The sequence below is a fragment of the Mastigoproctus giganteus genome, chromosome 3, assembly GCF_048544385.1.
Source record: "Mastigoproctus giganteus isolate SK-2022 chromosome 3, ASM4854438v1, whole genome shotgun sequence".
Taxonomy (NCBI): domain Eukaryota; kingdom Metazoa; phylum Arthropoda; class Arachnida; order Uropygi; family Thelyphonidae; genus Mastigoproctus; species Mastigoproctus giganteus.
Window position 1 is genome coordinate 5622986 of NC_143577.1, and position 144179 is coordinate 5767164.

Below are 144179 nucleotides of genomic sequence, written 5' to 3' on the forward strand. Positions count from 1 at the left end.
TTCAAGAGAAAATAATGAAATCGTCTTTTCTTCCTCCTGAATAATTAAAAATGTGAGGTGAAGCACTAAAAAAGTGGATAAATTTGAGTTCATATCTGTCATAAATAATTGCATATGAAAGGCTAATCTTCCATGTTTAGATTCTGCAACTCAATTCATTAGAATAAGAAACAGCATTATCACCAATTAATACCATATTTTCATTAATTTTTTTGGAAGAGACAGGCATCAACAACAGTTGAATGGAATGTCCTTCAACTGTCTACTCCAAAAGAAACATTATTTGATACATGATAGCATGAGTGTGCTGGCAGGCTGAAAAGTAACATGTCTAACATAGTATATGAAAAAATTTAGGGTATTTTGAGCAGTATTATAGCCATGAGAAAATTCATCAAAGAAAGGGTTATGTGATCACAGACAATCATATACATATTCTGTGTTAATTAAGTTATTTTGGCTAAGATAAAGCCTGCACGAGAAGCATGCAAAAGTTCAATGAAATTTACTGGTAAAAGTACTTTGCCATAATGGCATTTGTATTGTTGCTCGCTCGGTAAACAGACTGTGGGTGTTATCGGTCTGGAATAGAAGTTGAATCCCACAGGAGCTTGAAACCCTCCCGAAGTGGTGGGGGTAACCTGACCTTTCTTTAGAATCACTAATTGAATCATTAACAGGGTCATATTGGAAGTTCTGGCGTCGTAAAAAATGTTCATAATGTAGTTTCACTGGTAAACTTTTTTGAAAATTGCCATGTTTCTCGTGTGGACTTCCTTTGCCTTTTTTTTTTTTTCTTAATAAACAATTTATCCACTAGTCCATCAGTGATTAAAGAAAAAAGGTCAGGTTACCCCCTCCACTTCAGGAGGGTTTCAGTCTCCCATGGGATTCAATTTTTATATGCCTTCATCAATATCATTAATAGAAAACAACAAGGGGCCAATACTGAACCTTGGGGTACTCCACTATGACATTTGCCCAAGAAGAGTTAACATGGTGTAGAAAATAGTCATCTGATAAATTCACAAAAGCCTTGCTACTGTACAAGTGACCATCCAACAAGTTCTAGTCAATACTTGAAAAGTTAAAATCCCCCATTATAAAATAATCTTTAGGCACTGCCCTTCATGGATTAACATTATTAGTGGGAGGTAACCAGGAATCGGTGCTGGGTCCATTGTTGTTTTCAATATTTATAAATGATGTTGATGAAGGTGTATCAGGCTTAATGTCTAAGTTTGCAGATGATGCAAAGGTTGGCAGAGTGGTTATTGACATCATCACGGTGAACTATTGCAACAATATCTTGGAAAATTGAATCGATGGGCTGAGAAATGGCACTTGAAGATTAACATTGACAAATGCAAGGTACTGCACACGGGTAGCAATAACCCCAGATTAACTTATCAACTGTATGGTACTACACTCAGGGTAGTGGAAAATGAAAAAACCTTAGGGGTAATTGTGCAGTGCACACATGCAGCTGGGACAGCTCGTGGTGCTTTTCAATGAAATACAGACTCTTTGCTAGCAGGAATAAGGAGGCAATTATCCCTTTGTATAAGGACACGGTTAGGCTGCACCTTGAGTTCTGCATACAGGTCGGGAGGCCTCACTTTAGGAAGGATGTAGTTCTACTGTAATGGGCGCAGGGAAAGGTAACCAGTTTGGTGAAGGGAACAAGAGCGTACTCTTATCTAGAAAGGCAAATTGCAGTGTCTCAAGACCAGGCACCTGCAGGGAGATCTGACTGAGGTGTTTAAAGCCTTGAATCAATTGATTAATCTGAATGTTAATGGTTTTCTTCCACTTGCTGAGACTACACACACGAGGGGGCATAAATTCAAGTTAGCATTATCATTAGTAGAGGCATATGATGCAAGAAAGCAAGCTTATTCAGCATCAGCCAAAAAAAAAAAAAAAAAAAGTTTAGGAAGGATGGCTGCAGGATAGATGTGTGAAAGTTTGCCTTCAGCTAGTGGGTGGTTGGTTATTGGAATTCAATTTTTACTCTTGACCGATAACACCCATTGTCTGTTTACCGAAGCAGCAACAATACAAATGCCGTTACGGCAAAGTACTTTTACCGGTAAATTTCATCAAACTTTTTGCGGGCTTTCTTTACCTTCGCCGTTATTTTTTAGTGGAATAAAACACAGATCTACCATTTTGTCTCCGAAACAAAGTGAAAGCAATGGAAATATGCCAGTTATCATCCCTTTGGAAACATTTCAAAAGTCAAAATTAGTTGAAAGGGTATTTGCCTCTTTTCTTTTGGAAGAGCAATTGTAATAATGGCAGGCCTTCTTGAAAGGGACACTACCATGGGGGGAGCACTATTTAACCAAATAAGATAACTTTGTGAATAAGTAAAAATCAAAAGATGCAAATTAATTACCAAAGGAATAGGTCTCTTTCATCAGGACAGTGCACAGTCTTACAAGTTGCACATTGCAAAGACTAACTGCCATTTGTGGCTTTGAATTCCTTTTCCATCCATCTTATTCCCTAGGTTTAGCATTCTTAGACTTTTGTTTGTTCAGATTAATGGAAAAATTGAGTGGAATTAATGACTTCATAAGTGCTGTTGGAGACCCAATATGCAGCCTAGTACAAGTAACTTTGCTGAAAGTTAGCTGTAAAAAGTATTTTGATTAGAGGAGATTACGTGAAAAAACTGATATTAATTTTTGTAATTGTTACTTTCTTTAATAATTAGGCCACAAATTTATTAATCACCAAATCATGATTGTTTTGTATAATACATAAAAAGCAGTTTTATTTCTTATTAAGTACATACAGTAAAACAGGATCTCTAAAATAACAGTTTTTCTCGATTGAGGTACTGTAGCACTTTGGGGGTGCTATTGCTACAAGCTTCTTAAAAGTATGCCACAGGGATTAAGGGAACTCCTTAGCATCAAAGAAAATTTTTTTTTTTTTTTTTTTTTTTAAATATAGTCTGTTTAACTCTGCTGCCTGTTACAAAAGTATGAGGGCTTTTGCTAAAGAAGATAGTTTAGTAATAATAGAAGCAGTGAGCGTATTCAAATTTCACTGGTACTGGAGTTTATCTGATATTTTAGATTGTCTTTTGATGCAACTTCACAGGTTTTCCAATGTATTTTTTCTAATATTTTATTTTAAAAACTTCTTATATACATTACATACCCACAAGAGATTTTTGAATATCTATTAAAAATATATTCTACAGAATTTATCTTTTTGTATTTTATCAGTGATAAGCAATTTCACTCTAGTTTCATAAGCAAATTATTTTATTTATTTATTTTTTTTTTTTAGTAGCATTAGCAACTAAGGCCATATTGCTCCGGGAATATGCGATGGTCATTCCCTAACCTTTCTGCATCCTCCGTATTTGGTGGTGACGGGCACGAACCCCAGTCTAATCAAAAAGCGTGTTCTACGCACTGCTGCTCCTTCCCACCTGGCTACAGAGGCACCACATAAGCAAATTATACTTATGTTTCTAAATACACATTCTCACAGGTGACCCATATCATATGAACTAGTTGAAGAATGCTTCATTAAGGCTGTATTGTTCCTTAATGCTCTTTCTGACATGCTTGGAACTGTTAAAACTTTTTCTCTTGTTTCTGCATTAACAGCAGATGAATTAGTAATATTATTGATGGTTGGACTTTCACCAGTATCAATTTCAGTATCAATCTGACTGTTTGCTTCTTCAGATTCTTCTTTTAAAGAACTGTATACAGTTTCACTTAATTCATTGTTATCTGGAATATCTATCGAAGTGATACAGCCTTTTTTTGTGGTGATTTCATACTTATCATCCTGATTTTGTTTTGATTCCGGCAAGTGAGTTGATTGCTGTGCTTTCTTTTTACGAAAGCAAACAATGCATACAATTATGTTGATAATAATTATTGCTATTACAATTGTGCTTCCACTTGCAGCAGTTATTTTTATAATATGCTTTATTTTATTATTTAACATTGTTATGACTGCAGTTGTATTGTCATGAGGAAAGCTTGTAATTGTAGTTTTAATTGCATTCATTTCATCTTTGCTGGTACTTGTAGTTGGAATTGTACTTGTTTCATCTTTTCTGTAACTTGTAGTCTCCGTAGAGTAATTATGGCTAGTCTTATCTGAATTCACAGGAGTCGTTATCATTTTGGTAGCAACTTGAACTATATTTGATACTTCACTTGGATTGTTATTGTTGTCCACTGAACAAAGAGCAATGAAATAAATGCCATTAGCATTATTTAATGGAAGTTTAAATGTATGTTGTTCTCCTGATCCATAACTTTGTGGAACAATACTACCTTGGGAACTGATCAGTAAATTTTTGTTTAATCTAAAAAGAAACTCAGTAAGATGTTCTGGATGAGTTGAATACTTCACTTCATATTTGCTTGCTGTTAATAAAAAAAAAAAATAAATATTAGGATAAATAGGAAATCTGTTAAGCACTAAATGTATAGCTTTTGAATTATGGACACTGTCACTAGGCCCCTAAATTACACTGTGGAATGTGTAGTCTTTGTAAATAAAGTGCATATAATGAGATTTGTTTGGAACACCATATAATGGCAGAAGGGAAAAAAATTTGCTGTACGTATAAGACCGATAATGGCAGAAAAAAATTCACATAGCACCTACCAAGGGGCAGAAAAGGAATTGCTGCCAATAGACTTGAATTTCAAACTGTGTTTAATGTATGTGCCATTACAATGTTTTCTGTGCAAATCCCAGTGCTTTCAGTGGCCAAGGATAACATTTCAGGAGTGATGGCAATCATATGGAAAGTGGTGTACTTTCAAGTCAGTGAAGGTACAGAGCATATCGTGATACTCAATGCTTTTTAGGTATTCCAACAGCTATAAATCATAGGGATTAAGGTGGGGTTAGTAGAATGTTGGCCAGGATCAGCTGATCATTTTGTCATAGGCAAAATGCCTTCAGAACCGTTCATGTATAAATCAAGCATTGAGGTAGTGCTTCACCATGCATATGTCACTGTTTTTCCTTGATCGGTTTGTTGATATTGTGAAAAAAAAACTGTTTTCATGTGTTTACAACTTATTATTTTTTTTTTTTTTTGTTTTTAGAGTTTTAGTTCCTTTCTGTGTTAAACCCCTAGCATTTTTGCTATTATGGGCATTGCATCAGACATGCATGTAAAATTTACTTATTTTCACTGATTGCAATAAGGATATTATATTATATATATAACCAGCATGGATTCCAAGCACTCCCATTGTTGTTGGAGCTCAAGAATGATTAAGGTTTCCAGCATGTTCTGATAGTGCTGGTCTGCAACAGAACAGATGACAGACCCTTCTAAGCTGAATGTCCTCAAAGAAGAATGGTTGAATCAAGAAGGAAGCAGTGGCCACTCTAAATGATTACTTTCGAAGAGTGGAGTGGGAATGCAGGTATCACATGGGTTTTCCAGTGCTCAAATATGGCAGTTATAAATGTTCATGTTTGAAGTGGACCTTGTCTCTCCAAAAGATATTCTTTCGTTACTGGTCATCCACCTAAGAGTGTCAGGAATGTGAGGATGTGTCCTGACATATTTTTGCAATATGCAAATTTTATATGAATAATACTGAAGCACTTCCAGACTGTGGAAGGTGTGAAATTAAACATGTCCAATTGCTGTGCTGCAGACCTTGAACCAGTGCTGACCTGTTATTGTTGCTACACTGAATCCTCCTTGGGGCTGGCCTCCTCTGTACATACTTCATTAATAGCTTTCTGTGTCAAAGCTGTTTTCTTGAATTTCTTCATCTGACAGACTATGTGGTATATCCTTTTAAACCTTTCTGAATGGTTTTCTGGAAAAAGTTATGTGAAATCAGGGAATTTGTGAATTTTTTTTTGTGCCATTTTCTTTCCCATGTTGTGGCCTGTAGACACACTGAATTTCATGTTAGCCTGAACACTAGATAGTGCTCCATACAGCTCTGAATAGGAATACTCTAATTATAAAGACCCTGTATTTTGAAATATGGTCACAGGTGCTAAGTGTAGCACTTGTAACCATATTTTAAAATATATAAAAAAACTTTCTGCAAAGCTCATGTTATACAAATACCTAATGTAAAGCTAAGCTATTTAACAAAATACAATCCAAGATAATAGTGTAATTCATCTTTATTTTATTTGCATTTATATGAGATCAGACTCCCACTGAGATGTCCCCTTCCCCAAGTCTGCAGAACACACTTTGCATACCAGGGTTTACTGGAATTGTTAGCCCTACCCCAGTAACTATGCCTCACTGCTTGACTATGAAAGTCCATGTCTTGCCATGGAGTTTCATGGGTTTTTTTTTCTTTGCAAAAAAATAGTAAAACTACATTAAAATAACTTTTTTTTTAATTCTGCAGATTTCTTCTGATTTTGGTAACAGATATTGCTGTAATAAACACCCGAAAATAGTTTGCCATAATTGTTCAGTTAACCATAAAAAAAAAAAAAAGAGCAAACTTTATTCTGCAGGTTTACCATTTCCAAGGCAGTGCATATTATACAGCCCAGAGATGACATCCTCTCTCAATTTAGAAAGAAAGATTTTAATAGATTTAATTTATTACAAACTAATATCATTAAAGATTTATTTTCAAAGAAATTAAAAAGTATAACATGGCAACTCCTCAAACTCATGTTGCTGATTGACTGGGAAGAATGAGAGCCAAGTACAGCAACAGTATGTCATGAATGCCAAAATAGGCTGATGGATGAACTTATATGCCACAACATTAGCAGCAAACTTTACCATGAAAAAAAAAAAAAAGTGTTAGTGTGCTTCTACCAACATTGTGCCATCGAGGTGATTTGTGTACTGTTACAATCCAATGAAGTGTTATGTCAAATATTTAACACACAACAGAAGCATGTGTGACTTCATGAATAAATTTGATAAATTATGGACTTAGTGTTACTGCCAGCTGACTTTCAGTTGTGAATTCCTAAGACCGAAACATGTTTCCTTACAGCAGTTGAATGCTTGCTGGCTCCAAACAGAATTCATACTTGGTAAGTTGTCAGCTGGGTTTTTGGAAGTTAAATATAATTGTATGTAGAGAACCAGTTCATTATCCCTAGTGCTACTTGGAAAATAATTTTTTTTTTGAACCAACTTAAAATGAATCAGTTTTGCACAAAAAAAAAAAAAAAGTTTACAGTACTAGTTCTATCGATTTCAGTGTGAGAACCTACCAGGTGCTATTATGATAAAAGAAAGAATTGATGTACAGTTGTCCCTGATTAAAGAACTGACAAGTGCATAAGAAAAAAATCTTTATATATAGCAAATTATCGCAAGTTATGCTTTGCATTTTAGCAATCCTTTTAACTTCGCCTAGGTGAAGATATCTAAAAGTGAGTTCAGATCTTATCTTCTCTTAGCAAAGCTGCAAAAATGCCTTTCACAGCCAGGTCTAGATAGCAGGGCCATTGTTATAAACAAAACTATGACTCAATATTTCTGAAGAGGCTAAAGTCTGTATAGTATTCTTGAATTAATCATAATCAATTGATCTCTAATAGAAAAATTCTAAGTAAGCTAATGTTTTAAAGCATGCTGTAAACAATCCTTTTACTATATTCTAATATAAAATATGTATGTTTGTCACTAAAATTTAATGTCTAGTGCAGTATGGACTTAAAAAAAAAAAAAAAAAAACTTGCTTTTTCTGTACAATCTGGTTTTGTAAAAAAAGCACCCCCCCCCCCTGTTTTAGTCAAAAAATCTTTTCCTTTTGCTAACAGTTACACAAGTTAGGTAGCACATAACTATCCAGGATTTCCAAGTAGGCCGCAGGCTTCATTGTTTCAGGCACTACCACCACAAATGAAGTCTTAACCAACTGAAACTGCCTCAACTCCAACCTTAATGGTCAGGAAACACTCTCCAGCCAATCTCCATATCACTTTCTATCAACATTCTAGACCCCACAAACAGTGAGAATTATATCATTTGAATGCTGTTTCACACTGGTGGTAGTGATATTGGGCTTAGACATAGATTCTCAGCTACATATTTATGTAGCTCTGTAAATATGTACTGATGGATGTCCTGTGTCCTCTCAGACCTCATCCATGAGTTTTATGTAGATGGAATGCGTGAGCCACAAACCACCAAATTTATGCTTCATATCATGTATGTTCCATTAGTTTCTAAGATTGTCCAGACTTTTTTTTTTTATTATTTTATTTTTTATTATTGAGGTATTGTATTATCTGTGGTCTTCCATCTTTGAATAATAGCCATCATAGTGGATTTTGGGAGGTTGAAGAATTGCATGCACAGAGGATGCTGATGTGACATTCAGCCACCATCCCACACTGAAAGTAATAAGTCCAATCCATGATCCCTGCTGGCTTCTGACTTACTGTTGCCACACAGGCAAACCCACAAGATTTATGTTGGTATGTCTGAGTCAATACACGTGTAGTGTATGTGTGTGTGGAAGGGGGGGTGGACTTTTGACAGTGCAAAATATATGTAGTGTGTCAAAATACTTTTGGTTATGTTTTTTGTGTGTATACTGTCAGCCAGTTTGATAATTTTTATTTACTAAAATGATTCTTAATTGTTAAAAATACAATTACTGCCTTTAAAATTGTTTATATTTTTTTAAATACATTAGCATTAGTAGAGGCATATGATGCAAAAAAGCAGCCTTATGCAGCATCAGCCAAAAAAAAAAAAAAAAAAGTTGGGAGTGTTTTTTTTTTTTTTTTTTATGTTGGATTTGTTTTTTTTTTTTTTATGTTGGTTAAAGATTGAATTTGGCTTAGTTCCTTTGTTTGTATTATTTCCAGTATACTTGTTACTGATAGCTAATTTATTGTAACTCGTTAGAATTTTCAAAAAAAAAAAAAAACTTTTTTTGCCATGTGCATTAGCATTAGTAGAGGCATATGATGCAAGAAAGCAAGCTTATGCAGCAACAGCCAAAAAGAAAAACAAAAAAACCTCCCATTTCACTCCTCCATTTGTTCCAAATACCTGTCCAGCTCAGCCTTAAATTTATTTAAGTTATCAGCTTCCACAACAAAAGATGGAAGTCTGTTCCACCAATCAACTACCCGCTGGCTAAAGACAAATTTCCACACATCTATTCTACAACTGTCTTTCCTCAATTTGAAACTGTGCCCCCTCAGGTTCTTAGTCTGAGCAAGAAGAAGAATCCCATCAGCATTCAGTTTGCTCAACCCATTCAAGGCCTTATACACCTCAATCAGATCACCTCGCAGGTGCCTACACTTCAGGTGCTGCAATTTGCAGAACTTAAGCCTTACTTGGTAAGAGCACCCCTTTGTTCCCCTCACCAATCTTGTTGCCCTTCTTTGTACTCGTTCTAGCAACTCTACATCGTTCCTAAAATGAGACCTCCAGACCTGCACACAGTACTCTAGGTGTGGCCTGACCATTGCCTTGTATAACGGGATTATCACCTCCCTATCCCTGCTAGCAAAATTCCTATATATCATTGATAAGACTCCATGACCTGCCCTGGCAGCCCATCTGCAATGCTCAGTGAACATCATATTTGGCTGCACAATTACTCCCAGGTCTTTTTCACTTTCCACTTCCCTGAGTGTAGTACCACCCAGTTGGTATGTTTCTCTTTGGTTATTGCTACCCATATGCAGTACTTTGCATTTGTTAATGTTAAACTCCAGTTGCCACTTCTCAGCCCATTTTTCCAACTTATCTAGATCCAGTTGAAGTAGCATACTGTCATTGCTGTCGTTAACAACCCTGCCAACCTTTGTATCATCTGCAAACTTGGACATTAAACCTGATATACCTTCATCAATATCATTGATAAATATAAAAAACAACAATGGGTCCATTGTAGCAACTTACCCTTACCCAACACTGAACCCTGGGGAACTCCATTAATAACATTTGTCCACGAAGAGCAGTGCGCATTGATTGCCACTCTCTGTCTCCCACTCAACCATTCCTTTATCCATTGTAGCAACTTACCCTTAATGCCATACTTCTCCAATTTGTACAACAGTCTTCCATGTGCAACAGTATCAAAAGCTTTCCTGAAATCCAAGTATATGATATCAAAATTATTTTTGGCATTTAGTTCCTTCGTGACCACATCATAGTATCCAATCAAATTGGTCAGACAATACCTCCCTTTAACAAACCCATGTTGTGTCTTAACTTTTACTGCAGTCTTGTCTAGATGATCCTGCAATGCTTCTTTAACAAGTGATTCCATTATTTTCCCTTGGAACACAAGTTAAACTAACAGGTCTGTAGTTACTTGTGTCACCTTTTGAACCCCTTTTGTGAATTGGTGATACATTTGCACACCTCCCCTGAGTCCTAGGATGCTCTCATAATTATGGCTAAGGATTTGCTTACTTCCTTTAATATAACTGGATAGATCCCGTCCACCCCAGGTGCCTTCCTTATGTTTAACTTCAACAATTTCTCCTCCACTTTGCTCAGTTATTACAAAATCACTTAGCTCCCTGTTAGCATTTCATAAACTTCTGGCACTCTCCTTGTTGAATGACTCCTCATGTGTGAATGTAGATGCAAAATACTCATTCAGTTTATCAGCTACCTGAGCATGATCATCAATAGTCAACCTGTCTATGTTAAGTGGTCCATCTGATTCATCCCTTTCCTTCTAGAGTGTACATAAGTAAAGAACTCTTTGCTGTTTTTCTTTGCATCCTTTGCCAAAGATTTCAAGTAATCTGCCTTTGCCTGCCTAACCTCCTTTGTGACTTGATTACAGACTAGTTTATACCTGCCATAGGCTTCTGTGTCACCTGATACTTTATATGCATCCCACACATTCTTCTTCTCTGCCACGAGCCTCATTAGTTCATCTGACATCCATTTAGGCCTAAACCTTGAACAGTATTTCTTAGTTGGAATGAAAAGCCTAGTAGCCTCCAAAATTAAGTCCCTGAAGGCTTCCCATTTAGAATTCATGAAATAAAAAAAATTATTTCATATTCATGAAATCATTTTAAAACTGTTGACTATGCAAACTTGTTTATACAATAACACCTTGATCTGCTGCCATTCTCTCTCACTCTTGCAACAAATAAAATTGATTTGTTATTTTATAATATGCTTTGTCTGTCAGCTTCATCGCAGGTCCTTATTTATTTTATTTTTTGAAGAGGATGTTAATTCTCTAAATTAAACAGTTGAATACATACATTACTAAAACGTGCCACAGCAGTTCTTGCCCTCTTCCTCCACAACTTAACCAAAAATATTATTCCAAGATGGAGCAATGTGTTACGTGAAAAAAGATGTAATGGTTTCTTCTGCCAAAGGCTAATTTCAGGAATAATTTTAATTCCCTTTCCTGAGATCATATGATTTCACTGCATCTGCATTTCATTTTGTTGTCCTGTTGTAAAGTATACAACAGGCAGTTCAGAATGGAAGATGTGATGTGTGGAATTAGCTAAGAAATACTAGTTACCACAAGGAATAGTCTTCTGATGTGATACTCTGTTTTCAGGTTAATGGTAAACATTTTGAACAAATACGGCATTTCCTTAAATGACTTCAGTTTCATTAAGTAAATGATACTGTTTAAATAAATTATTGGCCAGTCCTGAATTATGGATATCAAGACTGTCTATGTTGTTCCCTTTATTGAATTGTTATTTCCCATGCATATCACACAAATATCTTCGCTGACATTTGTGTGATATGTATTTCTTTATTTTAAAAGTACAGCTATGATAAAGAATGAAAGTTTGAGGTTTTTGAATGCTGGCAGTGAATGACTACCTCGGAATATGATAGAATTACTTTTAATGGAAACATATCATTTAACTATTTCATATTTCCAGGGTAACTAATTTTGATCATAACATGAGTGAATAATGTATTGATTTTTTTTTTTATACATTAAATTACAAGTGATCGAGAACTTGGTGGTTTATACTAATCCCAAAAACATGCAAATAACTTACCTTTTCCATTATCATAATTGTCACCAGGTGCAGTCCATTTTAAAATGATATTATTGGTGCTAACTTCCATTACCTCTAAGTCAGTCACCCTGTTTGGAGGATATACGTCTGTGTCTACTGGATTAGCTTCCAGCACAACAAATGAACCAACTACAGTTGCTCTAGAAGAATGTTTTACTGCTATAAGAAAGAAAATTTAATGATGTACATATTAAATAACAACAGTTAAGTGTATAAAGCATAGCACTTATCCATTAACTCCATTTTCTGGGTTATAAGCTTGTTATTCCAGTCTATACACTCACATTGAATATTTCCAAATGAATTTTTTTTTCTTCCTGATTAAATGCAAACAATATTTCTCAAACAATATTGTTTTCATAAACTTATAAAATAAACAGCCTTTTCCAAAACTAGTTTTGTTGATTAGAGTTTCATTTCTTTTTTAATAAAATCCTATATACCTTGAACACTCTTACTATTAAGTCTCCAACTTAGTACTAAGGACGTTTAAGGTTACTGTTTATATATCTTATGGCTAAATGTCAGATTATATGCACCAAAAAACAGGTCAAATATGCACTAAAATATACCAAAATATGCACCAAATTACTCATTTATTACAATTAATTGAACCACAATTTCTTTGTATTCAATATGTTAAAAGTAATAAAACCATTTATGAAAAGTTTTAAAATCTTTTTTTAAAACTCACATCACCCTTTAAAACTCACATCTGAAATAATTTTTGGTTACAATATACAATAATATATTTCTCAAAGTGGTCCATTGTAAATTGTGGCATTTATCGTCTAAGATCATTTTATATACAGAGAATGTACCTTTGTACTTCTACAGAAGTGATGGCTGTATTTAAAAATGTGAGCTTTTGATGCCTCTACTCAAAATGGAAGTTCATTTCCTTTCCCATTTATAAATTCTTATTTTCCTTAAAGTGTGAAATTCTGAGTTCTTTTCTAAAACATTGTTGTATTTTCTTCTAAGAGGCTATTGATAGTGCTAAACTATCAATAGCCTCTGAATGCATAATATCCAAGGAATCACCAAATTGTTTTATGGAATCAAAATTTTTAGCAGAAAATGCCACTTGTAACCATGTTCCAAGTAGCATATATCTGTAAGTTGCTATTCTCAAAGGCACTTTTGACAAAATCTTTTTTATACTAGAAATAAGTTAATTAATTTTACCATAATTCTCCCACATTGCCTCTGCCATGATGGATCGGATTTGGATAGAAAACTTGTAAATGCATGCTAATCCACTATGGATCAATTCTAGCCATAATAATTGCAAAAAAAGATCATTACAAAATCTTGCTATTGTAGAGTAATTCACCTTTTTGAGGGTTTTACAAGCAAGTAAATACAGATGCAATGGTTCTGCATCTAATTTACCACATATAAAACACACAATATAGTGGTCACGAACGTCTGTCAATTTATTGACAAGATGCCCAAGTGTAGTTTCCTCTAATATCTTGATAAATTTCACAAATAACATTAAGGTAATTCTTTCTAAAGGTAGATTTGTCTGGAATATTTTGATTTATACAATATTTATTCAAAAATTGCTTGAAGACTTGATTGTTTAACTTATTGAAAGAGATATTGCTGCTTACCAAGGTGAGACAAATCCTTTAAAAAATCACTGTATCAACATTTGAAAAAATTTTCAAGTTAAGGAATATGCAGTATTGCTTGTAATATTTATGTTATATGCATTTATATACACTAATGACTACATTGGCCACATTGTAGTAATACATAACATATACATTTCCATATGTACATATGCAATTTCAAATAATCCAAAGGCTGCATTATGACCTAACAGTCCTTGGTACTGCGTAATTGGCAATAATTTCTTTCCATTACCCTAAATATAGGAACAAATTATACTTTTGCTTTTAGGTATAAAAAAAAACAAGTGGTATAGTTGTATTTCTTTTATTCTTTAAATTTATACAGAATGATACTCAAATGTGCCATGCTCTCCTTTTTCTTTAACACGTTGGCTGTGTAGATGTTAAAACCTTTGAATAACAGTAAAAAATATTACTTATGAAAATTTTGAAAAGAGAAAGGAGGACATGCACTCTTCCTCTCAAGCCATAAATCAAAGTAAGTTTACATAGTTTTTATTCCTCTTAATGAAGCATATTCTTGTCTTGCTTTGTCAGAAGAAATTAACAACAATGGTTTTGATAGCCATTTAATGGCTTTCAGTTTAAAAATAAGCAAAAAGACAAACCTCTCATTATTCTTACCATTTTTTCCATGAGGATGTCTTGATTTTCCATTATCAGCACACGTTATAATCACCAGGTATCTTCCTGCTTCTGCAATGTTTGTGAAGTAACGGGAATAGACTCCATCATTTTTAAATAAATCAGGATCTATAGGATATAAAGAATAAAAAGCAAAAAATTAACACATATACTTACACCATATTGAATATGATATTTTGCATTTTTTGTAATGGACAAAAATACAGCCTTCCTGTATAAAAAATTAGTTTGGAGACTACTGACGAGGATACAGTGTGTAATTAAGACCAAAGATGGGCTGACAAGTTATTAATACAGTAACTCAGTAATACAAACAGTAATACAATTCAAATCAACAGTCAACTGCAAAAGTATACATTGGGTAAAATAAATATATTTTACATAACAGATCAACTGGTACCATTACTTAGCAGTTGAACATTGCAAAAGTTGTAACTGTATAAATGAAATTAATTTCCAATAGACTTGGGCATAAAATAGCTATATCAACTTAGGTTAGCACTAATATAATTATTAGTGCTAACTAATAATTATATTAGTGATTATCTGACTGGGTATCCACCAATTGTATTTTGTAATTAATTAATTAGTTTAGTTAACGTTCCTAGACAAAAAAATGAAAACAAAAGGTTAAATTCATAATAAATATAACCCAGAAGAGAAAAAGATAACGCACAAAGTAGCAAGAAAAAGGTTACTAAAAATTTGTAAATAAAAAAAAAAAAGGTAGTATAGAAAGAATATAGTTTCTGGCTTCACATTCATGAAACTAATGGTTTGCAAAAAATAAGAAGAATATAGAAAAGTAAAAAGTAAAGAAAATACAGAATAAATAGAATGGCTCAGGCAGTTTGTGGATGCAAATCCCATTCATTCTGAGCTATATCTCTTATTACTTACATTCCATTTATTCTAAAATGGTGCTCTAAAACGGTGTTCGCAGGCCGGCCGCTAGTTAGTACACCAGACCAAACCTATTGGTAACTCTCTAGGAGGCTTCCGGATCAGCTAGTGTATAATCTTGCTACCTCTACTCTGGCAGATAGTGACTGGAGGGAGGCCGAGTAGTGTGTATGCGGGGGGGGGGGCATTGTCGAGGCCACGTTATGTAGAGGATCTGGGTATATTCTTACCATGTGTATGCAAAGTCCAAAAATTTTATTACTTCATACAGCATGTCCCTCCCACTTTTTCTTACTATTGAATACACCATGAATTGTCAAATAATAGAGTCGAGGCCACGTTATGTAGAGGATCTGGGTATATTCTTACCATGTGTATGCAAAATCCAAAAATTTTATTACTTCATACAGCATGTCCCTCCCACTTTTTCTTACTATTGAATACACCATGAATTGTCAAATAATAGAGTCGAGGCCACGTTATGTAGAGGATCTGGGTATATTCTTACCATGTGTATGCAAAATCCAAAAATTTTATTACTTCATACAGCATGTCCCTCCCACTTTTTCTTACTATTGAATACACCATGAATTGTCAAATAATAGAGTAAGCTTATCTGCGAAAAGATCTAAACCTCTCAAGCACTTCCTAATTCATTTCACAAATATACGTGTCTCAATTCTAATCTCAATGATGTCCATTTCCACTTGCAGTCTGCCAAACTCCATGTACTTTTTCTGACAGAATCTCAGTTGTCGGTTGATTCAACTACTGCTTATCTCAGTTGCTCAAATTATTCACTGTATGATTGCTTCAAAGGTGTACTTGTGCATATGTCTGTTCCGATATTCCCTGTCAGAGACTTGTTAATTTGGAATCTCCTCTTTTCGATCTTCTCTGGCTCAAAATCTCTCTACCTCATTGTGTCAAATTCATCTGTTGTCTCTACCGTTCTCCCAACTCCACTAATCACTTGGAGCTCTTTGACTTCCTCTCTTTGCAACTTGACTTTGACTATATATATAGTCAAGGTCACGACTATATATACTAATGTGACCTTGACTATATGTGTGGGATAACTCTACTATTTGCTAAGTCTACTATTAGACTTAGAAAGCAAAAAGTAGAGGAAAAATTATAGTAGGAGTGGAAGAAGAAAAGAAATGGTGCAGAAGAATGAAAATGACAGCAACTCCTTCAACTCACACCACTCAAAAACTCATAAATTCCTCAAATAGGCAACACTTCCCCAGTAGAGAAGACTGCTGTTACCTATTCTCGGAAACTCCGTGAACATCAGGCTCCACCTGGTGACTGTTTCAAGGTTTATTGTCTTTTCATCGTTGGGTGTGCAGGCAGGTACCCCGGTATTGCAGATATGGAAATCCAGTTGTGAAGATAATCACACAATATGAGAGATACTAAAAGGTGTACATGATAATGTATAAGTTAAACTCAAGGCATCATAGGTTTAAGAGTACAAATAATCTATATAATATTGGTGTGAACACACCATAGATCACTCTTAAAGGCAAAAAACTACATTTGTAGTGTAAACTGAGAATAAGTAACAATAGTCTTCTCTTTTAGTGAAGCGTTACTTATTCGAGGTAGTGCAATACATGGCAACTCGTTGTGAAGGAGGAGCACAATATGAGATACAAATAAAATGAGCCCTTTTACACTACAAACGTAGTTTTTTGCCTTTAAGAATGATTTATGGTGTATTCACACCAATATTATATAGATTATTTGTACTCTTAAACCTATAATGCCTTGAATTTAACTTATACATAACAAATTAATATAATTAATTTGGATGAAAATATATTAAAAAAATATATAATTTATGTAGTTAAAATCTCTGGACATACAGTATTATGTACCATTTTTTTAATATATTTTCATCTAAATTAATTATATTAATTTGTTATATATTCTGCTTTTATTTTTCAGGAACTTTTGAATTTTTCCATTATTGACACACCTGTGAGGTCAGCACCCCTACTCATACATTTATCTAATCTATTTGCCTGTAACATATATATATTTATATTCTTAATTTTTGTATTATATTTATATTCTTAATTTTTGTATTATATTTATATTCTTAATTTTTGTATTATATTTAGTACCATTTTTTATTTTTTAACCACTTCATCATGCTAATATATGTAAATAAAATGGTAGTAGTGGGTTTGATGTGCTAATGCTGCACATCAAACCTGTACTGCCATCTATAGTATTTTATTTATTTATTTGTCTATATAAGCTGGTTAAGCTTACATTGTCAGTGGTGTGGCTCTGCGCTGGTGTGGAGTGCTAGTCTGTCTGTTCTATATTTTTATTTTTCGCTGCATAAGGACCACTGCTATTCTCCTCTGCATTGGCGGTTTGATCGGGGGGGGGGGGGGACTGGTCCTTTGCGGCGATTTGTCTAGCGATTGAAATGCAGTGATTCCCTGACCATTATTGGCCTTGTGTTCCCCCGTTCATATGGGGGACCACAAGGTCAGTCTATTTTTGTCGGACTGGTCCTTTGCAGCGATTTGTCTAGCGATTGAAATTCAGTGATTCCCTGACCATTATTGGCCTTGTGTTCCCCCGTTGATATGGGGGACCACAAGGTCAGTCTATTTTTGTTATTTTGGTTTTATTTTATTGTAGTTAGTTTAATCTCTATTTATGATATTTCACGTAATTCGGAACTGGCACCTTATGAGGGGTGGGGTGCCACTAAATTCTTAAAGGGGGACTGGTCCTTTGCGGCGATTTGTCTAGCGATTGAAATGCAGTGATTCCCTGACCATTATTGGCCTTGTGTTCCCCCGTTGATATGGGGGACCACAAGGTCAGTCTATTTTTGTCGGACTGATCCTTTGCGGCGATTTGTCTAGCGATTGAAATTCAGTGATTCCCTGACCATTATTGGCCTTGTGTTCCCCCGTTGATATGGGGGACCACAAGGTCAGTCTATTTTTGTTATTTTGGTTTTATTTTATTGTAGTTAGTTTAGTCTCTATTTGTGATATTTCACGTAATTCGGAACTGGCACCTTATGAGGGGTGGGGTGCCACTAAATTCTTAAAGGGGAACTGGTCCTTTGCGGCGATTTGTCTAGCGATTGAAATGCAGTGATTCCCTGACCATTATTGGCTTTGTGTTCCCCCGTTGATATGGGGGACCACAAGGTCAGTCTATTTTTGTCGGACTGGTCCTTTGCGGCGATTTGTCTAGCGATTGAAATTCAGTGATTCCCTGACCATTATTGGCCTTGTGTTCCCCCGTTGATATGGGGGACCACAAGGTCAGTCTATTTTTGTTATTTTGGTTTTATTTTATTGTAGTTAGTTTAGTCTCTATTTGTGATATTTCACGTAATTCGGAACTGGCACCTTATGAGGGGTGGGGTGCCACTAAATTCTTATGTAATTGGCTCTAAATATTAAAATTGACTTATTATTTTGAATTGGATTTTCTAAATTGTTTGGAGATTTTCTGCTACAATTTTTAGTCTCGCCTTTTCTTCTCCCTCCCTGTTGATTAATCATTATGTTTAATTTATTATTTTTCGCTCAACAGTTTTGCCATGCTACTGGCATTAATTTTGATTTGATTTGATTTAATAGTAGTGTAGTAGTAGTGGCATGTGATACAAGAAAGCAAGTGTGTAAGCTTATGCAGATGAAGATATTATAGAATAAATAGAAAATAGGAGGTTGAAATGGTTTGGACATCTGCTGCACATGAATGAAGTGAAATGGCCTAAAATTATATATGAGTGGATACCAAGGAAAGAGAAGGCGAGGATGCCCTAAAAAAACATGGAAGTAAGATGCACTATCAGCCATGAGAAAGAGAAATTTGAAAGCTGAAGATGCCCACGTCCGGCAACTTTGGAAAATGGGAACGACAAGGTGGTGATCTGCCATATTAAGTCGAACATAGATAGACAATTTGCTACTGATTGCAGTTAGTGTAGTCCATAATTATGCTGAAGTACTGCAAAGTTCACTTGTGTTATTTACAGCCCCAGAAAGCTAACTGTTATTTAACGCCTCAAGAAAAAAATTAGCTGCTTCAGTCTGATTCAGAACCATATCACACTAACAAAGGTTGGCAATAGATAGTTAAATTTATTATCTATTATTTAACTGTGTATTGCCAACCTATTTTAGTGTGATACGGTTCTGAATCAGACTGAAGCAGTTTCTTTTTTTCTTGGATTAGCTCTTTGGGGCTGTAAATAACACAAGTTGTTGTTGTTGTTATTTGGTTTTTAGGAGCATTAGCAACTAAGGCCATGTTGCTCTGGGGATATGCGGTGGTCATTCCCTGACCTTTCCGCATCCTCTGTATTTGGTGGTCACAGGCTCGAATAACACAAGTGATCTTTGCAGTACTTCAGTATAATTATGGACTACACTAACTGCAATCAGTAGAAAATTATAAAAATATGTAAATTATTCATCAGTTTGTGCACACAATGCATTATGCTTTTAGCAGTTTTTGTCATCCTAAGATCCATTTTACACAAAACAATTGCTCCATATGAATATGTTTTATTTCATGGTAATACAACCACACTGCAGCTATAATAAATGGGAATTTTCATACTAATTGTATGGCAAAATTGACTGTATATCAGCCACATGCATCTCCTGGTATGGTAATCAATGTTGGTCATCGAACATTTTGTTTTTCAAATGAGATTTGACTTCTGAGAACAACCTTAATTGATCATGTGACTTTAAAAGAGTTGTTTACTTCGTGGATTATTTCTATTGAGAGGTAACAACTAATTATTACACCACTATCAGACAACAATTAATACCTTTGCTAATAGTATCCTACTCTGGAACTTCTGCAGTTCCTTGGTCACATTCAAAATAGTTTTGTATTTATTAATTTGTAGTTATCTTGTAAATTTGGGGAGATATTATCCTCTCCACAAAGAACTATACTTACATCAATTCTGTATGGTCTTCATATACTGTTTACAATATTAATCACTAATACTTTTTTTACTTTGTATTACCTCCATTTCCATTATCATAGAGATCTTGTATGATTGGCACATCTTCATGTGGAGGATAGATAAATGCCATTATATGTGCATCCAGAATTGGAATATTCCCTTTCTTTATTTCTGCATATATTACTGGTGGATTTTCTGAACTGGAAACCTACAGATTGTACCAAAAAAGTTATTTAATTTTTAAAAAATGATCAAGAAGCCATCTTTCCTTTTTCAATAGACTATATGATAAATTTCATATAAGAAATGCTTTACACACAACTTGGTTGCCGACCGGGCTAGCCGAGTGGGTAAAGTACCTGCCCGGCAACCCAAAGGTCGCGGGTTCGATTCCCGCCTCGGGCTTGGATCAAAGTACTGCAAAACCCTTGGGAGGTGCAATATGGCCACAGAAGCCGATGCGCCAACAACTACCAAATCAAAAAAAAAAAAAAAAAAAAAAAAAAAACAACTTGGTTACACATGACTGCAATGCAGTGATATGCGTTCCTATGAAACTGTAGTACCAAAAGAAATGCATCTTGAGTACTGTCATGCTGCTGCCATTATTAATTGTATTAATATTAAAATAGCAGAATCATATAAGGAAGCAAAGCTTATTAGCATCTATTATAAAAAAATAAAATGTTTCTCAAGTTTTATATTTCCTCTGCTAAGTATTTATCTAATCCCTTTCTAAATCCACATAAGCTCTGTTTCTCTACAACGCAAGCTGGTACCTCATTCCAGTAATTGATTACCCTTTGAATAAATGCAAATTTTCTTACATCCAGTCTACGATTATCATTTTAATTTAAATCTAAATCCCATTGTTTTCAGCTTTCTATTGGACCAACTTAACCTAAGATTCCCAATACTAATTATCATAACTTTTGAACTACTGCTGTAATTAACTGTATCAACCCACAATATAAAATAATCTATAAAATTTAACAAAGTGGTAAGTATATTACACTATTGATAGCATATTATGAATACTTTGTATAATCTCACATTTACTTGAATGATAAGCCAACACTTACTTTTTTTCCCAAGTAATCATTTAAAGCAAATAAAGGTAAAAAGTTGATGCAAGAATTAAATTTAATTTTTCACTGCTTTCATTAATAACACTGCAAATTTAAAATATGTTTCTGAAAACCATTTAAATTTACACAAAACTAACCCAGCAGAACTATAAAAAACAAGTTAGTTAATGTATGCAGTGCATTATATTTCAGGCCTGTTCAGTTTTTTTCTTAAATTAAATTAAACGATTTTTTTTAATTTTTCTGTGATTAACAGAAGAGAAAAGAAAAAATAGTTATCTCCTTACCAATTAATTACTAAGATTATAATTTTATAGAAAACTTTAATTTTAATTCTTTAAACTTAACCATTCAGTTCAATTACAATTGTACGATATTTATTACTCTTCTCCCATATATTTTTTAAGTCTCTTTTATTTTGTATCTTTGTTTATGTATCTTTTCCCAAGTGATGCCATGTTTACATGTCTTACAGAACAATACATACAAGCATAAATAGAATGTCTAAAGCTAATAAATGTTTTAAAACTACATTTAGTCTATGAATTTCTTTTTTATGTACAAATTCTATGGAAAAAAGAAATAATAATTGCTTAATTTTTGTTTGTCCAACTTTAATGAAATTTGTAATGGCTTGACTTGACAAATATTTTCAAACGGCCAAAATATAAAATGGCCCTCAGTCCCCATAAATTTTCATCTTCTGGAAGAGATGTTACTTGCAGAGAGACAGAGGGATAGACATGGTGAAGATGCCATGCACATATGTATATACAGGGTGTTTCAGTTAAATGTTTCAGAACTTCTAAAAGTGGTAGGGTACATCCTGACAACTCGAAATCATATAGCAATGTGGGGTCGGAAATGCTTTCCTGAAGCGGTGTTGTACACAGAAGCACCATAAAGAAAAGAGACCGTAAGTGAGAAATCGTTTTAATAATACATGAAAAGAAGCAAAAGGTACATGGATTAAAGTAAGTGTTCGAAGTTTCTTCCCCGGGCTACAATGCACGCCTCACATCTCCGACGCATGGACATCCGAACATTCTGGAATACTCCAGGCGAATTTCGAATTTCTTCGGCAGCTACTGCGATTCTTGCAACCAGCTCCTCAGCATTGTCAACAGGGGTGTCATAAACTAGCGATTTCATATGACCCCAGAAATAAAAATCAAGACATGATAGGTCGGGTGACCGAGCAGGCCAACGCACGGGACCACCACGTCCGATCCACTGTTGACCAAATGTGACATCCAGGTAGTTACGAACATCTCCGCTATAATGGGCAGGGGCTCCATCGTGTTGGAACCACATTGTCTGTTGCGTCGATGCAGAAATCTGCTCATCTCTCAAAAGTTGTGGCAATACTTGCTGCAGAAAGATCAAGTAGATAGGTCCGGTTAGACGACACGGTAACAGGTAAGGTCCGATGAGGTGATCTCCCATAATACCGGCCCATACATTGACCGAAAATCGAATCTGTGCTGCACGACGTCGTATTACATGCGGGTTCTCGACCGCCCAGATATGGTCGTTATGCGTGTTGAAAATTCCTTCCCTTGTGAAGGATGCCTCATCGGAAAACAACACTTCAGCAGGAAAAAGGGGATTTATAGCACATTTTCCAAGGTACCACTGTGCGAAAGCAATACGAGGTGCATAATCCTCCGGTTGCTGTGTCTGGACACGCTGCACGTGAAACGGATGCATGTCTTGTTCTCGGAGAATCCTCCAGACGCTGCAATGGGAAACCCCGACTGCGTTTGCTAGACTTCGTGTATTCGTTCTTGGATTCCCCTGTACATGCTGCAGCACATTCTGTTCAACGGCTGGAGTCCGTGCTGTTCTTACCCTGTCCCTGTCAGCTCTTTCAAATGAACCTCTCTCAGCTAACCTCTGGTGCAGTCTTGCAAAGAAATTATGACTGGGAATACGCCTCGTCGGATATCGTTCCGTGTACAAACGCTGTGCGGCTGGCCCACTACAATTTGCAGCCCCGTACGCCAAATGCATATCAGCTAACTCTGCGTTCGTAATCATCCATCCTACTAACTTGGCGTTCTTGTTCAAGAAATTCGAAATTCGCCTGGAGTATTCCAGAATGTTCGGATGTCCATGCGTCGGAGATGTGAGGTGTGCATTGTAGCCCGTGGAAGAAACTTCGAACACTTACTTTAATCCATGTACCTTTTGCTTCTTTTCATGTATTATTAAAACGATTTCTCACTTACGGTCTCTTTTCTTTATGGTGCTTCTGTGTACAACACCGCTTCAGGAAAGCATTTCCGACCCCACATTGCTATATGATTTCGAGTTGTCAGGATGTACCCTACCCCTCTTAGAAGTTCTGAAACGTTTAACTGAAACACCCTGTATATACAAGGTGTACTCAAAATATTTAACCCAATATAGATTGCAAGGTTTTTGCGAAAGACAAAATTGCAAATCTGTGCTGTGATTCTTGTGTGTTCACAGAAAATTTCAGGTTTGTAACAATATTCTCCTTTATGAAGGGCACCGAAATATAGAAGATGAATGAAAATGGCGACTGTTGAGAGAATCAGGCACCATACAGTTATTGAGTACCTTCATCTAAAAGAATGTTGCTGAAAGAAATTCATAAAGACATGCAGCAAACTTTAGGAGAATCTTGTCCTTCATATGAAATGGTTAAAAACTGGATTACAGAATTTAAATGTGAACAAGGCTTTGTTGAAGTGCACTCTGCAGTGGGATGCCTGTTACCATGTCGACACCTGCAAATGTGGATGCCATTCATGACCTGATAATGCAAGACCACAGAATAACACTGAAGCACATTGAGACAACATTCAACATCTCCCATGTCACGATATCATGGTGAATGCTTTAAAAATGACGAAGGTTTCTTTAAGGTTGGTCCCTAAAGCACTGAATGCAGAATGCGCCTATAGCAAATGGTTAATGAATAAAAATCAGGAAAATAAAGAATAATACAAAAGGTGCAATAGAGCAGTTAAAAGGAAAATTGCTAAATCCAAGAATGCAGCATAGGAGAAAAGATGCCAAGAAATTGACAGCTCATTAGGAGGAACACAGTCATCTGAAGCCTGGCAAAGCTTGAGAGCACTGAAAACAAATGAATCTCGATCGAATAAGAACTTTATAGAAATGCCAACATGGGAAAATCATTATAATAACCTCCTAAATGAAAGACGATCACAGTATCAGAGCATAATTACCCCTCCACCAGTAGATAATAAGGAGATAGAAATTACAAAACAAGTCCTTGACTGTGCAAAATTAACGAAGAACAAAAAATCTCCAGGCCCTGGGAACATAGTGATGGAACTAATTAAATATGGACCACCAAGTCTTTTCAATCTGATAGCACATCTGATTAACAGATGTATACAGCTAAGGAAAACTCCAAATGAATGGAAAGTAAGTTATATTTCATCCATATATAAAAAAGGAAATAAGCTGGATCTGGGGAACTATAGAGGCTTAAGTGTTAATTGCACTATGTCCAGACTATACTCTAAAGTGCTTCAGTTAAAATTACAAGAGGAGGTAAAGGATAAGATAAGTGAAGAACAAAGTGGATTTAGGTCAGGTTGCTCTTGTGTGGACAATGTTTGTTCTGCAACAGCTGGTGGAGAAAAGAAAAACAAAGAATAAAGATACCGTCTTTGTCTTCATCAATTTAGAAAAGGCTTATGACTCCTTTCCAAGAAAGGAATTATGGAAAGCCCTTCAAAATATGTCAGTAGATCCAGAGCTTGTGGAAGTGATTAGGAAATTGTACGATAACAACGTGGCATATATTAAAGTTGGGAATACTTTATCTAATTCAATCTATCCAACAAAGGGGCTGAGAAAAGGATGTAGCCTTAATTGTTTAATGTTTTCTTGGAATGTGCTTTACAAGAATGGAAAAGAAGCTGTTGTGGAATGGGATCAGGTTATCATTGCACAAGAAGCTTATGATTTAGAATATATGTTGAGAAAATTGCATCTTACATATGACCAATGGGGCCTCAATATCAATTTTACAAAGACAGAACACCTAAGCACAGTGGGCAGAACATCCTGATGAATTGAAAGTTACACAGTCTAAAATCTATTGACTGTTTCAAATATCTGGGATCACAGAACAGTAAGGACGGTGGATTTTTGGCTGCTGTAAAAATAAGTATTTTTTAATTTTTAACGTATTCTTCATTATTTAACATAGTACATTGTGTTTTATGGAGATATTAAATAGGTTTAGTAGTATTCGTTAGCTTCTTATTTTGAATTTAACCAGCGATTTTTGGAAGTTACGACTCCCGGTGTTGGCGCCAATATTGTTGAACTAGCCTCCGTATTGTAGTCAATAAGAAATAGCTTAACGTATATATATATATATATCTCGAACTGACAGCAAAGGTATAAAGTAAAACTAGATAGCGTAATACAAAGCACTGTATTAGGAATCTGTTAGCTTATTATAGTATTATCAATTAATCAAAAATATTATTAATCTTATTAAATTTCATTGTTAATTACATTGTATTTAAATGGAAATCATGACCCAGACTAGAGCTGCGAAGCAAAGATTGCTTCGCAGCTCTAGTCTGGGAGAGTGCTGTGGCTCGGGGAAGAAACAAAGGAGATGATTCTCCAACACATCAGCGTCTCAAAAATTGCACACACACAAAGGCAAGGAGGGTGGCTTTGTGTGTGCTAGGTGTCTGGAGTATCAAGAAATTAGGCGCCAACTCAGCGTTCTGATGGGCGTCTATGAGAGCTTGAGTGTAGGGTAAATGCCCTCAAGGAAATTAATATGAGGAGCCCATCAGGCTCTCGGCTGCCCAGCTCAACAACAAAGCTCATTCCTGTGCATCAGGCAACGCAGAGACAATCTCCAAGGCAGAATGCACTGGTCCTACAGGAACTAGTAGTTGGTGACTATTGTCAGGAAGATCGGGAATATACTATGTAAGAAGGATAGGTGAACAGGACCAGGTTATGTCTGCCAGGGGCAAAAGTTGATGACGTTGTAGAGCAGATATCATCTTTTCAGAGCACAAAAGGTGATTTGTTGGAACTAATGACATTAAGAGTAAGAGATCTGCAGATTTACTCAACAAGTACAGGTCAATATTGAAAAAAAGTCACGAGTTAGGGTTCAATGTGAAAGTGTCTGCAATTCTGCCCAGACACAATAGGAGGGAGTATATCGTGAGAGCCTTGTCAATCAATTTGGCCCTGGAGAGACTGTGCAAGGTTCAAGGGGTAGAATTTTTTTCAGCCTGGTCTGTGCTTGTTAACAGGAGAGACTGCTTCTACAGGCATGGGATACACTTAAATAGAAATAAGCATCAGCAAAAATATTTGCTGATGCTATTCAGGCAGTGTTAGGTGGGTCAGAAAACTGCTAGCTTGGGGGGATACACAGACTAAAAGGTTAACAGTGGTTGCAGGCAGAGGCAAAAGTGATCCTTGTACCGCTTCTATTAGAATGGGCAGCAGACTGGAAAGCAAGGTAATGGAGATTTCCAGGACTGCTGGGAGTCATAGTGGAACAAGTAAATACATGGGCTATGTTAGGGTGGCTAGGAGCAGGAATAATTGCATGTATACTTGCATGTACACCAATACTAGGAGTATAGTTAATAAATTTGATGAGCTTGAAGTGCTAATCAAGACATCAAAGGCAGATATTGTTGGGATATCAGAGATGTGGTGTCACACAGATATAGGCAGTGCAGAGTTGGAATTTGGGGAGTACAATGTGTATAGGAAGGATAGAAAGGGAGGAGGGGATTATGCTGTTGGTTAAGAAACAAATAAAATCTAAGGAAGTGCATCCAATTGATGCTGGTGGACTATGGAGTGTTTAGTCTGTTTGGTGTGAAATAAGCATTGGGAAAGGAAAAAAAGGTGTGTTATAGGCCCAATGAATCTGATAAGTATAATGAGCAATTGTGCAGAGAAATAGAGTGGGCCAGTAAATCAGAATGTCTTATAATGGGAGATTTTAACTTTCCAGATATTGACTGGAACTTGTGGGTTGGTCACTCACACACTAACAAGACTTTTTGTGGATTTATTGGATGACTGTTTTTTACAGCAACATGTTCGAGAGGCAACCAGAGGGAGTAATACTCTTGATCTGATTATCAGTAGTGATTCTTCATGCATTAAGAATCTGCAGATGAAGGAACCGCTGGGTAACAGTGATCACAATGTATTGGTGTGGGAATTATTTAAAGATGTAACTACCATCAAGGCTAAATGGAAGGGCTTTTGCTTTCGTAAAGGTGACTACAGAGGTCTCAGACTGTTTTTAAATTCTGTACAGTGGGATCAACAGATGATGTTACCAACAGTGAATTCTAATTGGGAAGCCTTCAGGGACTTAATTTTGGAGGCTACTAGGCTTTTCATTCCAACTAAGAAATACTGTTCAAGGTTTAGGCTGAAATGGATGTCAGATGAGGCTAGCAGAGAAGAAGAATGTATGGGATGCATATAAAGTATCAGGTGACACAGAAGCCTATGTCAGGTATGAACTAGTCTGTAATCAAGTCACAAAGGAGGTTAGGCAGGTGAAAACAGATTACGAGAAATCTTTGACAAAGGATGCAAAGAAAAACAGCATGGAGTTCTTTACTTATGTAAACTCTAGAAGGAAAGGGATGAATCAGATTGGACCACTTTACATAGATGGGTTGACGATGATCATGCTCAGGTAGCTGATAAGCTGAATGAGTATTTTGCATTTACCTTCGCACGAGGAGTTATTCAATGAGGGAGTGCCAGAAGTTTATCAAATGCTAACAGGGAGCTAAATGATTTTGTAATAACTGAGAGCAAAGTGGAGGAGCAATTGTTGAAGTTAAACATAAGGAAGGCACCTGGGGTGGATGGGATCTATCCAGTTATATTAAAGGAGGCAGCAAAGGAAGTAAGCAAACCCTTAGCCAAAATTATGAGAGCTTCCTTGGACTCAGGGGAGGTCCCCATGGACTGGAGGTGTGCAAATGTATCACCAATTCACAAAGGAGGTTCAAAACGTGACACAAGTAACTACAGACCTGTTAGTTTAACTTGAGTTCTGGGGAAAATAATGGAATCACTGGTTAAAGAAGCATTGCAGGATCCTCTAGACAAGACTGCAGTAATATTTAAAACAGAGCATGGGTTTGTCAAAGGGAGGTCTTGTCTGACCAATTTGATTGGTTACTATGATGTTGGGCGCCTCCGTAGCCAGGTGGGAAGGAGCAACAGTGCGTAGCACACGCTTCTTGATTAGACCGGGGTTCGAGCCCGTCACCACCAAATACGGAGGATGCGGAAAGGTCAGGGAATGACCACCGCATATTCCCGGCGCAATATGGCCTTAGTTGCTAATGCTCCTAAAAACCAAACAAACAAACAAACTATGATGTTGTCACAAAGGAACTGAATGCCAAAAATAATTTTGATATCATATGTACTTGGATTTCAGAAAAGCTTTTGATACTGTTGCCCATGGAAGACTGCTGTACAAATTGGTGAGGTATGGCATCAAGGGTAAGCTGCTACAATCGATAAAGGGATGGTTGAGTGGGAGACAACAGAGAGTGGTAATCAATGGACACTGCTCTTCGTGGACAAATGTTATTAGTGGAGTTCCCCAGGGTTCGGTGTTTGGCATATTTATTGTTGTTTTGCATATTTATCAATGATATTGATGAAGGTATATCAAGTTTAATGTCCAAGTTTGCAGATGATACAAAGGTTGGCGGGATTGTTAACTACAGTAATGACAGTATGCTACTCCAAGTGGATCTAGATAAGTTGGGAAAATGGGCTGAGATGTGGCAACTGGGTTTTAACATTGACAAATGCAAAGTACAGTCAGTCCTTTTATAACATGTGTTTACGCTATATGAATTCAATCATACACGATTCATAAATAGGGGAACGATATCTTATATAACACGAACCAAATTCGCTTATGCACGATTCGCCTTTGTGTTTACAAGAAATGGCAGTCGAACGCAGAATCACCCCAACTGAACGCAACACGATAGGAATGAAGAGAAGATTCTGAAAATGCATTTGTTTTTTATATCAGTGAAGGGGAAACACATTTCACCATAATAACGTAAAAACCAACACAATTCCAGCTATCGGTATAATCGCAAATGCAATTAGATCAAGTTTACTACCAGTTTGAAACAGATTCCACTCGCAGAAACGCAACTGGAAATTGTTTTTATTGTTTTATGGTAGTAACCCCTAGAAATGTGCTTTAGTAAAATGTGAGGTGTTAATAGTGTATCTCTGCCTTTACGGTGTTGTTTATTCAGTTGCTACATTCGCGCAGCTTTGTTTATGTGTATCAAGCGTGCCTCCTCGTTTTGTAATTGTGCTTTATTCCCTAAAAATGAGTAAAATACTTAAAAGGTATGAAAAGGAAGCGTCCTGGTGAAGACACTGCTGATTCACAGAGAAAAACAAAAGCAATATTGATAAACAGAGGCGGACTGGGTCAAAAATTCTTAACGGGAAAAATTTGTAGTGACCTCATACTATGGTTTAGGGCCAAAATCACACCGGCCTCCAGCCCACCGGGGTTTCCCCGGTAAGGCTTATGGCCAGTCCGCTTCTGTCGATAGAGAAAAAATATGAAATTGTGAAGCGCTTTGAGCGAAATGAAAGACTATGTGATATTGCACGTGCTACAGACCTAAATGAGGCAATGCCGAGAATTACAAAGAATGCAGAGAAAATAAAAACAACTTTCATAGCAGGAACAACTCAAAGTGTAATTAAAATCCATTAGATTAAGACGCAAAGAATTGGAAGAGATGGAACGGCTGTCATCTGTTTGGATAGAAAATCAAACAAAAAAGTTTGCTTACGATAGAAGCAAAAGCATTAGCAATATTTTATTACGTAATAGTCGTAATAAAATACGTACATATTACTTAAAATACTTAAGTAATTAAAATGCTTACGTATTACGTATTTTATTATTTATTGTGTTTGGTAATGTTTTGGTTACAAATGTGTGTTCAATCTTGGATGGTCGGCACCTAACCCTATTTTTCCCATAGGGCCTGTTGTTTATATTACACGATTTTGCAGTGCACTAGGGTTTCTAGGAACACAACTATCGTGCTATATGAGGACTGACTGTACCGCATATGGGTAGCAATAACCCAAGAGAAACGTACTAACTGGGTGGTATTACACTCAGGGAAGTGGAAAGTGAAAAAGACCTGGGAGTAATTGTGCAACCAAATATGAAGTTCACTGATTAAGGGCAGGTTATGGAGCCTTATCAATGATATATAGGAATTTTGCTAGCATTGACGGGGAGGTGATAATCCCATTATACAAAGCATTGGTCAGGCCACACCTAGAGTACTGTGTGCAGGTCTGGAGGCCTCATTTTAGGAAAGATGTAGAGTTGCTAGAACGAGTACAAAGAAGGGCAACAAGATTGGTGAGGGGAACAAAGGGGTGCTCTTACCAAGAAAGTTTAAGTTCTGCAAATTGCAGTGCCTGAAGAGTAGGCACCTGTGAGGTGATCTGATTGAGGTATATAAGGCCTTGAATGGGTTGAGCAAGCTGAATGCTGATGGGATTCTTCATCTTGCTCAGACTAAGAACCTGAGGGGGCACAGTTTCAAATTGAGGAAAGATAGTTGTAAAATAGATGTGTGGAAATTTGCCTTTAGCCAGTGGGTAGTTGATTCCATCTTTTGTTGTGGAAGCTAATAGCCTAAATAAATTTAAGGCTGAGCTGGACAGGCATTTGGAATGAATGGAGGGGATGAAATTGGAGGGTTTTTTTTTTTTTTTTTTGGCTGATGCTGCATAAGCTTGCTTTCTTGCACCGTATGCCTCTACTAATGCTAGTTAGTTAGTTAGTCAGTCAGTTATTTGGGTTTTTAGGACCATTAGCAACCAAGGCCATATTGCTCCGGGATATGCGGTGGTCATTCCCTGACCTTTCCGCATCCTCCGTATTTGGTGGTGACGGGCTCGAACCCCGGTCTAATCAAGAAGCGTGTGCTACGCACTGCTGCTCCTTCCCACCTGGCTACGGGGGCGCCCTACTAATGCTAATCTCGGACTAAAGAAGGATTGGGGAAAGAGGAAGTTTACACAAGAATTCATCAAAGTAGAAAGATTCTTAGTGCCCTAAACTCTATATGGTGGGACAAAAATATCTTCCATGGAACTAAAATACATATTGGACAGTCGTTAGCGGAATTGGTACTTTGTTACGGATGTGAGGTGTGGACACTGAAAAAGGGTAACAAAAAGAAGCTTAGAGCCCTTGAGATGGACTACCTACATTGGAGTGCTAGGGTTTCTAGGCTAGAGAGGATAACGAATGAGGGAAATAAGAAGACATATGCATGCAGATGAAGATATTATAGAACAAATAGAAAATAGGAGGTTAAGATGGTTTGGACATCTGTTGCACATGAATGAAGTGAGATGGCCTAAAATTATATATGAGTGGATACCACAAGGGAAGAGAAGGCGAGATGCCCTAGAAAAACGTGGAAGGAAGGTGCACTATCGGCCATGAGAAAGAGAAATTTGAAAGGTGAAGATGCCCACGTCCGGTGATTTTGGAAAATGGGAATGACAAGGCGGCGATCTGCGTATTAAGTCGAACATAGATAGATAAGATATATCGATTTTATGAATAAAATAATTGGTATTTAGGCATCAAAATTAGGTAATATAATTAATTAACATTTTTGTCTTTAAAATATATTAACATATCACAGCTGTGTTTAACTCTAAACTTTATATTCAATAAAAATTTACGGCTAAAGCCTCACTGTAAGGAAAACATACTTATACAAATTAGAGCATTGCATCAAGTCTATGTGTAGTCAGTCAACCAAAGTTAATTATATGGCATTGTTTTATTTACATCTCATGTTGTGAATACCTTCACAACAAGTTGATTATATATTATACTTTGAGTTAGCAGTGCTTCCCTGATAGAGAAGACTATTGTTACTTATTCTCAGTGGATACCACTACCCAGATGGCTGTTTCAGGGCTATTTGGCCAAACATCAGTGGGTGGGTAGGTAGGCAATTCAGTTGTATAACAAGTGACAACCCAGTTGTGAAATTAACTCCACAATATGAAAAATGCCAAATGGTACAGTAGTTTAATATTCAATAAAAATTTATGGCTAAAAGTCTCAGCCTATGGAAAACTTACTAGACATACAAATCAGTGCAGTGCATCAATTTTTGTTAGGCAACTCATTACGAAGGTATCACAATATGAGGTTATTCACAATATGTAAATAAAATTATACCATTTAATTAATTTCAGTTGACTACTATATATAGACTTGATGCAATGCACTGACTTGTATGTCTCTAAACTTTATATAAAATTTCAAAGGCACTTATTTACCTTTATTGTACTAAACCAACCCCTTAACACTGTCAGCTCTTCCCAACTTCTATTTGTTTTAATTTCCACTGTTGCCATAACAGTGCAATAATTTGCATTGGTATTCAGCGAATAAGTCCATGTATCATGTTCCTGGAATAAATAGTGAAATATTGTGATTCCTTACTTACAAAAAAAAAAAAAAAAAAAAAAATTTATCTTTTCTTTTACATATTGTTTTTACTTATAATTAAATGGTATAAATATTTCAGTAATATATATAATCTTATCTTTCTCACCTGTCTACAGAGATGGTTGTAGATCTTAAATAAATGATTGAGTTAGGGTTAGATGGCTAAAGGAAACAGTAATTACCCTCAAGCTTTATATTAAATTAGCTAAAGAGCAGTTATAAATGCATCAACTTCTATTTAAAATAGCCTAAAACATAAAGTAAAAAAATAAAATGATTAGGTACATCATCTTTAATGATTGCAACCAATAGTAATTCAGAGCTGAGGTAAAAATAAAAATAAAACAATAATGTATATTTACGCATAAAACTACTGATTTAAAATAAGGTAAAAGCAAGATAAAAGATAAAAACATAAATATAAGAATAAAATACGTTAGCTTCAACATCCAGGATGTCTTTGTTAACTATTAAAATTGTAAGAAAATGCTGTGATAAATGAATGATTGAATGAAGGGTACCAGAATAGGATGGAAGATCGTGTGATTGGCAACTACTCACACAACATCATGTGACACTATCTGCAATCCTCCTATAGTACTTAGTACCATGCATGGGTTGAAAGTTGAGAAGAATAAAGAAGATGCTTGTTGATATTAGACTTGAATTTCTGTAGATTGTAATTTTCATTAAAATTTTCTTCTCATTCATTCACATTTCTAATTATCCACTAAATTTAGAGCAGATGTCAACATTCTTTCCTAAATTTATTAATATTGTTATGGCTATATATATATATATATAAATATATCTCAACTTTTCTTTGGGATCTTTTCACTTCAGCTTCTATCACTCAACAATTAGTTCTTGAACTAATGTTGACCTAAGTTTCCATCTACTCTTGTTGAGGCAGAGAGATTATGTAGATTTAAAGTGAAATTATAAAAATATCTGGAAGGAGTGGATAAAATATAAAACTTGGAACACACCTTTTTTAATTAATTAATTTTTTGATGACGTGCTACATAATTTTTGCTTGCCATCACATTACCATTTTATACTAGTGCTAATTCCAGTTTGGCTCTCTTTTATTCCAAGAAACTTTGCCTCTCAAATCTCCAATGAAGAAATAAATTTAGTGTCATTTATTTCTCTATCTCAGAATTCTGGTGGGACACTAACAGTGACAGAACCTTTAAAATTAAAACAACTTTTTAGAGTAAAGAGAATCATACTACAGTACTTAAAAAAGAAAAATATTTCAAAATTTCTTAACTTAAAGATTCCCAATAACACATGTGGAAGCCTCATTTTAGGAAGGATGTGGATCTGTTGGATATGTGGATATCTTAGCCATTGGTGAAAGATACAGCAAAGAGCAAGATTAGTCAGGCACAAAAAAAAAATGTACTCTTACCAATAAATACTTCAGTTTTGCAAACTGAAGAAACTAGGAAACTAGGGGCACCTGCAAGGAAACTCAATTGAAGTGTTTAAGACTTTAAATGGATTGAGTAAACATTCTTACTCTTTCTTGGATGCCCATAAGGGGCATAAAAAAGGTACAAAAGGATGATTGCAGGATAGAAGTGCAAAATTTTGCTTTTACCCAAAGTAATTGATCATTGGAATCAGAACTGGATTTTGGTGTTCGTATACCCTAGGCACTTTTATTCCAAAATGTGCTAAAGGGAGGGAGGGTAAAATGTTTCTTCTATTTTAACACTTTGACTGTGAATTATATCAATTAACGTGACTCAAGTTTCAACTATAATAACTGATAAACCATCTCAATTGACGGAGCGGCCATCACTTCGATTCTTCTAGTTTCAAGGACAGTCGCTATATAGCACGTGCATATTGAACTGAAGTTCCTAGAGACAAGGCGCCTCTGTAGCCAGGTGGGCAGCAGCAGTGCGTAGCAGACGCTTCTTGATTAGACCGGAGTTCGAGCCTGTCACCACCAAATATGGAGGATGTGGAAAGGTCAGGGAATGACCACCGCATATCCCAGAGCAATATGGCCTTAGTTGCTAATGCTCCTAAAAACCAAATAACTAACCATAACCTAGAGACAATTGCGCATGTTTTCTCATGATAACTCAATTTTCATTAGTCACAAGTGAAAACAGTGAACTGTTGTTTTTTTTTTTAATTTTTGCCTTCCTTCATAGGCCCTAAGCACTGTACCTATGGTGCCTAATGGGAAAGCTGGCCCTGGTTGGAACAAGGTGAAAATTATCAGAAGGAAAGGTTTTTTTTTTTTTTTTTTTTGGCTGATGCTGTATAAGCTTATTTTCTTGCATCATTTGCCACTACTAATATTAATACTAATAGCAAAAAGATATTTTGAACAGAGTATTAAAATTTTCAGCTCCTGACAATCTTGAAGCTTATTTTGTTTGTAGGTTTCAAAAGAATGTGAATGAGGCACCATATGTTTTGAAAAATAACATCTCTCTTCCTGTCAACCCCATTTTTATTTGTATTAATTTAGAAATAGTAAAAAAGCAGTTGACAATGACAAAAAATAAAATTCTAGCTCCTTTATCTTTGAACATCTTGGTATAATTTTTAAGATTTATACTACTGAAATATATTTCCTGATAGTTAGAGAGAATATTAAAAGATAATGTCTATTAAGAAAATCCAGAATCTTATAGAGCTAAAAGAGTGGGTTTTGTTATTTGGATTTTAGGAGCATTAGCAACTAAGGCCATATTGCTCCGGGATATGCAGTGGTAATTCCCTGATCTTTCTGCATCGTCCGTATTTGGTGGTGACGGGCTCGAACCCCGGTCTAATCAAGAAGCATGTGCTACGCACTGCTGCTCCTTTCCACCTGGCTACGGAGGCGCCCAAAAAGAGTGGAAGTTAATTGCTATCACTTCTCTGTACTTCTCTTCTTAAACTGCTGTCAGAAATTCTTCTACCAGAATTAACATCCTTAAACTTATCTGTAAATTCTGATCAAGTTCATTATAGGGGTGAAAAAAAAAAAGGTTTTTTTTTTTTTTTTTTTTTTGGCTACTTTGGCCACCATCCAGAAATCTCAGCTGGATGTGGTATATTTAGATGTCTCCTCTACATTTAATGCAGTTGGTATTAAAATTCTATTGTTAACAGAAAATTATTCTTAATTCTGGGAGGGAGATTGGTGAGAAATGAATCTCCAAGAATCCCTCAAGGTATCCTATTACCATTGCTTTTTTTTTTTTCATCATTGAAAACACATTACACCAAGGATGCAAGGTTAAACAATAACTATATAATTCAATGCTTAAAAATAATCCTCAGTTTACTGCAATAATTTTGTCATGTCCTGAATCCACAAAAATCCATATCAGTCTATGATTAGTAGAAAGGTTCCTTTTTCTTCTGTTCTGGTAATTGGTAAAAATAATTTTTCAAAAAAAAAAAATTCCGTTCAGAAAGATATCAGAATTTATTTCAACTTGAAATTGCCACTGAAAATACATCTTTAAAAGGCTAAAAAAATTAAATCACTAAAATGTGTTTAAAAAAATTTAATAATACATCTCTCAGACATTGCCACAATTCAATATCTGGCTGCCAAGTTATTGCTGTTATTCTAATTATGTATAATGGTGGCAATAGAGATATTCTCTCTCTCTCTCTCTCTCTCTCTCTCTCTCTCTCTCTCTCTCTCTCTCATTTATAGTTTGACACAATCACAATGCTGGGTGGACGTGTTTACACAGGCTCTTGTCTTAAATGTTATAAATGCACTAAGCCCATTAAAATCCCCTATCTTAGCCAATGATAAAAAGTACTGATGGTCATTTATTATCCTAGGTAATAGGGATTAATACCTGACATGGAAAATTCAATACGTCATTTTAATAAAAAATATATATCTATTATATAATTACATTAAATATATATATTTATTATGTGATTAAAGTCTGTACTTGCCTTATCTAAAGGAATAGTATGCTCTGAATAATAATTTCCTCTAACAAAATTTTGATTATTTATAGTAAACCCAAACAAAACATCACTACAGGAGACGGAAAAAATTAAATGTCCTTGAATGGAGAAGACGGAACTATCTGTAGAGAAGTTTCCTTGCTTAATGTTGGAAAGTACATCATAGTAAACCTGTAATATAATATTGAAGGATTAAACTTTTAGTACAGTTAACAGCATATAAGTCCTATAATTTCTTGGGAAACGTTCTTGAGAATGTTCCCCAAGAAATTATTACTACTCGTATCACTAAGTATGACTATACTAAATTAAATTTTGGTATAAATACATCTGTAATTGATCTCTGATAAATAATAATGGTAATGATTACTATTACTAATTTTCAAAGGTAACTATTATAAAAATTAAGAAAATCTTCCAGACATTGAGGTGGAAACAGTATTTCCATTAATACTTCTGATGCTTATATACAGTAAAATATTAATTATCTCTGCTAACGATGAGAGCAAAATGCTCTTAATTAAAAAATGCAATTTACTCACAGAAAATTCACAATTTGTACAGATATAGTGAAGCCACGATCCCAAGAAATTAAAGGAAAATCTTAATCAGTTATGCATAATTAGTAAGGATTTCGGACTAAAGATGAATATGGATAAAACAAAAGTAATGATGAACAAGTATGCCACAGAGAGGGATATAATCATTGAAGAAGCAGTAATTGAAAAGGTGGATTCATATACTTATCTGAGATAAGTCATTAGCTGTAATAATAATAAATGGCTGGAAGTCAAAAGAAGAATAAATTTCGAATGGATAGCATTCAGGAAATATAGTCACATACTGAGGAGCAATATCCCAATTTGTCTGAAATGGAAAATAATGAACCAATGTATACTTTCCACCATGACTTATGGAAGTGAAACTTGGTCAAGCACCAAAAGAATGGAAGAGAAGCTGAAAACTACACAGCGAAGAATAGAATGAATTATATTAGGAATCAGACTGTTAGATAAGAAGAGAAACACATGGATTAGGCAGCAAACACTAATAAAGGACATTCTTATCAAAACTAAAGAACTAAAATGGTCTTGGGCAGGACACATAGCTCGAAGACATGATGACAGATGGACTAAGAAAATAACAGATTGATACCCAAGAGAAGCTAAAAGAAAACCTGGAAGACAATAGCAGATATGGACAGATGAAATTCACAAGTTCATGGGTAGTAAATGAATGGCCATTGCACGAAAAAGAAGAAAGTGGAAAGTTGCTGGAGAGGCCTGCAGTGGATTGAAAATGGCCGATGATGATAGATATAGTGGATACAGTTTACCTCTATACATTTAGTGTACAGAGTTATATACAATATACTTCTGTACACTAATGCTAATGTAATTATTATAAGCTTCTTTCAATAAATAAATTGTATGATACATTAATGCTAAGCAGAGCAGAGATGGGATGGTGATCCCTCTGAAGTCCCTTTCAAAACTCAGTTCCTGTGTTTTGAAAGGGATTTCGGATCAAATTGCAATGTAAAATTTTAACTTTGAAAGAACAAGTTCACTTTATATTACAGAAAAAAAACATGTTTTTCTAACTAATACCACTTCCTTATACAATTAGTGTCCAAGGACACACTTTGCATTATGCTGTTGGCAGTTTTTGCCATTGTACATGTGATTTTTCATAGCTTTGAAAAGGATGTCGCAAGCTGTTGTTTACAAAGCAAAAATTGATAACTGAATATATTGTAACAGGTAGCTCTTGCTCATTTCCCCTTTCAGAGGAAATATATTTTCTTTTACATTTACATTGTGCAGTTACTGTGTTGGTTTTGTACTGCATTATTTTTTTTTTTTTTTTATTGCGTCTCTAATTGAGGTGAGATAGCCAAAAACTGAATGTCAACAGTAATTACTCTGGGATGAGTCTTGTGCTGAATTTGAAATGCTGATGCAATATATTCTGATATCCCTTAATGTCTGCATCAAATGCAGACACTGAAGGAGGATATCAGAGGCATGGTGTCACTCAGGTATAATGGATTCAGGATTTGAATATGGGGTGTACAATGTGTACAGAAAGAGCAGATAGGATAGGAGGGGGGATGCTTTCAGTTAAAAAACACATAAAATCTAAGAAATGCATCCAATGGACACCAGCAGCCAGTTTGGTGTGTCACAAGCACTGGAAAACAAAATGAGAATAGGAGCGTTGTTATAGGCCAAATCACAGTGATGATTATAATAAAACTCCACAGATAGATAGATTTGGCCAGTAAAGCAATGTCTTATAATGGGGACTTTGCAGATATCAACTGGACTTTGTGGGTTGGTCACTCACACAGTTGCAAGAATTTTGTGAATTTATTGGATGACTGTTTACTACAACATGTTAGAGAAACAACAAGAGTAAGAAATATTCTTGATCTGATTATCAGCAGTGACCCTTTTTGCATTAAAAATCTGCAAATAAAAGACTCACTAGGTGAAAGTGATCACAATGTATTGATATGGGATTTATTACTGCCAAAGGCAAGGGGAAAGAGTTTTTATTTTCATGAAAGTTTTTAAAATCTGTGCAGTGGAACTGATTGATGAAGTTACCAGTGGCAAATTTTAAATGGGAAGCATTCATTGATGTTATTGTAGTAGTTACTAGGCTTTTTATGCCAACTAAGAAATACAGTTCAAAGAATAGACCTAAATGGATACAGGATGAAGTGATGAGACTTGCGGCAGTAAAGAAAAATTGCATGGGATGCATACAAATTATTAGGTGATACAAATACTACAATTGATATAAACCAGTCTGCAATCAAGTAGATTAGACAAGCTAAGCAATATTATGGGAAATTTCTGGCTAAGAATACAGAGAAACTACAAAGATTTCTTTATTATAAACACTGGAAGGAAATGGTTGAATCACATTGGTCCACTAATTATGAATGGAATAACTGTTGATGTTCATTTTATGTTGCTGATAAACTGAATGGGGATTTTGCATCTGCATTCACACATGAGGAATTTTTTAGGGATGAGGATGTCAGAAGCAAGTCAAATTCTGGCAGGCAGCTGAATGATTTTGTAATAACTGAGAGTAAAGTGTAGGAGAAATAGTTGAAGCTAAACATAAAAAAGGCACCTGGGGTGCATGGAATCTATCCAGTTATATTAAAGGAGGCAGAAAACAAAGGTTATCAAAATTTAGCCATGATTATGAAAGCATCTCTGGATTCAGGGCAAGTACCCTGGACTTGAGATGTGTGAATATATCCCCAATTCATAATTTTTTGTGGACCCCAGTTTGGGAAATGCTGGCCTAGAAGAAATATAGATGATTTGGCTCACCCCATATCTGTTAAATGCCACACAAAAAATTGATGTCTCATTATTCATAGTATTATTGAAATGAAAACAGAAAATATTGTATAATCAGTTACAGAATATTAGCTACCAAAGGTACACAGGAGGATTTAATTTTGTTTACAAATTTAATAAAAAAATAGAAAAATTTTAAAAGTGCTATTTGTACTAGCAATGAAATGTTAAAAGTTATTATCTATAGGGTAAGAGAAGGAGAGAGAAAGTGAGATAAATATATATATATGAATAATATCAAGGAACAGATGATAATTTAAAAGAGGGGTGTTTAGCTGACATTTTGAATTCCACTTTGACTTCTGGGCTGCAGTAATGACAAAAGAAAAGAGAAAGAAAATTATATTAAGCATCCAGAATTAACGAAATCAACTCACAAGCTACTCATTTAAAACACTGCTCTATACTGAAATAGAAAGAAAACTCTTGGAATCACTATGAAATTACATAATACTACTGAGAAGTTGACTGGTCTCCTTTGATGCATGTGCTTTTATATTGCTGGATTTGTAAACTAGAAGGCAAAATATAAAAACAATAAAAATATACAACAGAATAAAGGAGAATTTCATTTGCTGAACCCCATCTTGTCATGAACCACATGTTGCTGGCATCCAAAACATCCAAGGGATATAGCATTTTAATCATTTCTAAATCTGCCTATGTTGCTCAGCCAGATCTGCCTAAATCTGGCTGAGTTGAAAAGCTGTGGTACTATTCTGTGGAAACCACTTACAAACACAGTTTTAACCTGTAGTCAGAAGACAAAAATAAAGCCATGTGCCATCATGCTTCTAATATCCCTATAACATCAACATTTGATAAGTTAACAAATACAGTACTTCCATCAAAATTGTTTAGTACTTCAGGCATTGGTGCACAAACAAGTATATATGCACCCGTTTTTGCTCTCAATAACCCTAACACAGTCCATGCATTTACTCGTCCCATGAGGATGCCCCCCTCCAGCAGGCCTTGTCATCCCTAACACCTTGCTTTCCTGGCTGCTGCATGTCCCAACAGAAGCATCGAAATAATTACTCTGACCTCTGCTTGCAGCTGCAGTTAACCTATTCATATTCGCCCCTCCCTTCAAGCTAGCAGTAGTACTATTATCTTTGAAGTATTACAAAAGATTGCTCTTATCGATAGTAATTTTTTTAACAAAGTTTTATAATTTATCTAATTAAGCATGTATTTAATAAAAACATACCATATAACTGCTTCCCAGACTACTAAAGGGTATATCTAAAGATGATGAAAGGTGTGCTCTTATGTGATATGTCAGCAACTTATTTGCCGAGTAGAATGGAAAAACACTCCCAGTATATTTTGAAAGGGTCATATCAATAACTGTGTTACTGCTACCATCCAAAGTCTGATCCACTAATACAATAAGCCTTGCTTGTGTTTCCTGCAGTATGTTATGTAGGGAACTTGACTGTGAATATCTCAGCAGTTCTTCACTGGTGATGAGTACAATTGTATTGGAACAAAGAGGAGATGATTTTATTATCTGTTTTGCCTGTAAAAAAAAAAAAAAAAAATAGATAATAAACTTAGACAGAAGCAGATTACCATTCTGTCATTTTTATCTTAATACATTTTTCCCACTTGAGTTTGAACAAATTCAGAATAATTATGCCTTTTTTAATAAAACAGAATAATCTTTAATACACAATAATCAACATTATGCATTAGTTGTGCAAGCAGTGACTAATTATTCAAATGTTTCAAAAAGAAAAAAAAATCTTCCATTTTAATTTTTCCAGCTACAGTAAAATCCCATTACAATGAATAGGTTTTTAATGAAAATTTCAGTATAATGGAAATATTTTCAAGTCCTGGCCAACTTCTTTTATTAATAATGCTTTGTAACTCTTCTTTGAATGAAATAGTTCTAATGGAAAATTCAGTACAATGAATAGTTTTCAAAATCCACCTATATATCTGCCAATTTTCTATAACAATTTGCCTAGTTTTTCATTAAATTTATTCAAACTACTTGCACAACACCAGATGGAAGTTTGTTCCAACTAACTGCTGGCTGAAAGCAAATTTCCTGACATCTGTCCTGCAGCCATTGTTCCTCAGTTTGAATTTATGTTCCCTCATGTATAGTATTAGAAAGAGGAAGAATGCCATCAGCATTGAGCTTACTCAGTCTATTCATAGCCTTAAACAGGTGCCTTATCCCCAAATGCTGCAGTTTGTAGAACTAAAGCCTTTTCCTGGTAAGTGCACCCTTTTGTTCCACTCACTAATCTTTTTGCTCTTCTCTGCACCTATTCCAGCAAATCCACATCCTACTTAAAATTAGGCCTCCAGACCCATACACAATAGTAAAGATATGATCTGACCATTGCCTTGTAGAACAAGATAATCACTTCCTTATCCCTACTCGCAAAATTTCTGAATATCATTGACAAAACTCCATTTATCTCCCTTTTGGTGGAACAGTCCCACTTTTTGAGTGCTTGTTTGCCCACACTTGCAAAAATCTTATTTTTTATATTCTGTCCCATATCACACTTAACAATCCCACTTATTTCGATGAAATGAAAATAGAATTATTTAAATATATCATTTTATCAAGGCTTGGCCACCTAGTCATTGCTACATGGTCTAGTTCATAGTGTTAAGTCATACTTATTCTTTATTCTTCTGTTTTTAGACAATTAGACATTTTTTTAATGTATTCAAAGATTGGGGATTTCAGAATGAAACAACAAAATCACTTGAAAGATACATGAAGAGTGGGTGTATTTTTGCATTTTTTAAAAAATTAAGTGCCTTATGGAAATTTAAAATTTAGCAGTTATTTTAAGATATTTTTCTTAAAAAGAATTAATGCTAATTGAATGCATTTTTTATATGGTGAATAAAAATTGGACTACTAAAGTCTTACTACACTTACAATGAAATGGTAAAATCGATAATAATTTTCCTTTCATAGCCATCCCAATTTTATATTTATAGAAGTGAGGCTCCTTATTATAATATGGTTGCATTAAAACTAAGTGTTGCTCTTTGGTCACCAGTTGGTGACCAAAGAGGGACAATGTGAAAATTATGATTGCTACTATAAATAGTTCTGATATAAATACCAATGTGTGAAGTTTCAAATAAAAAAAAATATGCCTTGAAAGACGTGGCAAAAGAATTCAGTTTCACACCCTCTATTAAATTTTCCCACATTTTGGAACAATTATGCTCAAATTTAGTTTGGTTTGGTACTGAACCTTTTCATCCCTCCTCCCAAAAAAAAAAAAATAAATAAATAAACAAATAAAATAAAAGCAGAAAGTGTGGTCTGTAAGATAACAAATTCGAGGAACTGCATACTTTTACTATTACTCTTTTTTTATGGAAAAAAAAACCCATGAAAATCAAAGAAAACTGTTTGCTTATTTTTCCAAAAAAATAAATATATAAAAGTTCTGCAACATTATCCAAATTTTAACATTATTAAAGGTAAAAAGGCAAAGATAATCTGCAACCATTATCAACCCACTGTAGGATGGATGCCTCCTCAACGATTCATGTTGAGTATAATTTAACTTAGTGCAATTTCACTACACATATTTTCAGTTTACTGAAGAGTTGAATTTTTCATATTAATTTTCAAAAAAAAAAAAAAAAAAAAACCGGTTTAAAGCAAAAATTGATATATAGTCAAAGCTCTTTATGGCGAAACTCTTTTTTTAATATCCCAGTACATTTCAGCTGTGCCTATGACATAGGTTATGTGGTAAGTCCCAGCTGATTTCCCATAAACTTAATACTATTTTACATTTGTTATAATGACCTTCAAAGATGAATGAATTCTCTATCATAGGCCAAAAATTTCCACCACTCTTTTGTCTGTTTTACTTTTTTGTTACAATATTCCCATTTCAAATGAAAAAACACTCATTTATTGAAGCTAATGATGAGCTTGCAGGCTGACTATGAGAAATCACTGTTTGGCAAAATGAAGTTAACTTCAACTGGAAGTTCCTTTCATTGTGCAATATGAATAGACTGCATGTATATCGATATAGCTTCTAATGTGTTTCTAAGACCAACATCCCAAAGAGTACACTGTTCACTATTCTGAAAGATCAAAACAAGATTGAAAGTGCAAAGATATTTGTTACACTGGGTGGGATCAGAGCACAAAAAGTAAAATACCCAGATCTTGAAAAAAGTACTGTTGGAATGGCTAATGATGATGCATGCAAAAAACATTCTCATAGAGGGAACTCTTTTCAAAAAAAAAGCTATGACTCAATTGTTTGCATAAGGCGAATATTGAAGATTTTGTCTTCCAATGAATGGATAGTTTGAGAAATTTAAGACTCATCATGGGCTGTCTTTCAGAAAAGTGTCTTGTGGAAGTGCAGTCACTGACACTGGAGCTATGGAAGAGTGGAAGAAGCATCACTTAAAAAATGTTTTGTTGACATTTTTTAAGTGAAGAACAACGTCTTAAGTGCTTTTCAAACTGGACTTTTATAAGTTGCTATTGAATAAATTGCTACACTTACATTTAAGGGTAAGAAATTTTGTGGCAGAAAAAAAAAAGTCGAGAAATGACTATGTATTGAGCAAACAAAAGGCTTGGATATGATCAAAAACCTACAAACAAAGAATGGATCAGAGACTTAGATTGAAAGAAGAGTGGGGAGAACAGAAAAAGTTTTCTGTTTCTGGATAATTGTACCCCTCAGTGCTAAGCAAATCATCTAGTACAATCACTGTTGAGTACTTGACACTTGATGTGACAGCAGTGCTTCAGCAACTTGATCAAAGTGTAATTCAGTGCTTTAAGATAAACTATTAAAGAATGCTCTTAAACAAAATTATGTATTTCAAAAGCAAAACAGAATGCAAACTTAACATGCCTCAGACAATATTTGTGTGTTTCAGTATGGAATGAGGTTAATGAAAAAATGATTACCAACTGCTTCAAATATGCTGGTTTGTTGCCTTGAATGATTTTTTTATTTTTATGAAAACCCCAAACATGAGATGTATTAGAACCTATATTACTTAGTACCATGCATGGGTGGGAAGTTGAGAAGATAAAAGAAGATATTTGTTGACATTAGCCTTGAACTTCTGTAGCTTGATCAGACTGGGGTTCAAGCCCGTGATCACCAAATACGAAGGATGTGGAAAGGTCAGGAAATGACTACCGCATATCCCCGGAGCAATATGGCCTTAGTTGCTAATGCCCCTAAAAACCAAATAACAACAATAACTTCTGTAGATTGTAATGTTCAGGAAATACGTTTGAAGGGAGGTTGTTCCAGAAAATGGAAATTCAATGGTAAGTGAAGAAGAAGAAGAAAAGTTGGTTCTGGGAGTTTGATGTTGGACAGTAAAAGGATGTTGACTGGTTGCAGCACATGTTTGGAGTGCTTTGAATGAAAGAGAGAGAGAGAAAGAAAGAGTGGGAATTATATAAGCCAATGTAGAAGAAATGCCCATGGAAGTATCTATAGAAAAGGCATGCAGCAGAAACAGAATGTCTATGAGACAGACAGTGGAGAGACTCACTTAGAGATGGGTCGTTAATTAACCTAACTGTCCTCTTTTATACAAAATCTAGATGCCTGAGAGAGTTTTTGGGGGCACTGCCCCAGATGGGGGAACAATATTCCATGGTAGGATGAATTTGCGATTTGTACAGAGTAAACAGCTGTTTGGAAGAAAAATAACGCCGAGAGCAAAAGAGAAACCCCAGTTTTTTAGATGCAGAGGAAGCAATATTTATACAAAATCTAGATACCTGAGAGAGTTTTTGGGGGCACTGCCCCAGATGTGGGAACAATATTCCATGGTAGGATGAATTTGTGATTTGTACAAAGTAAACAGCTGTTTGGAAGAAAAATAACGCCGAGAGCAAAAGAGAAAACCCAGTTTTTTGGATGCAGAGGAAGCAATATTTATAATGTGCTTATGCCAAGAGAGATTAGAAGTCAAGGTAATCAATCCCCAATAGATATATATGACCTTGCCTAGAAATCGGACTGCCATTGAAGATAAGCATATGAGTAGAAGAATCCTTTTTTCAAGATATAAGCCTATTTGCCCAACTGGAGAATTACCTGAACATCAGCATTTAAGGAATTGGTAGCAGACATTTGAGAAGTTGAAGCTGTTTGAGCAGGACAAGGTTTCTCAAACTGGAAGGTAGAATGCAATATGCTATCAGCAAAACTATGGCTCAGATTTCTGGTCAATCGAAGAAGGTCATTAATATACAAGAGGAAAAGAGTGTGAGAAAGAACTGAACTTTGGGGAACACCAGCATTAGTGGAGAAGTTAGAAGACAGAGAGCCATCTGCCATCACCCACAGTGGGTGGTCAGAGAGAACACAATACAATTTAATTCGTTAACAAGAAGATTAATGAGATAAATAAATTTAATTGATAAATAAACAATACTACACTAAGCTAATAGATTAATAAAAGCAGTGAGACATATTATGGTATGTAGTTTTACGTTATACTTTATGCTATCAAGTTCGAGATATATGTTACGCGCTATGCTGTAACAATCATGCTATCAATTATGCTATCAAGTTCGAGATATATGTTATGCTATGCTGTAAGAATCAGTGTTAAATTAGTTATATTCTTGTTAAAAAGTAAATATTCCATAGCAACATACAAAAAAGATATATTAGTATTAGTAGTGGCCAAATGGTTTTTTTTTTTTTTTTATATGAGAACCCCAAACACGAGAGGTATTAGAACCTATAGTACTTAGTACCGTGCTTGGGTTGGAGGTTGAGAAGACGAAAGAAGATATTTGTTGACATTGGACTTGAACTTCTGTAGATTGTAATTTTCAGGAAATACGTATGAAGGAAGGTTGTTCCAGAAAACGGCAGTTGAATGAATAAATGAGGAAGACGAAAAGTTGGTTCTGTGGGTTTGAAGTTGGACAGTAAATGGATGTTGGCTGGTGGCGGCACGTGTTCGGACTGTTTTGAAAGAGAGAGCGGGAATTATAGAAGCCAATTCAGAAGAACAGTGCCCATGAAAGTATCTGTAGAAGAGGCATGCAGCAGAAACAGCACGTCTATGTGAAAGCGAGTGGAGAGACTCTGTTAGAGATGAATCATTAATTAACCTAACTGCCCTCTTCTGAATGGAATCAAGAAGCCTGAGAGAGGTTTTGGGGGCACCACCCCAGATGTGGGAACAATATTCCATGGCAGGACGGATTTGCGATTTATACAGAGTGAGCAGCTGTTTGGAAGAAAAGTAACGCCGAGAGCGAAAGAGAAAACCAAGTTTTTTAGATGCAGAGGAAGCAATATTTGTAATGTGCTTGTGCCAAGAGAGATTAGAAGTCAGGGTAATCCCCAAAAGAGATATATCATTTTGCCTAGAAATCGGAGTGTCACTAAAGATAAGCATAGGAGCAGAAGAATCCTTTTTGCGAGATATAAGACAAGACTGAGTTTTAGAAGGGTTGAAATCAACTAAGTTGTCTTTGCCCCACTGGAGAATTAACTGAAGATCGGCATTTAAGGAATTGGTAGCAGATTTTCGAGAACTTGAAGCTGATTGAGCAGGACAAGGTTTCTCAAAATGGAAAGTTGAATGCAATGTGCTATCATCAGCAAAACTATGGATAGGATTTCCGGTCAAAACAAGAAGGTCATTGATATACAAGAGGAAAAGAGTGGGGGAAAGAACTGAACCTTGGGGAACACCGGCATTAGTGGAGAAGTTAGAAGACAGAGAGCCATCTACCATCACCCTCAGTGAGCGATCAGAGAGAAAACTGGATAACCAATTACTAAAAACAGTTGGCAAACCATAAGATGGAAGCTTGTTTAGAAGACCTTTATGCCAAACACGATCAAAAGCCTTTGAGATGTCAAGAGCAACTACTTGTGTTTCACCGAACCTTTCCATTGATTTAGTCCATAAATGGGTAACATAAGCCAGAATGGTGCAAGGAAGCCTAAGGCTTATGCTGCACCAGAAAAAAAAAAAGTAATATAATAATAACAAAAAAATTGAATAAAATAAATAATAAAAGAAAAGGAAACAGACAACTTATGTGTTTCCCTCATTCCATAATGTAACTATTCAGCTAACCTTTGAATTTCTCCAAACTGTCAGCCTCTACCACCCATGTAGGTAACTTATTCCAGTAATTTATAACTCAGTGGCTAAATTAAAACTTCCTGCAATCCAGTCTAAACATCTGCTCCCCGTAACTTTAATTTATGGCCCCTAGTTCTAGAATCATTTATAACTGTGAAAATTTCATCCTCGTTCCTTTTACTTTTGACTCTCAGAGCCTTAAACACCTCAATCAAGTCTCCTCTAAGGTGCCTAGTTTCCAAGCCCTACAACCCACATATTCGAAATCTTTCCTCATATGGATGCCCTTTTGCTGATCTTACCAGATGAGTTACCCATCTTTAGACCCTTTCAAGAAGCTCGATATCTTTTCTTTAGGTGTCTCGATATCTTTTCTCCACACTTGAATACAGTATTCCAAGTGTGGTTTAATAATAGTCTTATATAATGGGATTATAACATCCTTATCTCTACTAGCAAATGTTTGAAAAATCATCGATAGAACACCATGGGCCTTCCTTGCAACCTGTCTACAATGCCTGGAGAACCGTATCATAACCCCAAGTCCATTTCTTCCACTACTGACTTTAGTTCAACTCCACCAAATGTATAAGTTATTTTTGGGTTAAAAAAATAACTTATACACTTGGTGTAAGACTTTGCTGGATTAAAGGAAAGCTGCCACTTTTCTGAACATCCCTGGTCACTCTGAAGAAGCTGCTTGGTGGCGATCATTAACTACTCTTGCTTTGTAAAAAGGATAGTATTAGTATCAGTAACGGCCACATGGTGCAAGAAAGCCTATGGCTTATGCTGCACCAGCCAAAAAAAAAAAAAAAAAAAAAATCCGAACAAAACACAAAAAATGAAATAACTAAATAATAATAATTAATAAAAAAAAAAAAAGGAAATTAAACCTATCATCCTATGCGCTTCCCAGTACTATCCAGATGACCTTTGAATTTCCCCAAACTGTCGGCCTCTACCACCCATGAAGGCAACTTATTCCAATAATTTATAACTCGTTGGCTAAAATAAAACTTCCTGCAGTCCAATCTAAACATTTTCCCCCGTAACTTGAATTTATGTCCCCTAGTTCTAGCATCATTTATAATCTTGAAAATTTTGTCCCCATTCATTTTACTGATGCCTCTCAGAGCCTTAAACACCTCAATCAAATCTCTTCTAAGGTGTTTAGTTTCCAAACTCTGCAACCCACATATTCGAAGTCTTTCTTCATAAGGACGCCCTTTTGCCGATCTCACCAGGCGAGTTACCCTTCTTTACACCCTTTCAAGAAGCTCGATGTCTTTCTTTAGGTGCGGTCTCCATACTTGAACACAGTATTCCAAGTGTGGTCTGACATAAGCCTTATATAATGGGATTATCACGTCCCTATCTCTACTTGCAAAAGTTCGATAGACCACCATGGGCCTTCCTTGCAACTTGTTTACAATGCTCAGAGAATTTCATGTCTGACCGTATCATAACACCCAAGTCCCTTTCCTCCAGTACTGGGTTTAGTTGAACTCCACCAAGTGAATAAGTTTTTTTGGGATTACTGTTTCCCAGGTGTAATACCTTACACTTTGTTGGATTAAAGCACAGCTGCCATTTTTCTGACCATTCCTGAAGTCTATCTAGGTCTCTCTGAAGAAGCTCAGCTTGACAGTGATCATTAACTACTCTACCAATTTTAACATCATCTGCAAATTTAGACATCACGCCCTCTATCCCTTCATCAATGTCGTTTATGAAAATTAAAAACAACAGTGGTCCTAATACTGATCCTTGGGGAACCCCACTTCTTACATCAACCCAATCTGAGGAATAGCCATTTATCACAATCCCCTGCCTCCTGCCCTGAAGCCATCCTTCTATCCATCTAAGGATTTTCCCAGTGATTCCAACCTGTTCCAGCTTATAAAGCAACCGCTCATGTGGGACTGAGTCAAAAGCTTTGCTGAAATCTAAATAAACAATGTCGAAATTATTCCCTAAATCCAGCTCGTGAGTGACCCTTTTGAAATAGCGAACCAGATTTGTTAAACATGATTTTCCCTTAACAAAGGAGGATAGGTGGAACAGGACCAGGGTATGTCTGCAGGGGCAAAGGTTGATGACGTTGTAGAGCGGATATCATCTTTTAAGGGCACAAAAGGTGATATAGTTGTACACGTTGGCACTAATGTTATTAAGAGTAGGAGACCGTCAGAATTACATAACAAATACAGGTCACTGTTGAAAAAAAAAGCCATGAATTAGGGTTGAATTTGAAAGTGTCTGCAATTCTGCCCAGACACGATAGGAGGGAGTATATGATGAGAGCCCTGTCAATCAATTCAGCCCTGGAAAGATTGTGCAAGGCTCAAGGGGTAGAATTTTTTTCAGCCTGGTCTGTACTTGTTAACAGGAGAGACTGCTTCTACAGGGATGCGATGCACTTAAATAGAAAGGGTGCAAGAATGTTTGCTGATGCTATCGAGGCAGTGTTAGGTGGGTCGGAAAACTGCTAGATTGGGGGGATACAAGGACTAATAGATTAACAGTAGACACTGGCAGAGGTTAAAGTGATTCTTGCACTGCTTCTATTGGATTGAGCCGCAGCCTGGAAAATAAGATGCAGGATATTTCAGAGACTGCTGGGAATCACTGGAGTACAAGTAAACACATGGGTTGTGTTAGGGTAGCTAAGAAAAAGAACAGGTGCATGTATACTTGCGTGTACACCAATGCTAGGAGTTTAGTAAATAAATTCGATGAATTTGAGGTATTGCTCAAAACATCAAAGGCAGATATTGTGGGGATTTCAGAGACGTGGTGTCACACAGATATAAGGAATGCAGAACTGGAATTTGGGGAGTACAATGTCTACAGAAGGGATAGACAGGATGGGAAGGGAGGAGGGGTTATGCTATTAGTTAAGAAATACATAAAATCCAAGGAAGTGAAGCCAGTCGACATTGCTGGACAGTGCAGTGTCGAGTCAGTTTGGTCTGACATAAGCATTGGAAGATCAAAATTGAGAGTAGGAGTGTGCTATAGGCCTAATGACTCTAATGAGTATAATAAGAAATTGTACAGGGAAATAGAGAGGCCAGTAAATCAGAGAGTCTTATAATGGGGGATTTTAATTTCCCAGATATTGACTGGAATTTGGGGGCTGGTCACTCACAAACTAGCAAGGCTTTTGTGGATTTATTGGATGATTGTTTTCTACATCAGCATGTCCGGGAGACAACTAGAGGGAGTAATACTCTTGATTTGATTATCAGTAATGATTCTTCATGCATTAAGAATATGCAGGTAAATGAACCACTAGTTAACAGTGATCACAGTGTGCTAAAGTGGGATTTACTCAATTAGGTAACTACCATTAGGTGTAAAGGGAAGGGTTATTGCTTTCGTAAAGGCGACTACGATGGACTGAGACAGTATTTAAATTCTATACAGTGGGACCAACTGATGATGTTACCAACAGCAAATTCAAAATGGGAAGTATTCAAAGAACTTATCTTGGAAGCTACTAGGCTTTACATACCAACTAAGAAATATTGTTCAAGGTTTAGGCCAAAGTGGATGTCAGATGAACTAATGAGACATATGGCAGAGAAGAAAAATGCATGGGATACGTAGAAATTAACGCGTGACACAGAAGCCTATGATAGATACAAGTTAATCTGTAACCAAGTTACAAAGGAGGTTAGGCAGGTGAAGGCAGATTACAAGAAATCTTTGGCAAGGGATGCAAAGAAAATCAGCAAAGAGTTCTTTACTTATGTAAACTCTAGAAGGAAGGGGATGAATCAGATTGGTCCACTTGATATTGATGGGTCAACTGTTGATGATCCTGCCCATGTAGCTAACAAACTAAATGAATATTTTGCATCGACATTCACACATGAGGAGTTATTCAGCGAGGGGAATGCCAGAGGTGTATTTAACTCTGGCAGTAAGCTAGAGAATCTTGTAATAACTGAGAGTAAAGTGGAGGAGAAATTGTTGAAGATAAATACAAGAAAGGCACCTGGGGGTGGATGGGATCTATCCAGTTATATTAAAGGAGGCAGCAAAGGAAGTAAGCAAACCCTTAGCCATAATTATGAGAGCTTCTTTGGACTCAGGGGAGGTACCCATGGACTGGAGATGAGCAAATGTAACCCAATTCACAAAGGAGGATCAAAGGCTGACACAAGTAATTATAGACCTGTTAGTTTAACTTCGGTTCCAGGAAAATTAATGGAGGCACTGGTTAAAGAAGCACTGCAGGATCATCTGGACAAGAATTCAGTTATAGCTCAGACACAACATGGGTTTGTTAAGGGCAGGTCTTGTCTGACCAATTTGATTGGATACTATGATGTAGTCACAAAAGAACTGGATGCAGGGAATAACTTTGATATTATATACTTGGATCTTAGAAAGGCTTTTGATACTGTTGCACATGGAAGACTGCTGCACAAATTGGAGCAGTGTGGCATTGGAGGCAAATTGCTACTATGGATAAAGGGGTGGTTGAGGGGGAGAAGACAGAGAGTGGTAATCAATGGACACTGCTCATCGTGGTCTAATGTTATTAGTGGAGTCCCTCAGGGTTCAGTATTGAGTACATTATTGTTTTCTGTATTTATAAATGATATTGATGATGGTATATCAAGCGTAATGTCCAAGTTTGCAGACGATACGAAGGTTATCAGGGTTGTCAAGGACACTACTGACACTATGCTACTGCAACAGGATCTGAAAAGGTTGAGCAGATGGGCTGAGAAGTGGCAAATGAAGTTTAACATTGACAAATGTAAAATACTACATATGGGAAACAGCAACCCCAGAGCAACGTATCAACTCTGTGGTACTACTCTGACAGTGGTAGAGAATGAAAGGGACCTGGAGGTGGTTGTGCAGGCAGATATGAAGTTTTCTGAGCAGTGCAGACGGGCTGCTAGAGTAGCTCATGGTGTATTGTCGATGATATATAGGAATTTTTCTAGCATGGCTAAGGAGGCGATTATTCCCTTGTATAAGGCAATGGTCAGGCGATACCTAGAATACTGTATACAGGTCTGGAGGCCTCATTTCAAGAAGATGTAGAGATGCTGGAACGAGTACAGAGAAGGGCAACAAGATTGGTGAATGGAACAAAGGGGTGCTCTTACGAAGAAAGGCTTAGTTTTGCAAATTACAGTGTCTGGAGACTAGGCACCAGCGAGGTGATCTGATAGAGGTGTATAAAGCCTTGAATGGTTTGAGCATGCTCAGTGCTGATGGGATTCTTCCTCTTGCTCAGAATAATCACCTGAGAGGACATAAATTCAAATTGAGGAAAGACAGATGTAGGATAGATGTGAGGAAAGTTGACTTTAGCCAGCGGGTGGTTGGTTGGTGGAACAGACTTCCATCCCTTGTCGTGGAAGTTGATAGCCTAAATAAGTTTAAGGCTCAGCTGGACAGGTATTTCGAACGAACGGAGGGGTGAAGTGGAAGTGGTTATTTTTTATTTATTTATTTTTTTTTTGGCTGATGCTGCATAAGCTTGCTTTCTTGCATCAAATGCCTCTACTAATGCTAAAATGCTAATGTTAATGCTACTCTACCAATCTTCGCATCATCTGCAAATTTAGACATCATGTCCACTTCCCTTCATCGATGTCATTTAAGAAAATCAAAAACAACGGTGGTCTAAGTACTGATCCCTGGGGAACCCAACTTCTTACATTAACCCAATCTGAGGAATAATCATTTATCACAACCCTCTGCCTCCTGCCCTGAAGCCATCCTGCTATCCATCTCAGGATTTTCCCTCTGATTCCAACCTATTCTAGCTTATAAAGTAAGTGGGACTTTATAAGCTGAGTCAAATACTTTTTGTGGGACTGAGTCAAATACTTTTTGACTCATTCACACAGGTGCTCACATCTGGTGAGTATGGGCTTGGCACACCCAGTGTCCTGAGCTGGATATCATCATTCTTCACTTTCTTGGTGATTCCCTTCTCTCTCTCTCATGCGCTCTCTCTCTCAGGGTAACTCAGAAATTTATTTGGCTGATGCAGCATTAGCCTCAGGCTTCCTTACACCATATGGCTAATAATAATAATAATAATAATAAACAATGCCGAAATTATTCCCTAAATCCAGCTCATCACTGACCCTATCAAAATAGCTAACCAGATTTGTTAAACATGATTTTCTCTTTACAACACCATGCTGCATATCCTTCAGAATTCCATTTCTATCTAAATGATATGGCATTCCACCTATGAATTTCCCTACTACTGAGTTACTGGTCAGTTGATAATTTCCCCCTACACTCTTAGAACCACCCTTATGTACTGGAGATACATTGGCACTTTTCCAATCCAACAGAATCTTTCCTTATTCCAGTGATGCTCTCATAATTAGCCTCAATGGTTCGATGTGCTCACTTTCAGCCTCCCTTAAAATTATAGGGTATATGCGATCAATCCCAGGAGGCTTGCTTGTAAGCTCGAAAGTTTTTTCATTAAATAATGATATGAAATTTTAATATCATTAATTACATACTTTTCAATTCCACTCCCATAATTTCCCATCAATGTAGAGTTTTTCTTCCTGTAAATATCAATGCAACGTAACTGTTGAGTTCATCTACAACATTAGCTGGGGTATGTAATACTATCCCAACATAAGGGTCTAACCTGGTTTGTCCTCTCTACTTTGTATTTATATTTGTGAAGAATTCCTTATCCCCACTTTTGCTCTCATTGCCAGTAATTTCTCATAATCTGCCTATGCCAGCTTAACCTTTTCTGTGGCACTATTACAGATAAATTTGTAGCTGTTATAGGCTTCAGTACTTTTTATTGCTCTGTAACTTTTCCATGCTGTCTTTTTCTGCTCAAATAATTTGGAAAATTCATTATTCACCCAACTTGAAATCCTCCTTGTGTAGTATTTTTTTAAAGGTATATATGCATTCAAGGCTTCTGTAATTAATGTTTTAAAGATATACCATAATTCAATTGTATTTGCTCTCTGTGAGATATTTACCAAGTTAATAGAGGCCATGTAGCACCTTAAGTCATCATAATTTCCTTTCCTGAAAAAATATAACCCATTCCTTTGCCTTTAACCACCCTGCCTCTCTCTTCATCATCCACCGTAGAACTCCATGATCAATTCCTGCTACTGGTTCCTCTACTTTTAGCCTTATTATGTTATCTGGTTCATGGGGGATGATCAGGGCTAAAATATTCTTTTCCTTTAAACTCTTATTGTATTTATAAGAGTATTTCTTATAAATACGATAGGCTTTTAAAATAATGATCTCCAAAGAAATATAATATAAATTGAGGGGCCCATCAAGCTCTCAGCAGCCCACATCAACGGCAGAGCTTGCACTTGAACATCATGCAACACAGCGGCAACCAAGGTGCTGGTCCCACAGGAACTAGTAGTTGTGGTTAATCTATTGTCAGGGAAACCGAAAATGTATTGTGTAAAAAGGATAGTTGGAACACGACCAGGGTATGTCTGTCAAGGGCAAAGGTTGATAATGTTGTAGAGTAGAGAGCCTTGTTGATCAATTCGGCCCTGGAGAGATTGTGCAAGGATCAAGTGGTAGAATTTTTCTAAGCCTGGTCTGTGCTTGTTAACAGGAGAGACTGTTTCTACAGGGGTGGGATGCAATTAAATAGAAAGGGTGCAAAAATATTTGCTGATGCTATCGAGACAGTGTTAGGTGGGTCAGAAAACTGCTAGATTGGGGGGATACACAGACTAATAGATTAACAGTAACAGTAGGATTAACAGTACAGCTGACAGAGGTGAAAATGATTCTTGTACTGCTTCTATTGGAATGAGCAGGAGCCTGTAAAGCAAGTTCCAGGGGATCTCAGAGACTGTTGGGAGACATTGTGGTACAAGTAAACACATGAGTTGTGTTCGGGTAGCTAAGAATAGGAACAGGTGCATGTATACTTGCATGTACATCAATGCTAGGAATTTGGTAAATATATTTGATGAATTTGAGGTGTTGGTCAAAACATCAAAGGCTGATATTGTTCGGATATCAGACACGTGGTGTCACACAGATATAAGGAATGCAGAACTGGAATTTGGGGAGTACAATGTGTACAGGAAGGATAGACAGGACAGGAAGGGAGGAGGGGTTATTCTATTAGTTAAGAAACACATAAAATCCAAGGAGGTACAGCCAGTCAACATCACTGGACAGTGCAGTGTCAAGTCAGTTTGGTGTGACATAAGCACTGGGAAATCAAAATTGAGAGTAGGAGTGTGTTATAGGCCTAATGACTCTTATGAGTATAATAAAAAACTGTACAGGGAAATAGAGTGGGCCAGTAAATCAGAGAGTCTTATTATGGGGGATTTTAATTTCCCAGATATTGACTGGAGTTTGTGGGTTGGTCACTCACACACAAACAAGGGCTTTTGTGGATTTTTGTGGATTTATTGGATGATTGTTTTCTACATCAGCATGTTCAGGAGGCAATAGAGAGAGTAATACTCTTGATCTGATTATCAGTAGTGATTCTTCATGCATTAAGAATCTGCAGATAAAGGAACCACTAGGTGGCAGTGATCACAGTATGCTGAAGTGGGATTTACTCAAAGGGGTAACTACCATCAAGGGTAAAGGTAAGGATTTTTGCTTTCACAAAGGCAACTATGGAGGTCTGAGACATTTAAATTCTATACAAAGGGACCAACTGATGATGTTACCAACAGCAAATTCAAAATGGGAAGCATTCAAAGAATTAATCTTGGAAGCTACTAGGCTTTACATACTAACTAAGAAATATTGTTCAAGGTTTAGACCTAAATGGATGTCAGATGAACTAATGAGACATGTGGCAGAGAAGAAAAATGCATGGGATACATATAAATTAATGGGTGAAATGAAAGCCTACGATGGATATAGCTGGCCTGTAAACAAGTCACAAAGGAGGTTAAGCAAGCAAAGACAGATTATGAGAAATCTTTGGCAACGCATGCAAAGAAAAACAGCAAAGAGTTCTTTACCTATGTAAACTCTAGAAGGAGGGAGATGAATCAGATTGGTCTACTGGATATCGATGGTTCAACTGTTTATGATCCTGCTCAGGTGGCTATCAAACTAAATGGGTATTTTGCATCTACATTCACATATGAGGAGTTATTCAGGGAGGGGAATGCCAGAGGTGAACTGAACTCCGGCAGTGAGCTAGATGATTTTGTAATAACTAAGAGGAAAGTGGAGGAGAAATTATTGAAGATAAACATAAGAAAGACACCTGGGGTGGATTGGATCTATCCAATTTTATTAAAGGTAGCAGCAAAGGAAGTAAGAAAACCCTTAGCCATAATTACGAGAGCTTCCTTGGACTCAGGGGAGGTACCCATGGACTGGAGATGTGCAAATGTGACCCCAATTCACAAAGGAGGATCAAAGGGAGACACAAGTAATTATAGACCTGTTAGTTTAACTTCTGTTCCAGGGAAATTAATGGCGGCACTGTTTAAAGAAGCACTGCAGGATCATCTAGACAAGACTTCAGTTATAGCTCAGACACAGCATGGGTTTGTTAAATGGAAGTCTTGTCTGACCAATTTGATTGGATAATATAATGTGATCACAAAGCAACTGGATGCAGGGAATAACTTTGATATCATATATTTTGATCTTAGAAAGGTTTTTGATACTGTTGCACATGGAAGACTGCTGCACAAAATGGAGCAGTGCAGCACTGGAGGCAAATTGCTGCTATGGATAAAGGCATGGTTGAGTGGGAGAAGACAGAGAGTGGTAATCAGTGGACACTGCTCTTTGTGGACTAATGTTGTTAGTGAAGTCCCTCAAGGTTCAGTGTTGGGTCCATTGTTGTTTTCTCTATTTATAAATGATATTGATGATAGCATATCAGGCTTAAGGTCCAAGTTTGCAGACGATACGAAGGTTGGCAGAGTTGTTAATGACACTAATGACAGTATGCTGCTGCAACAGGATCTAGAAAAGTTGAGCAGATGGGCTGAGAGGTGGCAAATGAAGTTTAACATTGACAAATGTAAAGTACTACACATGGGAAGCAGTAACTCCAGAGCAACGTATCAACTCTGTGGTACTAAAACATTGTGACATAAACATTGGGAGATCAAAATTGAGAGTAGGAGTGTGCTATAGGCCTAATGACTCTGATGAGTATAATAAGGAACTGTACAGGGAAATAGAGTGGGCTGGTAAATCAGAGTGTCTTATAATGGGAGATTTTAATTTCCCAGATATTGACTGGAATTTGGGGGCTGGTTACTCACACACTAGCAGGGCTTTTGTGGATTTATTGGATGATTGTTTTCTACATCAGCATGTTCGGGAGGCAACTAGAGGGAGTAATACTCTTGATTTGATTATCAGCAGTGATTCTTCATGCATTAAGAATCTGCAGATAAATGAACCACTAGGTGGCAGTGATCACAGTGTGCTGAAGTGGGATTTACTCAAAGAGGTAACCACCATAAAGGGGTAAAGGGAAGGGTTATTGCTTCCGTAAAGGCGACTACGATGGACTGAGACAGTATTTAAATTCTATACAGTGGGACCAACTGATGATGTTACCAACAGCAAATTCAAAATGGGAAGCATTCAAAGAACTTATCTTGGAAGCTACAAGGCTTTACATACCAACTAAGAAATATTGTTCAAGGTTTAGGCCAAAATGGATGTCAGATGAACTAATGAGGCATATGGCAGAGAAGAAAAATGCATGGGATACATACAAATTAACACATGACACAGAAGCCTATGATAGATACAAGTTGATATGCAACCAAGTTACAAAGGAGGTTAGGCAGGCGAAGGCAGATTACGAGAAATCCTTGGCAAGGGATGCAAAGAAAAACAGCAAAGAGTTCTTTACTTATGTAAACTCTAGAAGGAAGGGGATGAATCAGATTGGTCCACTTGATATTGATGGGTCAAGTGTTGATGATCCTGCTCAGGTAGCTAACAAACTAAATGAATATTTTGCATCGACATTCACACATGAGGAGTTATTCAGCGAGGGGAATGCCAGAGGTGTATTCAACTCTAGCAGTAAGCTACAGAATCTTGAAATAACTGGGAGTAAAGTTGAGGAGAAACTGTTGAAGATAAACACAAGAAAGGCACCCGGGGTGGATGGGATCTATCCAGTTATATTAAAGGAGGCAGCAAAGGAAGTAAGCAAACCCTTAACCATAATTATGAGAGCTTCCTTGGACTCAGGGGAGGTACCCATAGACTGGAAATGTGCAAATGTGACCCCAATTCACAAAGGAGGATCAAAGGCTGACACAAGTAATTATAGACCTGTGAGCTTAACTTCTGTTCCAGGAAAATTAATGGAGGCACTGGTTAAAGAAGCACTGCAGGATCATTTAGACAAGACTTCAGTTATAGCTCAGACACAGCATGGTTTTGTTAAGGGGAAGTCTTGCCTGACCAACTTGATTGGATACTATGATGCAGTCACAAAAGAACTGGATGCAGGGAATAACTTTGATATTATATACTTGGATCTTAGAAAGGCTTTTGATACTGTTGCACATGGAAGACTGCTACACAAATTGGAGCAGTGTGATATTGGAGGCAAATTGCTGCTATGGATAAAGGGGTGGTTGAGGGGGAGAAGACAGAGAGTGGTAATCAATGGACACTGCTCATCGTGGACTGATGTTATTAGTGGAGTCCCTCAGGGCTCAGTGTTGGGTCCATTATTGTTTTCTGTATTTATAAATGACATTGATGATGGTATATCGGGCTTAATGTCCAAGTTTGCAGACGATACAAAGGTTGGCAGGGTTGTCAAGGACACTACTGACACTATGCTGCTGCAACAGGATCTGGAAAGGTTGAGCAGATGGGCTGAGAGGTGGCAAATGAAGGTTAACATTGACAAATGTAAAGTACTACACATGGGAAACAGCAACCCCAGAGCAACGTATCAACTCTGTGGTACAACACTGACAGTGGTAGAGAATGAAAGGGACTTGGGGGTGGTTGTGCAGGCAGATATGAAGTTCTCTGAGCAGTGCAGATGGGCTGCAAGAGTAGCTCATGGAGTATTGTCAATGGTATACAGGAATTTTTCCAGCAGGGATAAGGAGGTGATTATTCCATTGTATAAGGCGATGGTCAGGCCACACCTAGAGTACTGTATACAGGTCTGGAGGCCTCATTTCAAGAAGGATGTAGAGCTGCTGGAACGAGTACAGAGAAGGGCAACAAGATTAGTGAATGGAACAAACGGGTGCTCTTACGAAGAAAGGCTTAAGTTTTGCAAATTACAGTGTCTGGAGACTAGGCACCAGCGAGGTGATCTGATAGAGGTGTATAAAGCCTTGAATGGTTTAAGCATGCTCAATGCTGATGGAATTCTTCCTCTAGCTCAGAAAAATCACCTGAGAGGGCATAAATTCAAATTGAGGAAAGACAGATGTAGGATAGACGTGCGGAAATTTGCCTTTAGCCAGCGGGTGGTTGGTTGGTGGAACAGACTTCCATCCCTTGTGGTGGAGGTTGATAGCCTAAATAAGTTTAAGGCTCAGCTGGACAGGTATTTTGAACGAACAGAGGGGTGAAGTGGAAGTGGTTTTTTTTTTTTTTTTTTTTTTTGGCTGATGCTGCATAAGCTTGCTTTCTTGCATCAAATGCCTCTACTAATGCTAATGCTAATGTGAAGTTTTCTGAGCAGTGCAGACGGTCTGCAAGAGTAGCTCATGGTGTCTTGTTAATGATGTACAGGAATTTTTCTAGCAGGGATAAGGAGGTGATTATCCTCTTGTATAATGAAATGGTCAGGCCACACCTTGAGTACTGTATACAGGTCTGGAGGCCTCATTTTAAAAAGTATTTGGAGCTGTTGAAATGAATACAGTGAAGGGCAACAAGATTAGTGAATGGAACAAAGGGTTGCTCTTACAAAGAAAGGCTTAAGTTTTGCAGATTACAGTGTTTGGAGACTAGGCATCTGCGAGGTGATCTGATTGAGGTGTATAAAACCTTGAATGGTTTGAGCATACTCAATGCTGATGGGATTCTTCCTCTTGCTCAGAATAATCACCTGAGAGGGCATAAATTCAAATTGAGAAAAGACAGCTGTAAGGTAGATGTGCAGAAATTTGCCTTTAACCAGGGGTCTTAGGGGTAGTTGGTTGGTGGAACAGACTTCCATCTTTTGTTGTGGAAGTTGATAGCCTAAATATATTTAAGGCTGAGCCTGACAGATATTTTGAATGAATGGAGGCGTAAATAGAGTTTTTTTTTTTTTTTTTTTTTTGGCTGATGCTGCATAAGCTTGCTTTCTTGCATCATGTGCCTCTACTAATGCTAATGCTAATTTTTACTTTATAATACTTGTTTTGTTATTTTATTTTATTTATTTATTATTGCTTTGAAAGTCAATATTTAGGTATAATTATGCAAACATAATTATACTTCTATATATTAAATACAACAGAATTTATTTAAATAAATAGTAGTTCTTTCAAAATAATTTTCAGCAATTTCATTATAATAAAATTTAATTTTATTTACAATAAAATTTCATTACAATAAAATTATTACAATTTCATTACAATAAAATGATTAACATATTCCCAAGAGGTTCATTGTAATGAGATTTTACTACAAATCAAAATATTCTATACACTGGTGCATTCTGTGAAACAAACCTCTTCCAGTCCAGACATTAAATCCACAGAGTTGGTTGTATTTATGGCTATCTTCAAAACAGCATCATTAACATTACTCTCCAACAGGGGTGTTTTCTGAAGGTTAATTAATTGTTCACTTGAAGTGGAAAAGGTTACAAGGCTAATTTCTATGCCGCTGTGAACACTATTTAAAAATTCTCCCAAACGAAGCCGTGTCATTACCATATCAGTCTATAAGAAATATAAACACAATATAATATAAATGTAATACTGTCATCATAATGCATCCAATTAATTTTAAGTATAGTATATAATTTAAGTAATTTTAAGCATCCAATTATAGGTTTATGAAGTGTTGCTATTGCAACATATCATAAACGTATAAAACACTTATTACTATTAAATCATAGTGAATAACATAAGATACTCTACTTGAAATGATTACCATAAATTATTCACATAGCACTAAAATTCTGCCTCTCCATCAGTAAATAGATGCTCTCAATATTGCATAAAAACCTCATATTGAAACAATGCCAAAGTCACAAGAATGATAGATAGATATAATGATATTAGTAATACCAAATCCAGAACTGAGAGAGCTAAGGCCATGATATCTTAGTTCTTGTGTCTTTTCTGTCAGTTGCATGTATTTTATGGTTTGATTGCATATTTTGTGAGATGAGAAATCTGATGAATTATTCGAGAGGTAAAACCTTGCAACTCTCATCTGAAACTGTCAGTTGCATGTATTTTATTGTTTGATTGCATGGAAAACCTGAGTATCCAAGAGGTAAAAATCTTGCGACTCTCATCTGAAACTAAGCAACTCAAGACTAAAAAAAAAAAAATCCTTCTGTTTCGAATGGATCATGCCAGGCCTTTTATAAACAGTGTGGAAGAACAGTAATTCATAATCACCATACTAGTTACAAGGATGTGGAATAAATTTCTCTTAGCAGTGTAAAGAAAAGAACACATGATGTTCTATCAATGATATACCCAGGGCCGGCCACAAGCATGCTCAACCAGTTCTGTCGAACAGGGCCGCGCACTCAAATGGTCTAAATAATAATATTATCCACGTCTTTTCTGCATTTATATCAACAAGCCTACTGCCATCTTAATGTCTAGGTACCCATTATCGTCACTCCAAGAGCAATTGCTAGAAGTACAGTGTATACTTCTTTCTCAATATGTATGTTTCGTTTGATATTGAAATAGGATGTTATTTAAAAATGTAATTTTTACATCATACTCACCTTCAATAATATCTGTATTGTTTTTAACTTCTGGTGGTAAGGAAATAGCAAACACGGCCGGCAAGTAATTCTTGAACAGGGCCCCGCAAATTTTGGGGCCGGCACTGGATATACCAGATCTTCAGTAGAGACAAAAAGTGATTTTTTAACTGTATAAACAATGATTAAACACATTCTGCGTTGAGTATTGGCATTCAGATTTAGAAACTGCATTTCAGTCAGATTAACCCCTGGCGCTCATCACCGTGATGGGATATTGTGCTGTAATTCTACTTCACAATAAAGATTTATTTATTTATTATGGACCTGCTGAAAAAAAGAGCTGCAAAGTACAGAAATTGGACATCTGTGTGATAACCCAATTGAAATATTTAAACGTTTTATAAATTCAACACTAACTAAAGATATGCTGAGGGTGAAATGCACAAGGTGTTGCAAATATCATGGCACATAAGGCAATAATACATACATTGATATTTTTATTCTGGGGTAAGGAACCAAATTTCTATCTCACACCAAAATTCTGTCTCTTATTTCTCTCTCTCTCTCTCTCTCTCTCTCTCTAAATGTAAGAAAGTTTTTAACCAAGGAAAAATTATTTACTGGAAAAGCTTAAACTTAATCTTGTGAAACTAAAAGGTTTCAATAATTAAGGCTAAGATATGTCAAATACTAAAAGGATGGAATTTATAATTGTAAGGCATAATGAAATCAAACCAAGGCAGATGGAAAGTTGTGAATAAGAATAGAAATAAAATAATGTGAAATGGAGTACCATTATTCCAGAGAATTAAGGAATGCTATCTGCTTAGCTGTGCTTTCAACAAAATATAAAAAATATTTTCCTCTCCTCAAGTAATCTAATAGCTTTGAAGTGTAAAATAAGAATTAGAAAGCAAAAAAACAGAGGTGAAAATGGAAGTACAGTCAGTTTTTACCTGAGTAAACTGGGTCCATGGTTAGATTAATGACTCCTCTCTAACAAAGCCTCTCTGCTCTCTGTCTCACAGACATTTTGTTTCTGCTGCATGCTTTTTCTATAGATACTTCCATGGGCACTGTTCTTCTGAATTGGCTTCAATAATTCCTTCTCTCTCTCTCTCTCTCTCTCTCTCTCTCTCTCTCTTCCAAACCAGTCCGAGCATATCCCGCAACCACTCAACAACCTTTTACTGTCCAACTTCAAACTCACAGATTCAACTTTTCTTCTACCTCATTTATTCATTCAACTTTAGTTTTCTGGAACAACCTCCCTTCATTCATATTTCCTGAAAATTACAATCTACAGAAATTCAAGTCTAATGTTAACAAGTATTGTCTTTTGTCTTCTCAACATGCATGGTAAAGTAAAAAAAAAAGTACTAAGTACTATAGGTTCTAATACCTCTCTTGCTTGGAGTTTTTGCTAAAATATAAAATAAAATAACATCCATACCTTAAATAGTGTCCAGGAAGAAGAAAAAAAAGTAATCTAAAGAAAAGTACAGTAAAATAACACAGATGCAAGGGAGGATTGGAGGATGATGTAGCAACCTGATGGTAGCCACATCATCTCCATATTTGTTGTTCCATTTATCATCCCATCCAACACTGCAATGTGGTCTGTTGTCTAAAATATAGTACCCGACTATATGTCATATCCGTGTTTCAGTGGTTACCTTACCTGATTAGTTTTGATACTGTATAAAGTAGATATATTTTTATAATGGTTTACTGTCCTGATCATTTTAGCTATATGTTTATTTTTTATTACTTTCTTTTTCAGTTCCCTATTTCCCTTCCCATACGTCTGTTATTTTACCATACTTTCTCTTTGGCTTAAACCCTTCTTCTTCCAGTGCCCTACTAAAGGAACCAGTGTTACAAACCCAGTTTACCTTAGTGAAAACTGACTATACTTGTATTTCTGATTTTAGCCCTTTTTTGTTTTCTGATTTTAACTCCTTTTTTGTTTTCTCAGCTATGAGATTATTTGAGGTCAAGGAAAGTACTAATTTTTATACTTTACTGCATTTATTTTACCCAGTTTTAGCTTTAGTCATATTTAGACACTTTCAATGGGATTTGCATTATAAGAGCATTATAAGCAGGATCCCTTTTTCAGGACTGGTTTTCATATTTTGCTAGATACCACGGTTTTTCAGGTTTTTTTTTTTTTTGTTGTTAATATGTAAGTGAAACATGCATACTTCTAATTACAGTCAGTTCTGCTATAATGTGCATTTTCGCAATGCGCATTTGCTCCAGCACGACTGATATAATGCGATTTTCACATTGGCTCATGCGTGATTTCATCTGTAAGTAACACCAGGTGGATGCAAAACCCAGCACCAAGCTGAATGTAGTGACCTGCGCAGCAATATATACAAGTTTATGAAGCTTAAAAAAACGTCAAATGTGTGACAGCTATATTTCCCATTTACTGTAGTTGTATCAGTCGGAGACACACTGTTGTCATTCGCTGTATTCACAGGTATATTGTAGCCTAATCATGTTTTCAGGAGCTCACATTTTTCCTTTCAAACAGAAATTTCGTGAGGCGTGAGCAGAGGAGCATATTTATGGAGGTCACTACCATGAAACAATAAAAACAATTTGCAGTTCCCAGTTTATTGGGCTTTTCTGTTAGTGCAATATAATTATAAACAGGTAGTAAGCTTGATCTTATTGCATTTATGATAATACCAATAGCTGGAATTCTGTAGGTTTTTGCGTTATTATGGTGAAATGCGTTTCCCCTTCAATGAAATCTTCAATCATATAAAAAACATAAATAAATTTTCAGAATCTTCTCTTCATTCCTATTTTTGAAGCTTCTTAAACTAGTTACTCCATATTTCACTTATTCAATTTGCTTATCTTTTTTGCTGTTTTAAATTTTACAATCCAAAAAAAAAAAAAAAAAAAAAAAGTAAGTGAACAGAAATATCAATTAGTATACATATATTACAGCATTAATTAAGCTATGTACATAAGCGTACATAGTCTCCAACCAATACACGGTATCTTGTCAAGATAAAGTGCTATATTTACTTAATATTTATTTATTTATTAGAATTTTAAGATTTTTAAACCTGTGTTAGCAATTTTATTGGGTTTCTAACTTTTTTTTAGTGTTTTACTTACCACACTGAACATTTTTTTTTGGGTGCTCTGCCCCAATCCCTATTTTTCCCATAAGCCCTGTTGTTTTTAATACACAGAGATTTTTAGGAACACATGTACAGCATTATAGCAGAACTGACTGTACTGTCTTGCTTTTTTTTTTTTTTTTTTGGCATCTTCGAACTTTTTTTTGTATGCTATTAAAAAGAATGACAAATTTGAAAAAGATTTTATTAAAATAAACTAAATATAATTTTAGTATTTATAAATATAATAAATGTAGTATCAACATAATAAATAATAATAATAATTCGTTCATTAATGAAATTTTTTGATTCCATGTTGAACAAACACACACAAATGACACTGGTTATTGCACAGCAAGGAAAAGGAACAAATAATGTTAAAATTTAAAAAAAGTAAGTGAAGAGAGTAAATGCAACAATAACTTGCTAGACACTGTCTGTAAAGAACAGTCTTTCTACTTCAAAGCTTTAGAGTTAAATACAAAATAAAAAAATGTAATTTCAAAAGAAATGATTTCTATGAAGGAAAAAAACTGACCATAAACAATTCCTAGAATTTAGTCTGTTCATCTCTCTACTAAAACCAGAAATCAAGAGGAAGAGGAGGTGTGCATTTATATCCAGCTTTATTCCTACTGGAGTCCTTAGAAAAGTGATATAAGATGGAAATGTTTTAAACAGTTATAGATGTTTAAAAATGCATGGCACTTCATAGGATTGACCACGCTCTCAAAAAAATTAGCATTAAAAGAGGGAGACTGTAAATAAGACCATGTTGTAATGGATTATACATTGACTCATTATTTTACGTTTCAGACAAACTGGGATATTGCTCTTTAGTATGTGACTATATTTCTTGAATGCTATCCATCCAAAATTTATTCTTCTCTTGACTTCCAGCCATTTATCATTATTACAGCTAATAACTTGTCCCAGATAAGTATATGACTGTATAAGTATATACAACTGTTGTATAAATATATACAACATGGTCTTATTTATAGTCTCCCTCTTTTAATGCTAATTTTTTTGACACAGCGTGGTCAATGGATTCTCAACTATGGATCACCTTCATGTAATATCACAGCTAATGGAGAAAGCAAATGAATATAAAACACCATTATACCTGGCATTTGTGGATTATGAAAAGGCATTTGACTCCATACAGCATAAGGCAATGTTTTGGGCACTGGAAAGACAAGGCATAGATACCCCATATATTATGATTTTGAAGAAAATATATGAGAGTGCTACCTCCTTTATTAGACTAGACAAAGACAGTAGCAAATTTAAAATCGAGAAAGGAGTTCGACAAGGAGACACAATATCTCCAAAGCTGTTTACTGCTGCCCTTGAGGAAGCTTTCAGAAGATTAGACTGGTCGCAGAAAGGAGTCAATGTGAACGGAGAGTACCTAAACCATTTACGATTTGCAGATGACATTGTGGTTATAAGCCACGATCCCAAAGAATTAGAGGAAAATCTTAATCAGTTATGCACAGTTAGTAAGCATTTTGGACTAAAGATGAATATGGCTAAAACAAAAGTAATGATGAACAAGTATGCCACGGAAAGGGAAATAATGATTGAAGGAGCAGTAATTGAAAAGGTGGAGTCATATACTTATCTGGGACAAGTTATTAGCTGTAATAATGATAAATGGCTGGAAGTCAAGAGAAGAATAAATTTTGGATGGATAGCATTCAAGAAATATAGTCACATACTGAAGAGCAATATCCCAGTTTGTCTGAAACGTAAAATAATGAATCAATGTATACTCCCCACCATGACTTATGGAAGTGAAACTTGGGCACTCACCAAAAGAATGGAAGAGAAGCTAAGAACTACACAACGAAGAATGGAACGAATTATATTGGGAATCAGACTGTTAGATAAGAAGAGAAACACATGGATTAGATAGCAAACTCAAGTAAAGGACATTCTTATCAAAACTAAAGAACTAAAATGGTCTTGGGCAGGACACATAGCTCGAAGACATGATGACAGATGGACTAAGAAAATAACAGAATGGTATCCAACAGGAGCTAGAAGAAAACCTGGAAGACAAAGTTGGAGATGGATAGATGAAATTCATGAGTTTTTGGGTAGTAAATGGATGGCCAGTGCTCAAAACAGAAGGAACTGGAAAGTTGCTGGAGAGGCCTTCATCCTGCAGTGGATTGAAAATGGCTGATGATGATGATGTAATGGATTAATTCAAGCCTCTAATAAGCAAAGTGATATTGTGCTGGATGATGAGAGTCATCTACTACCTAGTACTGTCTGGCAACACAGGAGGGGCAGCATTCCTCATTGTGACATGGATGCTGCACCTCAAACCCTGCTTATGTTGATTCATACCTGGGTCATCAACTCCACTAAACTAAGTGCAGTCTTTCAGACTTTGCATGCAGAGAATACAGCCAGGGTATATCCTGGATAATCTTAGTATGAGGCCAGGTGAACATGGTGACCATTGTATAGAGCAGTACTGACCAATCCATTGGTTTAAAAATAAAAATCATTTAAAAAGTTGAAAAGGCTGTTTATGCATGGATAACACACTTCCATTATTTCTACTACCCAGGTAGTATGCATGCATCATTTAATTATATCTCGTATTGTGAATACCTTCACAACGAGTTATATTCTTAGACATTTAGTCAAGAAATATATTAAGATTAAACTATGCACATCATCAAGCATCTCTCATATTGTGGAGTTTTACTTCATAACTGGGTTGTCACTATTACAGCAGGGTACCTGCCCACTCACCAATGAGTAAGTCAATAAGCTTCTAAACAGTGCCATCTGGGTGGTGGTAGTGAATCTGAGAATGAGTAATAGTCTTATCATATTAATTAGCATTAGCATTAGCATTAGTAGAGGCATATGATGCAAGAAAGCAAGCTTATTCAGCATCAGCCAAAAAAAAAAAAAAAAAAAAAAACAACCACTACTCCCATTTCACCCCTCAATTCGTTCGAAATACCTGTCCAGCTGAGCCTTAAATTTGTTTAGGCTATCAACTTCAACAACAAGCGATGGAAGTCTATTCCACAAACCAACTGCCCGCTGGCTAAAGGCGAATTTCCGCACATCTATCCGACATCCGTCCTTCCTCAATTTGAATTTATGCCCTCTCAGGTGATTATTCTGAGCAAAAGGAAGAATCCCATCGGCATTGAGCATGCTCAAGCCATTCAAAGCCTTGTACACCTCTATCAGATCACCTCGGCGATGCCTAGTCTCCAGGCTCTGTAATTTGCAAAACTTAAGCCTTTCTTCGTAAGAGCAACCCTTTGTTCCATTCACTAATCTTGTTGCCCTTCTCTGTACTCGTTCCAGCAGCTCTACATCCTTCTTGAAATGAGGCCTCCAGACCTGTATACAGTACTCAAGGTGTGGCCTTGAGATATATTTACGAGATATAATTAAATTATGAATGTATACTGGTGACTAATCCTACCTCACCTGGGGATTCTTTTCTTTGTGATCGATGTAAGGAGTGCACCGATCTTAAATTACAATTTGGTGCACTGATGGAACAATTTGAGTCCCTGAAAAAACGAGTGCTTTCCCTCGAAAATAATGCATCTGGGAGCTCGTCAGGAACTCAAAACTCCAGCAATCTACCAAGTGATGCACACCCGATTCGAGCCTCGAAACAGAAAAACCCAGTGCAAACTACTCTGGTTAAAAAGGACATTGTTTTATTAGGAGACTCCATTGTCAGGGAAACGGGGAATATTTTTTGTAATAAAGATAGGTGGAGCAGAACCAGGGTATGTCTGCCGGGAGCAACTATTGATGATGTCACCAACAGATTGTCAGATTTTAAAGGGGGTAAAGAAAATATTATTATTCATGTGGGGACAAATGATATTAAATGTACACGATCTGACGATTTGTTGGAAAAATACAGGACCATGCTGAGGAAATGTCGCGAGCTAGGCCATAATGTCTGTGTGTCTGCAATTCTGCCCAGACACGATAGGAGGGATTATATGTTAAGAGCCTTGTGGATTAACTCAAGACTTGAAGGAATCTGCAAGGCTTTAGGGGGTAAATTTCTATCAGCATGGCCCACACTTGTAGGTAGAAGGGATTTGTTTTGTAGAGACGGGATACACTTAAACAAAGGTGGTGCAAAAGTTTTTGCCAGTATTATTGAGGATACCTTAAAGGTTCAGGGAAACTGCTAGTTAGGGGGGGGATGTGGGTAATACTGACATGTGTTTATCTGATAATATTGGTCAATGTAACTCTTGCACATACCTTAAGAGTTCTTATCTGTTACCCCAACTGGACGTATTATCTAGATGTTCTGGGGGCAAAGACGTTTCACGTGAGCGGGTAACTAATATCAGGGAAGAAAGCCTAAAAAACTTCAAGGGTTGTGTTAGGGTTGTTAAATATACAAGAACAGTAAATCTTAATTGTTTATACAGTAACGTTAGAAGTGTCGTCAATAAAATGAGCGAATTCGAACTGCTGGTTAAAACCAGTAACGCGGACATAATAGGGCTTACAGAGACGTGGTGCCACCTGGAAATTGGGGATGATGAGTTTCAGTACGGCTTGTATAATGTATTTAGGAAGGATAGAGTAGATAGAAGGGGTGGTGGGGTAATGCTTCTTATCAGAAGCAGCCTGAGTGCGATGATAGCTTTCCAGGATTCAGACATTTCACATGCTAGTATAGAGTCTGTATGGTGTGAGATAGTTGGAAACAAAGGTGTAATGCGAGTAGGAGTAATCTATAGACCAGGTGATTGTGAAGATTATGACAAAAGCCTCTACATGCAAATGGAATGGGCAAGTAAGCGTCAATGCCTTATTATGGGTGATTTCAATTTGCCTCTAATTGATTGGAGTAAATGGGAAGGAAACTCGACATGGGGAACAAAATTTTTAAATCAACTAGATGACTGTTATTTGTATCAACATGTCAGGGAAAGTACTAGAGAAAAGAATATCCTAGACCTCATCATCACACATGAATCAGATGACATAACAGGGCTGACAGTAGAGGAACCAGTAGCAGGAAGTGATAACGGAGTTCTACAGTGGATGATGACGAGAGAGGTAGCAGAAGTAAAAGGCAAAGGAATGGGTTTTAATTTCAGAAAAGGAAATTACGATGCCTTAAGGTACTACATGGCCTCTATTAACTGGGTAGATATCGCGCTGAGAATGAATACAATTAAACTGTGGTACGCTTTTAAAACATTAATCACAGATGCCTTGAATGCGTATATACCATTAAAAAAATACTCCACGAGAAGGGTTCCAAGTTGGATGAATAGTGAAGTTGCCACATTACTTGAGCAGAAAAAGGTGGCATGGAAAGGTTACAGAGCAATAAAAAGTACTGAAGCCTATAACAGCTACAAGATGATCTGTAATAGAGCCACAGAAAAGGTTTGACAGGCAAAGGCAGTTTATGAGAAATCACTAGCAAACAGAGCAAAGAGGGGGGATAAAGAATTCTTCACATATATAAATGCCAAGAAGAGCAGGACAAACCAGATCGGACCTTTACGTAAGGGAAAGGGGATAGTAATAAATACACCAGCTGCCGTTGCAGATGAACTCAACAGTTATTTTGCATTGATATTTACAAATGAAAAGCCTTTTGTGGCAATGGGAAATTGTGGGAGCGAAGTTAAAAAATATGTAATTAATGATATTGAAATTTCGCAAGATTATTTAATGAAAAAACATTCGAGCCTACAGACCAGTAAGGCTCCTGGAGGTGATGGAATATACCCTATAATCTTAAGAGAGGCGGCAAGCGAGTGCATTGAACCATTGAGGCTAATTATGCGAGCATCACTAGACTCTGGGGAGATTCCCTTGGATTGGAAAAGTGCAAATGTATCTCCCATACATAAGGGTGGCTCTAAAAGTGAAGTTGGAAATTATCGACCTGTCAGTCTGACTTCAGTAGTAGGGAAAATCATGGAGGCAATGATCAAGGGTGGAATTCAGGATCATTTGGATCGAATTGAAATTCTCAAGGATACTCAGCATGGTTTTGTAAAGGGAAAATCATGTTTAACAAATCTTGTTCGCTATTTCGAAAGGGTCACTCACGAGCTGGATTTAGGGAATAATTTCGACATTGTTTATTTAGATTTTAGCAAAGCTTTTGACTCAGTCCCACATGAGCGGTTGCTTTATAAGCTGGAACAGGTTGGAATCACTGGGAAAATCCTTAGATGGATAGAAGGATGGCTTCAGGGCAGGAGGCAGAGGGTTGTGATAAATGGCTATTCCTCAGATTGGGTTGATGTAAGAAGTGGGGTTCCCCAAGGATCAGTATTAGGACCACTGTTGTTTTTAATTTTCATAAACGACATTGATGAAGGGATAGAGGGCGTGATGTCTAAATTTGCAGATGACGTTAAAATTGGTAGAGTAGTTAATGATCACTGTCAAGCTGAGCTTCTTCAGAGAGACCTAGATAGACTTCAAGAATGGTCAGAAAAATGGCAGCTGTGCTTTAATCCAACAAAGTGTAAGGTATTACACCTGGGAAACAGTAATCCCAAAAAAACTTATTCACTTGGTGGAGTTCAACTAAACCCAGTACTGGAGGAAAGGGACTTGGGTGTTACGATATGGTCAGACATGAAATTCTCTGAGCATTGTAAACAGGTTGCAAGGAAGGCCCATGGTGTCCTATCGATGATCTATCGAACTTTTGCAAGTAGAGATAGGGACGTGATAATCCCATTATATAAGGCTTATGTTAGACCACACTTGGAATACTGTGTTCAAGTATGGAGACCGCACCTAAAGAAAGACATCGAGCTTCTTGAAAGGGTGCAAAGAAGGGTAACTCGCCTGGTGAGATCGGCAAAAGGGCGTCCTTATGAAGAAAGACTTCGAATATGTGGGTTGCAGAGTTTGGAAACTAGACACCTTAGAGGAGATTTTATTGAGGTGTTTAAGGCTCTGAGAGGCATCAGTAAAATGAATGAGGACAAAATTTTCAAGATTATAAATGATGCTAGAACTAGGGGACATAAATTCAAGTTACGGGGGGGGGAAATGTTTAGATTGGACTGCAGGAAGTTTTATTTTAGCCAGCGAGTTATAAATTACTGGAATAAGTTGCCTTCATGGGTGGTAGAGGCTGACAGTTTGGGGAAATTCAAAGGTCATCTGGATAGTACTTTCGGGTAAGGGAAGCGCATAGGATGATAGGTTTAATTTCCTTTTTATTTATATTTTATTTTATTTATATATATATTTTTTTTTATTTATTAATTATTATTATTTAGTTATTTATTTTATTTATTTATTTATTTTTTGTTTTTATCATTGTTTTGTTCGGATTTTTTTTTTTTTTTTTTTTTTTTGGCTGGTGCAGCATAAGTCATAGGCTTTCTTGCACCATGCGGCCGTTACTAATACTAATACTAAATACTAATACTATACTACCTGGGTAGTAGAAATGATGGAAGTGCATTACTCTTGCATAAACAGCCTTTTCATACTCTTAGGCATTTATTCAAGAAATATATTAAGATTTAAAAAGTTAGTTTAGTTTTTTAATAATTTAAAATGTTAGAAACATCACAGATAGAGGTGTGCTGGAGTGCTATCAGGCACAAACAACATCCTCTGTCAATTTTTCAAGTGTAATTCTTTTAATAGTTGCAAAAAATTGTTCTGCAGGAAATATGGGTATGCCATTACGCTTACTAGTTAAAAATAATGACCAATAATTGTCTCCAAAAAACACTAAAGGGAAAGTTATGTTGATAATGAGTACTGACAACCATGTGTACATTTTCATTAGTCCACATATGAGTGTTTTGAGAGTTAAGAATGCTTATAAAAACATGCTTTGTCTATAAACAGAAAACATGGCTGAGAAATGAGCTACTGACAAAAGTTTTTGCATTAATTCATATCTTATGACAACAGTCTGTTTAACCACACACTTTGTTTAAATCAGTTGCTTTTGATTGGCCTTTTGAAATTTCAGTGTTTTGAAATTTAACTTGTGGACTAAGGTCCATGTGCGCCTAGCAGACACATCCTGCTCAAGGTTACTCAAATGATGCACAGACATACTCTGAAATGTATGCTTGCTGTTCATGTTATATCATCTGTACACTTGCAGATTAAATATTTATGTAACCTTCTGGTATTTGTGATGAGAGATACTTGAACAGCATGAAGTATTTGCTCTTCAGATTTGCAGTTCATCAAAATGTCTTATAATGGGTGGTTTTATATTCCCAGATATTGACTGGAACTTCTGGATTGGTCACTTGCACACTAGCAAGGCTTTTGTGAATTTATTAGATGATTGTTTTCTACAGCAGCATGTTCAAGAGGCAACCAGAGGGAGTATATACTATCAATCTAATTATCAGCAGTGAATTATTCATGCATTAAGAATCTGCAGATAAAGGAACCACTAGGTTAGAGTGATTATAGTGTACTGATGTGGGATTTTCTCAAAGATGTAACTACCATCAGGATTGTTTTTGCAAAAGTGACTACAGTGGTCTCAAACAGTTTTAAATTCTATACAGTGGGACTCAACTGATGATGTTACTAACAGCAAATTCTAAATGGGAAGCATACAAGGAATTAATCTTGGCAGCTACTAGGCTTTTCATACCAACTAAGAATTACTGTTCAAAGTTTAGGCCAAAATGGATGTCAGGTGAAATAATGATACTCATGGCAGAGAAGGAAAATGCATGGGATGCATATAAATTATCAGGCGATACAAAAGCCTACAGTAGATATAACCTGGTCTGTAATCAAGTCACAAAGGAGGATTATGAGAAATCTCTACACGGAAGGGGATGAATCAAATTAGTCCACTTGATATCAATGGTTTGACTGTTGATGATCCTGCTTAGGTAGCCGACAAACTGAATGAGTATTTTGCATCTACATTCACACATGAGGTTTTCTGTAGGAAACTGGAGGCCAGAAGCTTATCAAATTCTAACAGGGAGCTAAATTATTTTGCAATAACTGAGAGCAAAGTGCAGGAGAAATTGTTGAAGTTAAACATCAGAAAGGCATCTGGTGTAGTGGGGTCTATGCAATTATATTAAATGAGGCAGCAAAGACGTAAGCAAACCCTTAGCCATAATTATAACAGCATCCTTGTACTCAGGGGAGGTCCCTACAGATTGGAGATTTCCAAATGTCTCCCCAATTTGCAGACGGGATCAATGGGTGACACAAATAATTACAGACCTGTTAGTTTAATTTCATAATAATGGTGTCACTGGATAAAAAAGCATTGCAGGATCATCTAGACCAGAATGTAGTTATAGCTCAGACACAGCATGGATTGATAAGGGGAAGCCATGTCTGACCAATTTAAGTGGATATTATGATGTGGTCACAAAGGAATTGGATGCAAAACATTTTGATATCATATACTTGGATTTTAGCAAAACTTTTGATACTGTTGCACATGGAAGACTACTGTACAAATTGGAGCAGTATGCCATTAAGGGCAGGTTGTTGGCTGCTATAGACAAAGGGATGGTTAAGTGGGAGAAGACGGAGAGTGGTAATCAGTGGACACTGCTCTTCATGGACTAATCTTATTAGTAGAGCGCCCAGGATCTTTTTTTTTTTTTTTTTATAAAAACTCCAAACATAAGATGTATTAGAAATTATAGTACATAGTACCATGCTTGCGTTGGAGGTTGATAAGATGAGAGAAGATATTGTTGACATTAGACTTGAACTTCGTAGACTGTAATTTTCAGAAAACACGTGAAGGTTGTTCCAGAAAACGGCAGATGAATGAATAAATGAGGAAGATGAAAAGTTGGTTCTGTGAGTTTGAAGGTGGATAGTAAATGGATGTTGGATGATGGTGGCACATGTTCGGACTGTTTTGAAAGAGAGAACGGGAATTATAGAAGCCAATTCAGAAGAACAGTGCCCATGGAAATATCTGTAGAAAAGGCATGCAGTAGAAACAGTACATCTATGAGACAGAGAGTGGAGAGACTCTGCTAGAGATGAGTCATTAAATAACCTAACTGCCCTCTTCTGAATGGAATCTAGAAGCTTGAGAGAGAGGGTTTGGAGGCACCGCCACGGATGTGGGAACAATATTCCATGATAGGGCGGATTTGCAATTTGTACAGAGTGAAGAGCTGTTTAGAAGAAAAGTAATGCTCAGAGTGAAAGAGAAAACCAAGTTTCTTAGATGCAGAGGAAGCAATATTTGTATTGTGCTTGTGCCAAGAGAGATTATAAGTCAGGGTAATCCCTAAAAGAGATATATAAACTTGCCTAGAAATCGGAGTGTCACCGAAGGTAAGCATAGGAGCAGAAGAATTTTTTTTGTGAGATATAAGACAAGACTGAATTTTAGAAGGATTGAAATCAACTGAGTTGGCTTTGCCCCACTGGAGAATTACCTGGAGATCAGCATTTTTTAAGGAATTGGTAGCGGATATTCGAGAAGTTGAAGCTGATTGAGTAGGGCAAGGTTTCTCAAAATGGAAAGTGGAATGCAATGTGCTATCATCGGCAAAACTATGGATAGGATTTCCAGTCAATGGAAGAAGGTCATTAATATAAAAGAGGAAAAGAGTGGGGAAAAGAACTGAACCTTGGGGAACACCAGCAATAGTGGAGAAGTTAAAAGACAGAGAGCCATCTGCCATCACCCTCAGTGAGCGATCAGAGAGAAAACTGGATAACCAATTACAAAAAACAGTTAGAAAATCATAAGATGGAAGCTTGTTTAGAAGACCTTTGAGATGTCAAGAGCAACTGCTTGTGTTTCACTGAACTTTTCCATTGAATTTGTCCATAAATGGGTAACATAAGGCAGAAAATCACCAGTGGATCAACATTGACAGAATTCATACTGGCAATCATTGATCAGATGGAAAGTTTCTAGGTAGTTTAAGAGTTGGCAGTTAATTGATTTCTCCATTACTTTAGAAAGAGTAGAAGTGATTTCAATGGGACAATAATTGGATGGGAGGGATTTGTCACCCTTTTTAGGAACTGGCTGGATAATATGAGCAAATTTCCAACCATTAGGAAAAACACTTTTGGAATAAGAAAGTGAAAAAATGCGGCAAAGAACAGGAGTAAGTTCAGGAGCACAGGTTTTGAGAACAAGTGGAGAAATACCATCAGCACCTGGAGCTTTCTTAGTATCAAGATTCATTAAAATCCTTCAGACAGCCTTTTGGTGGAAGACCACAGGAGGCATTGAATGGAGCGTGTTGGGAATGGTGGGAGATGTTTTACCAAGATCATTAATACATGAGTTGGAAGAAAAATGGGATGCTAGCAGGTCCGCTTTATCCTTGGCCAAAGTGACAACAGAACCATCTGGTTTTGACAGAGGTGAGAGCAGAGATGGGCAAAAGTTGCAGCTAATAGCTTTTGAATGAGACCAGAATGCTCAGCTACCATTAGGGCAAGAAGCAAGTTTTCTACTCTTAGCCTGTTCAAAATCTAGTTTGTACTGATTAATAACTGCTTTACAATTGTTGCGAGCTTTGGTGTAGGCAGAAAATGAAACTGAAGAATTAGAAAGAAGCCAATTATATTACGCAACATTCTTCTCCTGAACGGCCTTAGCACATTTATTGGAAAACCAAGGTTTAGATAGAGGAGATAGAGATTTTAAAGTGGAGTGTGGGATAAAGGATTCCATTCCTACAAGAATAATTTCACTGGCACGATCTGAGTAAACCCTGGCATTAGAAGTTTTGAAACAGTAGTCCAACCAAGGAAAAATAAATCTCACATTAAATCCCATTTTGCATTCTTGTAATGCCAAACAACATGAGGTTGGGAGTAGCCATGAGATAAACACTCCATTGTAGAGGAAACAATTACTGAGTTGTGATTTGAGGTGCCTAAAGGACCACTCACTTTGACCATGTACTTAGAAGGGTTGTTTGTGAGAAAAAGATCAAGCGTATTGGCTGTATGATTAGGATTGTCCAGTATTCTTGTAGGTAAATGAACAATCTGTGCAAGATTATTAGTGATTGCAAAAGCCTCAGAATCTTGAACACCTGGTTCGGTGTGACTAGAAAACAGAAGCCAGCTGGAGTTGTGAACATTAAAATCACCAAGGAAAATTACCTCACTGTTAGGAAAGTTGGACTGGTGAAAGTCAAGTTGCAAAGGAAGTCAAAGAGCTCTAAGTGATTAGTGGAGTTGGGAGAACAGTACAGACAACAGATGAATTTGACACGAGGTAGAGAGATTTTAGCATTAGCATTAGCATTAGCAAAGGCACATGATAGAAGAAAGCAAGCTTATGTAGCATCAGCCAAAAAAAAAAAAAAAAAAAAAAACCCTTATTTCACCCATCCACTCGCTCCAAATGTTTGTCAAGTTCTGCCTTGAATCTATTTAAGCTATCAACTTCTAAGACAGATGGAAGTTTGTTCCAGCAATCAACCACCTGCTGGCTAAAGGCAAACTTCTGCACATCTATCCTACAACCATCTTTCCTCAATTTGAATTTATGCCCTCTCAGGCAATTATTCTAAGAGGAAGAATTTTAAGCCAGAGAAGATTGAAAAGAGGATATTCCAAATTTCCAAGTCTCTGACAGGGAATATCAGAATGGACATATGCACTAGTACCACCTTTGAGGCGAAAGGAATCGTACAGTGAATAATTTGGACAACTGAGATGAGCAGTAGTTGAATCAACCGATAACTGAGATTCTGTCAGAAAAGTACATGGGATTTGGTAGACTGCAAGTGGAAGTGAACATCACTGAGATCAGAATTGAGACCACGTATATTTGTGAAATTAACTAGGAAGTGTTTGGGAAGTTTAGATATTTTTGCAGATAAACTTACTCTATTACAATTCATGTTGTATTCAATAGTAAGAAAAAGTGGGGGGTATGCTGTATGAAGTAATGAATTTTTTGGATATAGCATACACATGGTAAGAATATACCCAGATCCTTTATATAACGTGGCCTCGACAATGCCCCCCCCCACATACACACTACTCAGACTCCCTCCAGTCACTATCTGTTAAACTAGAGGTAGCAAGATTATACACTATCTGATCTGGAAACCTCCTACAGAGTTACCAATAGGTTCTGGTGTACTAACTAGTGGCCGACCTGCAAACACCATTTTAGAGCTGTACCCTCACATAGTCTATATTTATCAATGATATTGATGAAGGTATATCAGGCTTAATCTCAAAGTGTGCAAACGATATGAAGGTTGGCAGTGCTATTAATGACATTAACGACAGTACACTACTGCAACAGGATCTAGAAAAGTTGGGCAGATGGGCTGAGAGGTGGCAACTAGAGTTTAACATTGAAAAATGCAAAGTATGGGAGGCCATAACCCCAGAGTAACGTACCAACTGTGTGGTGTTACACTCAGGGTATTGAGAATGAAAGAGACCTGGGGTAATTGTGCACTCAGATATGAAATTTTCTGAGCAGTGCAGGCAGGTGCCAGAACAGGTCATGGAGTATTGTCAATATTATTCAGGAATTTTGCTAGCAGTGATAAGAAGGTGATTATACCCTTGTATAAGGCAATGGTCAGGCCACACCTTGAGTACTGTATACAGGCCTGGAGGCCTCATTTTAGGAAGGATGAACAGCTGCTGGAACGAGTTTAGAGAAAGGCATAAAGATTAGTGAATGGAACATAGGGTTGCTCTTACGAAGAAAGGCTTAAGTTTTGCAAATTACAGTGTTTGAAGACTAGGCACCTGTGAGGTGATCTGATTGAGGTGTATAAGGTCTTGAATGGTTTTGAGCAAGCTCGATGTTGATGGGATTGTTTCTCTTGCTCAAATTATCCATCTGAGGGGGCATAAATTCAAATTGAGGAAATACAGTTGTAGAATAGATGTGGAAATTTGCCTTTAGCTATCGGGTAGTTTTTTGCTGGAACAAACTTCTGCCTGTCATTGTGGAAGTTGATGGCTTAAATAAAGTGAAGACAGTACTAGACAAACTTTTGGAGGGAATGGTTAGGTGAAATATAATTTTTTTTTTTTTTTTTGTTGATGCTGTATAAGCTTGGTTTCTTGCATCTTATGCCTCTGCTATGCTAATGCTTATGTCCTTCCATTAGAATTTACTCAATGGTTTCAGCATTAGCATTAGTAGAGGCATATGATGCAAGAAAGCAAGCTTATTCAGCATCAGCAAAAAAAAAAAAAAAAAAATTTTTGTCTTGCCACAGGAATGAATTTTTACAATTTATTACTCGTTGACTTGTTAATTTTTTCGGCATTCCTTTAAGCAACTGGTCCAGAATTCTTTATGTGCTCTTATATGTTCCATAAATTAAAATTATGTCAGTTAACTCAACAAAAGTAAACAAATATGTAGTGTCCCACATAATATTGGTTTAACAAATGCTGTACTCCAAGGTAGTCATCATGGAACCTGAAACTCATGTAACAGACACATTGATACTGCTGGTATGTACTGTGCTACTGTTTATACACTGAATTCATATGATTCATGAAGTAGAACAACACTATTCATGCTGGTGTTGTGACATATTTTGTACTGTTTTAGAGCTCATTTTAAATTGGTATATTTTGACATAAATTTAAACATAAAAATGTTTTACCGTTTTACACAGTGTTATAATTAATGAAAATGTTTAATATCTGAAAAGTATTAAATTTTTCAGATATTAATTTATTTTTGTATTTAAATATTATATTTCTAGTCTTCTTTAGCTAATAACCATATGAAACTTACAATTCTGCTTGTGGGAGAAGAACCATTTTGTACAACAAAAATATATCTATATCCCACTTCCTTTACCATGTGAAAATGCATCTTGGGGACACTGTTTTCAAAGGCTTTTGGATAGCTGAAAAAATAATTTGCACACTGGGACTTATTTTAAAGAAGTTAAAAAATGCAATATTCAGTTATTACATTACTATTACATTCATATTAAATTATGTAATATGTAATTTTAAAAAAAATCTAAATGTTCTTATATCAGTAAAATTCAATGGCCTTTAGCTTGTTTACATTTTTTATGAATTTATTTCTGGCAATGCTTAGAGTTTGCTGAAAGGTATTTTGCAGTAAATAAAATTAAAGAAATAAAAAATTAGTAGATTACACTAAATTTTAAAAATGTAATAATGAGATATACTATCTGTTATAAATTTGAGTATTTTTCATTCCATATAACCTTACCTTTTGTATATGAGATCATGATTCTTTTGAATTACATCCCAAATAGATCTACCTTTACAAAATATGTTCTGTGGTGTAGGCAGCCAAGGATCATGAGGAAATTCTTTTGAAGAACCACAGAAATGCCTAATCTATAGGAAACATGAACAGTAATAAAATTTAAAAGAAAGACAATAAGTAATAAAAATATACAAGAAGTGCATATGAAACATATGCAAAAGTAATCGAAATTTTGCAATAAAATTTTTAACACACACACACACATATATATATATTTATATAAAGTTAATGCCGCACAATAGTATTAGTATTAGTCACATAGTGCAAGGAAGGCTTTCCTGCACCAGCCAAAATAAATGCAAAGGTATTTAATTAAGTATTATTTAATTTAATTAATTAATTTAATTAGTAAAGGTATTTAAGTAAATGTAAAAACAAATTATGTGATTCCTTCCTCGTTTAGATAACTATCCAGTTGACATTTGAATTTCTTCAAATTATCAACCTCACCTATCCGCAGAGGCAACTCGTTCCTGTAATTAATTAAATAACTCTTGCTGGCTAAAAAAAAATTTCTACAATAGAGCCTAAACTGCTTCCACTGTAATTCGAATTTATAGACTGTAGTTCTGGAATTCTTAATAATAGTGAAAATTTCACCACCATTCATTTTACTAACTCCCCTGACTCTTATAAACCTCAATCAGGTCTTCTCTAAGGTGCCTGGTTGTCAAGCCCTGTAGTCCACATAATCAACGTTTTTCCACATAACACCAAGACAAAAAGTTGTCTTGGTATTAGCATTAGCATTAGTAGAGGCATTTGATGCAAGAATGCAAGCTTATGCAGCACCAGCCAAAAAAAAAAAAAAAAAAAAAACCACTTCCACTTCACCCCTCTGTTCGTTCAAAATACCTGTCCAGCTGAGCCTTAAACTTATTTAGGCTATCAACCTCCACTACAAAGGATGGAAGTCTGTTCCACCAGCCAACCACCCGCTGGCTAAAGGCAAATTTCCGCACGTCTATCCTACATCTGTCTTTCCTCAATTTGAATTTATGCCCTCTCAGGTGATTATTCTGAGCTAGAGGAAGAATCCCATCAGCATTGAGCATGCTCAAACCATTCAAGGCTTTATACACCTCTATCAGATCACCTCGCTGGTGCCTAGTCTCCAGACACTGTAATTTGCAAAACTTAAGCCTTTCTTCGTAAGAGCACCCGTTTGTTCCATTCACTAATCTTGTTGCCCTTCTCTGTACTCGTTCCAGCAGCTCTACATCCTTCTTGAAATGAGGCCTCCAGACCTGTATACAGTACTCTAGGTGTGGCCTGACCATTGCCTTATACAAGGGAATAATCACCTCCTTATCCCTGCTGGAAAAATTCCTGTATATCATTGACAATACTCCATGAGCTACTCTTGCAGCCCGTCTGCACTGCTCAGAGAACTTCATATCTGCCTGCACAACCACCCCCAAGTCCCTTTCATTCTCTACCACTGTCAGTGTAGTACCACAGAGTTGATACGTTGCTCTGGGGTTGCTATTTCCCATGTGTAGTACTTTACATTTGTCAATGTTAAACTTCATTTGCCACCTCTCAGCCCATCTGCTCAACCTTTCCAGATCCTGTTGCAGCAGCATAGTGTCAGTAGTGTCCTTGACAACCCTGCCAACCTTTGTATCGTCTGCAAACTTGGACATTAAGCTTGATATACCATCATCAATATCATTTATAAATACAGAAAACAATAATGGACCCAACACTGAGCCCTGAGGGACTCCACTAATAACATTAGTCCACAATGAGCAGTGTCCATTGATTACCACTCTCTGTCTTCTCCCCCTCAACCACCCCTTTATCCATAGCAGCAATTTGCCTCCAATGTCACACTGCTCCAATTTGTGTAGCAGTCTTCCATGTGCAACAGTATCAAAAGCCTTTCTAAGATCCAAGTATATAAAATCAAAGCTATTCCCTGCATCCAGTTCTTTTGTGACTGCATCATAGTATCCAATCAAATTGGTCAGGCAAGACTTCCCCTTAACAAAACCATGCTGTGTCCGAGCTATAACTGAAGTCTTATCTAAATGATCCTGCAGTGCTTCTTTAACCAGTGCCTCCATTAATTTTCCTGGAACAGAAGTTAAGCTCACAGGTCTATAATTACTTGTGTCAGCCTTTGATCCTCCTTTGTGAATTGGGGTCACATTTGCACATTTCCAGTCTATGGGTACCTCCCCTGAGTCCAAGGAAGCTCTCATAATTATGGCTAAGGGTTTGCTTACTTCCTTTGCTGCCTCCTTTAATATAACTGGATAGATCCCATCCACCCCGGGTGCCTTTTTTTTGTTTATCTTCAACAGTTTCTCCTCCACTTTACTCTCAGTTATTTCAAGATTCTGTAGCTTACTGCTAGAGTTGAATACACCTCTGGCATTCCCCTCGCTGAATAACTCCTCATGTGTGAATGTCGATGCAAAATATTCATTTAGTTTGTTAGCTACCTGAGCAGGATCATCAACAGTTGACCCATCAATATCAAGTGGACCAATCTGATTCATCCCCTTCCTTCTAGAGTTTACATAAGTAAAGAACTCTTTGCTGTTTTTCTTTGCATCCCTTGCCAAGGATTTCTCGTAATCTGCCTTCGCCTGCCTAACCTCCTTTGTAACTTGGTTGCATATCAACTTGTATCTATCATAGGCTTCTGTGTCATGTGTTAATTTGTAAGTATCCCATGCATTTTTCTTCTCTGCCATATGCCTCATTAGTTCATCTGACATCCATTTTGGCCTAAACCTTGAACAATATTTCTTAGTTGGTATGTAAAGCCTAGTAGCTTCCAAGATAAGTTCTTTGAATGCTTCCCATTTTGAATTTGCTGTTGGTAACATCATCAGTTGGTCCCACTGTATAGAATTTAAATACTGTCTCAGTTCATCGTAGTCGCCTTTACGGAAGCAATAACCCTTCCCTTTACCCCTAATGGTAGTTACCTCTTTGAGTAAATCCCACTTCAGCACACTGTGATCACTGCCACCTAGTGGTTCATTTATCTGCAGATTCTTAATGCATGAAGAATCACTGTTGATAATCAAATCAAGAGTATTACTCCCTCTAGTTGCCTCCCGAACATGCTGATGTAGAAAACAATCATCCAATAAATCCACAAAAGCCCTGCTAGTGTGTGAGTGACCAGCCCCCAAATTCCAATCAATATCTGGGAAATTAAAATCTCCCATTATAGACTCTCTGATTTACTGGCCCACTCTATTTCCCTGTACAGTTTCTTATTATACTCATCAGAGTCATTAGGCCTATAGCACACTCCTACTCTCAATTTTGATCTCCCAATGCTTATGTCACACCAAACTGACTCAACACTGCACTGTCCAGCGATGTCGACTGGCTTCACTTCCTTGGTTTTTATGTGTTTCTTAACTAATAGCATAACCCCTCCCCCCTTCCTATCCAGTCTATCCTTTCTGTAGACGTTGTACCCCCAAATTCCAGTGCTGCATTCCTTATATCTGTGTGACACCACGTCTCTGATATCCCAACAATATCTGCCTTTGATGTTTTGAGCAATACCTCAAATTCATCAAATTTATTTACTAAACTCCTAGCATTGGTGTACACGCAAGTATACCTGCACCTGTTTCTATTCTTAGCTACCCTAACACAACCCATGTGTTTACTTGTACCGCAATGGCTCCCAGCAGTCTCTGAAATATCATGCATCTTGTTTTTCAGGCTTCTGCTCATTCTAATAGAAGCAGTGCAAGAATCGCTTTCACCTCTGCCAGTGGCTACTGTCAATCTATTGGTCTTTGTCTCCCCCAAGCTAGCAGTTTTCCGACCCACCTAACACTGCCTCGATAGCATCAGCAAATATTCTTGCACCCTTTCTATTTAAGTGTATCCCATCCCTGTAGAAGTAATCTCTCCTGTTAACAAGTACAGTCCAGGCTGAAAAAAAATTCTACCCCTTGACCTATTGTACACTATTGTACGGATTCAAATGAACAGAGCAGGGCTTATATTGAAAAAAAACATTTCGGTAAATGGCACAGATGGCTAAAACTAGGAACTAGCAATGCACATACTACTAATTCATATAATGCACATACTACTTTCACAATAAGTTTCTGAGTCTTGCACTACTTCAAACAACACCTCCCAATTTCAACAGGGAGGTGCTCTTGAAATAATGCCAAGACAGTTAGTAAAAGTGGAGTGCACTGTTCATGAATAGTGAGGGCCCTCACCGTTCAGGAACAGTACTTCTGATCATTGTTGGGGAAGTATTGATTACTTGAGATGGTGCAATACCAAAGTGAATGGGAGCATACTTTGTATCGAAATAAATGGTATGTGTCATGGTAAAATGCTGTTTATTTGAAGTAGCACAATACTAAGGCAATTCATTGTGAAGTTGGAAAATTCACTGTGAAGGTGGAAGCTACTAGGCTTTACATACAAACTAAGAAATATTGTTCAAGGTTTAGGTCTAAATGGATGTCAGATGAACTAATGAGGCATATGGCAGAGAAGAAAAATGCATGGGATACATATAAATTAATGGGGGATGTGGAAGCCTATGATAGATATAAGCTGGTCTGTAACCAAGTCACAAAGGAGATTAGGCAGGCAAAGGCATATTATGAGAAATCTTTGGCAAAGGATGCAAAGAAAAACAGCAAAGAGTTCTTTACTTATGTAAACTCTAGAAGGAAAGGGATGAATCAGATTGGTCCACTGGATATTGATGATTCAACTGTTGATGATCCTGCTCAGGTGGCTAACAAACTAAATGAGTATTTTGCATCAACATTCACAAATGAGGTGTTATTCAGGGAGGGGAATGCCAGAGTTGAATTAAACTCTGGCAGTGAACTAGATAATTTTGTAATAATTGAGAGGAAAGTGGAGGAGAAATTGTTGAAGATAAACATAAAAAAGGCACCCGGGGTGGATGGGATCTATCCAGTTATATTAAAAGAGGCAGCAAGGGAAGTAAACAAACTATTAGCCGTAATTATGATAGTTTCTTTGGACTCAGGGGAGGTACACATAGACTGGAGATGTGCAAATGTGACCATATTTCACAAAGGAGGATCAAAGGGCGACACAAGTAATTATAGACCTGTTAGTTTAACTTCTGTTCCAGGAAAATTAATGGAGGCACTGGTTAAAGTTATAACTCAGACACAGCATGGTTTTGTTAAGGGAAAGTCTTGCCTGACCAATTTGATTGGATACTATGATGTGGTCACAAAGGAACTGGATGCAGGGAATAACTTTGTTATCATATACAGTATTTGGATCTTAGAAAGGCTTTTGATACTATTGCACATGGAAGACTGCTGAACAAAAAGGAACAATGTGGCATTGGAGGCAAATTGCTGCTATGGATAAAGGGATGGTTCAGTGAGAGAAGACAGAGAGTGGTAATCAATGGACACTGCTCTTTGTGGACTAATGTTATTAGTGGAGTCCCTCAGGGTTCAGTGTTGGGTCCATTGTTGTTTTCTGTATTTATAAATGATATTGATGATGGTATATCAAGCTTAATGTCCAAGTTTGCGGACAATATGAAGGTTGGCAGGGTTGTTAAGGACACTAATGACAGTATGTTGCTGCAATAGGATCTAGAAAAGTTGAGCAGATGGGCTGAGAGGTGGCAAATGAAGTTTAACATTGACAAATGTAAAGTACTACATATGGGAAGTAGTAACCCCAGAGTAATGTATCAACTCTGTGGTACTACACTGACATTGATAGAGAATGAAAATTACCTGGGGGTAATTGTGCAGGCAGATATGAAGTTTTCTGAGCAGTGCAGACGGTCTGCAAGAGTAGTTCATGGTGTTTTGTCAGTGATATACAGGAATTTTTCTAGCATGGATAAGGAGGTGATTATCCCCTTGTATAAGGGGATAATCACCTCATTTTAGGAACGATTACAGAGAAGGGCAACAAGATTAGTGAATGGAACAAAGGGTTGCTCTTACGAAGAAAGGCTTAAGTTTTGCAAATTACAGTGTCAGGAGATTAGGCACCTGCAAGGTGATCTGACTGAGGTGTATAAAGCCTTGAGTGATTTGAGCTTGCTCAATGCTGATGGGATTCTACCTCTTGCTCAGAATAATCACCTAAGAGAGGGTATAAATTCAAATTGAGAAAAGACAGTTGTAAGATAGATGTGCAGAAGTTTGCCTTTAGCCAGCGGGTAGTTGGTTGGTGGAACAGACTTTCACCCTTTGTTGTGGAAGTTGATAGCCTAAATAAATTTAAGGCTGAGCTGGACAGGTATTTGAAACGAATGGAGGGTTGAAATGGGATCTTTTTTTTTTTCTTTTTTTTTTCTTTTTTTTTTGGCTGCTGCTGCATAAGCTTGCTTTCTTGCATCATACGCCTCTGCTAATGCTAAATGATTTCTATTGGAGACCCTTATACCATTACAGAGAATTTGTTTTTTCTCTTCTAAAACTGCATTTGGTTGTACACATAGAATAGAAAAAGGGCATATAATACTGTTGGTGAGAGAATAGAATAGAGTAGAACAGAAAATGTGCAAATGTATCCCCAATCATAAAGGGGGATCAAAAGGCGACACAAGTAATTACAGAACTGTTAGCTTAACATCTATACCAGGGAAAATAATGGAGTCACTAGTTAAAAAAGTAATGCAGGACCATCTAGACAGGATTACAGTTATATGACTATATATAAAATAGCAAAATAAACATACCGTATCAAATAAAGTTAAATTTCCCATTAGAGATGAACTGACTGGAAACAGGGACAGCAAATTTTGCTTCACGTAGCACTGTCCTCTTTCAAGATCTTCATATCTTCTGAAATGTCATCAAGTACATGATTCAAAAACACAGATGTAGAAAATGGCAATATGTTTACATAATACAGGGGTGTCCAACCCTCAGCCTGAGGGCCATGTGCTGCCCATTTCTTCATATTGTGCAGCCAGCAACCACGTATGCAGCACTAGGTGTTCCCTGAGTTTAAAACTGGCATATCATAAATTTTAGTTTCACATTGACTTTTGAAAATATCTGTTTTTAGTGATATTCATTTTTCCGAATTGCTCTCACAGGAATGGAGTGGAACACACATTTCAGTTGACCATGGTTTTGAGCCCACTGCTACTAATTACAGTTAATTGTTGTATTCAATTATGGGCGAAGGTAAAGAAAGCCTGCACGACAAGCACACAAAAGTTCGATGAAATTTACCGGTAAAAGTACATTGCTGTAATGGCATTTGTATTGTTGCTCGCAGTAAACATACAGTGGGTTTTATCGGTCAGAAGTAGAAATTGAATCCGATGGGAGATTGAAACCCTCCTGAAGTGGAGGGGGTAACCTGACCTTTTTTCTTTAGGATCACTGGTGGACTAGTGAATAAATTGTTTATTAAGAAAAAAAATAGGCAAGGGAAGCCCCACACGAGAAGCATGGCAAACTTTCAAAAGTTTGCCGGTGAAACTACGTTATGAACATTTTTTATGATGCCAGAACTTCCAATATGACTCTGTTCATGATTAAATTAGTTAATTCAATTAGTGATTCTAAAGAAAAAAGGTCAGGTTACCCCCCCTCCACTTCGGGAGGGTTTCAAGCTCCCGTGGGATTCAACTTCTATTCCAGACCGATAACACCCACCGTCTATCTACCGAGCGAGGAACAATACAAATTACGTTACTAGCATTAGCATTAGTAGAGGCATATGATGCAAGAAAGCAAGCTTATGCAGCATCAGCAAAAAAAAAAAAAAAAAAACACTTCCACTTCACCCCTCCGTTTGTTAGAAATACCTGTCCAGCTGAGCCTAAAATTTATTTAGGCTATCAACTTCCACAACAAGTGATGGAAGTCTCTTCCACCAACTACCCGCTGGCTAAAGGCAAATTTCCACACATCTATCCTACATCATCTACATCTGTCTTTCCTCAATCTGAATTTATGCCCTCTTGGTGATTATTCTGAGCAAGAGGAAGAATCCCATCGGCATTGAGCATGCTCAAACCATTCAAGGCTTTATACACCTCAATCAGATCACCTCGCCGGTGCCTAATCTCCAGACACTGTAATTTCCAAAACTTAAGCCTTTCTTCATAAGTTCAACCCTTTGTTCCATTCACTAATCTTGTTGTCCTTCTCTGTACTCATTCCAGCAGCTCTACATTCTTCTTGAAATGAGGCCTCCAGACCTGTATACAGTACTCAAGGTGTGGCCTGACCATTGCCTTATACAAGGGAATAATCACCTCCTTATCCTTGCTAGAAAAATTCCTGTATATCATTGACAAGACACCATGAGCTACCATGAAGCCCATCTGCACTGCTCAGAGAACTTCATATCTGCCTTCACAATTACCCCCAAGTCCTTTTCATTCTCTACCACTGTCAGTGTAGTACCACAGAGTTGATACGTTGCTCTGGGGTTGCTGCTTCCCATATGTAGTACTTTACATTTGTCAATGGCAAACTTCATTTGCCACCTCTCAGCCCATCTGCTCAACCTTTCCATATCCTGTTGTAGTGTCTTTAACAACCCTGCCAACCTTTGTATCGTCTGCAAACTTGGACATTAAGCTTGATATATCATCATCAATATAGGCTTCCGTAGCCGAGTGGTCAAGAGCGGGAGTGCAGTAGCACACGCTCTTTGAGAAGACCGGGGTTCAAGCCCCTGACTGCTGAATACGGTCGATCTGCCAACCTGCACTGGGCCAGCGTGGCAGATTATGGTCCATTTCTCTCAGCATGAATTGTTGAGGAGGCTTCCATCCTGCAGTGGGTTGATAATGGCTGCACTTTACCTTTTACCATCATCAATATCATTTATAAATACAGAAAACAATAATGGACCCAACACTGAACCCTGAAGAACTCCATTAATAACATTAGTCCACGATGAGCAGTGTCCATTGATTACCACTCTCTGTCTTCTCCTCCTCAACCACCCCTTTATCCCTAGCAGCAATTTGCCTCCAATGCCACACTGCTCCAATTTGTGTAGCAGTCTTCCATGTGTAACAGTATCAAAAGCCTTTCTAAGATCCAAATATATAATATCAAAGTTATTCACTGCAACCAGTTCTTTTGTGACTGCATCATAGTATCCAATCAAATTGGTCAGGCAAGACTTTCCCTTAACAAAACCATGCTGTGTCTGAGCTATAAATGAAGTCTTGTCTAGATGATCCTGCAGTGCTTCTTTAACCAGTGCCTCCATTAATTTTCCTGGAACTCACAGGTCTATAATTACTTGTGTCAGCCTTTGATCCTCCTTTGTGAATTGGGGTCACATTTGCACTTCTCCAGTCTATGGATACTTCCCCTCAGTCCAAGGAAGCTTTCATAATTATGTCTAAGGGTTTGCTTACTTCCTTTGCTGCCTCCTTTAATATAACTGGATACATCCCATCCAACCCAGGTGCCTTTCTTATATTTATCTTCAACAATTTCTCCTCCACTTTACTATCAGTTATTACAAGATTATCTAGCTTACTGCCAGATTTGAATAGACCTCTGGCATTCCCCTCGCTGAATAACTCCTCATGTGTGAATGTCGATGCAAAATATTCATTTAGTTTGTTAACTACCTGAGCAGGATCATCAACAATTGAACCATTGGTATCAAGTGGACCAATCTGATTCATCCCCTTCCTTCTAGAGTTTACATAAGTAAAGAACTCTTTGCTGTTTTTCTTTACATCCTTTGCCAAAGATTTCTCGTAATCTGCCTTCGCCTGCCTAACCTCCTTTGTAACTTGGTTACAGATCAACTTATATCTATCATAGGCTTCTGTGTCACATGTTGATTTATATATATCCCATGCATTTTTCTTCTCTGCCATATGTCTCATTAGTTTATCTGACATCCATTTAGGCCTAAACCTTGAACAATATTTCTTAGTTGGTATGTAAAGACTAGTAGCTTCCAAGATAAGTTCTTTGAATGCTTCCCATTTTGAATTTGCTGTTGGTAACATCATCAGTTGGTGCCACTGTATAGAATTTAAATACTGTCTCAGACCATTGTAGTCGCCTTTACGAAAGTAGAAACCCTTCCCTTTACCCCTGATAGTAGTTATCTCTTTGAGTAAATCCCACTTCAGCACACTGTGGTCACTGCCATCTAGTGGTTCCTTTATCTGCAGATTCTTAATGCATGAAGAATCACTACTGATAATCAAATCAAGAGTATTACTCCCTCTAGTTGGTTGCCTCCCGAACATGTAGAAAACAATCATCCAATTAATCCACAAAAGCCTTGCTAGTGTGTGAGTGACCAACCCACAAATTCCAGTCAATATCTGGGAAATTAAAATCCCCCATTATAAGACTCTCTGATTTACTGGCCCACTCTATTTCCCTGTACAATTTCTTATTATACTCAGCAGAGTCATTAGGCATATCATCATCATCAGCCATTTTCAATCCACTGCAGGATGAAGGCCTCTCCAGCAACTTTCCAGTTCCTTCTGTTTTGAGCACTGGCCATCCATTTACTACCCAAAAACTCATGAATTTCATCTATCCATCTCCGCCTTTGTCTTCCAGGTTTTCTTCTAGCTCCTCTTGGGTACCATTCTGTTATTTTCTTAGTCCACCTGTCATCATGTCTTCGAGCTATGTGTCCTGCCCAAGACCATTTTAGTTCTTTAGTTTTGATAAGAATGTCCTTTACTTGAGTTTGCTGCCTAATCCATGTGTTTCTCTTCTTATCTAACAGTCTGATTCCCAATATAATTCGTTCCATTCTTCGCTGTGTAGTTCTCAGCTTCTCTTCCATTCTTTTGGTGAGTGCCCAAGTTTCACTTCCATAAGTCATGGTGGGGAGTATACATTGATTCATTATTTTACGTTTCAGACAAACTGGGATATTGCTCTTCAGTATGTGACTATATTTCCTGAATGCTATCCATCCAAAATTTATTCTTCTCTTGACTTCCAGCCATTTATCATTATTACAGCTAATAACTTGTCCCAGATAAGTATATGACTCCACCTTTTCAATTACTGCTCCTTCAATCATTATTTCCCTTTCCGTGGCATACTTGTTCATCATTACTTTTGTTTTAGCCATATTCATCTTTAGTCCAAAATCCTTACTAACTGTGCATAACTGATTAAGATTTACCTCTAATTCTTTGGGATCGTGGCTTATGACCACAATGTCATCTGCAAATCGTAAATGGTTTAGGTACTCTCCGTTCACATTGACTCCTTTGTGCGACCAGTCTAATCTTCTGAAAGCTTCCTCAAGGGCAGCAGTAAACAACTTCGGAGATATTGTGTCTCCTTGTCGAACTCCTTTCTCGATTTTAAATTTGCTACTGTCTTTGTCTAGTCTAATAAAGGATGTAGCACTCTCATATATTTTCTTCAAAATCATAATATATGGAGTATCTATGCCTTGTCTTTCCAGTGCCCGAAACATTGCCTTATGCTGTATGGAGTCAAACGCCTTTTCATAATCCACAAATGCCAGGCATAATGGTGTTTTATATTCATTTGCTTTCTCCATTAGCTGTGATATTACGTGAAGGTGATCCATAGTTGAGAATCCTGTCCTAAAGCCAGCTTGCTCTTTCGGTTGATTCTCATCAAGTATTCTTTCTAATCTGTTAGTAATGACCCTTGTGAACAACTTGTAGATATGGGATAACAAGCTAATTGGTCTATAATTTCCAATTTCTGATTTATCTCCTTTCTTATGCAGCAAAACTATGATTGCATTATTCCACTGCTTAGGCATCACACCTTTTCTAATGCACTTTGTGAAGAGCCTTGCCAGTTTTTGTGTTATGTCTCTTCCTCCCAATTTTAACAACTCTACAGTAACTTCATCTTCCCCCGGGGCTTTCTGATTCGTCATTTTCTTCAATGCATGTTCTACCTCATCAGGAAGAATATCGGGTATGTCGTATGTGTTGCTACTTTGCAATCCATCTTCCCCACTGCTGGTATCATTCCCTCGCTCCTTGTATAATTCTCTATAGTAGTCTTCTGCTATTTGAATTATGCCTTCTCTGCTGTTTATAAGTACACCCTCGCTATTCTTCAGTTTCAGTATCATTTGTCTTTCTGTATTACTGCTCATGGCTGCTGATTTAAATCCTTTGTTTTCCCTTAATGCTTGTTCTACTTTTCTTGTGTTAAATCTTCTTATGTCCTCTCTGAGTCTCTTTCTAATGGCTTTGCATAACTCAGTATACTCAATTTTCTTCCTGTCAGTGTTTTTCTTGCTCTTCATTTGTCGTCTTTGGTTCATCATGACAAGTGTTTCTTGACTAATTTTTTCTTCTTTGGATTTCTGTTTCCCTATAGGTTTCTTGGGCTTTATCACTTTCAGAAAGTTGTAATATTCCTCGTCGATATCTTTGTCCTGAGCAGTCTGCAGAAGCTCAAACTTGTTCTTAAGTTCCAGTACATACTGCTTTTTCTCCTCCTCTGTTATTTCAAAGACCTTTGTACAAAGGGTACTAGGAAAGTTTTGCAATACAGCTTTGTTTATTTAATTTTTTCAAAGTAACTTCCTCTACATTCAATACACCTCTCCATCCTCCGAAACCAATCTTTAAACCAGTTCTGCCAAGTTTCACTTGGGAGTAAAGCACACTCGTTGTCCCAAGCCCGTAGAAGGTCCTCATCACTGGAAAACCGCCTCCCTTTTAGCTTCATTTTCACATGCGGGAACAGTGCAAAGTCGCAGAGAGCAAGGTCTGGACTGTAGGGAGGGTGCTCGAGAAGTTTCAGTCCTGTCGTGGTCAAATATTCGGTGCAGGCTTTGGCGCGGTGAGCTGCAGCATTATCGTGATGGAGGTACCAGGTGTCCATTCTTGACTTTGGCCGCAGGTTCTTCATAGATCCAATGACTTTAGGCAGGCATTGTTCAGTATACCACTTAGCTGTGACTGTCTTCTGCGTGTCCAAAACGACACGTTCCACAATTCCACTCGATTTGAAAAATACAGCTATCATTTTCTTCTTTACAGATCAGGATTTTCTGACAATTACGGGTGTGTCGTCATCATCAAAGACCCAAACTTTGTTTTGAGCCTTGGTCGGCAGATCGTAATAGTACAGCCAAGTCTCGTCACCTGTCACGATGTTGTTCACATACCGAGATTGTCCCTTATCAAACTTTTTTAACATCTCCCGGCACCAAGTCACACGTCGTGTCATCTGCTCTTCAGTCAGTTGATGCGGCACCCAGAGAGAACAAAGTTTCTTCACGTGCAAATGATCTTGCAGATTCGAACGAATTGCTGGTGCATTTAGGCCCAAAGTATCTTCTATCTGTTGGTAGGTCACTCGCCTGTTTTCATCAAGCATTTTCCTCACAGCAGTAAACGTTTTCCTCTGTAACTGACGTTCGTGGCCTTCCCGGCCTCTTCGAATCCTCCAGAGTGAAATTTCCCCTTTGGAATTCTCTATACCACCGGAATATCATTGTACGATGTGGACAATCATCATCTAGTGCAAGAGTCATTTCTTCTAAGCACTGGTCTATGGTTAAACCACGCACGAAATTATACTGCAAAACTGTCCTTATCTCATTTCGTGACCACGATGCCATCGCAAGCACTTTACACTCTCACTACTAATGAATAACTGAGCCCATCGACTTGGCGCGGCGGCTACTATGCACGTATGAACATGTCTCAACATGCAGCAACAAGCAGCTTCCTGTGATTCATTGTTGCGTCATATTGCAAAACTTTCCTAGTACCCTTTGTATTATTTACTCGAATCAGTTTTTTCCTTTCCTTTCCTACATCTATATCAAGTGTACATCTTACCATTCTGTGATCACTTCCAACATTTACCTTATTCAGGACGGTAACATCATTCACAATATATCTTCTGTTAGTGAGGATGAAGTCGATTTCATTAGTTGTTAATCCATTTGGACTCTTCCATGTCCACTTTCTGTTCACCCTTTTCTTGAAAAAAGTGTTCATTACTGACAGTCCTTGAGATTCTGCAAATTCCACAAGTCTTTCACCTCTTTTATTTCTTTCATTAATTCCAAAATTTCCTATAGTTCCTCTTTCTGCGCTGTTTTGCCTTTTTCCAACCTTAGCATTTTAGTCCCCCATAATAATAGTGTAGTGGGTTTTCTGCTCATCTAGAAGACTCCCAATTTCGGTGTACATTTCTTCAACCTCTTCATCATCATGGCTCGATGTTGGTCCATAAATCATTATAATCTTTAGCTTGTACCTCTTAGAAATCTTGAATATTAGTCTTGACACCCTTGGTGATGTACTTTTGAATTCCAAAATGTTGTTTTTAAAATCTTTATGGACCAGAAACCCAACTCCACCTTCACTCCTTTCACTGTTTCCATTGGTGTACAGCAGATTTCCACTTGATAAACTTATAAGTGATTCATTTCTTCTTCTTGTTTCAGCCAAACCGATGATATTCCAATTCACATTTTCTAATTCCTTTTCCAGCTCTAATATCCTGTCTTCACCGATGAGTGATCGTACGTTCTAACAGGCCAAGTTCAATTTCCGTGCATGGCAGCCTGGTTGTACCCAGAGATTCTTAGCACCCTCTGCTTCCACTCTGATCCTCTCGCTGCCGTAAGAGGGAGAGTGAAAGCTGCTGGGGACTGAGGGCCATTTGTATTGTTGTGCTCTCATTGCTGGAGGGTTTGGTCTTTTCCTCTTCACTCTGACCAGGCGTCTTGAAGAGAACCACTCTACACGTTCGTTGCCACCTAAGTGACGTAACAGGGCTTACCATCGAGAAGGTGTGCATGAGTGGATTTTAGGGAGGCAGGCCAACCGGACTTCTCCTAAATCTTCTGTAATAGAGAGATATTGGATCCATCAGTGTTTTAGGCTGAGTGTCTGATAACACACAGGATACCTGTTCCCCTCTAAGCCCCCCTCTAAGCCCCCCTGAGTGTCTGATAACACACAGGATACCTGTTCCCCTCTAAGCCCCCCTCTAAGCCCCCCTGAGTGTCTGATAACACACAGGATACCTGTTCCCCTCTATTAGGCCTATAGCACACTCCTACTCTCAATTTTGATTTCCCAATGCTTATGTCACACCAAACTGACTCAACACTGCACTGTCCAGCGATGTCGACTGGCTTCACTTCCTTGGTTTTTATGTGTTTCTTAACTAATAGCATAACCCCTCCCCCCTTCCTATCCTGTCTATCCTTTCTGTAGACGTTGTACTCCCCAAATTCCAGTTCTGCATTCCTTATATCTGTGTGACACCACGTCTCTTATATCCCAACAATATCTGCGTTTGATGTTTTGAGCAATACCTCAAATTCAACAAATTACGGCAAAGTACTTTTACCGGTAAATTTCATCGCACTTCTGCATGCTTCTCGTGCAGGCTTTCTTTACCTTAGCCCAACTTTGTATTCATTGTCAAAATGATTATGTGTTAACTCTTCTGATTTAGCAGTTGTGTCAGAGTACAACTTTTTTTTTTTAATAAGAATGTTATTAGTGTCATGCAATGACAGTCCCAGTATTCTCTCTGGGGGCAGATGGAACTATGGGAATCACTGAGCTTTAACCATCATTTAACAGTAAAAAAAATTCATATAATTTTTGTCATAACAGGCACTATAGCCCACTTAGCCTTATCAGGAACTGTCACAGGTGTCATGTAATAATTGCTGGATTTTCATATTTAATTATATTAAAAATACGGTTTTTTCATATTAAAAATACGGTTAAATGTAAAAAATAAAAACATTCATAACAAAAATTGAATAAAGAACTGTTCTTGTCCTTCAAGAACTCAAGTGGCACATGACTTTTAACATTTTATCTGTTTTGCCTCCTAGCCAATAAAGGTTGGACTCCCCTGTTATAATATATAAATTTGTGAACATGCACTTAAATATACTATGTTCAGAGAAAGTTATTATTCTCTTTTTGATGACTAGTAAATTACATACAGTGAGATGAAATCACTGGATAACTGGAATAGCAAAATAAGATAAACTTTAACCTGATTTCTGACAGTGCCATTATCTTTTTAAAAACCTAATTCATTATGAAAGAATAGAAATTCTGAAACTTTTTAAAAATAATTGCAGTTTTGTCTTTAATAAAGTGTTTGTCCAAGAACTTTATAAGCAGTTAAATCTATTGACATATGCTTATCTGTTGAAACATCTGTTCCTTTTTCAAGTAACAGCAAAAATAAACAAAGCACACACATACAGTAGTTTCATTTATGTTCTAATCTTTCTTGGTTTTACACAAGATAATGTTGGTTTACCCCCCCCCCCCCCCCACATCTAGGTTGAACATCAGATATAGAATTGTCATTAAAGCTACCATTCTGGAAGCATCTTGAGGAATATATTCCATTCAGACATAAGTAGTGCATATATATTTTGGCAGTTAGCAGAGCATTTATTATGCAATAGACATACATTCTAATTTAAGATACAGATTAAGATTAAGATAGATTAGGATGCAGGAAATGAAGCTAACTATTTGAGATGTTAACCATATAAGTTTACTTTAAAACTGGAGTATGCAAGTTTTCCATTTCCCTTATATTAGTTCAGATTAGAAATACTTTATGCATATCAGAAACATTCACTGTAAAATTACTTTTAGTCAATTCACTTTCAAAGTCATTTTTATTCAAAATAAGATGGTTGGAGGAAATAGTTATATGTTAGTCTTTGGTCCTCGTTGAAGATTCAGTTGTTTATTTTCCTCTGGGAACTCTCTTTGTATCGACGTAGTCTCTTGCTGAGTGGAGGTTCTGCTTCAATGTGTCCAAGTACTCTCCTATTCTCTGATTCTTTGTCTCATGTTTGCTGTGGCTGCTGTCTCTCTTGAGGATGCTCTTCACTTTTGCAATTAATTTCTTACTCATATTGCCCCATTGGTACTGGGTCAATTGACCTATCTTGACTCTTAATTCTTCTATCTTCTGCTGAAGTCTTCTTTCCCATGCTGGTCGTTCCTTCTGTTTTCGGTTCTTCTGCTGCTGGTCTCTCGCTTCTCTTCAATTAATCCTCATGGCTGCTACTTCAGCACAATACACGGCTGTGTGGATGGCCTCCAGTAGTGTTGCACCATTACTGTCAAGTTAATGCGGTATTATGTGCCGATTCAGGTGTCTGTGACTCTCCACAGGGTTCTATTCGGCCTCTGCTTTAGTATCACGTGAGTCTTTGTGGGGTCCATTCCTTCAAATTATGTTTGGGCCTTCTTCCACTCATCCTCTGTTCTGGATATCATGACCTCGTCTGTTTCCATTTCAGCTGCTGCGTATTTCAGTATTTCCTCTTGCTCTTCCTCCTCTGGTTCGGCGGTGGTATGTTCTTCCTCCTCTGGTTCCATATTCTTTATCCTTTGTAGTTGATCACTCACGTCCTGCGTATTATTATTATTATTATTTCTCCCTGATTGGGGATTCCACCTCATGACAGGCATTGCTACCAAGTACACAGGGTGGTTGTTGTTATGTCTGGTGTTACTGTTGGTCGTGGCACTCCCTGACTATCCTACAGGTGTTCAGTATTGTCACTTTCTGGAGTTTCTTGTAGGTGTTCGGGAGACCTATTGCTGCTAGGCTGTTATGTAGGGTCTTTGGCACCATACCGTAGGTTCACACGATGATTGGGATGGTCATTATTTGTTGCATATGCCACATCTCTTTGATCTCCTGTCTTAGGTTCGTGTACTTCCTGATTTTTTCCCCATGGGTTTTCTGCAGGTTGCCAATGTTGGGTACCACTATGTCAATCAGATAGGTAGCGTTTCCTTCTTGTCCACAAGGGTTATGTCCAATCTGTTGTGTGGGATTGTCTTATCCATTATTATCACATGGTACCAGTACAGCTTGTGGATTGAGGTGTCTAGTAGTGCCCGGGGTTCATACTTGTAGTATGGTACACTTTCTTTGATCAACTGTTATTTCCTTACTAACTTCTGATATATTATTATTCTGGCTACCTGGTCGTGTCTATGAGTGTACTCAGTCTGAGTGATCACCTTGCATCCTGTGGTGATGTGTTGGATCCTTTCTGAGGCCAGGTGACATCGTCGACATGTGTCATCAGACACTCCGGGCTCCTTGGTGATATATTTTCTATAGTTTCTAGTGTTGATTACCTGGTCTTGGATGGCGAGCAGGAATCCTTCAGTGTTATTATTATTAGCCATATGGTGCAAGGAAGCCTGAGGCTTTTGCTGCACCAGCCAAAAAAAATTCCTGAGTTACTCTGAGAGAGAGAGAGAGAGAGAACAAGAGTCAGAGTCAGAAGTAGAAGGGAATCACCAATAGAGAGAAGACTGATGATATCCAGCTCAGGACCCTGGGTGTGTCAAGCCCATACTCACCAGATGTGAGCCCCTGGGGTTAAATATAAGACTTTCCCTAATCAAGGATCTGGTTTGATTCAAATAAAATTATATATGTAAATTAAAACTAATTTATATAAAATTAAAAATTATTTATATAAAAATAATTTTATGAAAAGAAAACTAGGCTTCTTTAATTAGAAGCCTATTTTTATTTAAATCTGCTATGGGAAATATCATAAAAAAGAAGTAATTTTCATATTTCTATTATATACTATGGACTTTTCAGTAGTAGGCTTGCTGCTTTAGTATAGAAAATATCCTTAACTACATCTCAATACCTTATGACTACCTTCAGACCTTTACTCAGAACTGGAATGTGCAGTAATTGTAGCCACAAATGGAGCAGTACAAACAGATGAAATATTGTATTTCCAGAGAATTCCCATTTTGTGAAAAATGCAGACAATCCTTTATGGTAAACACATATTAAAAATGAATATGCAGTATATTGCTTTTTATAGTTTTATTTATGAATTCTTATAATTCTATGCTGTAAAGAGAGCAGAGTTATTAAAAATTAAAGTCAATTTGTATACTTGTGGTAATTATTTTAATATTTTCAGAGTATACTTGACAAAATTAGTAAACGATTGATTATGTATAAAATATATAAATGCAATAGTAAAATGTTTTATACAGCAATAACTCATGTCAACAATCTGATTTTGCCTTCTCCTCACTCCTCTTTCCAGTTTTCATGATTGCAGTTGCCTTTAGGAGTACAACTTGACACAACTGTCAAGGTCTCGGTCACGTTCGTTACTTCCAAGTTCATAAATGTTAATAATAGTTGGATTATTGTCCTTTTTCTCAAATAGACCAGAAACTAATCTGCATTATAGAAAAATAAAACATTTTCCCAGTACTGATTTCTAATATGCAGCGACATCATGTATTGCACCAATATTTTACTACAAATAAAAGGCACTTCTAATTCTAATAAATGTTACTGCTTTTAGCATTTTACTTTAAAGTTCCTAATATAACACATATTTAAAGTTAAAACATGAAACATACATTAAAAATTACATTTTGGCAGTGTCCGGATAGTTATTGTAACACCCTACAAGAGACCAAGTGGTTCCATTATGAAAACATGGCAGTTCTCCTGTCCTTTTGGAGTGTACATATTCATCAAACACACCATAACGATAATGTGCCCAGTGATGAACAATAGAACGAGCAATATCTATAGAAAGAAAGAAAGGTTTGTTTCTTTTAGAAACAGAGTTGTGCATCTTCTTAAAATCTAAAACTACAAATATAAGGTATGATTGTAATATAATGAAATTAATTTTTATAATATATACTTTATCTCATTTAAAATACTAGGGTGGTTCAATAAAGAATTGCCCTGACCCTGCAGAGGTGCTAGCCTGTTGATTCCCTGCACAGGTTTTAGTCCTTCTCTACATAGCCACAGTGCAGATTTACACATTTCCCCCCATTGATGGATGAGGCTATGGATACTGTTTTTGTAGAAGTGGTGAGGTTGGTCTTTGAACCATGACTCTATTGCAGAAATTAGTGTTTTGTTGTCAGGGAAGTGGGTCCTTCGAAGTAATGATTTGGGAAAGGAAACAAGAAGAAGTCTGATGGTGAAGATTGGGTGAGTAGGCTGGATGGGGCAGTATTTCATATCCACAAGTGGCCGCTTGTGTTGTTGCAATTTCAGAAGTGTGAACTGAAGCATTGTCTTGAAGCATTCTCACACCTTTGTACAGCATGCCACACCTACATGTTTTGATTTAATCCCGCAATTTTGTGAGTAAGTTGGCATAATAGGCACCTGTAATTGTTCTACCTTTCGGCAGGTAATCAGTCATTATTACGCCTTTCTCATCCCAAAACACTGTCAGCAAGACTTTTCCTGCTAACACTTGGACCCTTGCCTTCTTGGGGGGGGGGGGGGGGGACAGTGATATTGAACAGTGATAAAATGAGGAAGAAAAAGTCTTCCTCATTTTTTTGGCACAGGGCTAACAACTCTTGTGATTTCTGTTGTCGATCAGCCTTCTGGAAACCAGTCAGTAATTGGGGAATCCATCTTGCACTCAATTTCCGTAAATGGAGTTGGTCATGAAGGACTGTTTCAACAGAGCCCACACTAATCTTCACCTCCTGGGACAATTCATGCACAGATATCCAGCGATTTTCCATGATTAACGACTCCACTTTTCTGATCGTGTTGTCATCAATGGCTGAATGGGGACGACCTGGAATGGGCTCAGATCCTACCGATGTCCAACCACACCTAAACTGTCTATGCCAGTGCTTCACAATGCCATAGGATGGGGCTTCATCCTTATATACAGCAGTCATCTCCTCGTGGATTTCTTTAGGAGATTTTCCCTTCAAGAACAGATACCGGATTACAGCTCTGGCTTCAACTTTGTCCATGATGCTACTTCATTACACGTTCAGCTCTGTAAGAGAAAAACAAATTAAGACACGGAGCTGAAAATTTACACCTTTAGTACAGAGATATGTATGATGCTACATACAAAATATCATGACTCTGCGATATGTGGACGTAGGTGAGGGCGATACTTTATTGAACCACCCTCGTAGCTCCTCTTGACGTTACACTTAAGCCAACATTCCTGCCACTGTTGAAAATAGGTGTGGAACTTCTTAAAGTTACATTTCTTAAAGAATTATTTTTAATAAGAAGAAATAATAGTAAACTATGTAAATTATTTTTAAATAGAATTTCTTCTTTTGGAAAATTAGATTATAAAAATTAAAATTAAAATAGTGTGCTATCATGTATACACCTATAAGGATGGCACTACACTGCCAGCAACTTGCATCCAAGGCAAACTATGTAATTGTTATAAAACAACCTAAACTGTACATTTTGACAATGAATATTTCTTGTTTTTAGCAAATGTATCTTTCCTTATTGAATGATCCTTAAATGTGCAGCAGTACATCATTTCATAAACCATAACTAAAGTGGAATTTATCAAATAATGAAATTTCTTATGTGAAAGTAGGGTTAAATTAACTATAAATTAAAACACTTCACTACACAAAAATTATTTGGGCATAAATGTAAGTTTACTGATGAATAAAGGTTACAATGACACCCAAATTGCTAAGTTGTGCTATGTAGTGATCTGAGGAGCAACTTAGCAGCCATACTTGAATTCAATAATCATTAGAGGACCTGAAGGTGAGTTTGAAATGTCATCCAAATAACTGAGTTATTTGATGACATGTTACCTCTATCTTGAACCAATAAACTTAAATTTACATATAAATAATTTAAGTGAAGTAAAATGTTTTAATTTCTAGACTAAAGTAATTATATTCAAAAAGAAAGAAAATTTAAAAATCATGTATGGAGAACTGGGAGTTTATTGTATTGGTAAAATGAGGTTTGTTAAGAGGTAAGATTTTAACAATACACTGAGTGCACACTTTATTACATATGCCTACTGAATAGTAAGGGTCCATCTTTAGCCCTCAGAACAGCCTAGATTCATTGTGGATGGCTGAATAAGGTGTCAAGAACGTGCCACAGGGATGCTCGTCCATGTTGACTCAATTGCTTCCTATAGTTATAAATTGGATGGTTGTAGATCTCTAGCTTGTTCCACCTCACTCCACAGGTGCTCAATTAGATTGGAATCTGGTGGCCAGGGAGACCAATGAAGTAGGCTGAATTCACTCTCATGTTCCTAGAACCAGTTATTTACAATTTTGGTCTTCTGACATGATGCATTATCCTGTTGGACGAACCCATTTGTACACTGCAGCCATGAAGGGATGTGCCTGATTAAAAACAATTCCCTGATAAACTGTGGCATCCAAAACCTTTCTCCACTGGTATCAAGGGGGAGGGGACAGTGTACACCACAAAAACACTCCCATTACTGCTGGCCTACATTGTTGACACTTATCAGGATGGGTCCACAGACCTATGCTCTTTTTTCCATCAGAGTAAAACAATAGGAACCAGGATTCATCAGCCAATATTTTTCTTTCCTCCAGTGTTGGTGTTCCTGAGCCCATTATAACTGTACCTGTTTTTTTTTTTTTTTGCTGGCAGTAGTGGAACCTGGTTTGGTCATTGGCTGCAATATCCCATCCATGACATGATCCAGTGAATTGTGTATTCTGAAATGCTTCTTACCATGATTGGTTGTACTGAGTTCTTATTTTACTGATTCTAGACTTTCTGTTAACCTGCACAAGTCTTGGCAGTCTCCATTGGCTTCTTGCATCACTGACCCATTTCTGATCACAGGATCACCAAGCTGGATGTTATTTGGTTACTGGACCAATTCCAATGAGTTGTGCATTGAATTTAGTTGTTATTTCACTGATTCTAGCCTTTCTGTTACCCTGAACAAGTCCTGCCAACCTTCATCGACCTCTTGTATCAATGGCTAGACTTTATCTGGTTAATGGCCCAATTTCAATACATTCGAGACAAGTATATGCAAAAACTCTGATGGAGATGCAGTTTCTGAAATACTTACACCAGCATATTTGGCACTGATCACCTGGCCATATTCAAAGTAACTTAAATCTTTTTGTCTTGTTACACTGGACTGCACTCATACAGCATCTCTACATATCTGCCCACCTGCTTTTTATCCCCTGGTACAAACATGTGATGCTGCTACTACTGAAGGAGCACTCCATTTCATGTAAAGGGGTAGGTGTACCTAATAAAGTGGCCACTCAGTATGTATACAGAGTAGTTATGATTAAAGTGCTTCACTTCAGTTGATTCTAGGTGAAAAACCATTAGTACTACCCAGTGCCGTCAGAGATATTTTTGCACCCTAGGCAAATCAAGCATTTGGTGCCTCTTTTTAAATTAAAATTAAATAATCTGCATGAATGCGAAGCACCCCTACCAAAATGGTGCCCTAGGCATTTGCCTGGATGCCTACCATACCATGATGGCACTGGTGCTACCACTAATGGTTTTCCAAGGATGAGCTTTGGATGAACACTATTCAACCCATGCAGAAATGGAAAGCACAAAAATAAAATTAGGTCCAAAAATTGCCATCAGTGTTGAAATTGGCATTGTGTGAAACCAGAATGCATATCTAACCTTATCATGCAAATGGTGATTTTTCTGAGAGGAATTAAAAATGGAAACAGCGAACAATATCAAGAGCTTAAGATTTCAGAGCAAACTGTCTGGAAAGTTCGTCAATTTATTTACTAGTGCCCAAAGATCTACATGGTGCAATAGCACAAACTCACTTGCATCAATGTAAGGACTTTGCTCTATGGGTTTGGCAAAGATGAAGGTTGACAACATGTGGGTGGGAATGTCTTGTTGTCTGATGAGGCTCATTTCCATTTGGCAGCGTTGAATACCTATCATTATCAGGTGTGGGGGATCATCATCTCCAAGTGTTGCCCACATTATTGTTTGGTGTAGGTTCATAGAAAATTTTGTAACTGTATCATTTTTATTTGAGGAGGTTCGAGACATTTATGTAGCCAAGCATTGTTGTGATCTTCTCTGTTATTGTATGATTCCCGCTCTTTGGGGTGGGAGAGAAAATTTTTGGAAACTCATTTTATGCAGAATGGGGCTTCTCTGTAGGCCTTTGCATCAATTCTCAGCCAGATTATTCCTGGAATTTTTAGCCACCTCTGTCTCCACTCCTCAATTCTTGTGACTTTGATTATGGGAAATATATGAAAGGTATATCCAATCTCTAGCTGATTTGAGGGAAAGCATCACAAGGCATCTCACTAACAGTCCTTGTGGAATGCTTCAGGCAACAGTTAGCATTAGCAAGGGCACATGATGCAAGAAAGCAAGCTTATATAGCATCAGCCAAAAGAAAAAAAAAAAATCCTTATTTCACCCATCCCCTCTCTCCAAATGTTTGTTAAGTTCTGACTTGAATCTATTTAAGCTATCAACTTCTACAACAACAGATGGAAGTTTGTTCCAGCAATCAACCACCCACTGGCTAAAGGCAAACTTCCGCACATTTCCTCAATTTGAATCTATGCCCTCTCAGGTTTGTTTGTTTATTTGTTTTGCGGCACATTAGCATCTAAGGCTATAATGCGCCAAGTCAAAAAGATGTAAAATATAAAACTATAATATTACAATTGTTTGTATATTATTGTAAAAGAGTATATGATATAAAACGTTCATAAAGCATAAAACGATAAAAAAATTCTAGATAGAATTATTTGATTAATAAGTTGTAAAAACTTAAAAATAGCTGACACGTTGTCATTGTCCGATAAAATCTGTCTGAGTGTATAAGGTTCAGACAGATGGCTAAAACATAAACAACGGTCATTATAAAAAGACGGACATTCAATTAAAATATGACTGACTGTTAAGATGGCATCACAATTTCTGCAATAGGATGATTGTCTGCCCTCAGCAGATAGCAATGTGTCAAGTGACAATGTCCTATGCGGAGCCGAGATAGAACAACTTTCTCTTTTCGGTTCCTGTGCAGGCTAGACTGCCAATGTTCAATTACAGGCTTAATCTCATATAACTTGTTTGCAGCCTGTCCATGCCATGAGTGTTGCCATTGGGATACCAGTTTCTTTCGAATTACTTGCCTGTAGTCTGTATAGGCAACTAACAGGCAAGAGTTAAAAAGGTTCGCTGATTTGGCTGCAAAGTCTGCCATATCATTTCCTAAGATCCTAATGTGGCCTGGGATCCAGCAGAAACGAACATCAAATTCAAATTGTGCAAGGAAGTGCAGCTTCTGCTGTATCTGAGTCAGGACAGGATGAGGGTTGAACCTCATCAATGATAAAGCCTGCAATGAACTCAGAGAAGTAGTATATATAATATATTTTTTTGTGGTTTGGTGGTTTGTATAAGATATAAGGCTAGCTCAACCGTGTGCAGCTCTGCAGTAAAAACACTGCATTCGTTGGAGATCTGCTCAGATACCGTGGTGTCTGGGAAAACAGCTGCAGATCCGACAAACATTTCTGACCTCGAGCCATCTGTGTAGATGGGCAAGAAGTCAGCATGTTCCGAGCGCTGTGTAAAAAGAGCTGCAGGTAGATGGTGGATGGAGTACTGTCCTTTCTCCAATTGTTAAGGGAGAAGTTTCAGTTTGGGACATGAGCATGCCAGGGTGGAGAAGGTTGCCCTGGTGATGGGGCAACATTGTCTAATGTGATATTCAAATCATTGAGTAGCCTTTGGATACGAATACCGAATGGTTGATTGGCAGTCTGGCGAATGTTGTACAGATTTTCCCGTGACTCAAAAATGGGTGTCCACGTCGGATGGTCTGGCAAGGATTTCAGTTTCAAAGCATACTGTAGAGACAACTGTTTCCTGTGAAGCGATAACGAGGCTCATTCGCTTCGACATATAGGCTATGGACAGGAGAAGTTTGAAATGCTCCAGTGGCAATACGGATCACCTGATGGTGGGTGGGATCCAACCATCGGAGTACGCTGAGTCTAGAGGATGTGTATACCTGGCACCAGTAATCTAACTTAGATCGTACGAGTGCACGATAGAGGTGCAAAAGGGTACATCGGTCAGCACCCCAAGAATGTGAGGAGATTGCACGTAGGATATTCAAGCCTCTCATGCACTTTGCACGTAGTTGACGGATGTGTTGTAGAAGGGGTCAACTTTCTATCAAATATAAGCCCCAAAAATCTAGTCTCAGGTACTACTGGAATTGCATTTTGTCCAAGCCTCAGTTCAGCTTCAGGGTGAAGATGCAAAAATGCATGCAAACAGTCTTTTGTGGAGAGAACCTGCATTAGCATTAGCATTATGCATTAGCATTAGTAGAGGCATTTGATGCAAGAAAGCAAGCTTATGCAGCATCAGCCAAAAAAAAAAAAAAAAAACCCACTTCCACTTCACCCCTCTGTTCGTTCAAAATACCTGTCGAGCTGAGCCTTAAACTTATTTAGGCTATCAACCTCCACCACAAGGGATGGCAGTCTGTTCCACCAACCAACCACCCGCTGGCTAAAGGCAAATTTCCGCACGTCTATCCTACATCTGTCTTTCCTCAATTTGAATTTATGCCCTCTCAGGTGATTTTTCTGAGCTAGAGGAAGAATCCCATCAGCATTGAGCATGCTTAAACCATTCAAGGCTTTATACACCTCTATCAGATCACCTCGCTGGTGCCTAGTCTCCAGACACTGTAATTTGCAAAACTTAAGCCTTTCTTCATAAGAGCACCCCTTTGTTCCATTCACTAATCTTGTTGCCCTTCTCTGTACTCGTTCCAGCAGCTCTACATCCTTCTTGAAATGAGGCCTCCAGACCTGTATACAGTACTCTAGGTGTGGCCTGACCATTGCCTTATACAATGGAATAATCACCTCCTTATCCCTGCTGGAAAAATTCCTGTATATCATTGACAATACTCCATGAGCTACTCTTGCAGCCCGTCTGCACTGCTCAGAGAACTTCATATCTGCCTGCACAATCACCCCCAAGTCCCTTTCATTCTCTACCACTGTCAGTGTAGTACCACAGAGTTGATACATTTCTCTGGGGTTGCTGTTTCCCATGTGTAGTACTTTACATTTGTCAATGTTAAACTTCATTTGCCACCTCTCAGCCCATCTGCTCAACCTTTCCAGATCCTGTTGCAGCAGCATAGTGTCAGTAGTGTCCTTGACAACCCTGCCAACCTTTGTATCATCTGCAAACTTGGACATTAAGCTTGATATACCATCATCAATATCATTTATAAATACAGAAAACAATAATGGACCCAACACTGAGCCCTGAGGGACTCCACTAATAACATTAGTCCACGATGAGCAGTGTCCATTGATTACCACTCTCTGTCTTCTCTCCCTCAACCACCCCTTTATCCATAGCAGCAATTTGCCTCCAATGTCACACTGCTCCAATTTGTGTAGCAGTCTTCCATGTGCAACAGTATCAAAAGCCTTTCTAAGATCCAAGTATATAATATCAAAGTTATTCCCTGCATCTAGTTCTTTTGTGACTGCATCATAGTATCCAATCAAGTTGGTCAGGCAAGACTTCCCCTTAACAAAACCATGCTGTGTCTGAGCTATAACTGAAGTCTTGTCTAAATGATTCTGCAGTGCTTCTTTAACCAGTGCCTCCATTAATTTTCCTGGAACAGAAGTTAAGCTCACAGGTCTATAATTACTTGTGTCAGCCTTTGATCCTCCTTTGTGAATTGGGGTCACATTTGCACATTTCCAGTCTATGGGTACCTCCCCTGAGTCCAAGGAAGCTCTCATAATTATGGCTAAGGGTTTGCTTACTTCCTTTGCTGCCTCCTTTAATATAACTGGATAGATCCCATCCACCCCGTGTGCCTTTCTTGTGTTTATCTTCAACAGTTTCTCCTCCACTTTACTCCCAGTTATTTCAAGATTCTGTAGCTGACTGCTAGAGTTGAATACACCTCTGGCATTCCCCTTGCTGAATAACTCCTCATGTGTGAATGTCGATGCAAAATATTCATTTAGTTTGTTAGCTACCTGAGCAGGATCATCAACAGTTGACCCATCAATATCAAGTGGACCAATCTGATTCATCCCCTTCCTTCTAGAGTTTACATAAGTAAAGAACTCTCTGCTGTTTTTCTTTGCATCCCTTGCCAAGGATTTCTCGTAATCTGCCTTCGCCTGCCTAACCTCCTTTGTAACTTGGTTGCATATCAACTTGTATCTATCATAGGCTTCTGTGTCATGTGTTAATTTGTAAGTATCCCATGCATTTTTCTTCTCTGCCATATGCCTCATTAGTTCATCTGACATCCATTTTGGCCTAAACCTTGAACAATATTTCTTAGTTGGTATGTAAAGCCTAGTAGCTTCCAAGATAAGTTCTTTGAATGCTTCTCATTTTGAATTTGCTGTTGGTAACATCATCAGTTGGTCCCACTGTATAGAATTTAAATACTGTCTCAGTCCATCATAGTCGCCTTTACGAAAGCAATAACCCTTCCCTTTACCCCTAATGGTAGTTACCTCATTGAGTAAATCCCACTTCAGCACACTGTGATCACTGTCAACTAGTGGTTCATTTACCTGCAGATTCTTAATGCATGAAGAATCACTACTGATAATCAAATCAAGAGTATTACTCCCTCTAGTTGCCTCCCGGACATGCTGATGTAGAAAACAATGATCCAATAAATCCACAAAAGCCTTGCTAGTTTGTGAGTGACCAGCCCCCAACCTGAACTCGTTATTCGTTGCCCATGAGTTCAGATGGTCAATGGCACATTGCAGTTGCCTCTCAATTACCCTCATGTTGCAGGAATGACAGAATATGCTAAAATCGTCAACATAGAGGGCGCAGTTTACAGTTGGAGGAAGTTGTTCTGTGATGGAATTCACTTTGATGGCAAAAAGCGTAACCCTTAAAACGGATCCTTGAGGTACTCCCTCCTCTTGGCTAAAAGAGCGAGAGAGAGTAGATCCTACACCGACTTGGAAAGAATGATGACATAAAAAGTTTTTAATAAAATTGGGGAGATTACCTCTAAGGCTAATGCTGTAGAGGTCTTTTAAAATTCCAAATCTCCAAGTTGTGTCATATGCTTTTTCCATATCGAAGAACATGGACACCAGGTGTTCTCATTTTAAATAGGCATCTCGAATGGAGGTTTCGAGCCTGATTAAATGGTCCAAAGTTGATTTATTCCTATGGAAGCCGCACTGCAACCTGAAGAGGAATCCATTTGCCTCCAAATACCAAATAAGGCGGGCATTGACCATTCCCTCCAGAATTTTGCACAGACAGCTAGTCAGAGCAATAGGCATCCCTTTAAGTAGGCTGGTTATCACGGGGAAGTGATCACTTCCATAGAGATTCTCCTCTACCTCCCAAGTGATTGAAGGAAGCAGAGAGGGGGAGCATATAGAGAGGTCAATAGCAGAGAACGTACAGGTAGGCATGCGGAAAAAGGTGTTAGTTCCCACATTTAGAAGGGATAGGTCATTGTCATTGAGCATATGCTCTATGACACGTCCCCTTCCATTAATGTTTGCACTACCCCACAGGGTGTTACGTTCATTGAACTCGCCCAGGAGTAAGACAGGAGTAAGCAGCTGCACAATGAGATCATCAAGGTCTTTCTGGGTGATATCAGCCCCGGGTGGCAAATAAACTGAACAGACTGTTAATAAGAACCCTGCCGTAAGGTGAACCGCTACCGCTTCTATGTTGGTGGTAAGCGGAATAGTTTGAAATGGGGTATGGTTACCCAGAAGTATAGCGACACCCCCATGAGCAGGTCCATCCCCAGTTCTGTCCTTTTGAATGATAGTAGTGTTACGAAGGGAAGGGTTTTCAGTTGCCTTCAGGTATGTCTCTTGTAGGCAAAAGGGAGTGGCTCATGCTTTTGCAGAAGGGCCTTAATGTCTTCATTGTTTCGCCGGAATCCACAACAGTTTCATTGTAGGAATTTAGCCATTATTTTGGCTTGGTGGGTCCATCAGGCGGCTTCCGAGGTGCTGAGGGCTTAACTTTTTCAGTTTTGGCTTTATCCTTCCTGGGGAAGTATGGACGCTCTCCAGTGTCCATTTCCTCCTCAGAAAAGAGCTCCAAACTGCATCTTCGTGTACCTCCTTCTGCTCGACATCCATGTTTTCTTGGGTACTAGGTGGTACTTCATCTTTCTTATTCTTTTATTTCGCAATTGCTTTTGTTACTTGTGGAGCATTAGGAGGTACTGATATAGGAGTGGCAGCTGATTGGTCTCTCAGTGCAGGTTTTTAAGGACTTAAGAGATAACGTGCAATGGGAGTGAATGATTCTTTTGGAGGAATGGTCATGTCCGTCTGAGTTCCGATGGAACATCTCCCTGCTACCGTCTGGGCGTAGGTAGGTTTGTTGATATTCAGAGGTTTCACCGCTTTCCTTGCCTCCTGGTATGATATATTTAGCTCAGCCTTCAGCTGCTGAATTTCTTTTTCTTCTTTCCACCTCTGGCATGATCGTGAATAGGCTGGGTGTTCTCCCTCACAGTTAATGCAGGTGGGTTTTGTGGCTGAACATGCTGTTGTTTCGTGGTCCTTTGCACCACATTGAGCGCATGCAAGGATTCCACGGCAGGCCATTTGAGAATGTCCATACTTCTGGCATTTAAAACACCGTAAATGGTTTGGAACATATGGACGCACTGGAGAGTTGATGTAGCCAGCTTTAATCTCATCAGCAGACTTAGGTGAGTTAAAAGTCAGGATAACGTTTCTGGTTTTAACAAGTTTCCCATCCCTACATGCATTAATTCTCTTGATGGCAATAACTCCTTGTGGTTTCAATTCCAAGCAGATTTCCTCCTCGGTTACGTCGAGAAGGTCCCACTCTGAAATGACACCTCTCGATGAATTGAGTGTTCTATGTGGTGTCACAGTTATGGGTACTCCTCCGATTGATGTCTCTCGGAGCAGCTGCTCAGACTGCCTGTCAGTTTTAGTTTCAATTAAAAGGTCTCCAGAACGGAGCCTCTTAACTGATTTGGGTGACACTGCTAACCCATCTAACCCTTTCTGTATAAAGAAGGGTGACATTTTGCCAATCGGTTTTTCAGTGGTAGAGTTTATAATTAAAAACCTTGGAACAGGCCCTGATGATGTTTCAGTTCGCTGCCTTTTTGAAGCAATAATACTACTTGTGTCTTCGTCTATATTTTCCGATAGAGACTGGGTTGGGGGCCCCTGAAGAAGTAAGTTTATCAGGATTCATGAAGTTTTGAAATGGTTCAGTGCCCGGGCTCCCCACCCATCACGGGGCCCAAAGGGACGCCCACTACCCGGCATGCAATAAATGCGCTCGGGAGTGAAACGCCAGGGTTAACCAGACACCATACCCGTACCGCCACCAGCCTGAATCCTAACCCTCGGACCATGAGGGTAGGGGCATGGCATTGACACGGTTGACCCTCGCAGGTGAGCCTACTAGTTGATTGATCGTAGCCGGACCTTCCAGGACCACCTGTCTTGTCGAAGCAGGGGCCAAAGTGGTGTATTGAAGCTGGGCCCCTCAACCATCAGGATCCCCCTTTCCGAATTTCTACGGGCCACAGTGCACGGCAAACACGCCGGATTCCATTGATGTTAGCCTGGAACCTGGGCTGTGGGCATTGGATCCCAGTGATGCTAGTCTGGAAGTCTAGCAGCACCACTGAGAGGTCCCCTCAACACGTACAGGTGCACACGTCGAAAGGCCCTCTCAGATGATTATTCTGAGTAAGAGAAAGAATCCCATCAACGTTGAGCATGCTCAGACCATTCAAGGCTTTATACACCTCAATCATATCACCACGCAGGTGCCTAGTATCAAGACACTGTAATTTGCAAAACTTAAGATTTTCTTCTAAGAGCAACCCTTTGTTCCATTCACTAATCTTGTTGCCCTTCTCTGTACTCGTTCCAACAGCTCTACTTCCTTCTTAAAATGAGACCTCCAGACCTGTATACAGTACTCAAGGTGTGGCCTGACCATGGCCTTATACAAGGGGATAATCACCTACTTATCCCTGCTAGAAAAATTCCCGTATATTATTATTATTATTATTATTAGCAATATAGTACAAGGAAGCCTGAGGCTTATGCTGTACTAGGCAAGAGAGAAAGAGAGTTGGAAGTAAAAGGGAATCACCAAGAAAGAGAAGAATGATGATATCCAGCTCAGGACCCTGGGTGTGCCAAGCCCATACTCACCAGATGTGGGCCCCATCATTGACAAGACACATGAGCTACTCTTGAAGACCATCTGCACTGCTCAGAAAACTTCATATCTGCCTGCACAATTACCCCCAGGTCCTTTTCATTCTCTACCACTGTCAGTGTGGTACCACAGAGTTGATACGTTACTCTGGGATTACTGCTTCCCAAATTTAGTACTTTAGATTTGTCAATGTTAAACTTCATTTGCCCCTTCTCAGCCCATCTGCTCAACTTTTCTAGATCCTGTTCCAGCAGCGTATTGTCATTAGTTTCCTTAACAACCCTGCCAACCTTTGTATTGTCTGCAAACTTGGACATTAAGCTTAACATACCATCATCAATATCATTTATAAATACAGAAAACAACAACGGACCCAACAGAACCCCGAGGGACTCTATTAATAACATTAGTCCATGAAAAGCCACTCAACCATCCCTTTATCCATAGCAGTAATTTGCCTCCAATGCCACACTGCTCCAATTTGTGCAGCAGTCTTCCATGTGCAACGATATCAAAGACCTCTCTAAGATCCAAATATATGATATCAAAGTTATTCTTTGCATCTAGTTCCTTTGTGACTATATTATAGTATCCAATCAAATTAGTCAGACAAGACTTCCCCTTAACAAACCCATGGCTGTGTCCGAGCTATAATTGAAGTCTTGTCTACATGATCCTGCAGTGCTTCTTTAAACAGTGCCTCCATTAATTTCCATGGAACAGAAGTTAAACTAACAGGTCTATAATAACTTGTGTCGCCCTTTGATCCTCCTTTGTGAATTGGGGTCACGTTTGTACATCTCCAGTCTATGGGTACCTCCCCTGAGTCCAAGGAAGCTCTCATAATTATGGCTAAGGGTTTGCTTACTTCTTTTGCTGACCCCTTTAATATAACTGGATAGATCCCATCCACCCCTGGTGCCTTTCTTGTGTTTATCTTCAACAATTTCTCCTCCACTTTACTCTCAGTTATTACAAGATTATCTAGCTTACTGCCAGAGTTAAATACACCTCTGGCATTCCCCTTCCTGAATAACTCGTCGTGTGTGAATGTAGATGCAAAATATTCATTTAGTTTGTTAGTTACCTGAGCAAGATCATCAACAGTTGAACCATCAATATCAAGTGGACTAATCTGATTCATCCCCTTCCTTCTAGAGTTTACATAAGTAAAGAACTCTTTGCTGATTTTCTTTGCATCCTTTGCCAAAGATTTCTCGTAATCTGCCTTCGCCTACCTAACCGTCTTTGTAACTTGGTTACACACCAGCTTATATCTATCATAGGCTTCTGTGTCACATGTTAATTTATATGTATCCCATGCATTTTTCTTCTCTGTCACATGTCTCATTAGTTCATCTGATATCCATTTAGGCCTAAACTTTGAACAATATTTCTTATTTGTTATGTAAGGCCTTGTAGCTTCCAAGATTAATTCTTCGAATGCTTCCCATTTTGAATTTGCTGTTGGTAACATCATCAGTTGGTCCCACTGTATAGAATTTTAGTACTGTCTCCGACCACCACAGTCACCTTTACGAAAGTAAAAACTCTTCCCTTTACCCTTGATGGTAGTTACTTCTTTGAGTAAATCCCACTTCAGCAGACTGTGATCACTGCCACCTAGTGGTTCCTTTATCTGCAGATTCTTGATGCATGAACAGTCACTACTGATAATGATATCAAGGGTATTACTCCCTCTAGTTGCCTCCCGAACATGCTGCTGTAGAAAACAATCATCCAATAAATACACAAAAGCCTTGCTAGTGTGTGAGTGACCAACCCACAAATTCTAGTCAATCTCTGGGAAATTAAAATCCCCCACACTCTGATTTATTGGCCCACTCTATTTCTCTGCACACACCTATAACACACACCTACTCTCATTTTTCCTTTCCCAGTGCTTATGTTACACCAAACAGACTCAACATTGCATTGTCCACCAACATCAATTGATGCAATTCCTTCGATTTTATGTGTTTCTTAACTAACAGCATAACCCCTCCTCCCTTTCTGCCCTGTCTATCTTTTCTGTACACATTGTACTCCCCAAATTCCAGTTCTGCACTGCTTATGTCTGTGTGACACCATGTCTCTGATATCCCAATTATATCTGCCTTTGATGTCTTGACTAGCACTTCAAGCAGTGGCGGATTACCCATTAAGGCAATGAGGCACATGCTTAGGGGCCCCAGGCATTGGAAGGCCCCAAGCCAAGACATTTTCCTATAGTGTTCTAAAATAGATTAATGTTTTCAGTAAATTTCATAAAAATCTTGATTAATTTAACGAAAATTTAAGAAAAAAATTTAAAAGTACAAAATTTCATTTATTTGCCACCTAACTTTTATTTAATTTTTATTCTTTTTTTTTTTATTATTATTTTTTGGGGGCCCCCAAATATAATTTGCCTAGTTGCCCCAACTATCCTTAATCCGCCACTGACTTCAAGCTCATCGAATTTATTAACTATACTCCTAGCATCGGAGTTACCATACAGTTTTATTTATTTATTTATTAAATCAGTTTATTTCCCAAAAAACCTTGGGTCAGCCTGGGACGGCTCTGTGCCAGAAGGGTGTGAATATTTACAGACTAAGGTGCGAGGAACACATGCACAATAAACAAGAGTACATGCGTGCTCGACCCGAGACATTACAGGATTAAATATACAATAATATACAAGATATACAGTAATATACAAAAAAAAAAAAAAAAAAACAAACAACAGTCTGTCATATCCAGGAGCAGGTGAGTATTATAATTTCATAATCTGGTAGCAGTTCTTCAGGATTTCCTTCCTGTAGGGCTTGTCTTCACAGAACCTATCAGGGTGGATCCTAAATTTATTGAAGATCCGAAGACAATTGGCTGGAAACATGTTCCTCAGGGAATCGATGTTTGACAGCGTAAGACGTAGAGGAAGACAGGAGTCGGGGTGCTCCCCCCTTGCCCTCCTCGGGCCAGAGATTAATGTGGATACCGATGGAGTTACCATGCCATACTGTGTTTCCAGCATATAATGGACAGAAATGATTACCATATTGAACATCTCAGTCTTCATACCCAGTGCTTCTTTCATCCAAACATTACTCTACCAATTGCATCCAGGGCAAATTACCACTGATGGCCGATTTTGAATCTTTTTTGTGCATTTTTTGTTTATGTATTGGATAGGGTCCATTCCAAATTTAAACTTTGTACCATTAACAGTTTCCCAGTTGAAGCAAGGCATGTCAGTTATAACCATCCTGTGCATAGTAATATTAATCAGTGATGGCTTTAGCTTTTGCAAGTAAATGAATTGCTTAATTGATCCATATAACATCTTCTTTTCTCAACAGAAAAATTTTTTAAATGAAACAAATTTATGAAAAAACTTGGTGAAACAATATCTCTAATGGATGCCTCTTGCCCATTCTCCACAATCATAGATTATAGCAGCCATCTGTATATATCCAGGGGTGACTGAATCATACAACCCACCTAAACAGTAACTTATGATACCAAGAAACCTCAGCTTGTATCTGTCCTGGGGTTCGGGGGGGGGGGAATATTAATGGTTTATGTGGGGGAAAGATGACTGTTCATAGTTAATCTAGGGCCACTTTTAGAGGGGAAGGGGAAGGAATGCTGATTGCATGGCTTGTCTAAGGTACCAGTTGAATTTGCTGGCAATTACATTAGCATTAGTAGAGGCATACGATGCAAGAAAGCAAGCTTATGCGGCATCAGCAAAAAAAAAAAAAAAAACCCACTTCCATTTCACCCCTCCATTCTTTCCAAATGCCTATCCAACTCAGCCTTAAATTTATTTAGGCTATTAGCTTCCACAACAAAAGATGGAAGCCTGTTCCACCAATCAACTACCCGCTGGCTAAAGGCAAATTTCCACACATCTATTCTACAACTATCTTTCCTCAATTTGAAACTGTGCCCCCTCAAGTTCTTAGTTTAGGGCTGCTCCCTAAGTACATCAAGAAGCTATTATCAAATTTTACACTGAAAAAGTGAATTGATTTTAAGATCATTTTTCTTTCTAACCATAATTTAAATAAAGTCTGAATGGAACAACCTGTAAAATTAGGAAAAGGAATTATTAATCACTAAAGAATGTAAAAACACTAAGTAGTGCTTTTAAAATTTGATTTTGTAAAATATTTACTCACAAAATATAAGCTGCATTAAAGTCTGTATAATAGTAATGAGTAATTAAGTGATAAGATTCTGACATGAGAGAAGAAAGAATAAAAGAAATTTTAAGTCAATACCTTCTTGTGTAGTAGTAGTACCAGTCTCCAGTAGTGACTGGGGAATGTTGATTCTTTCTCCTGATTTTCCACAACCCATACTGTTCTGAGTATACATCAGTACATCCTCCTTTATTATTTCCTTGGTAATGGCAAAAGTTTCTGTCCCAAACATCTCCCATGTAGCATTGTCTACATTTATTTCATTATAAGGGTCTCCAGTCCAGCTAAAAGGAATGATGATAGTCACATTTTGGAAATAGACTCTGTTTCCTGTAGCATTAAATAACACTTCTGAAGAAATGTTCAGTAATTCCTGTGGAATAAATAGGATTTTTATTTGAATTACCTTTGAGAAAGTACAACACTTATACATATTAGCAATATTATTCATCATATAAGGATATCAGGGCATCAATGGCAAAATGTTGATCCTAGTGTTGCCTGTCTGGTTTTCAACCAAAATGACTGGCATTCAGCTTAAACCTTTGACTAAATGCACTTGTCCAGTTTTTATTCCTTTGGCTTTCCACCCAGCACACACACATGAAAAGTTGAGATTTTAGCAAACACATGAGGTAAAAAGTCCCCCCCTCACAAATATATTTACTGATTGCATTCATACTACGTGGGTAGTAGAAATGATGTAAGTCAGTACCCATGCATAAACAACTCTTCATACTCTTAGGCATTTAGCCAAGAAAAATTTTTTCGATTAAACCACACACACCAAGCATTACTCATATTGTGGAGTTATACTTCATAACTGGGTGGTCACTATTGCAACAACAGGGAACCTGTCCACTCACTGATGAGTATGCCAACAAGCTTTGAAACAGTCCTGTCTGGGTGGTGGTATCTGCCAAGAATAAGTAACATTACATTACAAAATATAAAAAAAATTACAAAAATTAGTCTTCTCCACTGGTGAAGCATTACTTATTCAAAGCAGTGCAATACCTCGGCCATTCATTGTGAAGGTATTCACATGAGATATAATTATATCATCAAAGTTTCTTGCGACGACCTAATTTTTCTATCCACCTCATGTTCTAGATAGATGTGAGCTTCAGGCTTATGAATTTGTTATGAAATCTAACCTGCCTCGCGTCAATCAATTTATCTCTACCGCCTACATCCTCTATTATCCGGGCGTATCAGAACATCTTGTTAGGATTTTGCGTCACCATCATATACAATGTGTGCAATTTCCGGGGAGGAAATCACAGTCTATTATTTCTAAGGTGAAAACACCAGTTCCTCCTTTCCTACGGAGTGGTTCCGTATACCGTATTACATGACCGGATTGTGGGGAGGGGGGGGTGTTATGTAGGTGAGTCTGGTAGAAGATTAAAAGATTGAGTTTCTGAGCATGAGGTGGCTCTGTGAACCGCTAAATTTCAATGCTCCGCAGTCGCCGAACATTATTGGGTTGAGCAGCACAATCTTAATCCCAATGGGATATTGAAATCGTCAACTGTTCACGTGATTACTGCCAGCGCTCATGGCTTGAAGCATTACACATAGCCACCAATAACAGTATTATGAATCGGATGAGGGGAGTACACTTACACCCTATTATAGAATGTACTGTATTGCAGTGCGATGAGTGCTGGCGATCATCACGTGTACGTAATTCTGCTTTACCTGCACCAGACTTGTGATACATGATCATGCCCAGCTGACTTGTGCTATTGTAACTATCAATATATACGGAAGTACACCATTCACACACTAGCTGATGAAGAGTCACTTCGCTTCGAAAGCTACTATCTATGTATTTTAACGCTTTTATTATATATATTTTTTAACTCTTTTATCTTATTTTATTTCTGTTTTATCTTATGTATATATCATTTTTATTTTAATAAATTTATTTTACCCAGTTAGTCGGTCATCGCAAGAAACTTTGATGATATAATGCAGCCTGATGCACAGGGCCTGTTTTCTAATGAGATATAATTAAACGATGCATTCATACTACCTGGGTAGTAGAAATGATGTAAGTGCAGTGCCCATACATAAACAATTCTTTCACACTCTTAGGCATTTAGTCAAGAAATTTAAGAATACATTTACTATTTAGCTAAGAAGTCATAAATCACAAAAAATAAGTACTGGGGAGAAAGGAGCAGGAATAACACAGAAATAAGCAATAAATAATGTGTTTTTTTTTTTTTTTTTTCTTTTTAAATTCAGTGTAATATTAGACTTAGATATATGCAACTGGCATTACATTACAAAATATAAAAAATAAAAAAAAAATTACAATAATCAAACCCAAATGCTCAGTGTACAAAAAAAGCAACAAAATGTTCTTTGCAAATCATTTTCAAGTACATTTCAGTTTCAATATATTTTCCTTACTTTACTTAACACCAGAATTTTAAGTCTTGTTTTTAACATTTTATTATATGCACTAATATAAAGTAACTGGCATTAGTGCATAGTGTTGTGCTTATGGTAATACACATAAAAATAATATTTCTGATAGCAAAAATTTGAATAAAACTTTTTGTACAATTCAATTTGCACAATTTAAATAAATGACACAATAGTTCCTGTACACTTTCTGTATACATACTTTTTACATACGGTGCACATTTCTATAGTTTTGTTTGCCTTGCATTGCCTAATTTGGCATTGGTGCCTTTTGAGAGGTTTGGCATGGTTGCTATTGTTACTGATTTGAGCTGCTGCTTTCTCTGAATCTATACAGGGTGTTTCAGTTAAACGTTTCAGAACTTCTAAGAGGGGTAGGGTACATCCTGACAACTCGAAATCATATAGCAATGTGGGGTCGGAAATGCTTTCCTGAAGCGGTGTTGTACACAGACGCACCATAAAGAAAAGAGACCGTAAGTGAGAAATCGTTTTAATAATACATGAAAAGAAGCAAAAGGTACATGGATTAAAGTAAGTGTTCGAAGTTTCTTCAACCTCGTATTGCTTTCGCACAGTGGTACCTTGGAAAATGTGCTACAAATCCCCTTTTTCCTGCTGAAGTGTTGTTTTCAGATGAGGCATCCTTCACAAGGGAAGGAATTTTCAACACGCATAACGACCATATCTGGGCGGTCGAGAACCCGCATGCAATACGACGTCGTGCAGCACAGATTCGATTTTCGGTCAATGTATGGGCCGGTATTATGGGAGATCACCTCATCGGACCTTACCTGTTACCGTGTCGTCTAACCGGACCTATCCACTTGATCTTTCTGCAGAAAGTATTGCCACAACTTTTGAGAGATGAACAGATTTCTGCATCGACGCAACAGACAATGTGGTTCCAACACGATGGAGCCCCTACCCATTATAGCGGAGATGTTCGTAACTACCTGGATGTCACATTTGGTCAACAGTGGATCGGACGTGGTCGTCCCGTGCGTTGGCCTGCTCGGTCACCCGACCTATCATGTCTTGATTTTTATTTCTGGGGTCATATGAAATCGCTAGTTTATGACACCCCTGTTGACAATGCTGAGGAGCTGGTTGCAAGAATTGCAGTAGCTGCCGAAGAAATTCGAAATTCGCCTGGAGTATTCCAGAATGTTCGGATGTCCATGCGTCGGAGATGTGAAGCGTGCATTGTAGCCCGTGGAAGAAACTTCGAACACTTACTTTAATCCATGTACCTTTTGCTTCTTTTCATGTATTATTAAAACGATTTCTCACTTACGGTCTCTTTTCTTTATGGTGCTTCTGTGTACAACACCGCTTCAGGAAAGCATTTCCGACCCCACATTGCTATATGATTTCGAGTTGTCAGGATGTACCCTACCCCTCTTAGAAGTTCTGAAACGTTTAACTGAAACACCCTGTATATTCCTTTCTGAGTTCTTCAATTTAAAATCTCTTCTCTTCTCTTCATACTTTCCCTGTCAGTTCTTTATAAATAATCCAAGGGTGGATTACTGCAAGATCTAATATATTATAAAAGATGTAAACCAGACATCCACATGAAACTGCTTTAGTGGAATATTTTTTAGTTGTTTGGTCTAAACCATCAACCTCGTTCTTTGTTACATTGTAATATAATACTGTGTCAGTTTTCTTCTTGGTACTGTTACTTATTGCAAAACTTGTATAAAGTGTACTCAAGATTACAACATTTTTATTTGTTTTGGCCTGATAATTCATGAGAGTGCAATCACCAAGTTTGAAAACTGAAGGAATGTAATTCTGCCTTCTTCTTTTTTATGGAGGTTGGAACTTCTTTACGAATCACAGTTTCCACTATAGTAGTAATTTCTTTGCAATTCAAAACTGGTAAAGAAGTTATCAGTGGTTACATTTCAACCTCGATTCAAAAATGGTTCCATTAGTTTTAGGATGACAAATTCAGAAAGTGGTTGACTAGTTGCATGCATATCATCTTTCCCCAAATAAGAAAAGCCATTCAGTATACATTTTGAAGTTGTGTCAACTGCTAACAAAAACTTATTATCAAATTTGTCTGGTTTTTTGGCCATATACTGGGTGAATAAGCATCTAGCATCAGTTGAAAATAGCTGCTCATCTATTATAATTGTTTGCTCTAGGCATATATAACAAGCTTTATAGTTGAAAATAAATTTGCACCATATTTCTGAAGCTATAGCTCTTTTACTTGTATCGTTGCTGATATTAAGAATGATCCTATAATGTCCTTCGAATATAACGACCATTTTTCTCAATCCCCTTGGGGATCGTTATACAGAGCTTCAACTATACAGTATATATATATATATATACACTGAGTGATCACTAAATTATGACTACCCCTATGAAAACTGAATGTGACCCACTGACCACATGAAGTACAAGAGTGTGGAGTTAGTCGACCTACATAGCATAGATAAGGTGACAGTGGTTTAGTACATAGTAAAATTCCGAGCGTGATGGATAAAAGGAAGGATTTATCGAATTTTGATAAAGGACAGATTGTGGATGCTTGACGAGCTGGTGCCTCGATTTCCCAAATGGCTGAACTGGTGGGGTGTTCGAGAGCCGCCGTAGTTAAAGTGTACCAAAAGACCATTTTGACGCCAGTCAAAATGGTGAAACAACGACCCAATGGCAAAACTGCAAAGGTCAGCGAAAGGTTGATGTTAGAGGTGAGCGCCGGGTCTGACGACTAGTAGAGATGAACAGGCACAGCACTGCTGAAGAGTTGACTACCCAATACAGCATGGACCAACCCGGAACAATATCTGGCATGACCATGCATCGCACACTCGCACGTATGGGATATACCAGCAGACGACCCCTACAGCATCCTCTACTAACCAAGGTTCATCGGCGTAAAAGACTCGCCTGGTACAAAGAGCATGCAGTTTGGATGTTAGAAGACTGGAATTTGTGCTGGTCGGATGAGTCACGTTATTTACCCCGCACCGTGGATGGTTGTGTACCGATTGGTGTCGACATGAGGCTCTTCATCCATCATGCATGGTATCAAAAGTGCAGGCTGGTGGAGGCAGTTGTATGGTGTGGGGCATGTTTCACTGGCAGGAACTTGGACCCCTGATGCATGTGGAACAACGTATCAGTGGTCTCAGCTATTGTCAACTGCTTGCTGACTGTATACACCCCACAATGTTATGCTCTTTCCCAAGTGGCGATGGTTTCTTCCAGGGTGACAATGCACCGAGCCATCAGACACGGCGCCTCCGTAGCCACGTGGGCAGGAGCAGCATTGAATAGCACACGCTTCTTGATTAGACCGGGGTTCGAGCCCATGACCATCAAATACGGAGGATGCGGAAAGGTCAGGGAATGACCACCGCATATCCCTGGAGCAAAATGGCCTTAGTTGCTAATGCTCCTAAAAACCATCAACAAAAACAAATCATCAGGTACTTGTGCAGGAATGGTTTGAGGAACACAGTTATAACTTCCAGCATATCGATTGGCCTCCGAACTCTCTCAATATCAATCCCATAGAGCACTTGTGGGACACTGTGGAAAGGCATGTCAGGTGTCTGGATACACCAATTACCTCCATACCTGCATTGCTAACCGCATTACACACAGCTTGGGTTGTCCATACTTCCCAAATACTTCCGACATCTTGTTGAATCAATGCCATGTTGGATAGCTGCTGTACTGAGGGCAAAAGGAGGAACTACGAAGTATTAAGTAGGTGGTCATAATTCAGTGATCACTCAATGTATATAACAAGTTTGTCCCAAAATTAATGAGACCGATTTTATAAAATACATAGTGGCAGCACTGCACAGACACATCTCATATCAATGTGTAGGACAAACTCTCCTCTGCCCTCATGGGTAGCACAGTTGGTAGAATCGCTGTCCTCCCCATGTCGGGTATAAAAGACTCAAGTTCGAATCCTGTTGATGATGGGAAGAATTTTTATGGATCTTTTTCAAGTGGCTGAGTTAGTCTGTGTCATGGCTTTTTCTCACAGAAACTTTTTTTTTCCAGCAAACATAATATCGACCTCAGAACCTAAGCAAATTATTCAATTTTAGTGGTAACAGGTGAAAACATTTCCAACTGGACTGTGCTAAGAAGGATTCAATTCAAGTGGACTCTATGCAAGGAAGCCAGTGGTTTGCATCCCATTAACCTCAATTATAACAGAAAAACCACCCATCTGAAATATTTTCATCAATTTTAACGTCAAATCATTTGGAAACTCTCACATGGAGCAACCCTATAATTGCCATCTTGGATGGCATTATTCATCATGACTACTTTTTCCCAAAGAGGGCACGGAACAGACCTCAATTAGAGCGGTGCATCTTACTTATGCTAGCCTTGCTTCAGAGGATCCCTTCACACAGATCAAAATATCAGAAACTATTAATTTTGTGAGAGAGACAGTAAATGTCCAGAGACGGATTTAATCGAGGTTGCTGTGTTGAAGAAAGTATGGTCTGTCTGTTCTCAATTGATTATTGAAATGCTAATTCTTGTCTTCAGGAAGGTTATTTTCCAAGGTCTTGGAAACAAGGTAATTGAAAAATTTTTCTTAAGAGCTCTGGAAAATGAATCTGTAAATGGACCATCATCGTACAGGCCTATTGCACTTTTATACCTTTGGCCAGCTGCACAGTTTGGGTTCACTAAGAACAGATCTACCGTGGATGCTATCAGGAGGGCTATGGATGCTATCACAACATTTGACTCCAGATATATCCTCAGCCTCTTCATGGACTTTGAAGCAGACTTTGACACCTTATGGTGGCAAAGTGTCTTGGCAAGGTTCAGGAAGGCTGGGGTGTATGCTCCACAATATCACTTCATTATGGATTATTTTCAAGACAGAAGTCTCATTGTATCTTTGGGATCTTGTCAAATCACTATAGAGGTCACTAGGGGCTGTCTTCAAGGTTCCATTCTAGGTCCTATCTGTTGGAATGTGGTCCTTGATGGGTCACTTACCACAGAACATCACAAGGTACAGAAAAATGCATGTGCCGATGACCTTGCCATATTAATATTTGGAGAATCTAGACCAGAATTGGAAGAAAGATCTCACGACATCTTAAAGGACCTGAATTCATGGTGTCAAATACTGAACTTGGAAATTTCAATTTCCAAGACAACACAAATGTTATTAAATGATCACTTAAATGTTAACCGGTCTCCCACTATTAAACTGAATGGTCAGACCATCAAATTAGAATGAACTTGCATATATTTGGGCATCATGTTGAATGACAGATTCAGTTTTGTCTCTCATGCCAAATATATTCTACATAAAATAAAAGTCCTAAAAGGTAAAATTATTAAAATATACAAGAGTACTTGGAGAATTAAATCGTCGACATTAAAATTATATTATACACCGATGAGACAAAACATTATGACCACCTACCTAATATGATGTTGGCCCTCCGCATGCAGCCAAAACAGCTCGTACCTGGCAAGGCATGGACACTACAAGATTTCTAAATATGTTGTGTAGTATCTGGTACCAACACATAACCAGCAGATCCTTTAACTTTTAAAGTCTTCCCATCTTTCAGCAGATAGGGGTTGCTGTTCCAACACAAACCACAGATGCTCGATGGGATTGGTGTCTAGGGAATTTAAAGGCCAACACAATACCAGGAAGCCTTCATGTTCCGTGAACCAGTCTCAGACAGTGTGGCATTGTGCATTATCCTGCTGAAAGATGGGAAGACCGTTGCCACAAAAGGGTGTACCTGGTTAGCAATGATGTTTAGGTAGGTGGTAGACATCAGAGTGCCCGGCACATGGATGACTGGACTCAGGGTATCCTAGCAGAACATCGCGCAAAGCATGGCACCTCTGCCACGAGCTTGTTTTCATCCCATGGTGCATCCAGATGCCATCACCCCACCAGGTAAACGACACACACACACACACACACATACCTGGCCGTCCACATAGTGCAACAGGAAACATGATTCATCGGACCAGACGATCTTCTTCCAATCACTCAAGGTCCAGTTTCGATGCTCATGTGCCCATTGTAAGCACTGTCGCCGGTAAACCATGGTTAAAGTTGGCACTCGGAGCAACCAGCTGCCACGCAGCTCCATTTTCAGCAGGGTTCGATGGATTGTGGCACATTGTTCCCATCACAAACATTCCAATTATTGGCGAGTTGCACCACAATTGTCCTTCTGTTGCCACATGCCATCCGGGAGAGCCTTCACTCACCTCAAGCATCAATGAGCCGTGGTTGTCCAACACCTTGCCGGTGGTTCGTGCGTTTCCCCTCCTCAGACCACTTTTGGTAGGTACTGACCATGGCTGACAATGAGAACCCCACCAGCCGTGCCATTTCAGATATGCTCTGTCCCAGCAAGTCAATTAAGTCCACTGCCTTTCCCATCTGAAGAACAAGAGTAACACTGATTAACAGGACTCAGTATCAGGTGTTTTTTATACCGTGTCCCGATCCGCGCACACGCCGTACTTCACCTGCAGTTGCTTCGATTTGCATCACGACTCGCTGGCCATAATGTTTTGGCCCATCGGTGTAAGTGTATATTTCTTCGCATCATTTTTTACACTGCTGCAGCTTGAAGTCATAAAGTAAATCATCTCACAGTTAGAAAATATCTCACTCAGTCCAAGGCTTTTTCTTATTAGCCATATAACGAACCTGTAGAACCTTTAACCCCAGGGGATCACATCTGGTGAGTATGGGCTTAACACACCCAGGGGCCTGAGCTGGATATCATCATTCTTCTCTTTCTTGGTGATTCCCTTTTACTTTAGACTCTCTCTCAGGGTAACCCAGGGAAATTTTTTTTTTTTTGGCTGGTGCAACATAATAATAATAATAATAATAACTGTATCGACTGTGGCTTTGCAGATGTTAAATGCCAAAATATCAATTCAATATGCAATTATGGCTCAATATTTATAATATCATAGGTGTAAATTTTCCCTGCAAGAATAGTAAATTGTGTATTAGACCTGAATGACTGAAATATTAGATATGGTTCTTATCAGGAATGAATTTAGTTAATTAATAAACTGAGAATTGTTGCTGAGTTGTATGATGGATCCTGAATGCCAGTTCCAGAAATTGTTGGACAAACTTATATGCTGTGTATGTTACGGATAGAATTTCACCTAACTGATTGTCTTCATTTCACTGCTGGTGGAAATTATTATTATTATTATTATTATTATTATTATTATTATTATTATTATTATTATTATTAGCTATATAGTGCAAGGAAGCCTGAGGCTTATGCTGCACCAGCCAAAAAAAAAAAAAAAAAAAAATTCCCGAGTTACCCTGAGAGAGAGAGAGAGCGAGAACTAGAAGAGAATCACCAAGAAAGAGAAAAATGATGATATCCAGCTCAGGACCCTGGGTGTGGAAAGTCTGATGAGATAAGATATCATTGTCTTTAGAGTAACAAAGGTTATTGGTCTATCTTTCAATATTTTGAAAACAGTATATAAATTTGATAATTGACGATTACGAGAACATTCTGATAGAAAACTGGTTAATCGAATCATTGGACTATTGCGTTAATAGTAATTACCCCTGTAATGGACAAGATTGTGGATAATTCTGATTGGCATAAGGTCAATAATTAGATTGGCCCTGAGATATTGGTGGTATTTGATTTTTGGTGGGACTGACTGATAGTGTATGTTAATTGTATAAATTCTTGATTGGGTAATGAAGTTTGTCTTTGCTTTCATTGTATGTGTAACGGTTCACTGTAAATGCCAGAGATTTAAATGTATGGATTTTGCAAGTGAGTGTTATGTAACGACCTGTGTAATGTGACCTTTTAGTAATTCTTATACAAAATCTATAAACAGGAGCGGGGCCTCCTGAGGGTGAAAGGGGGTAGTGTAGAGTGTCTTTAGTGTCAAACGGCACTAGGGGGTTCCCCCATCTCCGCATGCTATACATTGTGGGTGTGAAGCAGAACACTGTCAATGCCAGAGGTTTAAAAGTATATGGATTTTGTATTTGTGTAGTGTTGTGTACTATTGTTCATCCGGTCATTTAGTCGCTGGGCCCCTAATGGGACCTAACATTGCCCCACTCCGCCCCGTGGAGGCAGACCAGGTATATCACTATTATAGTTATTTAATCTGGCAGGTCCTGCCACCTAATTTCCTGAGATTTCAGTGGCAAGGACCTTAAAAAAAAAAAAAAAAAAAAACTGCTATAGATAAGGGTCAGCCAAAACAAAGGGAGTACTAGTTGGGCGATTTGATGTTATTAAGTTTTTGGGTGTAGGGCTCAAGCAATTTGGAGCTGATTCGGACGCTAGTTGTAAGTTAGAGAAGGGGAAGGAGAATGAAGACTGGGGAGAAAAGATAGAGACGCAGGGTACATAGAAAAGATGACCCCAAGTCAGTGGAGCAGGCCCATTCCCCACCAGAGTGAAAAAGAGAGGTGGCGAGGGAGACACCAGGGATAAACTCCCCCTCCTGCCAGGGAGTGGAGGCAAAGGACCACGCAAGGGAGCATGGCTAGGGAGGCCTAATGGCAGCAGCTGAGCTGTGCTGTTGAGTTCTGTCACTCCTGGGACGAAGAAAGGAAGGAGGTTTTTTTTTTTTTTTTTTTTCTCCTGAGAGGACTGTCATATCCAGGAAGTTTCTTACTTTGATCTTCAATGGATGGTGTTTGGGTGCCTAACTCGTCTAGCAGTGAAGACAGACTGCACAAACTCGGTAAAGGTGGTGTAGTGCTGCTCGTCCATTATAATCAGGTGCTCACAATGCTGGGGATTTTCTTGGATTTTAGTGGCAAACCTTAGCCGGAACTCGTCATATTCATGGAAATCATACATTACGTAATCCCACGTTTCTTCATTCCTGCAGTGACACAATGGATCTTCTTCTATGCTTAGGGATGTTACACTTTAAAGGGTCCGTGGCCTGTCAACAGAAATGTAGTATGGAGGCCTGTGAGTACCAGGGAGGAGGCTTTGGACTGATGAGGTTCACAGAGGGAATGGACGTTTTGGTTATCAATCCTTTGTTGGTGGTGTTCCATGTCTCTTGCCAGGTCCTGTACATAATTTCAGAGATTCTCTTCCTTTCCTGTTTGGGGTTGTTATCAAGGTTAAGAGTGATGCCTGCTGTTTAAGTGGGAATACTCTTCTTCAATCGTTGATACAATCCTCTTCTTATTACCTCTAGGTGTAGGGGTATATATCCAGCTAGAACCTGTAGAGCTGGGGGTGCTTACTTTACGGCACACCATTGTTACGGCAAGGAGCATAGAACGCTGTATGGAGTCTAGTTTAGGGCAATTTCGGTCGAGGGAGGCCCTAGTACACCATACTGAGGCTCCATAGCAAGTTATTGGGACAAATATAGCATTATAGATGAGGGCCAGAGCCAGGCGCTTAAGGCCCCAGTCTGCACGGCTTATACGGATGATCATGGCCGAGTATTTTTTTTATTTTCTGTGGCATATATTTCAAGTGAGGATGGAACTTTAGCTTCATATCTAAGACAATTCCTAAATATTTGATTTCTGGGTATAATCTTATGGAGGTGTTGTCAATTTTGATAACCGGTGGTCTTCGTAGTTGGAGCAATATAGAGCAATATAGATTTTGTTTTCTCTCCCGAGATCTTTAGTCGATGAATGGCTGCCCAATCCTGAAGCTTAGTTAGTGCGCAATTTGCTCGCTCCTCTAGATCAGTTCTTGTGTCACCAGGCACCACCACCAAAACCAAATCGTCAGCAAACTGAAGGAATTGAGTCATCCCCAAGTCCATCCCAAGGAACTCGTCCAGGACGATGGACCAAAATAAAGGCCCCAGGACCGAGCCCTGGGAACAGCCTCGGGAGATCTGTCTAGTGACAGACTTGTACCTGGTACTAACATGGACAGTGCGGTGTCTCAGGTACTCCTTGACACAGCTATAAAGGTTGAGTGGTGCTTTGGCTTGTCGGAGTCTTCTGAGAATACTTGGCCACCACAGTCGATCAAACGCTCCAGCAAAGTCAACTGTGATGGCTAGCGCATATTTGCCTTGAGTGCTTGAAGCAGTAGATATTAATTTAAGAAGAGCATCTTCAGTGCTGCAACTAGCTTTGAAACCGTACTGAGGTGGAGAAATGAGGTTTTCTTTAGAGTAGCATTTTGACAACCTGCTGAGTAAGCCTTTCCAGAAGTTTGCCGAGGAGTGGCAAGAGAGCAATTGGCCTGTAAGATTTTGGCTGTTCAGGTGGTTTGTCTGGGTTCTTCAAGATGAGTTTAAGGCATGCCTCCTTCCAGATAGCAGGAAAGCGGCCTTCCATTATGCATCTGTTGAAAGTGGCGAGCATGGTGTTAGGGAAGTAGGTTGCAAATTTCTTGATAACATCCACCTCGAGGAGGTCATTGCCAGGGGTATTATTTTCTTTAGTTTTGTCCAGTGCGGCTTTTAGATCATCATTTGTAAAAGGTTCTTCAGTATTTTCTGTTGTGTAAGAATCGTTAGCGGTAACAATCTGTAGTTTCTCTTCAGTTAGCTGTGCATCATCTAGCATTAAGCATGTCGTGGACAGAGTCCTCCCACGTGAAGATAGAAGAACCATCAGGCTTTACAGTTGTACTGAGGACTTCACCTCTAGGGAGTTTGTTTACAACGATATGATGGACAACTCCCTAGGGGTTATCATTTCCTGTGATCGAGACCAAATTCTGCCATGAGGCTTTTTTGCAGAGTCTAATCATGGTAGTGTAACTGTTCCTTAATAATCGGTAACTGTCTTTTGCGGCTTCGACCTCCAAGGGTGGGAGGTGAGCACGAGCTCTCTGAAAAGCTTTACGAGCTTCGTGGACTCTCTTCCTCATGTCTTGTAGTTCAGCATTCCGCCAAGGGACTGTGTTTTGAAGGGCCTTCTCTTGGGGATTGTCATAGCACAGGCCTCTTTGATGGTCTTGGAGAGGGAAACTTCAGCAGTTCTCAGAGGTAATGTGATTCAATTATGAGGAATCTTCATGAAATCTTCTTACAAGTTCGGCTTGAAAACGTGGCCAGTCAGCTTTCTTTGTGCAGAATCGCACTACATCCCTTGGTATTGGCGGAACGCGATCCACAGAGCGGCCAAGAGAATAGGTGATCGCTCTGTGGTCAGAAGTGGTCCATGCTTCATTAACTTGCTGAACTTTCAAGAAATAGTCGGCGTGGTCAGGGTGATGTCGATGGTACTTTCCCAGAGCTACTGTATGTGGGGAGATTTCCAGGCTAGTTGAGTACTTGTAGTCTGGAGGCAAGGATGAAATTTTCAAGTTCCTCCCCATTTCGAATGACCGTACGATCAGGTGTTTGACTATGGTGTTTGACGCGAATTGTCGCTTCCACAAGGAGAAGCGACAATTCGCGTCCATGGCTATGAGTAGCTTACCCCCTGGGAGAAGGTCAAGTGCTGTTTGTATTATGGCGATCGCAATTGAGATGTCTTCACCATGTCTGTTATAGAGTGAGAGCAGATGTAAGGATCCCATGGCAGTAAGAACTTGAGCACAGGCACTAAAGGATGTACAAAGTGGAGCTACTTTAGTTACAGGAATTTCAGTGTTACTGACTAGGTTTGCGGCCCGTGGTGCATCTGTAGTACCTTGAATGATTTTGTATGAAGCTGGATAACTTATGCTCCCATAGCGTGGAAGGTTATTAGCCAACACGAGAAAATGCCCCCAACACATGGGGGCATTGTAGGCATCAGGCTCCTGGAGCACAATTATGTCATTAATGCATGCTGTGCATTAATCTGCAAGAAATTCTGCTTCTTCTGTGTTGTTTGTTGTTTGGTGGAATGTCTATCCATAATTGGTTCTATCTTCGTATAGTCCCTTAAATTTTATATATACAGGCAGTTTGCATCCATGGCGGATTGCAGGTGGGGTGTTTTAGACCGTTTGCAGTTTGCGCAAACTGCTGGTTTCTCCCTTTTAGGACAGTCTTTAAACTCATGTCCCTGCTGGGCACAGTGACCACAAGTTGGGACCCGTTGGTTGCAGGTGTGGGATGTGTACCCAAATTGCAGACACCTGAAACATTTTGGAACTGGAACGTACTCCTTGAATAAGTGGCTTCCCCATCCGATGTAGATTCTCTCGTGTTGGCTAATAACCTTCCACGCTCTGGGGGAAAGTTCGACTACCTAGTTAACTGTAGCAGCTGACTTAGACTTCATGATATGTTTCGATATAAAGTCAGCATCAACGTCGTCCTCTGCTGTATGTGCACTAAGGTTTCTGTAGTATATATCTTCCTTTAGCTCTTGAGGAGTAGTACTCTTGTCCAGACCGAAGAGGATAATGGAAGGTCATTTCGTTTTGGCGTTTCCCCCTTCAGTCCTATGTTGGAGATTTCTGAACTCTTTAGTATAGTGAGTGCCTGCTCCCTAGTATCCGTTTCAATGATAACATCAGGCATCCTGGTTTTTCTTATGCTTTTGATCTTTAGGGTTTTCATCTGCTCCTTGAGGTTACTGGTTAAAACATCCTTAACTGTATCACTAGTTGTTAGTTACGCATCCTCTGTGGGCTTCACCAGGATAACGTGCAATTTAGCTGTCCTTTTGTCAGATTTCCTGATGGCATTTTTTTGACCAGGAGCCTCTTCGTTTAGCGAGGAAGTGCCATTCCTCAACGCCTCGGCAAAGAGAACGGGGGCGTTGTAGCATTCTATTTTCCCGTTATTGTGTGAGTAAGTCTAATTTGGCCGCAATTTTCTCGTTATCTGTATGCAGATTAGCATTAGCATTAGTAGAGGCATATGATGCAAGAAAGCAAGCTTATGCAGCATCAGACAAAAAAAAAAAAAAAAAAAAAACTTCCACTTCACCCCTCCGTTCGTTCGAAATACCTGTCCAGCCCAGCCTTAAATTTATTTAGGCTATCAACTTCCACAACAAGGGATGGAAGTCTGTTCCACCAACCAATTACCCACTGGCTAAAGGCAAATTTCCGCACATCTATCCTACATCTGTCTTTCCTCAATTTGAATTTATGCCCTCTCAGGTGATTATTCTGAGCTAGAGGAAGAATCCCATCAGCATTGAGCATACTCAAACCATTCAAGGCTTTATACACCTCTATCAGATCACCTTGCCGGTGCCTAGTCTCCAGACACTGTAATTTGCAAAACTTAAGCATTTATTCGTAAGAGCAACCCTTTGTTCCATTCACTAATCTTGTTTCCCTTCTCTGTACTCGTTCCAGCAGCTCTACATCCTTCTTGAAATGAGGCCTCTCACAACTATAGTCTTTTAGAGAATCGCAGGAGATTTTGTTTACTTTGCAGGCTGACTTAAATGTTTTTGAAAATTATATGAACAACTGATCAAGTGGGGTGAGTTTGTAAGCGCTCTGTAAATAGATTTGCATATTGTATGCGTGGACAGTCCCATTTAGCTTGACCTTGTGAAACTCGAACAAGTATACAGTAAACGGCTTTAACTACTTGCTCTTCTCAGAGAACAAAAAGCATAGGGTTGGTGCCTTGTTGCTTGAGGCAGGGATTAACCACTTAGCTGCTTTAGGTTGGTATTCACTCTAAGTGGTATGTTCCTAGTGCTACCGATCGCTACTGCTAAAGCATATAATTATGTCAATCTAAAATTATCAAAAGTAAATTTACCTCTAAGATTCGGATCCAATAGTTGTCTCTGTTGTGTAGATGACATCTTTAGCTTTAAGAATATCCCAAATACTTTATACTTCGTTGTTTCATTATACTTGAATTTTAAGTAAATGGAGGAGCACAAAATAACTAGACTGACACAGTCACCACACATGCTCATCCGGGTGAAAGGGGGTTAGTGTAAAGTATAAAGTGTTTATTGTCTAACGGCCCAAGAGGTTTCCCCCATCTCCGTGTTGTGTACTATGTTTGTGAAACACAGAACACTGTCAAGGTCAGAGATTTTAAAAAGTGTAAGGTACATGTTTATGTTGTGTAGTGTCATGTTGTGTTCTTCTTCTGACCTTTTAGCCGTTGGGCCCCTAGTGGGACCCCCCCGTTGCCCACACTTAGCCCCGAGGAGACAGGTCAGGCATAGAGGAATCGCATTAGAAGTAAGTACTCTGGCAGGCCCTGCCACCTAATTTCCTAAGATTTCAGTGGCAAGAGCCTAAAAAAAAAATAAATAATAATAATAATAATAAAATAAATAAATAAATCAATAAAAAAATAATAAATAAATAAAAAATATATATATATAAAAATAATAAAAAATAAATATAAAAATAATAAATAAATAAATAAATAAATTAAAAAAAATAAATATATAAAATAAAAAATAAAAATAAATATATAAAATAAAAAATAAAAATAAAATAATAAATAAAAAATATATATATAAAAATAAAAATATAATAAAATAAAATAAATAAAATAAATAAATCAATAAAAAATAATAAAATAATTTTTAAAAAATAAAGAAAAAAATAATAATAAAAAAGGGGGGGTGCACCCACCTGTGAGGCAACATTCAAGGGCGCCTGTAAACCTGAAACTTGCATACATATATGAGGAAAACTTTAAAGGGAGGGCACCAGATTTCAATTGGCACCAAATTGTGATTAGCATCCGGGCGCCACATACTCTATAAATATCCCTTATACATGTCCGAAGTTTCTCACCCTCCCCTAACTTCATCGTTATTCTATGGTACACCACCATTCCAAATTTTGTACCGCTTCATCGCAAGCTGCACGAGTTACACCGCGTTTTTTACAAGTTCTATTAATTTTGTCGAGTAGTGTAGAATAACTTAAAGGTCAGATAATATTTGCTGAAAAACCTATTGTTGTGACTTTGTAAAGTAAGACAGTATAAAAATATCATCTTTGCCAAACCTTTATTATAGAGTCTTTTTATAGAGTTTCTGCAAGGAAACATCTCCGCAAATTGCCTTGCTTGTTAGATAATTTTATCTAGCAAGTAACGTCAAAACGAGGAGTATAGCTTACCTGGAATGTTTTGATGATCACCTTCCCTTTTGTCTCGTTAATGTCAGGTGGGAGTGTTACCACTATTCCATTGTATCCTCCATTGTAAATGCTGACCGTAGAAAATACTACAAAAATAAAAACGGTAATGACCAAAAATACCTCGAAAACGCAGTGATTGCTCATAACTGCAATGCAATAAAGGAAAAATCGCCATGTATATATATACAGTGGGAGTGTATATAAAACGTATGCTTCACTCCCGCTTCGCTTTGTTTTTAGTTAATATTTAAGGAACTTTTTTCCATTATCTTGCTGATTAGATAAGAACAAAAATGGAACATGAAAAGCAAACACAAACGCCTGACAAGTTTTTTAGGTATGATGAAGATTACTCAGACGTTTCATATAAGCAAGTTTCGCAAGAGTAACTAAAATGGAATAACAGCTAAGCCATTGAACTACTGGATCGAATGCAGGCTTTATATTCTCCGATCTTAATTCAATAGATGCAACCTGTTGATTCATTACGAAAGAAGTGTACTCCTCGAAATTATGCGAGCTTTCTTTTTTTTATGAAAACCTCAAACAACCAGATGTATTAAAACCTACAGTACTTAGTACCGTGCATGGGTGTTGAGAAGACGAAAGAAGATAATTGTTGACATTAGACTTGAACTTCTTTAGAGTGTAATTCTCAGGAAATACGTATGAAGGAAGGTTGTTCCAGAAAACAGCAGTTGAACGAATAAACGAGAAAGATGAAAAGTTGGTTCTGTGAGTTTGAAATTGGACAGTAAATGGATGTTGGTTGGTGGCGGCACGTGTCGGACTGTTTTGAAAGAGAGTGTGAGAATTATAGAAGTCAATTCAAAAGAACAGTGCCCATAGAAGTATCTGTAGAAAAGGTATACAGAAACAGTACGTCCATGAGAGAGCGAGTGGAGACACTCTGTTAGAGATGAGTCATTAATTAACCTAATTACCCTCTTCTGAATGGAATCTACAAGCCCGAGACAGGTATTGGGCGCACCGCCCCAGATGTGAGAACAATATTCCATGGTAGGGCGGATTTTCGATTTGTAAAGAGTCAACAGATGTTTGAAAGAAAAGTAACGCCGAGAGCGAAAGAGTAAACCAAGTTTTTTAGACGCAGAGGAAGCAATATTTGTAATGTGCTTGCGCCAAGAGAGATTAGAAGTCACGGTAATGCCCAAAAGAGATATATCAACTTGATTAGAACTCGGAGTGTCACCAAAGAGAAGCTTAGGAGCAAAAGAACCCTTTTTGCGAGATGTAAGACGAGACTGAGTTTTAAAAGGATTGAAATCAACTAAGTTCTCATTGCCCCATAAGAGAATAACCTGGAGATCGGCATTTTAAGGAATTGGTAGTGGATATTCTAGAAGTTGAAGCTGATTGAACAGGACAAGGTTTCCAAAATGGAAAGTGAAATGCAATGTGCTATCATTGGCAAAACTATGGATAGGGTTTCCAGTCAATGGAAGAAAGTCATTAATATACAAGAGGAAAAGAGTGGGGGAAAGAACTGAACCTTAAGGGACACTAGCAATTGTGGAGAAGTTACAAGACAGAGAGCCATCTACCATCACCCTCAGTGAGTGGTCAGAGAGAAAACTGGATAACAAATCACAAAAGACAGTTGGCAAACCATAAGAAGGAAGCTTGGTTAGAAGCTCTTTGTGCCAAACACGATGGAAAGCCTTTGAGACGTCAAGAAACACAAGCACCTGCTTGTGTTTCTTCGAACTTTCCATTGAATTTGTCCATAAGTGGGCAACATAAGCTAGAATATCGCCAGTGGATCGACACTGACGGAATCCATACTGGCGATCGTTGATCAGATGGAAGGCTTCTAGGTAGTTTAAGAGTTGGAAGTTAATTGATTTTTCCATTACTTTAGAAAGTTTAGAAGTAATTGCAATGGGACCACAATTGGATGGGAAGGATTTGTTATCCTTTTTAGGAACTGACTCGATATGAGCATATTTCCAAGCAGAAGGAAAAACAATGGCGCCTCCATAGCCAGGTGGGCAAGAGCAGCAGTACGTAGCACAGGCTTCTTGATTAGACCGGGGTTCGAGCCCGTGACCACCAAATACGGAGGATGCGGAAAGGTCAGGAAATGACCACCGCCTATCCTCGGAGCAATATGGCCTTAGTTGCTAATGCTCCTAAAAACCAAATAACAAACAAACAACAAACAAGGAAAAACGCCTTTGGAATAAGAAAGTAAAAAAAGGCTGCAAACAACAGGAGTAAGTTTAAGAGCACAGGTTTTGAGAACAAGCGGAGAAATACCGTGAGGACCTAGATCTTTTCTTAGTATCAAGATTCGTCAAAATCCTTCTGACATCATTTTGACGGAAGACCACAGGAGGCATTCAATGGAGCGTGTTGGGAATGGTGGAAGGTATTTTACCAAGTTCATTAATACATGAGTTCGAATAAAAATGGGATTCTAGCAGGTCAACTTTATCCTTGTCTGAAGTGACAAAAGAACCATCTTGTTTTGTTAGAGGTGGGAGCAAAGATGGGCAAAAGATGAAGCCAATAGCTTTGGCAAGAGACCAGGATGCTCGGCTAGCATTAGTAGTAGTAGTAGTAATAGTAGTAGTGGCACGTGATGCAAGAAAGCAAATGTATGAGCTTATGCAGCATCAGCCAAAAAAAAAAAAAAAAAAAAAAATCACACCATTCCTTCCAAATGCCCGTCCAGCTCCTCCTTAAATTTATTCACCCTATCAACTTCCACAACGACAGATGGAAGTTTGTTCCAGCAATTAACCACCCGCTGGCTAAAGGCAAAAATTTTCGCACATCTAATCTACATCTGTCTTTTCTTAATTTGAATTAGGTTCGTAATCTGAACAAGTGGAAGGATCCCATCAGAATTCAGCGTGCTGAACCCATTCAAGGCCTTATACACCTCAATCAGATCACCGCGCAGGTGCCTAGTCTCCAGCCACTGCAATTTGCAGAACTTAAGCCTCTCTTGATAAGAGGATCCCTTCATTCCCCTCACAAATCTTGTTGCCCTTCTCTGTACACGCTCAAGTAAATCTACATCCTTCCTAAAACGAGGCCTCCAGACCTGTACGCAGTACTCACCTCCTTTTCCCTGCTAGCAAAATTCCTATATATTATTGACAAAACCCCATGATCTGCCCTGGCAGCCTGCCTGCATTGCTCAGAAAACTTCATATCTGCCTGCACAATTACTCCCAGGTCTTTTTCATTTTCTACCACCTTAAGTGTAGTACCACACAGTTGGTACGTTTCTCTGGGGTTACTTCTACCCATATGCAGTATTTGCATTTGTCAAGGTTGAACTTCAGTTGCCACTTCTTAGCCCAACTGCCCAAATTATCTAGATCCTGTTGCAGTAGCACACTGCTATTACTGTCATTAACAACCCTGCCAACCTTAGTATCATCTGCAAACTTCGACACTAAGCCTGATATACCTTCATCAATATCATTGATAAATATACAAAACAACAGTGGACCCAAGACGGAACCCTGTGGGACTCCACTAATAACATTAGTCCAAGAAGAGCAGCACCCATTGATTACCAGCCTCTGTCTTCTCCCACTTAACCATCCTTTTATCCATTGTAGCAACTTACCCTTAATACCATTCTGCTCCAATTTGTACAATAGTCTTCCATGCGCAACAGTGTCAAAAGCTTTCCTGAAATACAAATATATGATATGAAAATTATTTTTTGCATCCAGTTCCTTTGTAACCACATCATAGTATCCTATAAAATTTGTCAGACAAGACTTTCCCTTAACAAACCCATGCTGTGTCTGAATTATTGCTGCAGTCTTGTCTAGATGATCCTGCAATGCATCTTTAACCAGCGACTCCATTATTTTACCCGGAACAGAAGTTAAACTAACTGGTCTGTAATTACCCATGTCACCCTTCGATCCCCCTTTGTGAATTTGGGATACATTTGCACATCTCCAGGCAGTGGGGACCTCCCCTGAGTCCAAGGATGCTCTCATAATTATGGCTAAGGGTTTGCTTAGTTGCTTTGCCGCCTCCTTTAATATAACTGGATAGATCCCATCCACCCCAGGTGCTTTTCTTACATTTAACTTCAACAGTTTCTCTTCCACTTTGCTCTCAGTTATTACAAAATCATTAAGTACCCTGCTATAATTTGATAACCTTCTGCCATTTTCAAACCTTAATAATTCCTCACGTGTGAACGTAGATGCAAAATACTCATTCAGTTTGTTTGCTATCTGAGCAGGATCATCAACAGTCGAACCATCGATGTCAAGTGGACCAATCAGATTCATCCCCTTCCTTTTAGAGTTTATATAAGTAAAGAAATCCTTGCTGTTTTTCTTAGCATCTTTTGCCAAGGATTTCTGGTAATCTGCCTTCGCCTCCTTAACCTCCTTTGTAACTTGGTTACAGATCAACTTGTAGCTATCATAGGCTTCTGTGTCACGTGTTAATTTGTATGCATCCCATGCATTTTTCTTCTCTGTTACGAGTCTCATTAGTTCATTTGACAACCATTTAGGCCTAAACCTTGAACAATATTTCTTAATAGGTATGAAACTTTTAGTAGCATCCACGATTAATTCCTTGAATGCTTCCCACTTAGAATTTACTGTTTGTAACATCGTCAGTTGATCCCACTGTACAGAATTTAAAAACTGTCGGAGACCACTGTACTCGCCTTTAAGGAAGCAAAAACCTTTTCATTTACCCCTGATGGTAATTAAATCTTTAAGTAAATCCCACGTGAGTACACTGTGATCACTGCCACCTAGTGGTTCTTTTATCTGCAAATTCCTAATACATGAATGATCACTGCTGATAACCAGATCAAGAGTATTACTTTCTCTGGTTGCCTCTCGAACATGCTGCTGCAGAAAACAATCATCCAATAAATCCACAAAAGTCTGACTAGTGTGTGAGTGACCAACCCACAAGTTCCAGTCAATATCTGGGAAGTTAAAATCCCCCATTATAAGACATTCCGATTTACTAGCCCACTCTATTTCTCTGTACAATTGTTCATTGTACTCATTCCAGTCTTTAGGCCTATAACACACTCCTACTCTTATTTTTCTTTCGCAGTGCTTATCTCACACCAAACTGACTCAACAGTGCACTGTTCATCTATATCAACTGGATGCACTTCTTTCGATTTTATGTTTTTCTTAATTAACAGCATAACACCTCCTCCCTTTCTATCCTGTCTATCCTTTCTGTACACATTGTACTCCCCAAATTCCAGTTCGGCATTCCTTATATCAGTGTGACACCATGTCTCTGATATCCCAACAATATCCGCCTTTGATGTCTTGACCAACACTTCAAATTCATCAAATTTATTTACTATACTTCTAGCATTGGTATACATGCAAGCATACATGCTCCTTCTATTCTTTGTTATCCTAACACATCCCATATACCTACCCGTTCCACGATGACCGCCACCAGTCCCTGAAACCCCCAACACCCCACGCTCCAGGTCGCTACTTATTCTAATAGAAGTTGTGCAAGAATCACCTTCACCTCTGCCTACGGCTACTGTTAAACTATTAGTCCTTGTATGCCCCCAAGCTATCAGTTTTCCGACCCACCCAACACTGCCTCGATAGCATCAGCAAACATTCTTGCACCCTTTCTATTTAAGTGTATCCCATCCCTGTAGAAGCAGTCTCTCCTGTTAACAAGTACAGTCCAGGCTGAAACAAATTCTACCCCTTGAGCCTTGCACAATCTTTCCAGGGCCGAATTGATCGACAAGGCTCTCATCATATACTCCCTCCTATCGTGTCTGGGCAGAATTGCAGACACTTTCAAATTCAACCCTATTTCACGGCTTTTTTTCAATAATGACCTGTACTTGTTAAGCAGTTCTGCCGGTCTCCTACTCTTGATATCATTAGTGCCAACGTGTACAACTATATCACCTTTTGTGCCCTTAAAAGATGATATCTGCTCTACAACGTCATCAACCTTTGCCCCTGGCAGACATACCCTGGTCCTGTTCCACCTATCCTTTTTACACAATATATTCCCCGTCTCCCTGACAATAGAGTCACCAACAACTACTAGTTCCTGTGGGACCAGCGCATTCTGCCTTGGGGGTTGCCGCTGTGTTGCGTGATGACCAAGTGCAAGCTCTGGCGTTGATGTGGGCAGCTGAGAGCCTGATGGGCCCCTCAATTTAGATCTTTCGAGGGCATCCACCCTGTCCTTCAAACTCTCATATAGGCCCATTAGGGCAAGAAGCACGTTTCTACACGTAGCCTGTTGAAAATCTAGTTTGGACTGATTAATAACTGCTTTAAAATTGTTGCGAGCTTTGGCGTAAGTAGAAAATGAAACTGAAGAATTGGATACAAGCGAATTTTGTGAGAAAAAGATCAAGCGTGTTGGCTGCATGGTTAGGATTGTCCAGTATTCTTGTAGGTAAATTAACAATCTGTGCGAGGTCATTAGTAATTGCAAAATACTCGGCATCTGGACCAGCTGGGTCTGTGTGACTAGAGAACGGAAGACAGCTGGAGTTGTGAACATTAAAATCACCAAGGAAAATTACCGCAGTGTTAGGAAAGTTGGACTGGAGAAAGTCAAGTTACAAAGAGAGTAATTCAAAGAGTTCTAAGTGATTAATGGAGTTGGGATAATGGTAGAGGTAACAGATGAATTTGACAGAATGACATATAGTTTTTAAGCCAGCGAAGATCGAAAATAGGAGATTCCAAATTGCCAAGTCTCTGACATTGAATATCGGAAGGACATATGCAGAAGTACTACCTTTGAGGCGAAAGGAATCATAGAGCGAATAATTTGGGCAACTGAGATGAGCAGTAGTTGAATCAACCGATAACTGAGATTCTGTCAGAAAAAAATGCATGGGGTTTGGCACACTGTAAGTGGAAATGGAGATCATTGAGATTAGAACTGACACCACGTACTTTGAAAAATGAAGTAGGAAACGTTTGGGAGGTTTACGTCTTTTTGCAAATAAGCTTGCTGTATTAGTTTGACAATTCATGGTGTATTTAATAGTAAAAAAAAAGTGGGGGGATGCTGTATGAAGTAATGAAATTATTGGATATGGCCTACACATGGTAAGAATATATACCCAAATCCTTGATATAAAGTGGCCTCGAAAATTCCATCCCCCCCCGCATACACACTACTTGGACTCCCTCCAGTCGCTTTCTGGCAGAGTAGAGTAGCAAGATTATACACTAATTGATCGGGCCTCCTAGAGAGTTACCAATAGGTTCGGTACGGTGTATTAACTAGCGGGCGCTCTGCGAACACCATTTGAGAGCTGTACCCTCGAAATGTAAGGAAGTTTGGATCTCGCCATGGTGTTCATCCTAGCCTCAAAAGACATCAATCATACTACATGATGGAAGATTTAGCTCTGGGGACTAAACATGGGTCCACCACTTCAAGCTTCCAATAAGCAAAGTGGTGTATTGCACCGGTTGATGTACGGTGAAAACTTATATGAAATTAATATTGTTTGAAATGTGCCTGTTTACTCATAAGTGAAACATCACATATTTTAATTATTGATATTTAATTTCAATTATCCCTTTAAAAAAAAAATTGAATCAGTTTGCTTGGAAATCCGAGATGTAAATTAATCAGGCTTATAATAAAACATGGGCGATAAACGATTCATACAGTAAATGTCAATTGGAAAATAAACGAAGATACTAAAAGAAAACTTAGAATCGATTTTCTTGGAAAATTGACAATATTGGGTCGTTCTCATTGTCAAGTCACTGTAGTCACTGTCATCGTCAAAATAATGAATTTACCTACCATGCCTAAATGGCTTTAGAGTTGGAAAAAGAATCAGAATGAACGATCTCAAAAGAAAATGGTAGATGCAACAAAATTTCAAAGTAACATTGACTCTGTGGCTATCTCTGAATGGATTGTCTGCTAACCCCTCGAAGTGCAAAGTAATCTCTTTCTCATCCCACAGATCTCCACAACTAATAAATTCGGAGTATACTATTAACTCTGTGATCATCGAAAGGTGTGACCAAGTTAACGACTTGGGGATTCTCTTCTCCAGCAGGGCTAAATTTGATGCACATGTCCTTAAAATCACCAGCAAAACATTCAAAACATTGGGATTTATCAAATAGAACACCTACAAGTTCAAAAGTTCAAAAACTACAGATATGCTGTCATCCTTTATAAAACTATAGTTCTCCAAATCCTTGAATTCAGCTCACCATCTGGAACCCTCACACGAAAACTTTAATTAACAAAATTGAAGCGGTCCAAAAAATTTTTGTCCGTTACCTTACGTTCCGTAATCCTCTATTTTATCACTCAGTGTATTATGAATCGCTGTATGATTACTTTCATCTGAGGCCTCCGTGCACTAGAAGAGTTAGTGCTGACATCGCCCTTCTAACTAAAGTAATCACTGGAACTTATGAAGCATCTGATCTCCTTAGTAAAATAAACCTCAATGCTCCTTGTAGACAAGTTAGGAACCTTACTCTATTTCGCCTTAACTCTGCCACCACGGAAATTCAGTCCACTGAACAGAATCAGCAAATGACTCTCATTGACTTCTTTGACAACTCCCGATCACTGATGAACTCCATCCACAAGTTTGCCTCTTCTCTTAAACTGCAAAGTGACTAGCTCTCATCTAATTATTGTAGTTTATTGTTATTATTATTTTTTAAATTATTTTTCTATTCTCTAACTAATTAATTTATTATTTTTTCCCCGGTAATTTAACTTAGTGCAGTCCTCTTTTGTACATATGATTTTAATTTTTAAATCTATATTTTTTATCTTCCTGTTGGATTTCATATTATTGTTATCAATTGTGTTCATTGTTCTGCTCTCAGATACACTCTTCATGGTTACCTGTT

At 37.9% G+C, this 144179-nt stretch overlaps 1 protein-coding gene across 1 annotated transcript; it reads right to left on the bottom strand.

Annotated features, from left to right (window-relative positions):
• Positions 1-20218: 20218 nt before the first annotated feature.
• On the bottom strand, positions 20219-105362 carry LOC150087629 (calcium-activated chloride channel regulator 2-like). Its single transcript, XM_090369834.1, has 9 exons — positions 105197-105362; positions 100994-101219; positions 88307-88412; positions 81547-81677; positions 81094-81208; positions 61970-62182; positions 41401-41712; positions 36787-36972; positions 20219-20380 (listed from the first exon to the last, which is right to left on the bottom strand). Exons 1-9 carry the CDS (start codon positions 105360-105362, stop codon positions 20219-20221), a joined length of 1617 nt encoding a protein of 538 aa, XP_090225960.1.
• Between the last annotated feature and the right edge of the window lie 38817 nt (positions 105363-144179).

Coding starts and splice junctions, on each gene's coding strand:
- LOC150087629 (XM_090369834.1), bottom strand. CDS start 105,362: ATGTGGGCAACACTTGGAGATGATGATCCCCCACACCTGATAATGATA. Junction 88,413..100,993: donor TATCCGGACACTGCCAAAAT/GTAATTTTTAAT, acceptor ATGACATTTCAG/AAGATATGAAGATCTTGAAA. Junction 62,183..81,093: donor CTTCTCCCACAAGCAGAATT/GTAAGTTTCATA, acceptor TATTTCTTATAG/ACTGATATGGTAATGACACG.